The sequence below is a fragment of the Varroa destructor genome, unplaced genomic scaffold (assembly GCF_002443255.2).
Source record: "Varroa destructor unplaced genomic scaffold, Vdes_3.0 BEIS01000002.1, whole genome shotgun sequence".
NCBI classification, from domain to species: domain Eukaryota; kingdom Metazoa; phylum Arthropoda; class Arachnida; order Mesostigmata; family Varroidae; genus Varroa; species Varroa destructor.
In genome coordinates this window covers 18,523,988-18,641,318 of record NW_019211455.1, presented here as the reverse complement: position 1 = coordinate 18,641,318, position 117,331 = coordinate 18,523,988, and the positions used below count along the sequence as shown (strand labels likewise).

The window sequence follows — 117,331 nt, the reverse complement described above, 5'->3', positions numbered from 1 at the left end:
ATATGTATGTAAACAAAAAACATTTGTATGTACACGCCCTCTTAGAAGCAGTAGTTATTTTCATGCTAAACGCGTGTCCTTAATAATGGTGTTAAGAAATGACCTGTTCAATAATTCAAACACAACAGCTGTTGAAAGTTTCGTATTTTTATATATATAGCTGAGGACAATGTAGTAAGCAGGAAAGTTGAGCCTGTTGCTTTTGGAAGGCATAGATACATGTTGAAAGGCTTCTTATTCAGAATCATAGTCTGCTTACAATTTGGTGAGTCTCAATCATTTGTGCACCATGAGTTTATATGCTTCAGGACGACCGATGAATCATAAGCGCGATATTTAATGTGCTGTCTGTTATGTCGGACCATTACGTGGAATCGCTTTTTCATACACTTCGATGATATCTGGTCAATATCCAATTGTCTTGCATCCATAAACTACGTAATTCTCAAGTCCCTTATATTTTCCTCCTTTAATATCAGATGATTTTTAACCCTATAGAGCCTATGCTTTAATTAAATGTTTGACGAGTAGTTTTAATAGTTAGATCAACTTACTCCATTGAACATTATGCGCCGCAACAAACCACGAGTGCGTTATCAATTTATAAATAAATTTCTAACTAAAGATGCCAGATCTGTTTGTGATTTTCATGTATTACAGCGATTTGCCATATTCTTGCGAACTCGGCGTTTCTCGACCAAATTTCTAAGTAAGTGTAAAGAAAACAAGTACACATCTTATCGTTTTATAATGCGTGCATACTTCGTATATATGCAAAAAAAATACACTAGCCAGACTTCAACTGAAAATTTCCCTCTCTTTTATATATAGATATTGTGGAATCAAAAACGTCCTTGTCGTTTTTAAAAGAGTTATTTGACATTTTATATCTTCACCGTAATATATATATATATGCACGGTTTGTTTATTTACACATAATTAAAAGTCAACATGCAAAAACTTACATAGTTCCTTTACGGAAATTATTACAGTTCCGCTCAGTAAACTGCGAATAACTATGTTGTTGTTGATCCGCTTTCTGGCGTAGACATTATTTTTAAGGCATTCCTACTGGCAGGAAAGTATCCATCTACTCAAAAGCGCTTCCTCGAGAATCTTATGCTCTTGCATTAAAATTAGAGCATGTAAATTCTCTTGAATAAGTGGCAAAGCAAGTTCCTGTAGTAATTTTAACAGTCGCTGCATTGTCAGGCAAAGATCATCTAATCAGTTGGTAGTGAATGTGTCCTTCTAGGACGTCTTATATGTGTGTATGATATAAACAAACAATATCGATCAGTTAAATGATTTTTTAAAGCGGCAAGAGGCTTTTTTCCTCCTTCTGTATATCTGGGCGTCGAATAATGCGCCCAAGCGGCAAGTGCATGGTTAGAGAGAGAGCGCGTATTAGTGACGACACGGTTGCAGAGTCGCTAATGACATCGAACTCTGAGTACGACCATTGCGCGTATTGAAAAAAAAGGAAATGGTTATTTTATGGAATTGCGCTGTATTTAACGGAGGCACCGATTTCTGAATCCGCTATTCGCTGTTCCTGACGTATATTCTTTGTGGCCATGCACCGTTTAGGTTTTCAAATAAGTGAGCTAATTTGATATTAGCTCCTCATCGTGATTGGTTTGGGCCTCCCTAGAGAGAGTTTTGAAATGGATGCAGACGACACCGCTCCGATGGGTTGTGGAGTCTTCGACCCATAATTAGAGATATGTAAATGGTATGGAATGGGTCACGAGGTTTCTAACATAAAATGTTGTCTGCATTCCATATTGACCCATCAATGTCTATCACGTTAAACTAGACAAAAAAAATTTAATTTAGTCGATATGTTCCACGCACACGTTTTCTTTGCAATTTGATGAAAATTATATTCATTCCCCTCTAACTGCCTTCTACAAAAACGCATTCGCTAACCTTATTATATGGCGTACAGTTGATGCTATAGAATGATAGTTCCGAAGTGCCAATGTAGACCTGAGGTACATTATTAATCAGGCACAAACCGCCCTTCCTTTCGGACCTGGTAGGCTTAGCTAAACATTATTCTCTAATTTCATGTTCAATGTTGCCTTAAGGTGAAATAATTCTCGAAAAATATTGATTGAGTTTCGTTTTTCAGAAAAAAAATATCTATCCAAATAAAAGCGGCATATTTATTCGAATCGATCAAAATGGTTCATTATTATTATTATGTATTTATGACCTAACAATGGCTATACCACGTTGATTTCACTATATTACGTTGAAGTGTATTGGCATAGCTTATCTAAATCTTGTTTGGTTCAACGCACCCTCCTTGTCCAAACTATATAGCTTACAACATATTCTCATAGCCGCCTCCGCGATCACATCGGGGGGCGTACACCTTTGAATAATCGTAATGAAATATATATTTATCAATATAATTGCCATAAATTAAGTTTGAAAGCCGTTGGTTTTGGTGTGTTTCTGTCACGATATCTGTCTGATTTCGAGTAATACGAGAGCCAGGCTTCAATAATTCGAAGTGATATGTTTATTTCTGCCTCTTCGGCGTCGATCTCCTGTATTGATTTCATAATGAAGTGACGTGGTGAAGCTAACTACTGAATGTTAAAGTAATGATTCTGCTGACCTGACCTTGAGTGCAATGTGTTAAGGTAGCTGCTGTTGGTACATGCCTTTACCGAGGCTACATATATATTTGTTTTTTTTTGCAATTTGCTGTACGATAATAGTGGTGTATTTTTACCGTCCAAAAACTTTTTCTATACAATACGTACACACAGTGATACAGTTTTGTCCATCTTTTAATGTACACAAATTAAAGTACGTACGATGTACCATATAAACTCGAATAAAACAACAGTCTCCAGAAAATCGACAGTTGATTGCGGTCGGTTCATAGGAAAAACCAAGCTGTTCTGACGAGAAAGGGAAAATCCTCGTTGATGCAGATTGTAGTGGCATATGCTTGTCGTAGGTTTTTTTTTTTCGTTTTATGCCATTTACGATGAATGAAACCAATATAGCAGCATGTTTAACGCGCGGGCGCTCTCATTACCGTATAGCTCGGTTCTGTATCCATTTCTACATAAAAGCTAGGTCCGCTTACTAGCTATTAGTTCCAAACTCGGTAGCACTGAATTAACTTGGTTTGGTTAGGTTTACTAGAAAATTTAAAAAAATACTTTATTTATTGTAAGCTATCAATAAACTGGAGACTTCGCCCGTCGATATGAATCCCCCATATATATATATTTTTTTTTTTCATACGGTAATTTTATAACAGTTTTAGAAATAAGCATTGGCACAATTTATAGTTACTCCTCGTTCTGTACGTATACATTCGAACAGAGACGTTCACTTTACACGATTTGTCCCAGAGAACGTCAAACTCTGGTTGGAAATGTTAAGTAATCGGTGTGATTCTATTCAAAATGTAGCGTTTCGTAAGTTATGTTTTTCTTGCTGTATTACTCTATATATTACTCGTTCGTTCCTATTTTAAGCTAAACAACATTAGCTAAATACGTATCTATGGATTGCATGGATCGCTACCCCTGAAACCGTCAAGCGTTCCTTACTTTCCCATAAAACTACGGTACATTCTGAGCGCCGTGTGCTTTCGGGTGGCACTTAAAATCTCTCGTATACTAGACGAATGATTAATCAAAGTTTTGCATTTCGAAGCACACTGCTTTATAGAACGTCGGAAACATCGAGTTCATAATAAATCGCTAACCCTTTAAAAAGACTTTTACAACTGCCCTTCACGTAATACAGCCTTGCTAATTATTTCTTTGTTAATCGCTTTGTCGTTTATTTAACGATAACGGCGATCAGTGATAGACAAAATATAGTTTGTCGTATGTTAAGACGTTTGTTATCCTTACAGGAGATTTGATTAGCTGGAATTGTGGAAACCATAAACCCAACATTCAGCAACGTCTGACGAGTGTAGACGGTATTCGAGCTTTCTCTTAAACATCTGTGTGTTAACTCTTCTGAACTTACGACAGGCTATAGGAAGTTATTTAGCATACGTGTTTAGAAGGTGTTCGAAAGCGATGTGGCACTGGCTTTACAGCAGGATGTCGAGTTTGCAATTAGGTAAGCGCTCAACCATTCATCAAGAACACCCCGATTGGATTTTAATTATATCAAATAAATAAGTCTGTGATAGGCGTGTTTTAAATCAATGAACGATTGCTGTGTAATCGGGAATGATATCCATTCGTGGGAAAAATTACCGGAACGCCGCTTGCTATCGTCGTTTTATCCGACAGATCCTGCTTTGCGGGCGTCGTTGATATAAATCAAAGCTCATTATGACAAATACAGGAGATAATTCGCGATCATTATAGCTTCGGCTGGATATTTTTAAGAAGATAACTTTCGATAAAGCCTATTCGTGGCTCATATCACAATTCCTATTATAGTTTATCAATAACAAGAACTCTTGAAGGCATATTTCAGTCTCCGTAGCCTACATTCTTCAATTTTACGTCGTAACAGTACCGTTGCTAAGTACCGCTTCAGAGGGTCTATCAAGCATCTGTTAGGCTATCAGACGTATGTTACCTCCGCTCAGGATCACGCCAAGCGGTTGGCGCATGTTCGTATCGGCTACCTATGGATTATGATCAGATCGAGAATTGCCTACTGCTAACTGCTCTCGGTGAATTTGAAATAAGAATCAGCAATTAACGTCTATTGTTATCACTACTGTATATATAAGCTTGGGATTATCGTGTATGAAACTCGTATTGCTGCCGTTAGTGTCGCTAGCCAATCGATTAGCAAACATGGAAGCAATTATAGCGGCCTGGTTCAATTCAGCCTAATTATCGAAATATATCTATTACACAGAGGTGTCAATTTTCTCGCACTGTTTTCATCGGCTAGCTGCCATTGTTCACTCGATTTGCCCGCTGAATTAATTACTAATAACTGTCGTCGTTGCCATGACACGTCGATGCCTATCCAGCTGCGCGACGGAGCAATACGCAAAGCAGGAGATTAGTTTCGACAAAGCCCACTTTTACCTAGGTAATCGATAATCAACCCGTACGTTGTGGACCAATTATCCAGCTTGGCCGAATCACCGATACAAATAACTTATAGCTCATTCCTGCTACGGTAGGACGTACTTTTTCATTGCTACTCAGTAAATAATAATAATGATGCTTTCGTACGACGTAAAGGTGTTCAAACTGGCCACTGGTCATAAGGTAAGTGCAGGGTTGCTGCACGGCTGAGTGGCAAAAATAGATAGACTTTCCACCGTTAGGTTATGTAATAATGCAGTTAAGGGAACGGAGCGAAACGTCAGATCTAACTGAGATCGCAGTAACAACGAATCATCGAAATGTGTCTATGCAACAAATTATTACGCACTCTATAATCACGCCTTTAACGAGAATTTCAACTAGCAACGGATTCGATATATTCCTCTAAAAATTACACGAGTCATCTCATTCAGTTACGCTATTTGCAGCTGCTAGTGGACGAAGGCCGCTCCTCTGAAGAAAATTTAAATTTGTGCGCGCTTGGAATATATTGCTTAACCACATAGCCGCGTCAAATTGTGATCAGCTTCGAATGAAGGTAAAATGAAAAAAGAGGAAGGGGAATGATACTATTTCCACCGTCGGTTGTTCAGCATCTGGCTAACCTGTTTTTCTTTCGTATGCTGCCGTGTGGTGTCAATGCCGCTAAACGTTGTTTTAGACTGCTGACTGCTAGAAAGAGACGAAGTGTGTCTACGGCCCGATTCGAACCTGCGCCATCACGAATGCCAAAACTCACCAATACAATGTATTGTACCGCTACTTTGGTTTATGGTTCCACCTGTGTTTCAAGGGTCGCGCAACGATTGACTTTCTTAGACCGCTTTGAATTGAACTCGAAAGCGTTCAAATTAAAAGACGTTTCGCTTGGAACAGCAATATGCTATATCAAAAATACGCAAGGGCAATAGGTGAGGAGAGACGTCTAATTTGTCATTGCGTCTCTTACTGTCCTGTTTACAATCGTTCGATTTTGGATTTATTAGAGCTAACATTTGAGAAACAAGATCCAGCTTTGATCCAGAAAATGACACGAACACTTTATTTTTACTGATTTATATTATCGTCGTTATTACCGCTACAACTATTATTTTTAACTGATAGCATTATATTACCTATAATAATTCGTATTATCATATTTACTATTTTTTATTTGTTTCGTTTACAACAACGTGCACGTCCGCGAAAGCGTGTTCATTTAAATGAAGCTGCTATTCGCGATAAAGGTCGTTATCGATACGAACAAGTGCAGCTTTCTATTATGTTTTTTTATCGGTTCAGAGCATTTGTTTTCTTAGCACTGGCGTGAAGTTCACCACATTATATTCACTGCCGCTCTTGAAGCTCCGCATCAGATATGGCCAACTTTAAAAATTACCAGATCGACACGATGACCCGCTAAATTCGAGCGCGATTCAGGTTGTTTGCGTTTGCATTCTGCGTTCTGTAGCTAATAATTGTGATCATTCCCGTTAGAGCGTTCTATTTTCTATAGTGTTTTTAGGTACAAATCGCATATTGTACCATTACGAAATAAATACATCTTTCATCTCCTTGTTGGCTCTCGGGTGTCACTTTATTGACGCTCGACGCTGGTGATCGATCACCTTAATGACAGAATTATAATACGATACTTATAATAAAATATTAATAATTTCATTACCGCCTTATTTAGCGTATCAGTTTAACTAATTTCTCCCGTGACAGTGTTCGCATAAACGAATTCATCTTTTTTTTTCATCATATAGTTTATATATCATTATATAGATCAGCTTATTTGCGATATGTACAACCTCAACAGTGATACAATACACGTAGAGAATACAGTTCACCTCTACTATGCACTACAATGATCAATGATCACCGTTTGGCGTCCACTTCTACATTCGTCTATCGACAAACTATTTTAATCGTTATCGCATCGATTTTCCACCGGTGGGATCGTTATACCTAGGGCAGAACTGATTGATCGTGTTTTCGAATAGAGCATCGAACGGTTTACGTCCTTAACTCAACATCCATATCGTCTATATATATTTATAGCAAAAAAGCTGCACTTAATATGAGAATCGACTGGATACGTTAGAGCAAAGTGGAGAACAAACATGTTCTTTACAATCTTCTCCATTTTATTCTATGAAAACATATTTGCTTTACATCGCGAGGGTTATTGTCGATAAATTTTTACCTCTCATTTCTCTAGCCTCCTACTGTAACTTCAAATTCGAATTTTCTGTCATCACGATACTTATATGAGTGTGCGCAACGTTCACGTTTTCTACATAACTGCCGACCGTAAATACAACGAAGGCAACGCGTAAAAAGACGTAAGGCAATAAGTAACTTAATACGAAGAGCAAAAGCTGCATGACGAAACAGAGGTTTGCGAACGTGCATTTTAATCCACTGGTGACTAATTGATAATCATCAGTGTTCGACGGTAACTACGGCTCTGTCAACATGTACAATTTATAGCTCCATCTATAGTCTACATATGTACTAACATAATATGAAATCGCTCCGGGAGTGTGTTTCGCGTCGGCGTTCGCATTTTTACACTCTCAAAAAACACCGTGGAACATTTCTCTTCGCATGAAATAAATATTCAGGTATTGACATTATTACCACCAGTTATTTTAGCGATCTTCAGTCTTTTCGCAGTGTGTATCCAACGGTACGTTATGTGCTATGTTCGTAGTGTTACAGACGTCCTCATAATCGTTCTACCTCGTTTTTATGTTGCCTGTGAATATAACGTAGCCATTGCTGAAGCCATTGCGTAGGAAGAATTCAATTGCAGTGGAAATTCGCATATTCCGGTAATAGCTTATTCTCTTGCTCTTTCCTTGTGCCGATCTCTTTATTTCGCTCACTGAGAGGACATTTCCCATACAACTCTCCCAGCTTCGGCTTGAAATGGAGCTTTTCCTTAATCGTCCATCTAAGTACTACTCTCTGTTATTTAACCCTAAGTGCTCTGTGTTCTTGTTAGGTGTATTGGTAGAATCATCTTCTAATGACTTTTCAGGTATTAGAGAGTAGCGTTTCCTAGTGAAACGTGGAAAGGAAATAATATGCCTAGGCCATTTAGACTTTTCACGTCCGGAGTCAAAATATATTATATAGACGAATCAAAATGCCATGCTCTAGCGTAACTGGGGATATACAATGTACAGAATGTTTAATACTCAGCGCCATTCATAATAATAACTTATCGGTAAAACAAAGGTAGAACCTTGTTGTTCACATTGCGTTTCTTATTCTGTATGGAAATGCACATGAAACGTGCGACCAAGCGTCAGGCCAAACATTCCTGTTTCGGTGGCGTTAACCAAAAAATTTACATAATCTTCGTCAATTTCGTTCTACCGACTCCATTGCACTGATCCGCATGCAGCAGACGTATGACGTCCTGTCTAATGGTTGCTTGTTTTTTCTTTCTAGTGGTCCGGAAAAGCGCAGGATAGAAGGGGCAATGCCGTGACGCAACAAAACAAAGCCACTCAGCTATTAGAATTGTTCATGTGTGCATATAAGGACCTTAAGCGGCTGGCTGCTGCATAGCTTCTATTCACAAAATTCACGAACAACGGCCTGTACGGCAATGTTCGTCGACACAATTAGGTCGGAGGCCTAAGGCTAACTGGAGTGCAATGGTCGACTGACAAAGAGAAATCTTCCTTGCATCTCACTATGCAATCCTACCCTCAGGGAGCAACTACTTCCTGTAAATTGCTGATATGTCGGAAGATCTTAACCGCAGGTCCAAGCTTCAAGCCGAGTGTACTGAGAACGTCGGCTCGCTTAAGCAGTAGCAAAGAAGCTCCATCAATTTCCTGCAATGTCAATTAGATCATTCGTTAGCCGTCTATAATCGGTAGGCATTCCGTCTTGCCTGGAGCAATGCTTGATCGAAGTACCGGACGTAAAGCTTGAAATATTTAGACATTTCCTGGTTCTACCACTACTAACAGAAAGTTATCTAAAAGAAGGAAAATGGTTATTACAGCATAAAGGTTAAATGCAGTGATGATTAAAGCGATACCAAATACAATTTTTGACAAAAAATAAACGGTCTAATAGTCTACACGGACAATCGTAGACCGTGATGGCAGACAAATCAAAACATGCCCTTTCACATTCGACATCTCTTGAAGTCCTAATTTATATCGAACAAAACTAAATCAACTTGTTTGATGAAATAGACTTGAAAAAGACAAAGGTACTAATACTTAAGAAGCATATGCTAATTCGTAAAGGACATACCTGCTCGACAAAAACTTTTGATTCTTTTTCATAGCCCATCTTTGCAAGGAACTGAGCTACCTGGTCGGCACTCCAGTCGGATACGTTGGGATAGTGCACCGCATATTGCGACAGCTTGGCTGTTCTAACGACCGGTGCCCCGGAGCTCAGAACCTTAGGCTCTGGGGTTTGTGATGATGTCACCATCGGATGCGGCAAAGCTAATGGGGCTGAATGCGTAGCCGTTGGCACCGCTGGAGGGGCAGCTGCCAGACTGACTGGCACAATCTGAATCTGCGAAAGGCTTGCTGCCAGTGGGAGGTTATCACTTTGACGACCGGTTGAAGTGAGAAGTGAATTCGCACCACCAGACAATAATGTGTTATCTTCACCTGGTTTTTTTGGAATTGACGTAATTACAATAGGTGCCAGGCTTGAAGCTGAGACAGGACTCATCATTGAGCCAACGGGAGCAGGTATAACATGATGAATACTACTGGTTGATGTGGCGGTTAACGTTGTGGGAGTCGAACAAGCTAAGGACGTTAAGGTAGGACCCTCTAAGGAAGAAGTGGACACGCTCAGTTGTTTTGGTATATGGAAAGTGACTTCACATCTGAAATGCACATTAAAAGAAACAAAGCGATAATGACTATAATCGAGTCGCAAGATGGGTGTGACTTGCAATCGGGTTCCGTTTATGGGAGCCTAAGTTATTATTAGATGAAATTGCATGAGTCGTGGATAATAATAAATACTTTGTTGTACAGTGATCTCAGAAAAAAAAACACTTGAAGAAACCCGAACTTGAGGATCGTACTTTACGCACTGATAGCCTTTTAGCATATCATTTTTAATACCCTAAAAGCACAAATCCTTTACCACTATGGAAAAGTTTTTACTGTAACATAAAAAGGATGGCTACCATAATTTATCTATACATATTTGTATCCACAATTCCCAACGTATAACATAAGCATGTATTTATTGCCCAGAGAGCATCGTCAAAGTAAAACGATCCTTAAAACATACCTCGGCAGGGTAGGAATTGCCGGAAGTTTGGTGTTCGGCGGAGTTTTGCCAGCAATAAATACGAGTTGCCTTCCTTGCTCTTCCACCTTTATCTTGTTAGTTTGTTCCTGGGTTGCTTGATCTGGCTTATCTAGTTTCGATTCGTCTGTCTTACCACCGCCACTATTGCTGATTGCCAGTGGAGCTGTGATCTCCAAAAGTTTCTTACGAAGCTCTGAGGATTTTCGATTCTCAGTTGCCGTCGCTCCTGTTTGGCCGTTCGGCGTTGATTCCTCTTTTGTGTTGGCTGTAACAGTTTTACCAATACTTGAGCCGTTCGTGTTACAATTATTACTATTGTTATTATGAGTGCTCTTGAATGCTGTTTTGTTACCACTATTTACAGCAGTTGCTGATACATTGCCGCTGAGCAGGCTGTTGCTTCCAGTCTTGCCAGTTCCACCAACGCTGCCCTTAGTGGTTGTTGAGGTTGTACTCTTCTTAGTTGATACAGACCCAGTCGTTGGAGCTGGCGTCGTGACGATCCCTATACCAGTGACGACTCCGTTAGTTGTTGCAGAACCATTTTTGCTAGCACCATTGCTAGTGCCCAAATTTGAGCTTGTGCTTAGTGTTCCCCCGGCCTTATTATCAGGTTGCTTTTGAACAGACGCTTTCTCCGCAACACTCGGCGACCGTTTCGATCGAATCATAGAGACGGATGTTTTCAACGCAGTGCCGGTAACCGAAGTGTCAGCTTCATGAGTTGGTCTAGCACTTGCACTACTTCCGTTACTATGTGGTGCTAGGCTACCGTTCGATCCGACATGTGACACAGAAGTACTAAGTGTTGCCATTGCCGCGGCAGCCGCTTGCGTGTCCAGAGACGTATGGCCGTTGCGAAGTGACGAGTTCTCGTTGATATTCGCAGTTGTGGCAGTTGCGTCGGCGCCAGTCGGTGACTGGTTGCTGGTCGGCGTGGCGTGACCCCGATCGGAATCCGTCCCTGACCCTCCCTGCTGATCCAAAGAGTCCTTGTCCGACAAAACAGACGTCCGCTCCGAGTGTTTTTCGGGCAGCAGCGGTCTCTGCTGCGCAACCATCAGCATAGCAGCAGCAGCCGCATTCGCTGTAAGATAATAATGGCAATATTGTAAACATATAAGAGTTATTTACGAAGGAAAACTGGGTAATGATGAACTGGTAATGCCCTCAGAACGTAGCTTAGTTAAGCTTAATAGATATTTGTGCTTACTGAGGCGAAGGGGAAGAGAAACGTATGAAACTCCTGATTTGTCAGCTATATCTTAAAGGTTGCCTGGGTACTCAACAGACAACTCTTTTGTTATCTCTGTTGGGATGTAAATCTCTAAACATATATTACTGCTGCTTTATGATTAATTTAATATGAAAAGATGCTTTTTTTTTTTTACAGTAAACGGTAAATGATCCGGTCTTCACGACTTAAATAGCAAGACTTACCTTTAAGTTTTTCCTTTTTGTTAGCCTCATAGCTACACTTGCGGCACATCCACGGCTGACCCTTGGGCTTAGCAGGAAGCGCTGGCCTAAGGCAGCCAAGATGAAATACCGAATAACATTGACAACAATGGATCATATCTCCGCCTTCCATAATCGATGCGAGCGACAGCGTATTTTGCCCCCGGTCTCGTTCCGATACCTCCAATGCGTAGTGGCAAAGCTTGCACGGCTTGCATCGAAGACAATAGAACTGCTTGTTTGCGGATATTTTCGCCACCGACCGCTCCGTCAACTGGAGGCATCGGGCGTGCACTGCAAATTTGATACATAGACATAAATGAAGGAATACAAAGTGGATTTAAAGTAGTCGTTAGCATCCATTTTATGAGGCAGTAAATCGCCTATGATTTTCTTTTAAAAAATGTTTCAGATCAAATTGTACACAGTCGATCTTGCCAGAGCTTACTCTTCACTTACCATGGACTTTGCAGGCAGAGCACGCGAGAAAATTCCCACTAACGTCCTTTGACCTGCAAACGGCACATGTGCTCAGCTGTACCTTACACTCGAGGTGCAATATATCTGTCTGCCAATCGGGCCCATGAGTCTTCTTAATGCGTTTACGGTTGCTTACTCGTGCAGCCGCCAGAGGAAGAGATGAGGACTTTGACTTCATTGACAACTTCAGTCGGTCCGAATCCTTCGTATCTGTGGGGCGCGGCCGTTTTCGGCCCATTCCAGAGCGTTCTTGAATGGAATCCGAGTCTGAACTCAGCACTGACTGTGATCGATCCTGCAGCACGTCGTCAAGAGCTGTAGGTGTTACCATAGTATCCTGGCTCATATCCTGCAGATATTAACGACAAGTTATGAGTAGCTGTGGAGGTTTTCTAATTTGGACATCCGGAAAATACCGCACAAATTAGAATTCGACTTTGGATAATAGCACTTTATAGCGTCAATCAAAATAGAGTTAAGAAATCTAAATCGCACGTTTTAGAGCACTGCAAAACTTCCAGACGGACAATTTGTATAGACCTTACGGTCATCAATATAGATTGGCAGTACTAGAACTAATCTATCGAACTAGATTCAGCAGACTTCTTCATTCTACTATTTTATTTCTCGTCTAACTAGATCATTATTGCAAAGCATCTTCAAGTGTCCTCAAAAACAAATTTTAGGTTCAACTTAGGTGGGAAGCAGCAAAAACCAAGCTTCTTAGTCGGGATGCCGCCGACTTCGTCGTCAAGGGCAGCAACGACATGATGAAAGCCAGGCAAAACAAGCTATGTTGGGTTTTATTGTGATCGTTGGCCTTTAAGGGTAGGTTTCAGTACGTCATCACTTGGACTACAAAGACGGAAAACTAAAACGACTACGGATATTCTCGCCGTTGCGATTCTGGTAGAATGGGTCCTTTGGCGTTGACTGAACTGTTAGCATCCTTAATACTTCATTCACCGTGTACGTCATAACACGTTAATCAACATATCCAAAACCAAAGCGAAGAACCGACTAACAAATGCCCATAATGCCCAGCTACAGAAAACAGTCGAATGTGATAAAACATTAATATAAGCCATGGTACTATGCATTAGTTAAGCCGTACGCTTTACTTATTTACATTCTGGATCGCTGAACACTATACGCAATGGACATGGTTACAGCCACAACTTTTATCAATCGATGACTCGAAAAGTAACTTGCCTCGAAACCTTCATATTGCTGGTATTTTTAGATGAATAAAACTTTTGAGTTCGAATTTGACGTTCGAAATTGTACGTGCTGGCATAGACGAAACGAAACTCTAGCGCTTTTCTTAACTTTCGGCTTCGAACTGTCTCCAAAAATAAAGAGACTCTCTCGAATTTAATACACGCGCCAGATATTTTAACAACACTCATCACTAAGAATAAGAACTTGCTTTCTGTTTCTATTTTCAAACATCGTTATTACTTAGCAGAAGCGAATTACTTGCAGTGTCCGTGTAACCGCCCCGTGACGGTGCAGTGACAACTCGTTCGCCTACTAAACTTAGAGCGTTGGTATAAGATGCACGAGCAATTCGTTTTGGATACCTCGAAATTGACAAAAACTGCATGTCAATGCGAAAAAATTGGAGACGCCATTCAGAATTTTACACATTACCCATACATTTATAACGGGCTATCAAAAAGTACTGATCGTTTTTAAGCCAAAATCAAATCAAAGATATTCGAATCATATTACTGATTGAATATGCGCCATTTTGACCCATAGCCTTGCCCACTCAAACTTTCTCCATTTCTACCGGGTAGTTAAAGATGCTTATAGTTTGGCATTAGCATACTGGAAGAGAACGCTTTTTTTGCTCACTAGTTTCGGTCGATTTTTTTCAATACCTTGTTGAGATCTTCTTGGTCGTTGACTGTAGAGGACCAAATTAATTCTCTTGCCAGGCGACAGCCGTTCATAATACGCGAGTCTTTTCAATTTCCACTAAACACATAACATCATTTTCATTAACATCAGCCTGAACTTTGCCACAGATTGTGAAACTGGCTTCTTTTATCCTTTTTTATTTTGTTATTATTCTTATTTGCACATCTTCGTCGTATATAATCTAATTTATATCATGCGTGACCAATCGCTTCTTGTAAATAGCTCCCAGTGTTTATATTTACTTTTTTAAATACTTTGAGTATATATATTTTTGTAACCAGTTTTCTTCAGATGGTCTAAAACTGTTTGGTGGTGTGTATTCAGCTTCTTGGCGATAGCATATCTACTACTATTGGCTACTAACTGTCTCGACAACTTTGTCGACTTTTCCATAAGTAGTCGACCACTATGAGTAGTACCTTTCATGTCAAAACTTTTAAAACGAAAGCGACAAAACCATCTTTAGGCGGTTTTTCCTATAATACATTTTGACCAGAGACAGCACATGTCTTCTGTGATCCCAGGCAGCATCTGCCTTTATTCTAATAGGAAATGTTACTTATTTGCAAGACGTTCTACTAGAGTCTGCCAACAATCTCTAATACTGCCGGACCATAGCTTTTAAATGTTGCTCATGTTGCTCATTAAAGCAGCTCATGTTGCTGGATACTTTAGAGTCACCTAGCTAAAAAAATATCTACGTTTTTCTTCGAAATAGTAATATAAAACATTTTCTTTCGTGTTTTGACAAAAAATCAAGAGCTTAAGGTAATACAATAGCCATAGAGATATAATAATATAGAAAAAGACGCCTCGAACGAAAAAGGAAAATAGAACGTTTTCAACGTATTTATCGTACCTGGCGCGCATTGCTTAGACGTATCAAAACATCTCACGAGTCGGTTAAGTCTAAATACCTAGTATTTATACTACGCAGACATGCTGTTCTTTACATTACAATACATATGCATTTGAGGAAAACTTAATATCGTCTGGAAAACATAAGGTAATTACCTCGTCTGCTAGCGGCCTGCCAAAAGCTTCGCTTTTACCGTCTGTGTCTTCCTCGGTGTCAGAGCTGAAGGATCCGTTCTGATTGACTTGTTTTTCATCAACCTCGCAACCGCTGTTTTTGAACGCTGTTTGACGATAGCTCGTATGTCCTGCATGGTCGGCACGTAATTTTAAAAATATGTAAACACAATAATTAAAAACAAAGCTGATGACAGGAATAAGTAGCCATACGGAATTAATTTCCATTGTATCCTAATCAGAGAAGGTCAATACACGTGATCGGAAAAAATGTTCATACTAAACTGCTATCTTTCCAACTGTTTTTTTTTTCTAAGGGTCAGCTAACATCCAGCTCGTGATAGTTTTCTTTGAATATATTCATTCTATACCGTAATGTCTATTTAGGAAAATCTGATAACGTGTTTACTCGATTAAAGCTTACGGTTCACTTGCTTACTAGAAAAAAAAAAATGGGGCGATATAGGTACGCACAGCAGCATGTTCCCTGACCAAATCGATACTCTTTGTTGCCTTAGCCAGTCACACCGTGGCTTACTTAAAGTATGACCCTTTTGGATTTAGTCACCCTACACGTTAGCCAGCGCAAATCGGTAGAAATCAATTAATAATAAGAATACTGATAACAATAAATAATCAACAACTTTAAGTACCAATCAGGCTCTCAAAGTATTGCGTGCTTGTAAAATAAGAAAGCTATGTTCTCGCCACTCGTTAATAAGCGTCAGCAATTAAGGTCGAAGGGTAACTAACATTATCATGATACATCTACTTTCATTCAGTAGAAAGTGATTGATGTATTACATCAATTAATAACAGTGGTAGCAGTTAATATATTTGATATCAACAGATAGATAAATTTAAACAGATGGAAATTTATTAAAATAATGTCAATAAATTGCAATAATTATTTCAAATCAAATCAAACAGCAGTGGGACGTATTAAAGTCTAAGGACTCACCTTTATAATAAACGCGATAAAGTTTGTTGTGTTTCTCTAAATGGTTAAGAGCGTTTTCGAGGACGTTCTTCGAGATCGTGGGCTTCTTCTTATTCAGTACGCCGAGGATGTTGTCTACATCTGGCCGATTCTTACGACCACGCAGGCGAACGATAGCCTCGTTGATGACATCCCAATACTCCATGGTGCCCTGTGTAACGTGCATATACATAAAAAAGAACAAAAAAATTTATGCTATGCAAGTCATAGTCAACTCAGGAAGTCGTATCAAGACAATACAATCTCACTGAATATTTGCAAATTATAAGATTCTAGTAAGTAATGTAAGCGTTGTGAACAATCTTAGATAGGAACACGTTAATTAATTAACACGCAACTTTTTGACGCTCACTTATGAAAACCGTATAGTAGCGATTAGATATGTGTACAAAAATCGCTAGTAAGGTTTACACACCGATTTATGGTTTAATCGGCAATCATTTTAATAGGAATTCAACAGAAAAGTGAATTTAATTTTACAGGAACGTATCACGTATAGTAGCTAATTGCAGTGTCTAAGCGCAGCACACATAAGACCGAACGTAAGCGCGCCGCGCGCCTAACCGCGACACATCGCGTAATGAAAATGTGATTCCCAGCCGTTTTCAGACATACGAAAACATGTTAGACAATGCGTTCCTTAATGATTAGCATGTATGATAAGGTACATCAACAAACTTCAAGTTCTCCTTGTTGAAATGGCAATGGACCATCTAACACAGTTTTGTACACTTTGCCACCACAAATACGTGTACACCTCCTTAATACATTGAACGAAAGCGACTGTCTGTTATCTGTTACAAATAGATTATGCTACGCACTCTTCCGTATGTATTCAAATATATTTCACCTATAGTGTGTCTATAGTATACGCTTCATGCAATAGAGACTGAACGTTTTTTGCCGACCATTTGTCCACGCAACAAGCCTTTCTTGTAATTATTGCTGCAAAGGTAGTAGCTTATTTTCTCATTAGCGTTCCATTATGCGCTGATTAAAAGCAGAATCAAAAACGAACGAACATCTGCAACAAGCCGATATTGTCCGCGCGTTAAACTGCCTGTATTGTGAAATATTTCCTAAGTGCTACCGAACACACCTGAGCGAAAAACACCTAACAAGCAATCCAAGTCATAGCAACATCGTTAAAGCCAGTAGCGACAACAGTCCGCACGCATAACTGATCCAAGTCTATGGAGGATCCAGGACACATTAGGCCATAGCAGTGGCAGTAGCATATACATGGTACAAGTAGTCCACATGGAAAACGCAGATGCACGCTGCGTGTCAGTCAGCCTGCCCTTTAGCCTGTTCTAATGCGAAACATCCACAAGTAGTACTGCAAGATTCATATATCTACCTAGAAGTTGTAGCGCGTGCCATACACAGCCATTGACGAAATTTCAGAGTGCGTTGACGGTCGCCGGTCCACACGGAAGTATATCCTTTTTTTTTTGCCTATTATTGCTTGTTACGTCGGTTAAGCGTTTGATCCAGTGGCCTTTTGCCTAACTGCCTCAATTTGCCGCCGAGCAACTTTACTGGCACTGGGTTCACTATTGGCGAATGGTGGATCGACTCTCTGGTAGCCAACATGGCTCGTCGCCGTACAGAGTAGAACAGCACTATAGTATATTTACTTATTGAAGCAATCAGACTAACCGCAGGCGCCACTTTGAGGGCGCTTCTAACTACAGAATAGCTGCGTTGCGGGCGTGTATGGAGGTCGTTCCGTGTTACGACCCGCTAACACCTTATAAGTACGGGTTGCGTACTGGTTAAAGAGACCAGTCGAGGACACGCGCTCGTCAGCCAGATAGACCGACCCGCCTGCGGGGGTGATCACACATAGTCGCCACAGGTTAGCAGCGACACAATGGCTCCAACGTAGCGCTTACAAAGACTATGGTCTTGCCCTTTTTTAACGACTGAGGAGCACTTTATGGTTCGATAGCCCCCTAGCGTTTGTTTAACGCTAAGACGGTTACGCAAAGCACGACATTGACACCGGTATAACGAACCCCCATGTGTCTTTCATCGGCGGCCGCAGCCGTAGCAGCAGCGGCCGCAGCGCACGGCTGGTCATCACAATGTTAAACGGGAGAGAGGATAACGGAGAACCGGCCCCCGGCTAATATCAGAGCTCCAACAAGCACTTACCGGGTCTTCTCGATGGACTCGGGCCCCACAGCTGATCACCACTGGCCAAGCTGCTCCCAGACGACACGTATAACAACCACCGCGTTGGTGATAAGTTCGCAAAACCGCACCGGTTAAGTTTAGCAACCAAAGCTCACACGGGCTCTTCTCACACTGCCTCACTACAATCCGCGAGAGTACAAAGGCCGCGTCACCGCGCGCGGCGAACTAGATCTAAAGGTCGCGAACTTGGTTCTCGAACTCTGCCACACGAAGAACTTGCTCAGAGAACGATGAATTTATTCGGTATCAGCTGCTTAGCTATCAGGCTAGATTAAAACAAACGCCATTGCATAGTAAGCTTTAAGAGCACAAAGTATTGTTACAGAGCCGTATCGGCCGCCTACCGTAAATCGCCGAACGCTCGCTCACGCTCAGCTGTGCTATCATATGGGTTACAACGAATTTAGCGAAACACGAAATAGCAACTGATGCTTACATTGTCATGCTGTTAAAAATTGTCACGTTGATCATGTGAGCTTGCAAAATAAGCTGCTTTGCTCACAGTTGTAATCAAACACGTCGTTGGGTTAATGCTGCTGCTGCGGAGTCCAGCTAATCGCAAGCCGTTGGATAGCGAATGGCTTGGTAGTGATATATGGCACAGTAGAAGAAACAATCGTTGGACAGTCACCGAATTCTATCAATAATCAACGATATATCAGAATACAGCTTTAGAAGAAGGGGCACGCTGCATGAAAATAGCTTTGTGAAAAAAACTGCACGCACCAATGCTGGGAGAGAGAAACATGAGCACTGTACAGCAAAGAGTGGTGTCGGCCTGCTGGAGGAGGTCGTATATCGCATTGGTGGTAGGCGCGAAAATTTGAAGTTGTGCCGACAATCGCGCCACCAGTTTCACATGCTGGGTCTTCTAAATGAAACTGAATATTTCATCCCGGGATGGCGTTTAATGAAAATTGCATTACTGGCAGGCCGTTTTTCATCTATCACGCGAAAACTTAAAGAGGTAAAAATATGTTCGAGGTTTCATTAAGGCCTGTTTACTATCCCTAACGTGGAACACCATGCACGCTAATAACACACAATAAAGATCGCAGAAATTGCTGAATTCTAATAAGCATAACGCAATTACAATAGCGCAACAGGTATCAACGCTCAAAATATCAATTCAACACTCTGACGCGACAGAGAATGTCAGCGGCTTGTTATTAGCAGATATGGGTACGATTTTCCTAAAGGCCCTCTATGGGGCCCGTAGAACTAGGGAATGGTCGGCCGCCTTGGGAGCACTATTATTTGGCAGTATTAAACCTGTTTTAAACTTAGTTCACTATTATTAGAAGTTGTTTCAGAGTCCCATGTCTCGCTCTTTCAACCGAAGTTTGCAAGCAGTTAAAAACAAAGTTAGTTAAACTCTCAAACTCCGCTCGTCAATGTCTACTCGGCAGTATTGCATGGCGACAAGATGGCGGCCCTCATATATGACTTTTATTGAAATTCGATTACAGTCCCGCGCGCAATCCTGATGCAGCAAAAAATCTTGCAACAATGTGAGATGTTTGCGGGTTTAAATAAAATGGTCCCATTTATATTTCTGCCATTGCCAATAACGATCGTAACGTTACTCCTGTAACCGTAATGTAAGTTACTGTTGCAGCAATTCTATAAAACCACCATCGTACCAGTAAATTCGTATGTTTGTAAATTAGATATAAACTAGGAACCTAGTTGCATTTGTTGTAACGGTTTCTGGAGCTTTTGGATTAATTCTAACGAGGTATCCTTGGCACATCTAATGCTATCCTTCCAAACTGTACACTTGTAACATCTAAATATGAAACTCGCCTTTTGCATTAAACACCGCGTCAACCAAACTCCTGTCTTCTTAGGCTGGCTGCTATTAAAAACCGGAAAGCTGTTTCTTCTCTTACAATAAAATCGTGCAACGGGAATGAGAGGATAGTTATAGAGTTGTTCGTTCACTTTTCTGTGATCTCAGAAGCTGTCGAATTCTTCCTCTCAACTTTTCATCTTCGCTCTGTTGTGACTTCGTCTTTTCTTTTATGATACCCTCTAGAAAAGCTGCTGGACCTGCGTGATGCATGAGTGATAGGGCCAGAGCGTATATCATCAGGGGGTATGGTATCCACTAAACTATGTACCTAATTATAAAAATCAGAACGTAACAGATAGTTCTGAATAACGAATATGATTCTCAGTTTAACATTATTTTGGAATGTTATTAAGCAAAGATTATCTCGAACCAAGTGATAGTGTTTAAACGCAGAGAACAATCAAATACCACAGGTCAAAAGGCGGCTCTGGAATGTCATTTACTTAGAAAAAATGAGAGCAATTTATGCATTATACCTATTGACAGATACTGCGTAAATGCTTTTCCTTTCCAGGTTACTGTGCCATATATGGTGGCCAAGTACAAGTCACGAAATTAATACAAACGCCTAAAATGTTAAGCAGGCTGTTTATATATATATATGTATATACAAAACGATGAAACTCAGTTTCCTTTAAAAAAATCGTTGAAAATATCAATCAAATAAAATCTTGATACACAAGGTCAAATGTCGTTTGACAATTTGAAGGAAGGTATCCTTCCTGCTCACAACACGTTTTCTGCAAACAAGCGATTTCGCTTATGGCCTGTTACTTGCTTTGCGAAAAGCAGTAGGCAGTTAGGTGTTCAATGCGACGAATTTAACTCAATCTGTAAACTTTAGTCAGAGAAGTTACTTGACAGCCATTTACTACATATATATATATATATATATATGTATATATATATACAGTAGGTATAAGAAAATGAGAACTCTTCATTCATAAGGAAACTCTTTGCTTACTTTAGATATCGCGTAAACCAGTGTACTTTAAAAAAATAATGTGTATATCAGACATAAATGGTTATATTCTTATTGATCGACATGCGCTTTGTGATAAAGCCCGCTACTAGTGTCCACCGCACTATGCTATCACTTTTTGTTAGATATTCACAGCGCTATACACTGACAATTACCGACACGGTTCGAAGGAGATTGTCTCTGCGGCGTATTTATAAATATTTTCAAATGACAGAGTATGTCAAATACCGCAAACTCTAGTATTGCATCGATGAGCTGGATTTAGGTTGAGTAAATTTTTTTGTGTATTTTAGGTAACGGATTTCGATCGCTCGTTAGATATACATTGCCACAATATAAGAAAAGCGAGTCACATTATCGCAGAGCATAATTTGGTTTATACACTCATTTGCACAGATTTTTGACAATAGGCTAGCACGATAGCCAATTGTCTACTCTAATTGTTTGAATTACGATTTCAGAAATACTAGCCGTATACTACGTAAAAGATGATACAGTTGGCATGCCAAACTTTTTTCTTCTATGTCTTAACTTTGTAAATCGCTTCATCACTTTTACGAATTCAAATGAAGACTCAAAAACGAAATATATTCAGTAAAATCACAGTCCATTGTTCCTTAAGAGAAATAAATCTTTCGACAACTCGGTTATTGTATAGCCAAGTGAGATACATATGAAACTTCAATTAGAATAGCTACAGTCTAACGTGTTTGTGGTAACTTGTTTACAATCATGCGGAATCCGGTTGCGACCGTTCCTAATTTTGCTGTTCCATACTTTAGTTATTATATGGGGACAAAATTTCAAATTTTTACCAAAAGTAAAGATGCATTTCATACGTCGAAGCTTTTCAGGAAATCAAGGCCCGCATGTCTAAATATGTTAATAAAAAGAACGAAATTATTCGATTGAGAAAACGCTTCGACATAGCCTTACAGTAATGATTAAATATTTCACGTTTTACGTTCGATTCTGCCGAAACTGCTTCGCACGCCGGGCTACTACAAAGCGTATTTGCCCAATCTCGAATTTAGACATGTTTTGTACTCAAACGCATCCGCCTTTGGTCTGTATCAATCGGCTGGCCTAACACAGTTTATCTTCCTCCAAACAGTTCATATTTTCGCGGTTCAACGCGGAGCGATCTATGACAATCCTCTAGCAGATTCGTTGCTCATTCTTTTGGAAACCGAATCCCCAATTCTATGTAGGCTAGTTCAGCCGACGTCGTGTGCTTTCCTGTTAACTGTCACCTTCAACATGCCGTGATTAGTTTCTCACGGGCGGAATGCCAAACTGATTCAGTGCAGGCATTGGAACTCATGCAAGTCAGACGCGTGGCGATTGTTGATAATTGGCGATTCAGTGCGCCCGTGTTCGCACCCGTACACTAGACCCGTACATTCTTAAATGATGTGTTAGCTATATTTACGGAAATAGCTCCGTTGACGAAAACTCTATAAATATTTATCGTAATAGGTATGTATGCAAGGTGTTTTGCATTGATTCGATTCTCCACTTCATAAACAGCTGACTGTACCGGCTGAGAAGGACAGCTTCCACTACTGTTTGGAGTCTAATACCCGTTTAACGAAATTAGAAAGATTTTATCTGCGTTCTAAGTCCCGAATTCTTGCCGATCAACTAATGTCTCGCATACTGACTCAACCTACTTCAGTTTCTGCGTTTTTATTTGCTGCTTGTAACTTGCACACGAGAGCTAAATCGAAATATTAAAATTAGCGAACTCCCTGGACAGTGCTGAACTAGTTGAGCGCGCCCGGTGCGACGGCCTTAGTACTCGAAATTATAAACAGGCGGCGAGTGCTGGTTCTGCTATAATTGCCATAAGAATCGCCGTCTTTAGTAAACGTGTGAGTCAGTTGTACTGTGGAGCTCTCGCTGTGTGGTGGACCAAAGAGCTGTGTGTAATATAAACGTATAAAGACTTAACGATTTCAAAGAGTTAAGTGCGTGTTCATCTTTTTGTCAGCTTGAACTTCCATGTCCTCCGGGGCTTGATTAAGGTACCCAGTGCATCAATAATCATAACACTGCGGCCGTTGCCATGATGTAGTCATTGTTTTCGTCCTAATATATAATACCTTCTGTATCTTTAAGGTTAAAGCATCACTATTTCGTATAAGATTGTATATTTGTTAATAGCATAGATGATTCTGTGACTCACAGCAAACCTGTAGCTTCGCACACCTGTTAGATACACAGACATCTCTGTCAAATGGATTTGCGCGGTTTGTGTTTGTCGAAAAAGGGGCTCACTGTACCTTACCTCAATCATTTGTGAGCCAGAACAACTTTCTATGATAGTTTTAAGCTTTTTTAGGTTAGTAAAAAGTAGGTGGCATTATATGGATATTGTCAACGCCATAATTGTCTATCAATCTAGATCAGTTTATTAGTTCGGTTACTCTTGCTTTGCAAAATGCGGTAATGCATTAGAAAAATTCTTTTGCGGAAGTGTAGTGAATATTTTACGATTGCGACGTAATGTGAACTTCAATAAACTGCGAAGGTCGCTGCAAGGAACTCTTGGGACATGATAGGTCGTGGGCAATCACAGACTGTAGGGACACTATTGATACAAAACCGTTTCAGCTTTCGAAAGTTAGCGGATGTTTCATTTATTAGAAGCGGCCAGTAAGATATAGCTTCTCCAATTTTATTTCGCTAAAGCTTTTACAACTACAAGTTGTGTCTGCATCTGGGAAAATATTTAGGGATATTTACATTTCTTTTGTTGAAATCAATAGCGGGTTTATTTCGCTTGAATAATAACGATTGTTGTCGTGAGATACATTTTGCCGCAAAGCATTACTAAAACACTTTGTGATTGATACACTTTGTGCATCAACCTTTCAATCAGGTTATTGCATCACTCGCTCGACTGATACAGTCGCATGTGTTTTTGCACAGTGTAATAAGCACTACAAAGTTAGAAGAACATAATAATTGCAGCGCCGATTAACTTTTTCCAGAATATAATGAGTGAACAATGAGTGCGCATTTAAAATTGCCCCTTTTGTAGATCACTAGCAGCGTCTTTTACGTATGTTTATGTATAGATGGGTACGCAGATTATTACTATTCATGGCAGGTTTTTCAACATAAAAGAAAACACCTAACTGAGAAATGGATCAGAGTTTTTCACAGTGTGAGAACAGTAAAGCGACGGTTAAAGACCATCTAAGCAAATTCATTGCTGCTTGCCAACTAGCAGTATTCCGATAATCCACGCGTGTTGTCTTGCCGTTGCTATTAGCCACACCAACCTCAGATTATTGGGATGTACTAAGAACATGAGCTGTTCTAAGCGAGTAGGAATTACTGCAATGTCATCCAGGTTCCGGGTGTTTCGCATCACATACCGCTGCTTCAATGACATCTATTCGGAGTAGATCTCTTTATTAAGCGTGCACCGCGTTTGTTCCGCTGACTTTTATAGTTCTTAATCGGCGCAGCCACAGACAAGGTGTGTATGTGTATACATTTCAGCCTTAGTAATTTAGTCTGTGAGCATTTGAGCTTCAGTGAGTCTATGAGCATTAATGTGTGACCGTAAAAATGTCTATTTACGTAGGATTGGAATATCTTTTTCCGCCTGCCATATCATATATATTTTTTTTTAATCATCAAAAAATCGACTGCCGATTTGCAGTGTCAGCTCTTCATCATAATGGACTTTTGGAATTTAATAGATGAGGCAATAGAAAACCTTCGGGCCCGAAAATGTCGCCCGGATGTGGACAATATCTTGGGCATCCTCATTAAAAAAAAATGTCTAATTACAAAAGACGGCCTTGAACATACCCTCGAGCAGTTGGAGATCCAAAACAAAATTTACCGTTACAAATTCAAAGGTCAGTTGTCCTAGCATTATCAAAGTAATTTTTTTCAAAATTAGTTCACTAAAATAATTTATTTGCTAAACCAGTAAAGTAAGCCAGAGACGCATCAATAACTATACTTAGCATAGTCATTTAAATTTTAGCGAGTATTTAATAATAATCTATATGATTCGCGATTTTCAAAGTCTCATTCACTTCAAATTTAAAATCAGTTCTATAGGATCTTAAAAAAACAAGCGAGTTGTCCTGATTGCATCCATACACGATGAAACAAAGCAAAAAATATAAGTAGGTCTAGAAAAATACAGGTGTATTTTTTCTAATCCCATTTCGGAACATCATTTAGAAGAAGTTTAAGTGTAACGTCCGTTTGTCGCAGGGCGTATAAGCTATCGCCAGACGGCCCAAATGACTGCGCGCCATAGCGGGAAGCTCGACGAACACGGATCATGCGATAACGCCGGTTCATACAGCTCGGACACTGAGGAGGATTCTCAACCCGTCAAGAACGGATCTGGTGCAGAGTTAACCATCGGCGAGGTTCCTATTTTTACGCACCATGTATCCAACATTTCCTTATGTCCATGAAATATAATGTTCTCTAAAAATATGTTGGAATGGTTATATCGGTTGAACTGCGGAAATAATGCATGACTATTTGTATGCAATAAATTTTACAAATGATTGCTTAGATAAAGCCGGTTACGCAAGGCAAATATGTCTGAACACTGCACTATCGATGAATCTTTTTATAAGCATTCCATCATCCCCCTACCATCACTTATTAAAACCAATAATTTCCATTTCGTTTCTTGCAGGACACGTGCGGACGTACGGTTTCAGATCAAGTGACCATCGAAGATCGTCTCAAAGGTTTAACGCAACTAAGTTCGGCGGTGGGCACAAGCTCTGATTCAGATTCGCCGCAAGAGCGTCATAAATCAGAGAAAAAGAGATCAGCTGAGAAGAGCGAAATTAAGAGTTTCGAAGAGACCAAGGCACTTTCCAACTTGAAACGCAATGCATCTACAAACGACATGGCCCGAGTAAGCGGCCGTAAGCGCATAAAAAAGTCCCATGGGCCTGATTTTCAGACAGACATTTTACACATCGACTGCAAGCTACAACTCAGTACGTGCGCTATCTGTCAAAATAAAGACCATGACCGACACCTGCTGCAGTGCTCTGCCTGCAAAGTTTACGGTGAGAAATTGTTTAGCAATTTGGCTGCTGGTGATAGCATTATGACTCAACAAACCTGAATTCAACAAAAGTTGTGGAGGAAATTGGCCCCTGGTGGTCCCGTCTGTTAGTTTAAACTAGTTTTGTCATACTTTAATTGAATCAAATGTTAAATTTCATTTTAATAGAGATTGAGACAAACTCATTGCATTACTGAATTCCGTGAATACTGTGATAATGATGACTATTTTCTCTGCTCTTACTATGCTACAGTGTTCGTGTACATTTTTTAGTTCACGCTTCTTGTCTGCAGTTAACCGAGCGATCAATCCTGAAGATTTCTGCAAACAAACAGTTTTTCTGTCTTCGCTGTAAGCCATGCAAATACTGCCATATCGCCCTCGAAACAATTCAAGGTCTGAATGATTCAGCCAATTCGCTAACGAAAATCATCGAAGGAAACGACGTTGTATATTGTTCTCATTGTTACTCGGTGTTTCATCTCAACTGCATCCGGCCAGCACTAAACAGCAAACCCAAAGGAACGCCTTGGATGTGTAGAAGATGCACGTATGAGATGAACAAAAGACATCGAGCAAAAGGTTAACTTTTTATTTACACTGGAAACAACATTAACCTAGAACACAGAGAGGAGACTGCAGTTTTTATATGAACAAAAGTATATATCTATATATGAAAAACCGTGGAGGGAAATAAACGTAAAATATAGTTGGCTCTCATGTTTTGACACCATTTACTTTCAGTCGCCATTATGCCAATGAGCTATAATAATATTAGGTGTGTGTAAGTAGATTTGAGGTCCTAGTTATGTAACGAACAATTTTAATGTGGCGACCTTTGACCACTACTTGTTTTGTAATAAGTCGTTTCAATAATTTGTTACAGAAAGTATATTTCCCACAGCAGCGGAAACGGAGGCGGTTACCAACGAAATGTCATCTTCAGCTATCAAGGCCAATTTGAAGTTAGAACGGGAGAAACAGCGACGAGATTCGAAACCTCGAGATTTGAAAACCGATAGTGATGGCTCACTTTTGCAGACGAGTGACATAAACACCAGGTCAACCCAAGGTATCCGCTCAGCTCAGATCAATCGGCAAAATTGTGACACCTGCTCAAGTGCCATGGATATTCAGGATAACGTTCAAGTGCCAACAATAGATAGAACCAGTGAAAAATTTGGCATTAATGGTTGCATGGACAGTAATAATAACGATAACGGTAAATGTGAGGTCGCGTCGTCTCTGAAGACAGAGAAGTGTAGTGGCAAAAAGCAAAGCGTGGGTTTGAAAAAGGTTTTCGTTAACGATAAGGACTCTGAGTTGCGAAAGAAACTACTGGAAAGCATGCTACCATCGCCAGGCAGCATCAACAAAAAGGTGGCCGGTAGCATAGATAACAATAACAACAAAACGAGTAAGGTCGACGAGGATCAGGTTGATCGGGATGCGCCATGGCAGCAAGCTGTTTCTGAAAGCAGTGAATCGACTTGCACCATCAAAACCGAAGTTCCCCTGCCCGACTCACTTAGGTAAGCTATTAGGCCTACTAGCTTGGGAAGAAACGACGAATTTATATTCTTTAGTTTGATGTATGCTCATTTTTCTAATAATGTTTCTAAGGACACAATATATGTATAGAAATATCTGAATACTGAAGCGGACAGTGTCAATGTATTTTATAATCATAGAAAAGAAACCACTGAACATGAAGTTTTTCGTTTAATATCTCCATTGACTCATTAAACACTTCCTTTTGGTATATTGTCAGTCCAAAAGCTTAAATAATATATATGGTTGAATATTAAATCAGTTTTATTCTTTTAATCTGTAGTGCGGTTTCAATTTTTAAATTTACCGGTCACGATTTCACAGGTTCAATAACAATCTTCGGTGTGCTGATCAACCTCCTATTGTTTCTGAAAACCTACACGCCTTTACCCCAAGTATCTCACCGGTAGCTGGTAGTTCGCTTGGGAAGAGCGAAAAATCTTTCGTAAGTCTGCCAGTTTACTTTGATATCAACAGCAACGATATAGGAGATCATGCTACCTCTATGACCACACCCTTACCGTTGCGGACTGTAACTCCTTCGATTGGCTCACCTCACTCATCGATAGGATCAGACACCGACAAACCTATAAATACGGGGACTTTGGCACAATTTGCGATTGACTATCCAGACGTGTCAGCATGGAGTGCTGTAAAGGTGGCTGACTTCTTTTCTGACATAGGATATGTAAATGAAGCGAAGGTCTTCGTTGAGCAGGTATGTTTAAATTAAATATTATATTTGTGGTTAGCGATTTTAGGAAAGAGTTCCTACTCAGTTGTTCATAAAGGTAGCAAGTATATAAAACGTGTGTTTAAGGGGATGTTTTTGTGTTTTAGTTGGGTACTGGAAATACTTTGCGTATACATCCAAGTTTTCACATAAACATTATGGTTACAAGAGGCAATGTGCAATTTTGACCTTAGGAAATACGGGCTGCTATTACAGCACAAGGACATCAATGTTCTGCCAAAAAATACGCGAGTGAATAAACCTATTTAGCTAATTTTTGTTTGATGTTTTAGGAAATTGATGGAGCTTCTTTACTACTTCTCCAGCGTACCGATGTTCTGAGCATCCTCGGTTTAAAGCTGGGTCCAGCTTTGAAAATGTTTCGCCACATCCATAGTTTACAAGATGCGGCGGCTTCCTACTAGGCCACAATTAGATATCTTGTATAGGCTTATTATTCTATTCAAGTCAGTTTTTTTTAGCTGCCGTTAAGGTGCAACAGAAAAAAACAGTTACCTAAGAGCTTTATATAACTAAATATTATACGAAATGTTATAATTTTCGATGGAACAACACGAAAGTTTCCCTTACAAAATCTCTTATAGGGAAGGGCAATTATGTAAGATTACTGTAACACTTGAATTGGTATAAAGCTTGCTTGATTAAACCCAGCAAGAACATGTTTATATATAGGTAAAGATGCTTGCTATGGCAAACATTTTTACCGACAACTATACAAGAAAAGAGTTGCAATGAGTACTTGAGTGAATATTTTTGGCCGTCGTAAAACCTTAAGTGTGTGGGCGGTTTCATGCATAGTGCCACTGCCCGCTAAAATGGTGATATCTGTCGTGATTATTAGCACCTATAGAACGAGCATAAGAATCTCATTCAACACCATCTCGTTTTTGGCAGACGTTGTTGATGTGCATAGCACTCGTTCAATGATGTGCATATTTTGCTATACATCCTTCATATACATGTTTGTATGATACTGAACACATGCTATTAACTCTGAAAAAAAAATAGAAAGAAGGAGGAAATTTAGCTTCCACACATTCAGGAGTCGAAGAAAAGTTACGAGAAAGAAAGATCGTCGGCAGTACTCTTAATTACTTGGATTTAAAAATTAATTTTTACCTTTTGTTATCCTCCCTTGTCAAGAAAAACGATATGACAGAACATACAATACATGCCAAAATATAGCATGGGTTAATTACTACTACCAGCTAAGGAGTAGCTGCTTGAATATAAGACAGCTCGTCCACGGATATGCTCTGTTTGACACAGCTTATCGACTAAACCACACGGGTCACAGTGTAGGGTGATACTCTCATCAGACAAAAACGCTAAAGAAGATACGCATTTGGAGGGGTTACCGAATTGCTTTGAAGGGAAACTACTGCCTCAACCCGATGAAACCAGACGTTGGGTGATTCCGATCAAAGACGGCACGTGATGCTGCGCATCTGTTAGCGTACTCGCAAGTGAGACAACGGCTTGTTGTAACATATGTTGTATTCTTTGTGACTGACTAAAAATACCCAAACTGTGCATAGGATATTTCAAATCTACGCGAAATCACCATTATTAGGTACTTCGTGTTATGAATAGCACACGATAACTGCCATTAGCCAAATGTCATTTCCAATCAAGAGCAAATATCTACGTCTATTTGTTATAAACATAAACTGTATATTATTAGTAGAAGTAACCTTAACAGAGAGAATAAGACGACCATAAAAGGCCGTGGCGCTAGCTCCTATTGTGCGATACGAGAGAACCGTTATTATACGCGGCACATTTATTATTATTATATGATATATGAACTCGTTGGTAAACTCGCGCACGTTATGAATGAAAAAGACAAAGAATGAAGCCCGCCGACAGAATCGGTGGAAGAAAACATTTTTGTGCAATTATTGTTAATAAACTATTTTTGGAGATCATTTGCAAAAATATTTGATGCGTGTGTTTTTTGCAATTTCAAAATTTCAAAGCTCTCACAAAGTTTCATCTGGCGTCAATCTCGTGAGAATTTGGTCCTTCACATTTCAAAAATAGGATCCTTACGTTCAAGGAATAACTTCAAGCCGTAAATATTTGGAACAAACGAGATAATGCCAGACTCTCCGAACTGCTTTTTGAAGCCGATGTGGCGTAACATTTTTGTTATCCATGTGAGAATGATTTCGCCGTATTACTTCGTATACCCTGCATAGCCTAACCCCAAGCTAATTTCATGGTCGTTATTACCTAGCAATTTTTATTTTCATTGAAATTTCTTTGATGTTGCTTAATATTCTTTTTTCAACGACATGATAGACATTATCACCATATCTACGACGAATTTCTTGTAATAATTATTTCCACCACTAATTGGTAGTGGTCAGTCTATATTTGCTGTTAGTCTAACCCTGTATTTATTGCAGCTTAGTAAATAATAATTATTTCCCACCACTACCAATATCAGCCTACATTCGCTGTTAGTCTAACCCTGTATTATTATAGCTTAGTAAAAATTCAAGTCAGTGTACAGAACAGTGCCTATTATATTTATTCACCATTATTTTTTTCAATATATGTATTGATATACACATTGCACAAGCACAGGATCACCCCTCCCTCGCTAATAAGAACCCAACCTATGAATCGATCAACCAATCAATCCAATGCAGATCTATGCAAATAATAGTAAATTTCATTATCACAATTCATCTGTTCATTCATCAGTATCAATCAGTCAATTATCATTATGTCTCCTCACTGTGTTCGTTCTCCCCACGCGTCTGTTCACGATATCGTATCTTTCACTTTTACACACTGACATAGGAAGCAACATACAAATACACCCATTCTTCCTTCTGACCACCTTTTTCCTGTCTGCCTCTGTCTACATTTCTGGGTTTTCTGATCTCGAAAAATGTTTTCTAATATACCGTTTCCTTCATTCTCAACTGATTCCCCATGAATAAATCGCCGTTCAACAGCATTTTTATCATGAATGCAAATATGCTTCAGCAGAGTGTGTATTTTTTTTCTCTCCCCATCCCCTTTGTTTCGTTCACTCTATTCGCCTGTGCAGTTCGTCACACACAGACGTAAAACTATCAGTCATGTGGCGTTGTTTGTGGAATTTGATGGCCGAGGAGGTCGCAGGAGGTGTACCGAAGTTGTTCAATTATTGCTGTAAATACTAAATTATAATAAATCAACTAGTGTATGTGTGTGGGTGTGTGTATGTACGTCTGTGTATGTGTATAGTGTATGTGTATGTGTGTAGGTGTGCATTTAGGTACGATACTAAAATAGGCAACGAAATAGAAATTCAACGATAGCGCGAGTTTTTATCAAGCTAGTTATGTTATAGCTTTTTTGTTTTAATGTCGAATCTTACAATTGTACGTACTATATACAAAAAGTAAGAAACGTGATTTCTTGATCGTCACTACGAATTACTAGTTTTTGTTTGCTGTTTCTTGGGGCTGTACAACAAGCATGCTTTGCTTACAGACATAATTTTGTTACGTTTTCTAGTTGTACATAGACAAACGAAACCGCGAAGAAGACAGATATGCTTTTCAATTGATTCTATCGTTACATAGAACTGTTGCAAAAACCTACTATACTTTTAATGCATGACTTGGATCGGTCATATTAAAACATCTACTGGAAATAAGGTTTTCTTCATTCTTGCTCCTTTATGCTTAATAGTTAGATGCAATTGACACGGTGGGACAGTTACACGCTGACCCACAAGCGATAACAAATTGTATTAATATCGTTTTGTGCATTTACCCAAGCGACTGTTTACTGCTTAAGAAATTTCGGGAGCTCAACACTTTGCGTTATTTGCACCCAGTAAAGTCATCGGTGATCACCTGTGGCTTAATTGAAGCTTTGTTTTTGTTAATATCCGCACTATTGATGTTAGCGTTAATAGTAATAATAATAATTTGGCTGTGTGCACTAGAGGCAACTAAAGAACATTTAACTCTTTTGACCTCACGTGACGCTTCGTCTAACATAAAACAATTTCCGCATTTCTGTAAATTCGCCATTAAAAATTTCTGATTAACAGTGAATTTTGCCAGAAGCACAAACTCAGTGTACATGCTGTTATTTTCCTTACGCGGGAATAAATGTACCCGCCATTTTTAATACGATTATAGCTCATATATTCATCCACCCATTACATGCTTCTAATCAGCACTGTTTCTTATTTATATGTACATGCCTACCACATGTACGTTTGGTTGTATGTTTACTTGTCCGCGTTTTTTATGCACGTGTTTATAGGTTACAAGGAAAATGGATTCTTGAAATACGATGGCTCACAAAACGCAAAAATACATTTACCTGTAACCTAACAAATCGTCATTTTTAGCTTTCTTGATTCTCTAACTCTCCCCACTTCCTCAAGGTCATTTTTACTTCTCACCTACGAATACGCTCGTTTACAGACGACATATAGCTCTTACCCTGCCAATTTTTGAGCCGCTTTTTGGCCCGTTTTTCTAACTACAGACATTTATTATGTACCTAACTTCCCTGTGAATTTTTGGCAATCGCCATTAACCGGTGCTGCGTACTGTTGCCGATATGAGACCTTAACGTCGCATCACGTAAGGTCAACTAGCATCGACTCATCGTCCGGCCGTGAAAGTGTGCTGCTACTTTCGGTCGAGGAGTCGCGATCACCACCTATCATCTGGCTATGTCTGGAAGGGAGCGGTGTATGATGCTGCTGGCTCGCAGATTCGGGCTTCTCAGATTGGTTGGACGTCTGAACAGGCCGCAAGTGATGATGGGCGAGATGTTGGGGCGGCCTTTGCAGCGGATGGCCTAGCAAGCGACAACATTGTTGAAGAATCTGAAGAGGTGATGGTGCACACGGAAGGATATACGATGATGGAGTGCACAGCGAATGCACCCAATCGAAGACACCCTGAAAAGCATTGAAGAGGATTTTTCAGGTAAACACGCGGCACTATTAGTAATATTAAGCATCATGCTATTCAAGTTCTAGGTAGAAAATTTTATATATATACGAAAGCACTGATTAAATTTTGACTGGTTGCTTGCGGCTTCATGAATCCGTTCGACCGATAAAAACGTGGTCCATGAGGGATTTTATTCGTGGACATGCATTTTTTGGACTCTTCTGCCTCTTTAAATACTTGTACTGTAGGGATTTGTGGCCCGATGTACTTCGCTACGCCACCTGACTAATGTATCGCTGAGTCTGTCTCCTCGTCCGTCTACTATCCAGTCCACAATTAAATACTTACACATAGGCTGAGACTACCAAGACCAAGCGATTGCCTGTCGTGATTTCTTTGCACTTATCTAACGAAGGTACTTTTGTCGACTGTTTTCAATGTCCCGTAATTAAGTGTGTGTGAAAATAATGGATTGAATATAAGTTTGGAGAAAATAATGGGGTTTTCGCTTTTAGGCATTTCGGTCACTTCTTTGGTGTTAGTCGCAGCGTTTTATCCTGCGGAAGAGCAGCGCGTAGATCCCTTTACCAACTAACTGTCATCTTCATATCCAATAATATATTACATATATATATATAGATGACAACAAAACATCCTGCTGAAAAATAGCCTGGTTCTTTGTACGAAAGGTTTGCGTATATATTGTAGTAAGTTGAATCATTGTATCAATCTAAATGAATGTTAGAATCTAAACTTTGGTTAGCAAAAAATTAAATTTAAAAGCTTTGAAATCAATATGTTTTATTGTATCGTCGATCGTAAGCATATATTCGCGTCGATTAATTCTTTTACAGAATTGTTGTGTATAATGAATGGTTATTTGAAAAACATGCGTTTTGTTTTAATTAACTACGTTCTACTCTATTTAGTCAAGTTGTATAAAATAACAACGTGGTCTATTATTTTTGGAAGCTACTCTACACATAACCATATATATCGCTAGGTAACTAACCTGAGCTTGCTGCACAGCTTCGATACGAAGATTTTTCTTATTGTTCTCTGCTGCCTGATCTTCTTCCACGGCTACATCATCCGAAGGCTGGTCTTGTTTCTGTGGTGGCTGGTCCTGTTCTAGTGCTTGCACTTCAGGCACTTCTGCCTTCTTCTGTTCAGTGTCTCCTACCACCTCTTGCGCTTGTTCAACTTCGCAATCTTGCATCGGAGTGCCGTCTCCATGAATAATCTGATCGCCTTTCTCTAGAGCCTGAGCAGTCCTTGCTCGCTCAGAGTGATCTTCCACCGAAACGATTTGCGGTTCATGCTTCAAACAAGAAGCCTTTGGTAGCATAAAGACGGCATCCAACGTAAATAATGGATGATATTTAAGATCCACGAGTCTTTGAACTCGGTCGCCAGAATCGGAGGTCATAAGGGGTCCACTATGGGAGGTGTTTTCAACCACCGTGGAACGATGTGACGTCGACGTTTCGGAAACCGACCATGAAGGTGGTGTCGATCGACAATAGAAAACAATGGCTCGAACAACAAATGATGGGCATGTTTTGTTCCACATCATTGAAAGGCCAGTTCGCTCTTTGCTGTATGACGATAACAATAAAAACGACAGCATCAAACTAGATATTTATGCCATGAACAACTGTGAGAGCTTCTTAGAATCGATAATCATAATGATTCTATTTGGAATGGGTATATATGCTAAATCACTATGTAAAATGCATTCTACAGAAAGAACCCTTTAAGTCTAATAAAAATGTCAATGGTTTTTTCAGTTCTCGATGCTCAACTGCTCAATGATCAGAGAACTACAAGGGCATGTTTACAACAGGGATATAATATAGTACCAATCAAATAAAATAACCCAATGTTAATTGCTCGCACCGATACCGATTGAACCTATGCGTGTAACAGAAATTTACCAACTTACATGCTCTGAAGAACGTAGTTGAAATCTGAAAACGGATGAGATCACACGAAAACAGGGACAAACACAAAATTATTATAGATAATGTTTACTACAAAATCACAGACGTATATACATAAGCTTCTGAAGTAACAAATACTATAGCTATAACATAATGTATGTTGCACGTCCATATGTTCTTAATACGTATGGGAAGAAAATAATCCTTGTCTATTGCTATTTTAACATTAGGAATATTGACTTTGGTGTAATTGGCACAAATACGTGAACGCATAACACACAGAGAATAACTTTAAAGTAATGCTATCCTTTTGGAGAACCGCCTAAGTTTAGTACTTTGCATGGTGATCCTATGTGTTCAACTATTTTATTTTATTTTTTCTTATAGAAACACATCTAGTAATGCTCGTTTTAGAAAGTATCGAAAACAGGTTCAGACAATCTTTACTGAACAGCAAAATTCTCATTAAAGTCTTATAAAAAACTCAAAATTTTACCCGCACGTTTGTGTGAATTATTTTTCTATAAACTATCCTTTATTATTCAAAAAGAGAAATAATAGAAGAATCCGTAATATAAAAAGCATAAAGTTATCCTCTAAAACGTGATATTCTCACTCGTCTCGATACAATTGCCTGACTGAATCAACACCCTTTAGCTGTGAAGACGTATACATTCTTTCATTACATTTTGTTATGCTTTAAAATGTCCGGCAACGCAAATCCGGCATTTTTAAATTTATTAATATCTTCGCTGCTTCAAGTTGTCTTTCATGAAAGTTTCTTTTTTCTTGTTACAGCTACAAGCTGTTATATGTAGGGTCGTATTTGTGACAAGAATCTTACCGCACAACTCTTCGTTGGCAGTGGCCGGATGGAGTTTATCGAATATTGCATCCAAGCTAGCATGGTCCGACGATATGGACCGAGGAAAGAATTTCCATCGAGGCGTTCGACCCCATTCTACCAGTCCCACCTGTGCAGACGGATTCATTCCAGTTCTTCGTAAGGCTAGTAAACGTATGGCTTTCTTGAGCGCATCTAGAATACAGGCAGGTGAGCCGTCGACGAACTGTCCACATGGCTGACCCGTTTCTGTGCTACTGTCTACAATAAACACCTATCAAAAAAGAAAACAATGACAAGTTCGACGTTAACGACAAATCTAGCAACTATTGTTCGAAAAAGTGGCATGTAACATAATTTAGATCAACATAATTTATTAAATGACGTGACTGCTTTGCATAGAGAAAAGCACGCGATGATATCCGCTAATCCATCTGGGCTTAGACACATATGTGTAATAAATCAGACGGAAATCACCGGCCTATATGGAAATATTATAATATTTGTCCATAATAATAGTTACCCCCAATGTTTTTTCTCTAAATGACTAAAGCATTTACCTTTTTGAGTACAGATGCATACTTTTTAATTCAATGTTAATTTGAAATTTATTTGAGGTTCAGCTTGTCGAGGGCTAACTACTCCTTGATTAGGCAAACGGCTATTACTCAAATAATACAGCAAACGAACTTTACCTAATGACATGTTACATAATCCAATACTACCCCATTCGATTTGCGTCAATACTACGCACATTGAGATAACTAGAATATGTACCTTTTTAGAAGCTTTATACACAAAATTTCCACTCGTACCCACAGAATCCAACATGCCGGATCTCCCACTTAAGAACATTATCCATCGCCACCTAGTTAAGTGTTACCTGTATACGACTAGTCCTATAAATGTGCCATTAATTTTTGTTACTTACGAGCTTCTCTTGGCAGTTAATTGGCAACAGTGTCAACCTATCCCGATAAAGGACACTAGCGGTGCTTAATCCATCTGTCTTTCTGTTGCCCCCATCGCCTTCACCGAGGCGCTGCTCCCAGTCATCGCAAGCGTTCTTGCGTAACATCCGAATCGCTTTCTCACGGCTAGTTCCGCTGCGATCAGTTGACCCCTCTGCCGTTGACGCTGTCGACCCAGGCGTAGAGACTGTTTGCTGGCCCCCTTGGGCTGTCTGTCGAGGCTGCAGTCCACTCTGCAGAATGACCTCTGACGTTGCCATCGGCGTGCTGCCGCGACTGCTGCTGTCGGCGCTGCAGTTCCTTCCGTTTTCCGCATCCACATCATCACCTTCACCGGCAGATAATATTGTGGTTTTCACAGCGGAGCAGTTTGCTTGCAGCATCATGCTGGTTTTTCTGTGAGCGCTTGCTGTAGCTGCTGCGATGCGGGAGGAGATTTGAGTAGATGTTCTATCGGCCGGCAACTTCAAAACCGCACAGTTCGTCACTGTTTTCGCAGTCTTCGAAGCTGCTGCAAAACGGTTACTTTCCGCGTGTTTTACGCTACTTTCTTTTCTGATATGTTGCCGTTTTTGCTCATGACAGTCGTCATTGTGTGCCTTGTGCACACTTGCCACGTGAATATTGTGTTGATTAGACTGGTGCTGATATTGTTTGTTTCTGCTCTGAATCGTTTTTTCACGAATTCCTTGCGGACTATTTAGCTTCTGATCTTTGTGGTCCTGACTCGTTGAGCTTCGGTTTCGTTGTTGTGCTCGCGATTGCCCCTGCACTTGCTGCTGTTGTTGTTCTAAGCGGTGCTTTAAGGCGTTTCCTGTTTTCGGCGACTCCAGTCGAAACTTACCACCTTGCTCCTGGTCTGTCTGCAGCACTGTTTGTTTGTGATCGTGATGGTTCGGTTGACTTCTTTGCTGTTTCCGTCGCACTCGCGCCACCTGTTCCTTCAACTTACTCGCGTCGTTCAGTACTGAGCTCCCGTCCTGTTCTAGCTGGGGCCTATCATTATCACCGTTGCGCTGTTCGAGTTTCTTCTGCTGCAATCGGCCAGTGGTGCTGTTACTGTCGTTATTATTCTGGCCCCCTCTCCCTTGATGCTGTCGTGTTAGCTGCTCGTCTACCCGTTCGTCGTCGTAGTGGTAGTTGTTACGGTGATGCTGCTGCTGCTGCTGCGGCTGATTGTTGAGAGGCTGTTGCTGTAGCTGTTGCTGCGTTTGCGTCTGCGAAGTTTGTTGTTGACTCACCATCACAGCAACTCTGGCCAGTTTCGAACTCGGCGACCCACCTCCCTCATTGGTAAGCCTCTTCATCGCGGCGGACGACAGCTCGACAACGGCAGTGAGCGACAGCACCAGCCCGCCGTAGAGACCGCCATCATCATCAGTTGCGTCTTCGTTAAGAAACAGACTGCGCCGCACCGAACCGCCTCTAACTGCTTTTGTTCGTACGAGCGAAAATCGATATTTAAATAGGGCGTGTGCGCGATACCCAACTTAGTCGCACGTCTCTTACGCCTAGTGGTGACCGAAACAACCCAGCTTCCCGGATGCACTCGAGCCGTATTGTACAGCCCGTATTGCAATGTCGTTTACTGACATGCATAAAGGTAACCACAAAGAAATCAGTGGCTGACACACCGCGAGCTCTCACTATACTTGGCCAACATATGACCCAGTAATAGCACTTCACTCGTGATCGTTGTTTACTCAAAAATATCGTGTCACTTTCGTCTAACACATCACCGGTTAGGCATCATCACATACATTTACGAACAGCATATGTAACCGTGACAACCAATCGCGTTCATATATGCGCACGCTATACACAAAACCCGAACAGACTGTTTCTAATGATTCTCAATATTTGTATGTGTGTATATTTAAGTATATGTCGAAATTGAACAAAATCAGACGCAATTAAGTCTTTGAATAAGCGTTTGGATCTGCGTCACAACAAATGAGACGTCGTTTCACTCTACACTTGACCAAAAGTGCTGGTCAAAAAGGCGATCTTTAATTTCCTCTCTCCTATTATAGACACAGTAATCATGTGTGTATATTAAATAGACGAACGGCGTGGATATAAAGTTATACCGCAGCCACTAAAACGCTGCTGTCGCTATCTGTCTAAAGGTTTGATGCTGTTCACACACAGCAGCAGTGACTGCACCTATCTTTGACGCCGCGTCTACAGGAGGGGCGACTGAATATCGCTGATATCCACACATTAAGCTCGAGCTCTTCGAGAACATCTAAGAGCCCTCAAAGAATGAAAGGTTCGACAACTAATGCAGCGGTACACAGGGGCCTCACTTAGCTGGAACAGACAATTGCTTGTTCTAAGCACTGCCGTTGAATGAGAAACTCGCCCCAATAGAGACCAGATACCCACAACAACAATGACATCAACATCAGCTTGACCAAAACATCAGCACATTTTCCCTCTCTGTCATACGTCACTGGGCTCAGCAACGAACTGCAGGAATCCTCATTGGTCGGTAGTAGGTGTTAGGCGAACCTTAGCTCACGGTAAGCTGCCAAACAGGAAATACGATTTTCCGAGAATAACACCGCGTACCATATCCCACCGTGCCGCTGAAACCCTTCAAGCAACGAGGCAATGCGTACACACCAAATGGAGGGAGCAGCTGCGAGGGGTCCGGCGAGCAGGTCTAACGAACCCGGACGATACTTCGAAAGGACTAGTAAACAATGGCCGGTTATCGATGGATTCGCATTGGGATGTGTCGTCTTTTTTCGTTACGCTTTTCCGTGGAAAGACTGTTGCGTGAAACGCCGCCGAATTTCGAGACTTTCTGATTATGTATTGAGAAAGCTTAAAAAAACTGGGTAGTTGAACTACGCTCCGATCAGCTGATTCGGTATTATGCTACGTTCGCCTTCTGCCCGTCCCCATTATACGCTAGCGCGGCAATGGCTACCAGCGAACGGTTCGTTTGTACTCGGCCATAAGCGGCAATACAAGGATGAAAGTTGATGGCGTGCGTGCTACTGTGTTGACGCTCTTGCAACGTCCAGCTAAACAGACTGCTCCGCCTTAATCGCTCTAGTTGAGGTGGTGGGGCCAGTATATTCTACGGCATCGATTGGCTAACGACGGTTCCGTCTGCCTATGTTCTTTCATAGAAGAGTTAGCATCATGCACGAAATTACTGGGGGATCCGCGCGGGAGATCCGTCAAAGCAGTGTCCGTTATTTTCTCCTGTCTCCTCTATCCAAGTAGAAGTTAGAAGAAAGACACGCAAATTACAGCTAGCAGTAATAGTAGCTGCACTAGAACTACGAACCATTTCTCGCTGTCGCGCTTGTTGTTGTTCAGATAATACTTTCTAATTATGTAGAGAAGACACCGGCATTGAACGCCTGTCCCGCCGTTGGCGCTGCTATTGCTATCGTGCTGACGGAGTGTCGCGAAAAGAGCCTTTCTTCTGGTGTCGCATTTTCTCGCGTTCTATTAAGCTCGTACGACAGGAAATCACGTCGCGATTGAACGATCGGTCTAGTGTGATAACGGTAAGTCGACTCACCGTTGTAGCTCTTTAAAATCTTCGCTCTGTCCGGGTAACTACAGACAGACCCAGCCGTCTTGCTAGAAAAAATGGTGTATCGGACGAGCGCGCCCAGGGTTGCGTTGGCGCTAACGTTAAGCACTACAAGCGAGTTGGCCAGCCAACGAGCGACTGTGAACGAAAAGAGCACAAGATAGATTTTGTGCGTTTCAATAATTCCGTATAACTATACGAGCGTTGAATCCATGAGGTAGAGTAAAAGGATACATGTAGGGCGAAAGAATATAAATATGTAAGAAGAACTACAGGGATCAACCGAATATCCTTGTGAGACGATCGTGTGAAATCGTAAAGCCTAAATAGACAAGACTAGCAGTGAGACAGTTGATGGTATCAGCGAAGATCCGAGTACAGTGCACGGATGGAAATATTTCAAACGACCAGAAATTTTAGTGTCATTTATTAGGAGAACATTTACAGTGACAGTGCATCGGTTTCGGACAGGTGTCGTTGCCGTGTCGGATTGTAAGGAATGTGTGTGACATGTAGAGAAAACTTATAAGAAAAGCTTTAAAGGGTTTAAGTCGCTGTCCAGAGCCCACTTCTGTTTTTGGTGCTGCTGACCCCATGTTTCAAGGATTACGCTGTGTCCTTTCACGGTTCGCGTATAGCTATATGAGTTAACGCACCTACGTGTTGAGAGTTTCGCCTACTTAGTAGAGCAGTCGTATCAGGTTGCGTGTCATTTAGCTATCGCTCCAAATATCTCTATTGGCCCCGGCTAGTTCTTACCTAATATGAATTCTCGCTTCGTTTCTTCTATTCATTCTAACAGAGAATGGGAGAATGATATGATAAACGCGCAGCTGATTGACGCATGTAAAAACTGACACCTTCAAATCATTATTTGCGTCGAAATCTCATACCGTGTTGAAAAGGCTGGCTGAAGTTCATTGTCGTTAATAGCTCTGTGCGTGCATTGCCATTCCTAGTAACGGCCTAGATGCTCCTGAAACCATTAGCACCTGCTCTTGTTTTCTAATACTTGTGGTAGCCGAACAGCTCAAACAAGGCGACTTATACATATGAGTGACTGCCCTGCATACGTCCGTGAGCCAAGAACGTCTGGAAACTGACAACAACAGCAGCAGCTATAGCACTCAGTGAGTGCACAATAAGTTTTTATCTGTCCGAGTCACCTGCTTGCGAAGCCGGCGCGATTCGACGGAACCCTTTTGCATAGTATCGCTTACAAAGGTAAGGTGTATACAGGACCCCTTACCTACGCAGTAGTTAATAGCCTTGAAATGTTTAGAGAATGTTCGAGCCCCACCAATCTACATTTCATGTTCACCAACCTGTCAAACCATTCTAGAACATAACTGTACCTAAGCACCGTGAGGGCTAATTAAGAAAACTCCAGTCTATTCGATAGAGTTTGTAATGTGTTGTGGTGTATTTTGCATGCTGACTAGCTGGTACGACCAAATGGCTTACGGCAGTATACTAAATGACTTGTTTATACTAGCGTGGTAAAATGATCATTAATGAATGATACTCTGGCGGAACGGCAGGAACGCTCGGTAGCGGTCGGTAACCAAACAGGCTTGAACTATGATTGATACGGTCAGTTCGAGATTACCATAATGGGCAACGCAGTATAGAGCGAGTGCCGTTGCATTACTTTAGTCAATACTAGTTGTAGGATGCTGACGAAAAAAGCACATAAGAGAGCTCATCACTTTAAGATGACAGTCCTACCTTGGACTGACGCATTATCGTGTCGTATAGTACAGCTAATTTGTATAGACAATCACTAAAATGATTGAAATCGATGGCCGTTTGTCAGCCGTATGTGATAAGGATATTTTCGACTAAGAGCTTTGATGATTATTGAGATTAAACGGATATGAACATTTGTTTCTGTATTCTGTATATGAGTAGAACAGATGTGATTTATTAGAAAAAAAGGAGAAAAACATTATATTAATTCCCAAAATTACTATTAAAAAATTGAATGTAACAACAAAGGAATCAATAATTCTAGCTACAATAGCAAATCGAGCCCTAATTCTTAAATCATAGTGAAAATAACAGCATAACGTGTGTCATGCAAAACAATATCAATAGAACTAGCTGAAAGTACCCCAGTAATTTATCCTATGGTAAATAAAAAAATGCTGAGGATCAAATCAACAAAAAAAAAAGAGTTAGACGCTAAACTACCTGTCTAACAAACAAATATACTAAAGTTTTCAAGGGGGCGTAGAACATAAAGATGTGGCAAAATGTTACATGCAACACTAACACAGTATAATCGATAACGAGTACGTGGGTGCAATGCATTCATAGAGCGGATATCTGCAATTCTAATAGACAGCTGCCATGTGCCTGTAAATGCTTGTCTCCTGTGAGCGCTTCCTTGAAAATGAGCCATGTATTAGCTGTGAACGGGCATTTATAGAAGTCGGAAACTATTAAAAGATAAGACCATGTCCATAAGCAGTATGACAACATCTTTCTTCAAAGCTTTTTTTAATGAAGTATTTAGTATTCGGTTGGTTTTTGCTAGTCAAGTTTTGATAATACATGTTCTGCTAAGTTCGGAAGGTTCTACTACTAAGTTCAAATGAGCAATGAGCCGAAATGTTGTTGTATGCACTAATTGTCTGTAATCCGATTTTAGATAATCTACATATGTGGGATACTGAGTATTTCGTCCTATATTGCCGAGCAGGTTCGCATCGTTGACATCTGTCTATTCAACAGGGTGAACTTTATTTCTTAGCTGCAGGGATATTCGCCGGGCCATATCTGATGCGGGGGTACCTGTAAATAACGGCGAAAAATGACAATGGTAAAGGGTAATCAATGTGAGAAGGAATTGCAATGCAAAAATTCGTTTTTCTACATCTACGTGTATCTACAAAGTGTATTGTACGGGTACTTGCCATCAGCTGTAAAATTTTAGAAGTATGCCGCAGTACGGTTTCTAAGTACTGTAGAGTCAGAAATGGTTGGCGTAAGCCGAACTTTCACCTTGAATTTACGCAAATAAATAATTATACTGTTGTTTCCAGTTTGGATAACTTTAACAACGCTCTTGGCCTATCAGATTCATATTAGGTCAGTATAAAATACATAGGTTGAAAACCTTTAATAGAGCAGTTGAAGACTGTTTTGGTAAGAGAACAGCTTGTTTTTTTGTTATTATTTACCCGTTATACATTGTAACCGCATATACGATAGCATGCATGACAACAATACGCTTGAGTGCCATATCATTCAATTTCAAGCACACTTTTATATAAAATAATACTTTGCAATACTGCAATTGGATATCGTAGATAGGGCGGAGCCTTACTTAACGGCCAGGTCAGTGGTGTGTATATTAGTCTAATGAAAAAAGTCCCTGATTATTTCGAATGGCAGGAAAGTTCACAAAAACTAATTACATTGTATCAAAAATAATAATCATTGTATCAAACATTGTTTGCGAAGACCCCCAGAGCCTATTTGGAATGAGCGGGCATTGTATGGAAAGGTTGCGTGCACCGAATGCGACATATTGTGAAGGAAATCATTTTTTTGTACGTTTTAAGTATTCTGTTGCTTGTATCAACTGTATGCTGATCAGGGAGCTCTACATGATGGTTGTATATTAAAGAATTTTAAAATTAAGATAAATTATTAAGATTAAATTATTAATATTAGACTTGTATTATCCTTAACCTGCATTGACACGATTGCTTTCGCCGAATATTGTATAACGAAATGTCACCGGTGCTCTAATAGTTAAGATTATGCTATAACTAAATAAGTAGCACCAAAAGTAGATCTATATTATCAGATGGTCTTCGTTTAGATTAATACAACTCCCGCAAAAAATAGACGCTGCCAGCTGTATAGAGTGAAAGCTAATTTAATTCCATCATGTCTATGTATTTAGCGGTCAAGGACACTATCACTAACGTATGCAAAAGCTTAATAAAAGCTTTTTTATCATGAGTTGTTGTATTATTATTGCACAGCAGTTTCTTATAAAACATCTAGAAGATAACCAGTTAGTACGAGGGCTGATTCATAAAATTTCTCTACGGTATTTTTTCAAAAAATGCTCTCTGAGTAGGTATTTATCGATGTACGGCCAAATCCTGTTATTGCCTCGCTAAGGCATAAACAGACACTTTTTTTTTGTAAGTAGTAGATCCGGATGTGTGAATGACTGCTCTCCTTCGTTAGTGGATGTACAAGTAATTTAGTTAATAGCATGAATAAAGAGGCCAGTAGTAGGCGTATTATTTGGTAATTAAATAGACAATAAAGATGTGCGCACTAAACCAATTAGAGGGAATAGGTTTTCAATTTAAGACATGATTACAGTCAGTTTAGTCATGTAATTTCGCTTGTGATTTAAGCCTCATTAAATATTTTAAGATTTATTTAGTAACGATAAAATGCATGCGTCCACTTTCTGTCGTCGTAGGAAGCCCGTGATAGTGTCGGAATCGATTTGCTAAGTTTTTTCTTTTTGTATTTATTCAGGCATTATGTTGCGAGGAAAAGGTTGATATTCAACCAAACCAACTTCCTGATTTTGACACCTGCTGACAGAGAGGCTCATGTACTCGATTGATTGTTTAAGTCGATAGCCTTCTTCGATGCTTGACATCATATACATACATACGGTATGAGGATTTAGTTATTGTGAATTGCCTAGAGCGTTATTGTCACAGCCGCATAGGCTACAACTTACACCTCATCCCGCCTATTACCCTCGTATAATCCTCTGAGTGTCCAAGTCATCAAAAATCTGGCCGATATCAATGTACTAGTCTGATAAACTGTCAAAGAAACTCACTTTTACAGACGAGCGGTAATCATCTATAGCTCTTTTGAACAGCGCCATCATTCCAGCTACGCAAACCCAGTAAATCTAATAATAATGCTATGACAGTGAGCGCGACGGCACCAAGCGTTGAGGCTAGCAGCAGCAGTAAGAGCAGCAGAAAATATTGGTAATGCTACTTTCACAGCAAGACTGCGTCCACAGGTACTTTAACCCGTTCCTCTCCCTACGGGTTCTCCTGCTCATGAGTCGTTGACGAGAGTTCCAGAAAGCAAAGCGGCGCTTTCGGGTCGTTATTTAAAGCCAGCTATTGCTGGACACGGGAAGACGATACTCTGCCTCCGCGTATCCGACGATTAACGACCATATCTCCTGTTTGTACTCTAAGCGACTGCAGTCTACGCCGACGTCGTTCGGAATTACCGCTTTCGTGGGTGTCATTTGTTGATCTTTACAACGAACAAGTTCGTTGCTTCGGCGATAGGTCATTGTCGTTAATGTCACAGGTGCTATTACAGTTGCTGTTGTTGTTTCTGTCTGTTGTTTTAGATATTGTCAAATCGATAGCATTGCGGCCTTTGTCGGATAAGGTAACACCACGTGGGAATTTCAGCTGATGCAAGAAGAGTTCGCTGTGCCGAGATCAGCGAGCAGCGCTAGCCCAAAGATTGTACATGAAGGTTTCTGAAGGGCAGACGTGATTAGACCTGGAAAAAGCGTCCATTTCAATGAATGACTGTTGTCGACTACATCAGATAAAACTAGCTAATTACTGCCATGATAGGGCAGATATAAATGATCATATCTTTTTTTTTAGTTTATAAAAAAAACCGAGTCAAACGGCTGTTAAATAAAATTTACAAAACTCGCGGGTACGTCTGAAGCTAAAATATTTGGCAACTACGACGTTTGCCACGGCTGAAATCATTTTCTTTGTATTACTTGCATGGCTTTTTGGAAAGGCCATAGCAAATATCCCTAAGGCCAAACACGCCTTAGAGAGAATCGCCTGAGTTCGAAAGGTGGTAAATAATACAGCTCCATTTATACATTGTTACTTTGCACTAGAAATTAATACGGGCCACCTATTATAGTATGCTCATGGAGGGCAAAGATCGGTTAATTGTCAGATACGAGCTTTATAAGCACGTGTTTAATTCGAAGTGAGTTAATTTATACGATTTTACGATTGCATTTCCTGTAGGTAAAGGAAGACCTGGAAGTCAGACTCGATTGTGAAATGCTGTAAGATAGGCAGTCTGAGGGAACAATCCTATCAAATTGTAAGGGTAGTCAATCAAATGAGAAAATCTGTGAGTGTATATTTTAATTCGGTGCCATCGAAAATTCACACAACGGCAGGATATGTATGTGTTCATGCCAATAGACTACGATTTAGTTAAGAAGAAATTTGAAATGACACTCTCACTATACTCTTGTAGGCACAACAGTGATGGGACCCAAACGAACATTCTCAGTGAATTCATTTCCAAGGAAAAACTCATGCATGAGTTCTGTGAAAATTGGGTCTCCATCCTCAAACATTTTATTATGCGTTAAGCGAATCAACTTCGTACACCGTATTATACTTCGAAACAGGACGGCGTGCTGTACAAAACAGTGCGTTTATTCTTTGCAATTTTTCATTCTGATAAGTAATCAACACACTTAATATAATTGACCATGTGTTTTAGACACGGCATTCTAGCAGAATATAACCAAAACATTAATAAGCACTTAGTCTTCTGCCGTTTGGATCTGGTAGGAGAACTAAGCCTTGCAAGAATGGCGCTGTACTATAATTTGGCATAGAACAAACACAGATAGACAGAAAGCCTTATCGACTCACTACAGTCACACCACAGCAAACAACAAGCGAGGTCCAGTAAAGGTCCTGGCTGGGCATACCCAGCTGAGGTTCGTACGAGGTCGCTCCGAACACTTCATGAATGCAAATTGGGTTGCTAGCGGACTGCCTTCGTCGGTAGGCATGCTAATCTCTGCTATGCTGACCTGACGTGTGCGACTAACGTTAGTGTTGTAGACCACATTAAACAGGCACTACAAAGACAACGAGGAACAAAGCCGAAGAGCAAGATCAGCTTTAAGGGTGTAAACTCTAGATGTGGCTGAAATTTATAGAAGTTTTTTAGATTTAGAGTGCCTATTGTATATAAGTGTCTCTAGGCATGTGGAATGGATTATGTTTAAGCATATATGCAGAGCGCTTTACAGGACGATCGGTGGATGCAGGGCATCACTGACATTAGTGGCATGATTCGATGTTTATCGAAGAAAAGGAAGAAAAACAACGAAACGCCAATGTTTCGGAAGAGGTTCGCCGAAATAACAATCTAAAATAGTATCTAACTTGATTCTTGATGAAAGACGAAAACTCATTGGCATTCGATATTTATAATCACGTTTGTTGTAGGGGTGAAAGTATTTTATAGTTCGCAATGGGCAATGATGCCTACGACACGCTTGGGATCAATTTGGATACTCACGCTGATGTAGCTTTTGGTAATGTTAGCTTACACAGCGTTATTATATTTTGAAGACGATCTTTTGAGACATACTGTTAATAACACCAAAATGGTTGTACTAGAAACTGAAGATTTAAGGCCACTGTACACGGCAGTACAATTTCTTTTGTCCGCATTTAAAATGTACAAGGCTCAGTGCTTAGTTCTGTGTAGTTCTTCTTACTTTTAGTTCCGTCTCCACGTAAACAGTAGTTAGTTACAGGCTACTGTTAGACAGTAGAGACGGAGCAACTTCTTTCAATCAAGATGATAGTTAACCGTTCCGACCCGAGAAAATATACGTCGTTCACAAAGCTCGTTAACTATCCAGGAAGTCGTAGGATGACTGAATTGAGAAATTAGGCTACGAAAAGTTATCTATCCGAAGTATGCCGTATTTTATTTCAAAACAACAAAAGTTGCTCCATGTCAGACTTCAGCGTGATGCTAATGTTATGCATTCAAGTGCCATACACAGAATTGCTAAAATAATTTCGTAAATGACAGAACGATCTAGTTGTTATGATACGGCTTCATGTACCGAGCCGAATGGGAGACAAGTATGGACAATTAGCAAAATAGAGATAAAAATATGCTAATTTAAGCCATTCTGGATTCAGTCTTGCCTAGGATTATTTTTCTGTTGTGGCGCATTCTCCACCAGAAAGCACAAGCTTAATGGTTACGTTGAAAGACAATTAATCTTACGAGAATCCTTTTGGACAGAGATATTCAATTGGCAGGCTGTTTGTTTAAGTGTTATGGAGACTGAACAGATTTGATCAATGGGAACGATAGTAAACTATTTCGCATGCTTCGAACGACGCATGTTTTTTTTCTATCGTGTGGTTATCTGGGAATCTAGTGTAACTAGCAGAGGATCATAGGATAACCGTCGAGTTGAAAAGCCACAAAAAGTGAAACTGTGTGGACGGTCTGCTAATGATGCATTATTTGGAAGCAGCGTCGGTTGTATTTCAGAAAAAAAATGCTTTGGATTAAACTCAGTAGACTTCACTGTGATGTTAGGGTGATTTATGCAAGTGCCACAACAGTTAAAGGGAAAATAATAATGTAAGAAAGATTAATAGAAGCCTTTTAATAGCGCTTTCGTAAAATCGCGGCATGTGAGCATCCTTTTTCAAATTGTATGTGAAAGTATAAATTTAATAATAATAATCATGATAAAATTAAGGCAAAAATATGCAAATTGTAATTTTGTAATTATTTCGAGTTCACTTCAATCTTGGACGGTTAGTGCGTTTGTATAGACCCCTCCCACAACCTTTATGAGCACGTAAATAAATAATTATCCTCAAGAAAGGACGTGTGACCTGTTATAAAAAAGAGGCGATTATGGCCTCTACCTATACGCAATTTGTCATTGGTTATTTTCTCTCGTAGAAAAATGCCCTGCACATGTATATTATATATATTATATATAAGTATTTGTATCCACAGCACTTCCGGCATTAGCATCTATGAACGTTAATAACTGCTTGTATGGTTGCCATGCGGTTTCCGAAGCCTATTGCAGAAAATCCATATAACTCTAGTAAGACCGACTTCGCTTGGACTCCTGATAGGAGCTTAAGTCCTTGACCTTCCTGAAAAGAGGCAATTTCGAGGATCAGTCATACAAAGAGAAAATTAAACGCCAAAAAAAAACCTGTAAACGTGAAAAAAATTAGCAGGAAAATTTAGGTCGCAGGTTCGATAGGGCAATGCTAGCACTGGAACGGATGGTGTTGCGAAACGAGGGTTGAAAGTATCTTGGTCATGCAGGCTACTATATGGTCCTACTTATCTTTGGGTTCTAGTCTAAATATGAACAAGTTCTGTAAAGCTGAAGTTAACCGAAACAAGTGTTCCCCGGAAAAAGAGAATCATAATGGTCAAACGTCGTTTGTCTCTTTACACGGCAAAAATGAGAAAAGAAACCTCGACCGGTCTCCCAAAAATATTGCTATATTAATTTCAATTAAAAAAACAGCTTTTGAAAAAAAAACACAAAACTATATTTTAGCGTGGATTAGGTATTTCTGTATGGAGTGTATGCAGCATAGCCCAGCAGATAGATTATGGAGTGCACCAAACTATTTCCAAATCAAAAAACCTTATCATTTATAATAGATCTAAACCTGCCCAAATAAATGTACGCCCTCGTGCTCTTGTCCAATGACTTAATCCTTAACATCGATATTCGAGGACATGCATGTGTAACATCTGTTTGTTTAAATAACCAATATTTATACAGGGATTTTACTATCTAAATATATATGGTCTTGATGATCTAGAACCCCGAAAATTCTCTTGTTTTCCACTTGTCTAAATATGATGTATATAGGATATTCGATTTGGCGTAAACATAAATCGCCTTGGCATGTGACAGCTTGTAAACTATCGTTTGCGGTCCCTTGACGATTTTCCGCCTGGACAATCTTATCGTCCGCTGCACTGTGGCATGTACTGCGATAATATAGCGATAGGTCAGCCACTCGGGCCAATGTTGCTCGATGGAACGTTTGCCTGAGCGTTGGATTCTCCAATAATAATAGAAATTAAAGATAAACTTTGCAGAAATTGTAAAAGTAAAGCCCCCTTGTCTCTTCTCGCAGAAGTACGTAATGCTACAGTAAAACATACCTGTTTATTTTACGGCCGGCTACTTGGTGTCTTCTCTTTCCATTCGGTTCCCGTCCCCGGCCCCAGAATCTTTTCCCAGAATTTCATTTACCCTGCCGATTTCAATGCAATGGCACGGTGCTCGCGGATTTTTGCGATGATTACGGTTAGTTCGAGCCACTTCCGGCAGGTGGCCTTGAGGTAGCATTAGTTCCAATGTTGAATCGTCGACTTCGGCGTCGACAGTTCAAAGTTGTCGCGTTAAACATTGAACACTAGTTCTCTGACTGATGTGTTCGATCTATTCGCCTATAGTACAGGCATTTCCTTAAGTATTACGTAACTCTATGGGCGCTAGTCTTATGGATCATGACAGAAAAATTAGCACCTGTAATGGCTGACTCGGTTTTACCAATAGCTGATTGTCCACGGCCAGCCAAAAGTGCCGAAATAAGAAAAATAATAATTAATGAAAAGAACAGGTAACGCTAAGTGGAAAGTTTTTGTGGGTAAAAATGGTCCTGTTTGGGAAACATATACTGGGAGCTATGCAGAAAATCAATTTCCTACAGTTATACGAGATTAAACAGTAGTATTTGGGTTAGTTTATCTATCAAAAAAAAGACAAAGACAAAAAGCTCTGACGTTCAATATGTGAAAGTACAGTAGCAAGTTTTAGCCAACCAGATTTAGATCGGCGCGTGAATCATGATTGTATTCTCTTGTTTTAATCTGCCCGATATGATGGCGTCTAGGTAAGGGCGTAAACAACGTAGTGAGGGAGCTTTCCAGAACCTTTCCACGCGCGAAGAGTCTGGGGAGGCAGTGGCAACGGGCATAAGCCAAACGGGTCTGAATGGATACCATACGACTGGAGCAGATAGACAAAAGTCGTTGGCGGGACGCAACATCCCATTCGGTGCACCACAACTATAAGACGATGCTGGAGGAAATCCATATGTTCCTGAAATACAAGATCATAACATAGACAGAACCTTGCAGGATGTTATCTGCGCGAGGCAAGAAGGCGTCGCGAAAATAAAATTTAACTCATAGAAAAGCTGTTTGAGCAATTGAATCAGTCTGGGACGAGGCATAGAGAGTTCAGCTACATCGGCGGCTTGTATCAATAGCAGATTGCCTGGCGATTAGCTAAATGTAAATGTGTACCGCTTAAGAGGAAGCTTTTAGTGATCTTTAAGCAGAAGTTGTCACAAAGGTGTTGTCGCGAGAACTTGCCGATCGAGCTTTTATTTAATATTATCTAATGGCTTAGCCGTCATCTTAGCATAACTTACTCATATAAATAACAGTACAGCAATCCAACAAAAGGAAACTTTTAGGGAAACCAGTCTGTTATGAAAGCGTCTTGACAGCCTTATTTAGAGAAGGCAGTGTGAAGACAATTTCAGCATGATGATATATAAACCGATGGTTTGATATTAAAGTGAGAAGTACAAGCTCAACTTCAAAGCAACTCAAAATCAATATAAATGTGACGTAAGTTCATCCTATTTGACCGTTCGAAGCTAATTTATCAAGCTTCATGGAGCTTTGTTTTTGTCGTTTATGAGTTCTTTTGTTTTCGGATACAAAAACAAACATATTCTTTAACTGTCTGCCGGTGTTCTTAATTAGATTCGCTCATGAGCTTCCGGCGAGTGTCGTCTTATTGTGGGACTGCGATCATTTATATAAATATATATGTCCACATGGTATTTGTTACATAGCAGATCAGTGGTGTATGTATGTGTATACATATATATATATGAGTTCAATTCTAACTGTGACCCCGGACATTAAGGAATCCGGTCATTATCGCAATAATCGGCCGAGTTAGTATCTACTGAGTCTTGACAATCTCTCCATCTGCTTGTCCTGTTTATTAGGGTTGCGTTAAGGTCACTGTTAGCAAATTATACGCTGCCAAATGGGCAAGCAGCTCATAGGTGTTAGATGCTGTTCTTAGGTCCATGTAGCTGAGAGTAATAGTTTTATTAATAGGATATATATATACATAATAAATTATTATACTTTCTTTATTCAAACCGACTTATATTTTGTAACCATTTCTCACAATGACCTTTGAAAATATTTTTCTTAATAATGTGCAACATATAGCAACATCCACATGAGATATATATATATATGTTCATTTGATATTAGTGAATAAGAAAATCTTTATTACGTTTAGTTATTTATATCTATTTAATCGTACTCATAATGCCTCTGCTTTTTGGATACCCCATCTATAATATTACAAAAGTAAAATTAAATTGCATTACAGGGGTAAACATGTGTTGGAAACGCTTACGATAGATTATACCGATTAACTTTCCAAATTTTTGAATTTACTGATTAAAGAGTTTGTTGAAATTTTTTGTTCAGTCAAATTTGATTTATTTACTGTTGCTAGTAGTAGTCAGATATTTCGTATATGCTGTTCAACAACGCTATATTAAGGCGCTTGCCTAGTGTGGATTGTACGAGTTTTATTGAGTTTATAAAATTAATTTCAAACAGCCGTTGAATGTTTTGAAAATGGTAGCAGGGGCAACAAGCAGCCATCAGAATTTCTCTCACGTCTAATGCAATGTTTCATCAGGCTTGTGGAAACCCAGTTCCCTGCAGAGATGATGGTCGGCTCCATGCAGGGCAAAGCGAATGACGACATGTCTGTTTAGTCCGTTCGTTTCTTTCCACTGGTTCTTCCTCATCGCACTTGAAGCCAAAGAAGAACTTCCCGTCGACCTTTGCAAATCTTTGCTCCAAATTACTAGGTTTGGCCTTAAAGGCTTCCGTGGTCCTCGGGCAGTGGAAGCGAATCGGCCAGATGAGTTAGGGTCGTTGTGTGTAATCTCAATGCTCTTTTAAAGGAGGAGACTGTAACGTGACTCAGTTGTGCGAGTGCCTCCATTAGAAGATCTTCTCATAGTCATTTATTTTTGTAAAAAGTTTCATTTAACTTCTTTTTCGGTCCTCAGCTTGTTTTCCATGCTCAGTATTATTGCGAGAGAAAATAGGGCTAGACTAATCGAACCGTAATTTTCGTCGTTGCCGTTTTGCGGTGGTAGTGATAACATCAAATAATACCTCGCCCTACATTATCAATCAATGGTTTGACCCTTTTAGTGTTTCTCTCAAACTTTAAACTTGATCTCTCATTGGGCGCTGTCACGTGCGGGGACTGCATGGGTTTTTTTAGAGGATGTTAGACTCGAAACTTAAGTACTTACGGTTAGAAATTGATCCCTATGTTATTAATATCACACAAATCAAAGTACAAAGTTCCACCAGCACAGCGACAATGATAAAAAGAATAGCAGCAGCCATAGCATCTATAAATAGAGTAAACGATATAATGAGAGATAGTGAGACACGTAAAGACGCGTACGTAATTCTTGCTCTATCATGGTCGTCTGCCAGCCTTTTTTCGTCCCGTGCATTAACTTATCCGTTCCGTATCTAAAACGAGCTTCAAATGTCGTAGTTAAATGTCAAATGTAGTTGTCGATTAGCAATAGTGCCGGGCCGCACCAACGACACGGAACGAGCTGTCGGTTTACGAACGGTGAGGCCTAATCTTTAATAGATAGATAACGATGCTACTAACATGACTGAATTGAAGCACACTGGAGTGTTGCAGACGGCTCATTTCGACGGTGTGAATTTGTGGTATTTTTGAAAAATACATTTCTATAATACTGATATCTTTGCAGAAAGGTTGGCTTTGTGCGATTGCAGTGCCTCGCTTCATTGCTGCAGCCTGAGTTGAAGTTAAATTTGTGTGCAGATAGGTAGGTCAAACGTATTGGAGTGCGTTAGAATAAACTAAACAAGATAGTATCCTGTAGAAGCATAAAGTGACATCATTTCAATGCTATTACTGATAATCACCAGACACCTAAGTGTACTGTTCTACTGCTCGAGGCTTAGATTGAAAAGCTGAGCAAATATTAATAAAACTTGGAACACCTCGCTTAGGGTCAGGTAAATGTGGTTTAAGTAGATCCTTCACGATCAGTATGTAAAAAGCAGAGTCAGTAATTTTTTCGCTGAGGATCAAATACCTGTGGTTTAATTAATTAAGAAGCCCATTAACCATATAACCAGCTCAAAATGTCGGACGTCATTTAAAAAAATTCGAAGAGATTGACATACTGCGTTGCGTAAGACTACGAATTTATTTACTGAAGGCCGTTTGTGGGACATAAAGCAAACAAACTCGTATGTCTATGTAATACACACTCATAGACATGGCGTCCATTTTTGACTGGGTTCTAAAATGTATTGTTCTTTGTGTTCTACAGATGCTTGCACCTGCCACACACTAGCTAGCCAGCTGCGGTGTTTGTTGCAGTGCATTGTTAAGAGTCATTCAAGGGATATATTCAGTATGAAAATGCCTAGAAAATGCAGGAAAAAATGCCTAGATATCGCCATGAAGCATCATGCGTGAGACAGGCGTGTTTCAAGCATTGTGCTCTTCCACTTGCTCGACCCGTCCATCTCAGGATTCAAGTGCTAGAACATAACGGTGATCCGTACGCAGCACTTTACCAGCCCAGACCTTGTACATTGACGCGGTTCTATGATCGTCTATTTGCCGACCGAGCTATGGTTGTTGGAATACAGCTGCCTGCCCTATGCGGGAGGCAATGCAACATTCGTTGCTCTGTTAAAATTGGCTAGGGGATGTTTGGGAAGGGTCAGGGAGAGCCGAACGAGCGTGTAACGGCTCTCGTTGTCGTGGTAGTGGTGAGGTAAGTGGCACAGAAGAACATTTTACGCACACAGAAAACCTGATGATGACCGCTCATTGCAGAGCAGGTCTAGGTCTCCCGGCTACTAGCAGTTACGATAAAGCAGCTATAATAAAATCAGGAATGGATGACTGACAGAACCGATTGGATGCCTATCTCACTAATATGAGTATAAATATTAATATGCTCAAAAAATTCACATATGCATTCCATGTTAAATACCTTTGTGTAACCTTAATATTTTGATACTTTTTGACAGACTCTTAAAACTGTTGCAAAAAATTTTGATCTTTGTTTATAGCAGTCTAATCCTAAAGGAAAACGGCGGAATCACAGGCTTCTCTTATTGCTTATTTGTAATTGACCTATTACACATATGGCGTACCTCTTGTTTATATTAAATTATATATAATTTTAACAGATGCCGTAATGTGTGAACGTTAGTTTTGGCGGCGGCGGCGGCGGCGGCGGCGGTGGCGGCGGCGGCGGTAATCTAGTGGCAGCCGATGAGAAATTCGACTCAATCTTTTACAGCAGGTCGCGTTACCACTTCGGAAGCTTAGCTTTATGTGACAGGGTGGACGCTATGACGTCGCTTTCAGTGCGTACCGAATGGGGAGATTATTCTGCGAATGCAGTTTTTGCCTTTTGTTCCGTTCTATTCTATGTTGATCGCACGGTGTTATCTTCCATTTTGAGTACTTCCAGCTTGAAAGAATCACAAATTCGTTGTTGGCTAGACTATTATATGTTTGTGTAGGTTTATTGCGACGGTGTCGTTGAAGCGTGCGGCTCACAGAGTGGCTCCTTGAGCCAATCTTCTCATCTGACCATTGCTTTCTTCTGTTGCTCTGTCGTTTGTCTGTAACAAGCCCACAGTCCACCACCATCGGTTAGTATCCGTAACTAGCACCTTGACCGCCAGAATTGCGGCGTTACCTTTTCGCTTTTCTCGTCATCGTGTTCGTGTTGCTGTTGCCGGCACATGTCATCGGCGGCATTTTACCCCAGAGACCCCCCCCCCCCCCCCCCCGATATTTTCTGTGATTAGCCCAAAAGAATGACTGAATGAACACTGCAAGTTCAGTAATGTGGCAGAACAAATTGTCCACCTATAGATGTAAAGGGAAGGTGTTAAAACAAGGGATTGTAGGATTTTGTTACTTTTTTATTGCCTTTGAAGCTAGCAGGACTAGGGGATAAACCTACCACAAATTTGTTGCAAATACCTGTCAAGTGCTGATAATTGTCCATGAGTAATAATTGAATCTCAAGCGAGAGAAATATTACAATGTAAAGGTACTGCGAGCGATTTGTTTGCATAAGCTGTGCTCTGTTATTTATTAGATTTTACCACCTTCTAGACCATATTAATTGTTCTTACTTCATATCTGTTCAATAATAACCCCAAGAACAGGCACATGCGCTTGAATAGGTAATTGCTCTTTATATTGTGTGTGGTCAGTTTCGTGAGCATGTTTATGGCCTGACTGTTCTTTCCTATTGCCCATCAGCTCATTAAGTTTCGTTTAAGCGGTTTGTTCTCTTGGTTACTGATCAATAAACCGTTCATACGCTGCTGACCAAATCAGGTATTGTATAATTAATATCAGAGTGGTGTGGTTAAAGGTTTTAGTATGAAACTGCGACCAAGATTAGACAAGGAACCGGCAAGTGCTCACAGTGGGAAGTCCATGAGACTGAATAGGCATCACCTGGGACACTGTTTCGTTAAGCGACTAGCGCTCGGTGAAGATCGTCTTAAAGCAGCCATCGTTTTCATTCTTCACCAGAATTGTTAAATCTGTTTCTTGTTTTCGGTCAGAAGGATAAGTCATCTAGGGATCGTGTTAACTCACTCGTGGGTTTTTCCACGTGGATTCGAAGCACTGTCCTACTGTGCTTTCCTCGTAGCACATGCTGCGGCATCTACGATTGGCTGACCGTTATCAATGACTGCTATTTCTGGTAGTTGATGATTGACCAACAATGGCGAATGTCAGGACCTCGCCAGTCTGTGGTTTTGAATGAAGTATCTGGTAGTGGCGTTGAACTTGCATATGATGCCGAAGCGCAGAATCAGATCGATCCTAATGTTCTCTTACGACATCATAGTGGCCCGGCTTTAGGTCGAAGGCAGGCTACGGCAAAGTCCGAGCCCGGAGGGGCGACGTGAGTTTTGTCCGTGTAAAACCAGGTAAAGAAAAACGAACGAGGTGTTGGCGTTATAATAGCGATAGCTGCACCAATTGTCTTATCTTTGTTTCTGCGGGCTTTGTTTCTGTGTCTCGTTGCATTCTTTCATAGCGTACGAATTCTTCTCGTTCGGACGCTATAGTTTGATTCTTTGCCGACCTGGTTGACCCGTCCAATCGACTTTGCTCATCACCGTCATCTTGTAGAGCAACAGATACCAGGATACAAACTAGACGCTGTCCAAAAGAATATTATTATCTAGACACCGGATGTCGTCCGATGATGACACAGATTCTCTACGTTGCGCTTTTTTCCTTAATATTTTTGTTCTGATTCTTGGTCAAAAGACCTCAGCTATGATTACTAACTGTCAAGTAATTTGCATGGTAAAGTACCAGGAGAATTCATGTGGAAATCGATGACGCACTATGAGTCAATAAGAAACTCTTTGTTGACACTGATTCATACATACGCATGGCAGATTTCAACAATCGGTCTGTTAAACACAAGTTTAGTTCGATTTGGCGTTTGTAGAATGTTCACGATCGTATGAATTCGAGCGGACAGGTTATTAAGGCCGATGTAGGTATGGTAACTATTAGACGGTTGCCTAAAAAAAGTACGGCTACCCTCAGCATCTTTTCAAGCTTTTTGTATTTAACCACATTCGTTCGACTCAGCGTATATAGATCTAAAAGTAACCAACTTTATTAATAAACACACGAGTACAAGGGTTCGCGCATTTTTAATGTAACAACACGGGTTTAACTTGAACAGGGAATGAATTACAAGTTGACATAGACTCTATCGTTACGTAAGCACTTTTTTTTTTAACTTTTCGTGACAATTTCCAGGTGACGAAAGATCTCCATAGGCTATTGGTATTTGCACCTATAAGAAGCAGATGTATGGACTGGGGTGAAAATGGGTCGTTACAACATCATTGTTATGATGGTGACAATACGAAATGGTGGCAATACTGATTTTTATGGAGCAAATGTTAATGACAGTTTCAACTGGTCGGGGCAGTTATTTTCATCGAGAACATTCGACACCGCCTTTACCTGCGCGTTCATTAGTTGATGCAGGCTGGTCAATGTACCGTGAAGGCATAAAGATATAGGGGGGTCACTGTAAAATGTTTCGGCTCATTTTAGCTTCGCTTGGACGGTAACTTTACTACGTTATTTCACCAAAAGACGATGTCGTTTTAGCACTTCGGAGATAAGGTTCCCAAGCAAACGGTACATTCTTCATATATACAAGCGTGAGCACGCTTTGACCGTTACAGCTGTTTATGCAGCGCTGGTCGAGTGGTTATAGAGCAATCATTCAAGTACCTATGGCACCAGTAGTACTTGAACCACGTTGACATCGACATCGACATCTACATAAACCGTAGCTAGATGGTCCTGCGGCGACCCGCTCTGTTTCAGACTGATTGCACTTCAGAAATGGCACACAAGGCCGCGTGAAGAATGCCAGATATTGGCGAAAAATCCTTGTATATCGTATAAGTGGACCTTTATGTCTCTAAGTGTCAAGTCAGTTATTAAGCTGTGCTCTGTGTGACCGACTTGAATATCATACTACCGCTTGGTTGTTCTCTTGGTAGCATAATCTAGTGAAAAGAAAAAAGAAAAATTAATACAATTAATAATTTGCCAGACAAATAAGTAGTGCCTGCTGCTATCCGAGAAATAGATAAGCAGGCATGTGTTTTTTTGGCGGTAGCAAAAGTAGCCAGCGTAGGTCGTTTAAAAATTTGCAACGGCACTCCCGTTACGATGGGAAAACGCTTGCCGAACATACAAGGTACACTTCGTTTCTACCAGGAGCTAGTACTTCTCCTCGTTCATGCTTGCTGATCTTAAGTTCATTTTTGTTATTAGGTTCGAACCTAGGCGTAAACAGGTTTCGTTCTATGCTGGGAGCCAGTGGCCCATCCGAGGGAATGCCTAATGGTGATACCGAATGTAAAGCTCGAAGGAAGTCCTTGATGTTGGCAGTTCGTCGTTAACAATTATAGTTTTACTTTTTACTGGATCTTTGCTTACGACAACCTGCGAAAGAAAACATCCATATTGTTTTCGCCCTGAAGTTTTGATTTGTTTTATAGCTAGCTAGAGGAATAACTTTTTTCAGCAGCTAGTATTTGTTATGTACGATTAATCCGTCGTCTGCTTTTTACTACGTCGAAAACTTGACCATGTAATTGACTAGACGATCTAAGACTACGAAGTGCCGATAACCAAAGGCCACATGTCATATAAAGTTCTTGTACGATCATTTTTCTACACATCTAAAGGCAAACATTGGTCTCTGTAACACTGTTGGTGGTCGTCATAACCGAAATACCAACAACAGTGATCTTGTCTCTTGTCTTATTCAGATGATAACGGCTTGGCCTACTGATGTTTTAGTTGTTTTTTTTTTAGAGGAACTGCTCATGACTAAGTAATTTGGTTAATTGTGGTACTGGAACTATAATATTATGATGTGGAAATACAAATCGTGGTCTGAGTAAATGATAAGGCAGATGATGAAAGGTTGGTAGGTGGGCCTTGGACATGGCCAGTCTCTTAAAGCAATAACACAGCCTATGTAATTGGTAGCATTGTTGTTTTTGTGGTCGTTATTTCCGTTTTTGCTGTGAATATTAACTTAGGTTTTTTCGTTTTGGCAGAAATCATGATTTGTCATATAGATAGATCAGGGGCTCGGTTCAATTAGGATACCTGTTTAATCGGACTGATCTTCTTGTTGTGCCGTTTATTATATATTACACTTCATTACAGTGGTAGTAATATGTATTTGGCATCGTATTGTATAGACATGGTATCTTTCATATATCTATATGAAAGGTACCACGTCTATATATATATATATATATATATAGCGCAACACAGCCTATTGGCATTGGTCTATTTTTATTTACGCATTCGCCATATTGTGGCAGTATGCCTTCTGGAATCGTCAGCAACATTATCATTTGCTGTAATTGTTGTTGTCTCTGGCTACAGCGCACTGTTGCCCTTATCGTAGTGCATTATCGATGTCAGACTGTAAAAACTCTGTCGGTTAACTGGCGCTTTCTACGATGAAAAATAGTCCTTCCGCCTTCAGTGCCACTTTAGCTTTGCAAGCACGTTTCAAACCGGCTGACTGCACAATTGCTACACGTATATAAGCTGGCCACGTAGTCACTATCGCAAAAAAAAAAGAAATACCACTTCTTTGTATGTGTACATGGAAGATGAGACAAAATAGCTTCACTCCTTTGGAAATGTTACCTATGATAGTAGACATTTGTGTGAGGACTGCATTCAGTTTCACTCTTGTTTTTTAACATCGTTCTCAGTTAATAAATTACAGTAGAGAACGAGGGAGTTTCACTGTGTAACGAAAAAACAGAACGTTAAGGTTTATTTACGTTTATAGGCTTTCCATGTAGGCATCCAATAGGTATGTCTAGTTTAGTGAAATAGGTGAAAGTAAGTCTTAAAGCTAATTGCCACAGTATGTGACCACAATGAATGGGTATGAAGGAGCGTCAAATAAAAAGGCCGCTCGTATTAATTTTCCCGGGTGAAATACAAATACGAGAGGCTAGAATAAACCTCCTTTGTGCCAATAAAGTGATGGGATAGGCCCGGTAGGTTTTTAAGTGGTCACATTTTGAGGATAATATATGGATTGGTTAAGTATTTTTGAGCCCATTGGCCACGTTGGTCGCCTGACCATTTGGTTAAAAATCTTTATTTACATAAGTCTACCACGCGAATATTTGTATCGTTATTTTCCCTAACGATGTGGCCGAGTCAGAAGATTGGCGCTACTTCACAAATGGGAACTGAATAGAATAACATATGCTTCGTATAAATTTAATGCGCAGTCTCTAATATTTTCGTGCCTTTATCTTCCAAGCAACTTTCCGGTTAATTTTTCCGGAAGCGCAGCACACGTCGGAATGACTCACTAGAGAGCTTCAACTGAAGTGCGCATCTAATTGATATATCTGTCTAACTATGTATACGTTGTACATGTATCTGAATATAAGTCCTCTAATAGCAGTTGTATTGAGCAAGAATCTCTTGTTCAGTTGGATCTGCGGAGACCGACCGGCTGACGACGTTACCCCGTCAACAGCGAGGGGTAACGAGTCCTGTTTGTTGTCTGCTATTAATGCTGTTGAGGCTCCTGTTCCTGCAGAAAGACTGTTGGCCATGAAGAAGTTCAATGTCGTCTCTGCATCCAACGGCCCTGCCGCGTATGGCTGTATCATTGTTTGCGAGAAACAGCTGTGCCCTTCTTTATCGCCCTTTCGAGCAATTCCGTCTCATCAACATTCGACTCAGGGCAACTGGTTAAGATGGGGTCAAGTTTTTGATATGGGCTTTTGTCTTCACACAAATTTCAACTACGCTACTATGCAGAGATAATATAGTTGCGAATACTGTAGGTCGAAAAGTAATCTAACAAAGAAAGCACCATCCGAACGAAGATAACGAATTCAAAGCAGCAAAATTATCATATAAGTGAAACCTCCAGTTCGACACTTCTTCAGTAATACTTCAAACTTCTTACTAGCTCTTTTGCATTAATGTAAGTTGCAATTTAGCCAAAAACAATCGATGCCGGTTAAAAAACGGTGTGCGTTATTTCAGATAGTGCTATCGATAGAAGTTATTTAGGATTTATGCTTGGCTAATAGCAAAACATTCGGCAAACAAGGTATCGGCCATGGAAGACTATCGTTATCGTCTAGCCTTAATCTGACTTCACCCAGCATTAACAGATTTAGAATTAGTCGTAAACCTGACGAAGACGGAGGCCACAAACATCTTGTACCTCGTCTCAGTTTCCGTATCTGGACTTGCTTTTCTCCATGAACAGCAAACGTTTTAATGCGCACGTCAACGAAAGAGGCCGAAGGGTAGTAGTGGCCGTACATGCCATTGAATTGCGTTATCACTTGTTCCTTACAGCCGCTCTCAGTCTGTTCGATCAAAGGTAGCTCCGATCGCAACGTATGGGTATACGTGTCATTTGATCGAAGATCTTACGCCAGAGAACATCGAACGATTAAATCGCATAAAAGCCTTCCTCCTTACAAGAGCATTGCAATTATACATAACGGCTTGAAATCACCTCGCGTTTCTCCTACCATTCCAGACCTACGTCGTTTCGCTTTGTCTTGTGTCGGTCCACCATAAACCCTATAAGGAACTGGGTTTTCGCGAGCCGGACAATATATGTGAACGCTGAAGACGCACTGTGGATTAGGACAGTTGCTACCATAGCCAGCACATCTGGCAAATCTTGAGAATTAATTTTATTAACTCCTATAAACCATATGTACCGCTCTCTCTCTCTCACCCTCATCTTGGCAGATGGGATTGTTGACCCGTATTTACAAAGGATCTGGATACTACTAGCAAAAGTAAACATATTCAACCTTATTGTTACGTGACAAAAACCGTTTAAAACGTCATAGATTTAATGATCGACTAATCCAGATTGATGAGTTGACATTGGTGATTCTTTTAGACTATCAAAATAAAAGTATAAACCCTAGAATGTATATACGTTTCTGATACTAGTGCGTTCACTACACTATCTGGTTACCAATACTTAAGTATTAAGCTCCACTTAGTTGAAAGCAAACAGATGTTCTTGCTTACATCTAACTTCAGTTTATACATATATAAGGTCATTGTCCAGCCCAGAAAAGCAGTCTTTGGTCATTTGCAGAATTATAAAGGGTGATGAAATAAACATAGACGTTCATTGCTTCATTTTTGAATATCAACTGACGGTTATAAACAATTGTAGTAGGAAGCAATAATAGGAAGGGTCCATGGATTTAAAGGCTGTGTTAAACGATTGGTAACAAATCTGCTTCATCCCTATTGTGATAAAGATTACGGTTATTATTATTGTTATTAGTATCAACAATGAGCTACTTAGTTCCTTAGGAGCAAATTTAAACAATCGGTCTATCAAGTGACAATGAAGCCCTTCTTTAGGGACAATTGGTACTTAGTGGCATAGGCAGAAAAAAGGAGATTGCTTTGGAAATCCATTAGGTCTTCTTTGCACGTGAAATTGCAGCTGCTAGATATCTAACGAAGTTGAGCCTATTGATTTGCCCGTGCCTTTTTTCTTGTCTCAATCGAAAACCAGCTCCGCCGACAGAATTAACTGGACTACACTGAGATACTGTGATTACACATCATACATTCTGTCTGTTATTATTTACGTAGATACACGTACACTTCTACTGTCAAAAAAAAAAAACGGCTATGCTGAACTGCAAGTTACATGGGATAAACGAAATTTCTAGTTAAAAAAAAATTTAGGAAGAAGACGTGAGTGTCAACTTTTGTTATGGAGAATAGGAGAGAATCCTCTCGTTTCCAACGCTGTCATATGCCTTGGTAAAAAAAACGGATGTTTCAAGCTTTTGGCTTTATAGATATCTTTTTGAGGGAAATATCTTTGAAGAATTTTGAATTTTCTATAGAACAGCAGCGCAGGCCATAACAGCCATTTCAATTAGCCCAAGTTTAGATGCTTTCGGCATGATGTTAATCCCACTGATGCTAACATCATTACTGCTTGTAGTCCACAGTTTTGGGTACGATATGATAAGGTACATACAGCTTCTGTGCCGTATATACGTCAGATAACAGTTGTTACAAATTGTGGGCAAATTGGGTGGGCGTTGGCATTGCCTTAGTTGGTTTTAGCCCAAACAGAGAGGATGTTAACAGCTGCAAATAGGAATTGCGGGGGGTGTCCCAGAAGAACGTTGCATATTACCGCCAATTTGCTCTAGCTCGAGCCGAACGAGACAAACTAGTGGAAGAATGCAATCTACATGTACGTCTGTAATGGGGTATTCGGTATAATGGGGCATCGCGATTCAGACCGCAAGGAACACAGACAAAAAATCAAGGGCACAGATGCGCTTACCTGATACCAAAGCAGAAGCTTTTATTTGTTTATATTCGTAGATAGAACTTGATAATTAGAGCTGAGTTAGAACTATGTAAGTGAAAAAAGATTATCTATGATGAAAAAAAAAACATGGATATGTATATATAGTAGAAACGCTAAGTTGCAGTTGTAAATCAACATACACGATACACGAAACGGTTGGCTTTCAGCCAATAGTAAATTTTCGGTTGTTTAGAAATGTATGAACACGTGTTCCTGCATCGATTGATGCTGTTATAAATTAAAGCTGTTCATTCATTAATATCGTAACATCTATTTTTGTTTTGTCCTGCCTGTTAATGTTTTTATTACGAGATGCTAAAGTTCTTTATAATACGGTACAGACATAAAGAGATCAGCGGTTTAAGATTCCTACTCTGTGTAGATAAATATTCAGCTTGAATCGTCTTTGATGTTTCAGTTTCAAACAAGTGTTGCTATTTATGTCTCTTCGAAGCAATTTACCAACCATATATTTTTTTTTTATTCAGGTAGATAATCTTTTCCTCCTTAACGAAGTTAAAATGAGACTCGATTTCAATGTTCAGTTAAAATACGCCTTTATTTGAACGGTTACATGCTATTTTTGGCCGCTTTCGTTGTACTTTCAAGTGCGAGTTTCAGGCTTGGCGCAGCGAAACTATTAACATAACTGGCGCGGGCTTTTTCAAAAATTAGTTAGACTATGGCACACGTGGTACTCGTGTCATATCAGGAAGCTCTTAATGCCGAGCCCGTGAGATTAGATTATTCATCGTTGCTACGTACCGTATTACAAATGGACCCTCGATTGACGACCCGAATAACGACTTTTTATGTGTACCAACTTGCCCCTACATTGTGTGGCCGCTTTTTGAAGGAAATACGGACAATGGCTATTGGTCCGAATATGCTAATTGCAAACCTAAGTAAACTGGCAGAAGATCACGTTGAATTAAGACAATCAAGAACAATACGATGCCTTCAATAATGAATTAGATGTTACGTATATAGAAATTACCGACAGGTGATTTCGTCTCGGCTTACGATCATCACCTAGTGTAAATCAGCGCTATGCAAAAAACATATATGGGTACAGTTTACGTCTTGAATGAATTCTATGTTTTTTTTTGCTATTTCGAACCGAAGGTCGAAAAGTAAGTGTTATTCTTTGGCGGTGCTTCTATTACGACGGATGTGGTGGATGGATGGGTGGATGGATGCTGACAAGGATACATTTTTGTGCCGCACAATGTTCGCCTACGGCCAGGACGATGACCGTCCAGATATACGATGAAATCGTCCATGTTATGTGATTAGGCAAGCTGGACCCAGGCAAACGGGACCAAACAAGATCCAGGCCAACCGGACCCAATGGGTGTTAGACCAAGATAGTCACCATTGTTAGCTCACTCTTGTCGTACCAACAACGACGTCCTTTGAACCAGTCAGGACAATATACCAGTCACCTTGTTCCAGTTCAATCTCTACATACCTGCCGCTAATTAGGTGATCTCTCTGTGTCTTTGGATCGTCGTTGGACGCACGTTACAAATTGTTAACTAGGTTATTTCGTGTGTGCTTAGAGAATAGGGTGGTAGTCTAGAATGAGTCTTAGCCCATCTTATAGCTATATGCTTGTTATTGTAAAAATTACACAGTTAACACACGTATATATGCAAAAACAACTGAGTATTGTTGCTATGTTAATTTTTATCTAGGCCATTGTAGCTTTTCAGTTAAAAAATCTTGCGAGTGACGCTTGGATGGATCGTGCTTTAGCAGCCCATTAAATTATCTTACCTCTGAGCTTCCTAGTATATCTGAGGGGCTTACTATGAAGTGAGTCGCACTTAAGGTATCCTAATATGATTATGGAGGTGGTGTGGCCATCGTGATTTATTTTAAGTCGACTTCTTTCGCTGAAATTCGGGTATCTGCAGAATAGTAGGTTCCTTTTTATTGTTTCCGCATGTGTACCCGTACTAATGAATATTCAATGACGAATAGATAGAAGTGGATCGTTTTCTCGACCCTCTTAAGATGCGTCTCATAAAAAGAAAACCTATAATACACATTAACTGATTGTGCGATCCGTTGTGGTACTACCCCGAACAACCAAAATATCAGCATCTGCAGGACTTGTGTGGGGCTTGAAGGGAGAAGGTTGGTCAATGTATTAGCGGTTTCTTCTGTTATTCAGATGAACTATGGTATCTTTACATCTGTTTCTGATTAGCTGAGATATCCATGAGTCTGCCGCGTACAACCGGTATCAGATAGAGCTGAAAGTAATTCCAAAGGGGATGTGTGTCGATATCAACAGTACCCGTTTAATTATATTGTAATACTTGCCCTCCGCTTCTCAGCGTTAGGATGAAAGCTGTTTAACGGTTGAATTCCACGCGCGAATTTTATGCCACTGCATACGTAATCCTTTTGCTATTCAGGCTAATGGTATAGCCAAATAAGTACACCAACAATCATATTAGTAAGGAGGTCTCTCAACAAACGTTTGCTTTGCTGAAGCAAGAAGTTCCCGTGGGACCTGCCGAAAAAAAGGCGCCTGGTTAATGTTTACTGGGAGGGCAGGTAAAAGGGGCATATACTAAATAAAAATTGAAAATTTTCAGCAGAAAAACGACCGCTCTTTCTGAATGAGATAGAGGTGTGCTTTAAAATGTGGTAGAATAATCGTTGGCAGATTGAGCCAACTCGATGAAATTCGAGGTAATTGAAGGTTCAACTCCGCCATTGCTGCTGAGAGAATTGTTAATTTGTTCTGCGCATGTATCTGCAAATATACAGATATACACTCCACCCTTAAAACTTTATATTTTCATGATGACCCAATTCCGCCTTTTTGTAAGTGAATACCGGTCAAAGGCGCCACTCCGCGAAGTTCAGGGTTCGGCAAGCGTAACCTATCTGGGGCTTCTCTATAGCTAACGTCATCTTCTATTCGTCGCGTTACGAAAGAATATTTAACAATCGATTCCAGACCCTGTAAAATCCAATCTGATCAATATGGAGGTTTCCGTCACAAAAACGATTTCTGTCGTCTTGAGTCCCATTAATTGCAGCCCGATCGAACGGTGATATATGTGGTACGCGTCGCACCTCAAGCGCTGAAGTATTGAATACGGACGACTGTGACGAAATGAATTACTGAGTGACTACATTAGGTTCTGTTATTGTTTTTTTTTTTACAAAGGTGATGGTATCGATATGAAACCAAATGTACTGACATATGTTGATGTAGGAACCGATCGCAGATGTCCTACAACTCCACAAGTCCAATGTCCGCTAAATAGGACAAAAGCCTGAAACGTGCCTGATGTGTACAGGCAATTCGATTTCGCTTTAACCCAGTCCACTTCAAAGATTGTTTTATATAAAACTGGTGAATTTTTTCGGGCTGAACTTGGGCCAGTGGAACATGATTGCGACGCAAACCGCTACGAACGTGTTACCTTAATGTCATACGTTAAATTTTTCATGTTAGCTATTTGAAGTTTCTAGCATTCCCCGACCCAAAAATATCTCATTTCCGAAACTTAATGCTAGCAATCAACAGTAAGGGTCATGGAACCATCGGCCAATTACGCATCACATAATTGTTTCATATTAACTAACTAACCTTTAATCAAAATATAGGGTACCAGTCAGTTTTGCGCATTCTATGGTGCACCGTATTCATTGTTTGCTCCACGCCTTGGAGCATCATCGAAAATTAGCTCGACTGCTAGCCTTCACTACTGATTTACAGCGTACTACGGACTCCTTCATGCATCATCACTCTTCCGAGTGCTACAAGATAGTCTTGATAAGGCAGCCAGTGGCCACTCACCTTGTAGGCATTGCTTATTTACGAGGGTGTGTACTGGCGCATGCAGATCGTTGTAATATAAATTATATCATAGACCGATCTTAATTTAATAACGCTGGGAAACTACTGCCGCGTGAAGGGTAACTGTCGCGCGAAGAGGTTCCTGACCTCTTCGAGGGACGAAATAGCCGTTGGCCTGTTTCGCCTTTACTTCCTTTCTCTAGCTCGATAGTAATCTTCGTTATTGGATTTCCTGTCCCTCATAGCTTGGAACGGTTCGCAGTTTTTCTGGGCTTTTTACGTGCGTGTCCGCACTATGTTTGATATCTGCGATGGCACCAGCATCTGCTACCGACGCCAGCAGTTCACGTCTGCTGCAGCGGCTGTTTCATCCGTTGTTTTGTTGCTGTTGTAGGTGTTGTCGTTGACGTCATTGCTTTTGCCTGTGGAGACTATGGTGTATTTGTAACACGGTATAGCTTACACTGCCTTCCTTCTCGCTCTTCTCCTCGTCCGTCACGCGACCCTCACCGCTGACGGCCTCGAGCTGCTTCTGTTGATCATGGTAATTTGAATGATGTTTTTTTTTTTTATAATATGCCTCTTTTCTACTACCGCTGCAACATGTGGCCGGCAGCACATCGTAGTTATTCTGGTGGGGTCAGGAAGATGGAGGCTGTGATTGAATGACACTAGTAGCGTCAAGATGACGTTCATATTGCGTAACCACAGATAGAAAAACAAGCAACACCGGATATCACCACTTAAAATGTGGAGAATAAGCTATTGGCAGTGATCAACTGACTGGCGGGTTGACTGTCAGGTGTTTGAAAGGGCGCTTAGAATTTTTCTGTTGTATACTTCGATAAAAATTCACTCCGATTATGGATTTCCGCATTCTTCGGTGGGAACCTGGTGGGAAGGTTTTACGTAGCGCTTATTCATTTTAGGACGTAAGGCCTAAGCGTATTTCAAAAGTAGTTTCGTCGGTCGGCGGCATCGTTGTAAAAGATGTCAACTCTTGCGAATGTAGTGGAGTTGTTTGATTATTATCTGCAAGGCATTTACTTAGAAAATCCAATGTCGGGATCGATGTGTTCAAAGAATATATAGTTTAGTGTTATCTGCCTATTACTTATTACTCGTAACCCTACTTAATCGGGCAAGTAATTTAATAGCTCTCGAAAGCTTGAATTATACTTATTTTCTGATATGCGTATGTATCGGATCATCATTCGAAGAATAGATATATTATACGAGGATATGAACGATTCAACCCTAACTTTTTCGGGTACACTGCCATTCGGACGTCGTCAATGCTATTGAAGATAACCTGATTGAAGACGGTCTGTAGGCCAGAATATTCCTATAAACTGGCATCTAACATACAGGCCTAATTTGTTATTTGTTTTTCGGTGTGCTATCTCAAATTTTTAAGATTAAATTAGATGTCTCATCGTCCTCTTTTCAATACCTTGACTTTAAATATATGTTAGATGTATGTAGGTATCTAACTTCGGTTGATAGCGAAGCAGTTCGCGACCATGACCACTAAAAACGCGAAGACTGATATTAATGTTGACGTTGAAACGAAGGATAACAGTTAGAAAAATTGCTGATCCCCCCCCCCCCCCCCCCGTTGTGGGTTACGCGAGATCCTGAGGGGCCCTAGGGTTACTCTATTCGTCCCAGAATGAAAAATGATCCAAAACTACTTCATGTTCTTCACGGAACGAAGGACAAAGTGACATATGCATATACATGTACAGGCGATGTCATAAACCGTCGTGAACTAATTAGTGGTATCTAATTAGCATAACAACTTGTTGCAACAACTTGGGTGTCGGCACGTCCGAAAAGGATGTTTTGTTTTCGGGAAATAGCGATTCTGTTAGTAAATGAATTGAAAATTAGACATGAAGGCCGTTTACTTAGAATAGGAACGAACGTGTTGCTTACCACTTCAAACACTACTTCAATAGGGTAAGCTTTTTTATAAGCGTTTATTGTATTTTCAGTTTCCTTTAACCTGAGAGATCATTGCATAATTTTTGGTATACGTTATGATGTTAAGCTATGGAACTTCGAAAGTTGTACCAGCTCAAGAATGACCTCGAAGAAGAACTCGAACTTTTCTCCGGTTGAAGCTAGCGCAATTTTCATAGTCGTTAACGGAGATTTCGCCTGAGATCATACTATAGCATACGTCCCAGCGTCCTCAACTAAATGTACAAAGTGGGATTAGCGTTGAACTATTACTATAATTACTACTTCCGATGTTGAAAAGCTACACTGCGTACCAATAGTTACGGTGTGCGTTTGATTTTCTGTAGTTGTTTTTATTCAGGCCTACAGTTTTCAATGAACGAATGCATTTACCGAGTAGATGAGGAAGCAGCCCCGTTTCCAAAAGGGAGACTTCTACGACCAATGTGTCGTGCAAGTATTTTCAAGCGTCAGCACCGTCACGCGCAGGTCATGACAGCCACGGCTGGCAAACGCTGCGGGTGTTCGACCATTTGGTCGGCGCCGCGTTTATCTCACCTCACAAAAAGTGCCCCTTGGGCATATTTTTTTTTTAAATTGAATAATTAAATGTCAGGGATGCTCATCTGTGAAGATGTTCTCGTCGTCTGGAAAGTCTTTTATATAGCATTGACATTCATATTGCGGAAACATTAGTATATGAAGGTCAGTAGAGTTCAGCCTGGTGATTAAAATAGCATCTCTAATAGGACCACTCTGTGCGTCCTTTATGCATCCCTATGCGAAGAATGCCTTCGTATGTTGCCCACTTCAAGTACTGCTGTAACTTCAGCTATCTAGCAGTTCAGGTTATTTTGGCGAGCATCCAAATACGAATATCGCACCATTTAAAAGGACCGTATTACGAAGAGTACTTACACTACTAGTTTATTTGTAATGAAGCTTTTACTTTCCTTTCGATAATTACATATTGTATGGTGGAGGAAGGATTTTAGATGTATGTACTACGCGCGCCATGAATCGCCGTAGCTGACGTCGCTATTACGAAAGCGTGGCGTATAACGTGACTGCGCAATTGTTCCGATTTGTCATAATAATGTGGCCAACCGTAGCTTCTACGTGAGATACGCCTACAAAATGAGTTAGACCAGCTATTTTGGTCCTGAATAGGGTTTCACATTTATTTTTGATAACTGAGCATGCGTCGTCTGATATATGGGAAAGAGTAAATATTAACGCTACAGATCGACAGCTTAAGTCTATATTGATTTTTCAATGTTAAGTATCACTGGTTTAATAGTTTGTTTCTGATGGCAACCAAAGCTTCTCAGCTTCCGCCATATCACAATGCCTTCATTCTCATCTGTAAACGTTTGAATGTATCAGCTGGCGTCGCCAATTACACTCGCAGGCTGTTCCTTTTCATTGAAAATATGATGATAAATCGAAATACTGAAAGTTGTTTATTCCATTCAAACGATATCGGTGCCGTACCATTCCGTCGGTAGAGATGACTCGCCTGATAGAATTTTCCTGATTTTGACATTCGAGAGATGCTATTGAACCGCTCACCCTGCTAATGATCATCGGTTCAAACCCATAGTAACAGGGACAATTTTGGCGGACCTGCTGTTTTCTAACTGATATTATTCTTGTGAGTGTTGTTACTACTGCTGGTGTTTGTATGGCAGCCGACGACTATAAAGCGCCTTGCAAAGGTCAACACAAAATTTCGTTCGATCCATCGACTTCCTCATGGAACCGCTCGTCGTGAGTGTCAAGGCCACTGATGGCTATAAGAAGATAACAATATGTTGAATGGCTGTCAGTAGTGTACGCGACTACGAAATTAATAGTTTAAGCTTCCTTCGGTCCGCCGAATCAGCCCTGCTGGGCTTTGAATTCGGTGATCGTTACAACGCTCATTCGCTTTTTAATGCATATGGCTTGATTACCGTTAAGGGTTTAATCGGGCATATTATCGTTAAACACAAGATTTGCCCTTAATATGCAGTATGACAGATTTTAACGGTTCCTTAGACCGTTGTGCAAACGGGACGGATCCCTTAGATATATATATATATTTTATAAAAGCAATATAATTATATAAAAACATACGGGAAACTATCTGTGTTTTGTCAAAATTGTCATTATAGTAGAACAACGTGTCTAGTCTGACAAAGATCATATTATTTATCTCATTTTCAGAGGGTTACTTCCACGCTGTTATGAGCGGTAAGTGAACACATTTTTAAAATACGCCTCTTGCTTTAAATCTTGCGCCTTGGTCAAATTAAAGATGGCCTAGAGACATGATGCGCAAGCGCGGGAATTACGAAATTATGACCGTGAAGTAAATTTGCGCAGTATGTAGGCTATGATGCCTAAATGGGGATCTTTTCTTACGCTTTATTTCTGAGATTGCATGTAAGTATGAACGGATATTTTAAAACGGATATCCAGTTGAAGTAATAAGTGTTACTTGTTACGGCCATGTTTATTTAAGATATGTCAATTGGACTTGATATTAGTACGAAGTCAATGTTCAAAGCCCCTAAATCCATGTGGTAAGTCAGAGAGACAATTCAGCGAAAATACTGCAACGCATGAGGCCGCGTGGTAACTGAGGCATATCATATGTACTGCATAAAAAGTGAAATCCATTAACTGTGAAACGCAACTATGTATTGCTTAGTTCTGTTCGCCCCTCCTTAGACTTCATTGGTCATCGCTCCTGTGTCATAAAAATCGAGACTTATTAATAACCCTAAATAAGCAGGGACTGTAGAAAATTCGGACTTTCGTTTTAGATTGCCTAGAAGATACACGTATCTGCTGAGTTATTATGAATGATGCGGTCCCATAGCACGTTTTAAGAACGCAGATTTGCTCTCGTTAATATCCAAGTTGCGCCAATCAGAGGCGTTCCCTGTGTGTAGGGTTTCACAGGAAGTTATCGGGCAGCTTAATTTTAAACAATGTTAACGCCATTTTTTTTTACTTACCACGTAATATCTTTTGCATAATGTGCCCTGCAAAGGCTTGGCCGTTCGTAAATAAAGTCACACTCAGGCACTTCAAGCTGGTCATGTACTTCAAGACCGTTTTGCCTATATGGAACGCGTTGGTAGCCTTGCCCATGTTTACACTCAGTCCCGCCTCATCCATCTCTAACAGGAGCCTTGCGCATGTCTGGCCATAAAACCGACTCCGTCTAAAAATGACAGTATCGTTGGCATTAGGCTGTGTTCTAACGTGTGTAGCTGAATCTTAGACAGGGAGGGGCAACTCCTTTAAAAGGATTCAGGCTGTCACCTTATGCTACGCCAAATGGTTGGACACATAGTTTGGGGCTAGATCATATAGTCACTTATGCTAACCAAGTTTTTTTTTGCAAACTCTAGTGAAATTTTGCCTCAGATCGTCGTATAAAATTGAATCGGAGCAGTGAAGTGACCACCATATGTTTTTGCTTAAGTTGACAAAGCATCGTACATGGTAAAATGTATTCTAATAAAAACTTTCTACAGAACTTGAATAGCTGTACTTGAAATACTCATGTAAAACACTCAACTAATCTTGCTTAGGGGTTCAACCAGTCCCTTGGATGGATCAATAGTCTTGAGTAGTTCATTTTCGAAATATCTCTGGCATTTTCATTGTTGATTTTCGTAACTTTTAGTTTCAGCATTACCTTCTTCCGATTCATTATGACCTACTATCTGTTTGTTTATTCCGCAAGAGCACGACTTATGATTCATACAATCGTCACACTTTAATGTTTCGATTACCGTTTCTGTCAGTGATTAGTCCAGCTTTTGCTAAATTTAACTTTTAATGCATTAATTGTCTATGTGTTATACTTTTTTTTTAACGGAAATGTAACTTGGATGTAGCTAGTTTCCGCAATTGGCAGATGTTCAAAGCAGCCGAAACCCTCGTTCCGCTTAACTAGCTAGCCCCGCAGTAGGTTTTTTCAACAGCATGCCCCTTGTGCACGCCACTGCCTGCAGGCAATAATAGTAGAGGAGTTCACTCGACAAGAGCTAAAATATAATGCATTTCTCAATCACTTTTTGGTCCGATGCAACGTAACTTGTTAACATGAACGTCTGACGCTGCCGCGCTGTAACAAATCCTTATAAGTAGCTATTTTATTACAAAAGACTGATAAAATTTCTGTTGAGACATATAATTCTACATAGTTTACTTGTATTGCTTACGTTTAGATTTATTTCGTTACCTTTGAAACTGTGATATCAGAGCACTGCCGCGAATCTTCGTCCGTGTTGTCGTTGCGGTGGTCATTGTAATGTACGATAGAAGGTGATGTATTGTGTATAAAAATTGCCCCGTTGTGGTTTCATCTAGAAGTTTGTACATCGAATTTTTTTCACCTAGGATAGTTTTAGCAGGCAATATAGCAAGCAGCTGCTCTGTGTGTCTACTTGTTGCGACGCTAATTGGAAGCGACCTGGATTAAATTGCCGGGCCGGTTTCTTTGCTCAAGGTCCATGGGTTTCGTGAGGGTACTGTGCCGTGGAAACATGCACTTGGCCAATTCGGCCTTGCCAGCTAGCGGTCCTAATTCTATGAAGTCGTAGTAACATACTATTGTTTGTATTATGATGTTACTATAGTTTGCTTACTGGTGACAAAATATAGCTATAGTGAAACACAATAGTAAGTTAGCATGAGAAAAAATGCCAACAGAAAACACGGTGGCTAATTGCAACGACCTTGACCTAACGCATTGCCCCATGACCGCTCCGTCTTCACCCTCAAAAGCTGGGTTCCGACTTGTGTTCATTATATGCGGACGTGTGTAATATTATTGTTGTTGTTGTAGTAGCTGATGTTTTTTCCCTTTTAAAAGCTGGCGAATACAGCATTTAATTGAAAATCCTTAAAAACCCAGTTCTATATCATAGTAAGTATAGCTAGCCAGGTATAATCGCCCATTGTCATCATTATCGTGCATTCGTTTGCTCGTACATGCGTGTGTATGTGTGTTTACAAGTTCATTTCAAGGTTTACCAACCTTACCAACTTTATCTGATTATCGCCAGGCCGCTGGCTCAGACTAGTAGTTGAGGACCACTTACGCGGTGCTAACGTTGTTGTAGAAAAAAACGTTTTGATTGACTACATTTGGATTTTGACATAAAAGTCTGCTATAGCGGTAGTGCAGCTGTGCTGAGTTGGATTATTATCTTACTGGACGTCTTACCTGGAGATTTTCATACATGAGTAGCTGGGTTGCTGCTATAGAACTAAAAAACTAACGCCTAGAATATAATGAAACAGTAAAGTTCATCGAGGACTGGCAAAGGCTTGACAGCTAAAACGGCATCGGTGCTCGTGATAATTCTGTCGTAGGTCTCCTCCATCGCGATGCTTTCCATTTTCTTCTTCACAAGTCCCCTCGCCACTCCGGACAACGAACCAATCCTGCTGAATAAGGTCTCACTTTCCGAAAAGCGTCCGACGCTGTTTGCAGCGTGCTGGAGCCGTTCGTTGAAATGTGTTGATGTTCAACCGGCTCCGACAGCGCGTCTGCTGTCGAGTCAACGAGGAATACATACAGGACAGCTATCGAGGGAACACTGAGCGCCTGCTGGCGTCAGAGGAATAGCTGATATTCTTATTATAATTGTAGATACTGCGGGTTTTTGATCAGCAAAACATAGGGCAGCATTTCCAAGTGTCGTATGCCAGGCCCTTGTTTTGAAAACAAGCAGTTGCAAGCGAATGTGCCATAATTTAGGTAGATCAACAAGTTCTTCGCTTTACAAAGATAGACATATTCTCCGACCAGCTGCATATTGGCGAAAAGTGACATGATCTAAAATTGTGGAAGGTAACAAAAGCGGCTGCATGTTAGTGCGTGCTGCAGGTCTTATGCAGGTATGTAATCGACGACTCAGTTAGTTGATGACTGAGGAGCTACCGATGTAGACGTATTTTTGAGCGTATTTATACAGAATTTTGTTGAATCGTGATAAAATGTGTCTTCATTTGTGTGAAGTGAAACTGATTTCACAGAGACAAGCGTTTTGTCATAAATGCCTGTAGTGCACAGGGATGTTATTAGGCTGAAGGCACTCTGATATTGGCGTGTGTGCATGAACGTTGTCTTTTGTGACGGATAACGAATATATCTTGATTAAGCCGGAACTTGTTGATTCGATGTTCGCGAGCATTTCTGCCATAGCTCGGTAATAGTGCAACTCTTCAATAAGTAACAGAGGAACAGGTGCTATCAGTTTTGGTAAGTTGGTGAAATCCCGCGTTTTAGGAAATAGACAGGTTGTTTTCAAACGAAAACATAAGAAAAAAAAGGACTGACTTAAGGATGCAATGATGATAAAGCATAATTTTGTCTAACTACGGCTTGCTAACTGCTACTTGTGTTAACTTGCCGACAACTGAATATAGTTAATATATAATTGCTAGTAATAGTGTTCGGTTCGTCGCCATTTTGTCAACAATCTGCAATCTACGACGCATCTTTAGAGGGTCCTTGTCAATGACTTTTTGTTGTCGGTTATTGGATTCCGTTTTGTTTATATCTGTCTATTTACATGGATATTACCTGTAGGTGCGATACATCAGGGGGCCTATGATGTAAACTATATCTCCCGCTTCTCATGTGCTGTACACAATGCAAAGAATCATTTATAGAATAGATATATATCGAACTATCATAAGCGGCGGTTCCATCGGCGAATTCGACGGTCGACGAAGTTCTATCATATGACCCGAACTCCTAAAACCTTTTATTTCCCATGTACACTTTTCTATTCACGTCTAAAATGTGTACAGCACATCCCATAGACACAGAAACTCCAAGAGCAGACTCTCTTTAGTTGAAAGGTTCAATAGCTATTTTGAGTTCTCCTGTGAATAGAGAAAGAAATCATAGCTCGCTAGATCATCATCGAATAGTATCTAACGTAATTTCAATGAATTATCCTAAACGCAGCTTCTATTGATAACAATAACCGTAACCACCATAAACGATTATCCTAAGCGCATCCTTATGTTGTAGACTCTGCCACTGCGTTTCCTTTTAATTACATTCCTGACCTCTTACTGTGGTAGGGCGTTTCAGCTCTGTGACCGAATCCGACAGATCACGTGGTCATTTGTTTAACAAAAAACTGCAACACTGGGACTGACGCACGCTTGACGAGAGCCTTAATGATTCATGAAATGTTTTGGCGTATAAAGCACCGCTAACTATATTCCGATAGCTGTATCGGTGTGGCGAAGTCATGTACACGTTGTGTATCCGGCTGCTAATGTTAGCGGGGGTATGGGGATTGTAGGGAACACTGCAGAAAGCGTCGAAAAAGTGAAGCGAGCGCACACGTAAGAAAGAAACAACTTCTTTTTCCTATTGTCTTTTAGTTACATTTCTCGTACTCGTATCGTCTATTTAGAGGTCCAATGAACTACTTAGCGCGTTGACTCTTTCCGTCGTTGAACTCGACGTAAATAGACTGTGTCTGTGAGAACGGCCGCTTTGCAATCCTGCTTTTTTCTGTGCTTAACATTATTGGAATTGCCTCAACTTGACAATAGATTGCTATGCGTTGTCCGTATATATACTATAGAGTTGGCCGTTTGGACGATGTCGTGCTCGGTAGGCTGCGCATTTCGCCGTTCCTGCTGTGACGACATTTTGTACTCGTAAGGGCATAGAGTTCACACTGCCTTGGACGCAACGTACATAGCAAAAATAGGACGATAAAGTCCACACAGGGCAAATTGTATAGCATATGTGGGTACATACGTATAACGCACAATGCAATATAAAAGGCAATAAAGCAAAAATTAGTGGGGATACGTCATCTGTGCGACTGCAGCGGAAGGCTTACAATGCAACGTGAGTGTAGAAAATTTTTCGTGATGATAGCCTAGCTTCACAATAGAGCATTACAATGGAACTGGAATAGTAGAGGTTTACCAGAGCGGTAAAAATAAGTAGGAAATTCGAAACATTCATTTGAGTGCAGAAGTGGAAAATAAAATAAAGCAGCGCTCCGCTCTGAAAGAACACTTAGCTATTCACCCCTGTAGCATAGCGACTTCTGTGATGACCGAGCGTTGGCGGTTAGCAGTAAACAACTAACGTTAACGTCGCAGTTGTTTTCAACTTCCGGAAAACCTTTAATGGCATCGCTTGGCGCCAACGTCAAATCATTCGAAATTACGCCAAAGTCCAGTTACGGTGTCATAAGAGTCGTTCATTCACCAATCATTTGATCTTACCGAGGCATATCGATAGTTGTATAAACTAAAAAATGATCGTTTTTTTTTCTCCGTCATACAGCCCCTGCTAATCTACATACATATTGTAGAATACAGACTATCCATTGTACATGATCTTCCAATCTAAATTGTAGTAGCATTAAAAATTCAATGATCTAGCTACAGGGAAGATTAGCTTTTTTTTCTAGGTAGCGCGGAAAAATGCCTACGCTAGTATCATTTGCTCTGGGAACGCGTTAATACTGTTGTTGTTATTGTCGAACGTATCTTTAACGGCAGGAGAATCTGGGATACGCTAGCCATTCGGTCGCGTACTCTATTATACAATAGCTGGCCCTTTCCTCAGACACACAACTGATGCTTCTCCGTAGCATGCTACTGTAAACCCCGCTTTAATCACGGCTCAAGCGAGTGGCTGTACGATTTTCTTCATGGTAGCGTCTGATCAAGATGCACGTCGTTACTGACCAAGCAATAGTCGCTGGTCGGACCGTCGGTAAACTGGGTGAAGAAAGCGGGCCAGCCAGACGGAGTGGCAGGCAGACGGAAGAATCGACCAGAATCGGCGACTGGGGCCGGCGAAGTGGATTTCGGTCACTGCGTGGCACCGCAGTCTCCGCTAACTGTCGTTTCCGCCAGTGCTGCTGTCGCGCTGGCCGTTCTTCTATTCGCTATAAGCGTCGGGGCAGTGGCTACCAGAAAATCGTCGGCAGTCGCCGACAAACAGGGTCTGGGATAGATGCGTTGTGTCGTGACGCGGGTCCGTCACCGTTCGGCCAATAATAGATGGCGCGATCGCTTGTTTTCAAGTGATGTCGATGGGCATAGTACGTTTTGGTAAGGGCTAGCGTAAGAGGCTTCGAGCTCTACGAGAACAGTTGGCCACTGATTAGTCGTCAAATACATGAACGATTAGATGGATCTACTGTAGTAAAATAGCAGTACGGCTCAGGCTGGCGACGACACCACAGTGAATTATAGCGACCGCAAGAAATGCAAAAAGAATTCGCCATAACATCGACTGGCATCGATTCATATGCGGAAGATGTATGGCAGTGAATCCTGATAGACGACACTGACCTTATATTCTGACCTTAAATGACGGATAAGGTTCGACTCGAAGCAGGCCTTTGTGCTAGATAAGTTTTGGCTACTATAATCGGGTGTTGAATAGCTGAACAACGCTGCCTGGGCCCCAGAGAAGACGAGCGCACGAAGACGTTTGCGTTCCGTATTGTGGTGTTTTTTGCGGAAAAATCTGTTCATGCTATATCATCGGTCGTCGTCAGATCATCCTCCGCAGCGTTTCCGAGACACGCTGGGTCTGATCATTGATTTACTTACGAGCAATGCGCCCGTATATTCGCGCAATATTTGACTCGTTCATTTCTAGCTAGACATGAACATCGTTCAAATTTTCGTTTTGACGCCGCCGTGCTTTTGCACTACTGCCATCGATTGCCACGGCGAGAATATCTTGTTTCAATGCAGAGAAATGCGTGTCCGTGTTAACTATGTGTAGGCATGAACGGGAAAATGCCGCAGACGCACCGTGTCACTGTGCAATACCGACTGACGGCAACGATGTTAGGGCAGGGCTGTTACCGCTGCCGTAGAGACCGATACGAGAAACGTTAGCGGGACAAAAGTCGACTCAAATATCTACAGACAGCCTTCCCGGCGCCGTGAGTAACGTCTGTGAGAGGGTACAGACCAAAGGGTAAGCGAACAGGTGTCGATTTAAACGATGATCGCTGGGTTTTATCCAATCGCCGCCGCCGCCGCCGCCATTTCTAGAGACTCTGCATCGAGGTAAAGGAAAAAAATTAAAATGCCTGCCGGAAGCCAACCAACTATCGGCTAGTCTGTAAATGCTAAATGCTATTTTACCCTAATAGAAAAAAAGAAAATCACTTCTATGTGGCTAGATCACTATATCATTACCGTAACTTTCCGACGTTGAGTGTAACTAGAGTAGAACGCTATCCTCTGTCGCGTTTTACATTTGTCGAGTGTAGATTTATTGCCAACAGCGTCTAACTTGAGCCGTTGTGATAACCTTTTCGGACGGAATAAACAACTGCTCGCGCCGTGTAGTCAACAACGAAGGAATGGGTGCAGAGATGCCATTAGCCCGTGAACTACGGCAGGTACTGTAGAAACGACCATGAACGCGCCGTCGTTGTTCTCGTGCTTATTATCCTAATGATGTGTCGTATTCGAAGTCGATTCAGCTAAACGTAGTAGGATCGTACCATAGCTCGCCAACCCTTTTGTAATCAAACCCTGTTCCCAATACCGTCCTCAACCAATTTAAATGTATCCAACCTCAGCAGGTTACTCACGTATACGTACAACGCGTGTGTATTTGCCCAATAGAATTCTTTTTTTTTTTGACTCACACACAAAGACTTGTTTTGTTTTGTAGTGTGATGTACTTTCGGACGCGAGGTGCCATCAGTCGCGGGAACGAGTTGCTATGTGTCAGAAACGGGTTGTGAAACAGGTGTCATGGGACACCCCTCTCTCGAAAACCATCGAGTTTGACCCTAGCGCCGCGCCTTTCTGCGGCCACGAGTTCGTTGTCGCTGCCGGCTGGAGGGTTATCGTCATTCTCGTCGCAGCAGCAGGCTATCTCGCTTGGCTGACAAGTAACCTAAAGTAGCAGGAAGGACAACACAGTTGCCGGTGGAATTCTCACATTTGGTACTTTACAGAATTGCGACCTACAGGAAGTACGTAACCATACTCTGCACAGAGCTATAAAAAAACCGTCAGCGGCTGACATAAGCCCGCTAAGAGAGGCGCTAGGGTGTGAAGATGGCGCAAGTCGGTCGTTAATAGTCTTCCGAAAGGGCCGCTTCCAACGGAACTAATAACAACAATTTTCACGGCATCGGATATCCTCTCACTTCTTTCGTGTTTCGAATTTGATACAGGCCCAACCGATAACAAAAGCATTGTCATCAATAAGCAGACGTGCGCACTCTACGAGAACAGATAATCACCGTGCGTTGTTTACTGGCGACTACGCGGCAGAGGAAAATATCGTAAAACGAGAGGAGTCCACCGATACGTCAACTTAGTGAGTTGAAAACACAACTTCGTAGTTATGACATGACTGCACTGCATCGATCGTAGACACGGTGTACCCCTCAGCTTACGTGTTGCATGTTGTACGATATCGTGCTGCATGCTTGCAGCCGCTCCGGGCGGAAGTGGCTGAAGCGCTACAAAAATTTTGATTGAATGTCAAACCGCTAAACAAAAGCATTATTTCGTTTATTTGTTCAGTTCATCGCATGCAATGAGCCAGGTGTTATGTGCTAGCAGATGATTCGTTACTGCAGTATAAATGTCCGGGCACGTGCATACATTGTTGCACGTGTTCGCCTATGTTATGGAATGGCCAACAAAGTCGTGTGTTGCTGATCTAACGACGAGCAAAAATCATTCAAGTATTTATTCACCTGCAGTTCCGTTTAGCTGTCCTTAATATACTGCTACTCTGTGTCTCCGAGTTGTATGTGCGTGCGTGCACGCATTGTAATTTAAGGCTGAAACTTGAATAATATAAGTATTTAGGAGGAAATGTGTACGCTGGAATCGACCAAATCTACAATGTAAACGTTCAGTTAAGAGTTTGTCAGAGTGTAGCGGACGCCGAAACCGGAACTTCTCGAAGCATTGGGCTTGTGATATGTAAACAAGTTAGTATTATCGCCGGAGAATGTAAATAAATAAGTAATATTATTACTGACAAAAATCTAGCTTGTGTTATATTTGTGTGCTACACGTTTAGCATATAAGGACAACACAGAAGGTAGGTAAGAAGGAAAGAATGCTTTTAGCCACGAACGAAGCGCTTTCGATTTCCAACTGCCACACTTACTCGTCTCTCCATGGTTGCGTTTTCGGTTACTACTACTTTCAACCTATTTACATGCCTTATTTTCCAGTCAGTTAACAAATTATAAATACCGCTACATTTTCTATGTGTCATTTCATTGCGCGACCGCATCAAGCGATCGGTACACACGTAGCAACTGGTTTAGCATGCCGTATAGGTCAAGATGTCGGTGGCCTCGAACGACATTTCGGTAACAGTCGCATCGTGAGCTTCATGGCTGTATTGGCCTTACGGGCGACATCATGAACAGCCTTAATCTTTGCTAGGGAGGAGTGTAAGCCGTCCTAGCATGCGCCAAGTCTTGCCAAGAGCTGCGCGTACAATGATCTGCCCTTAATCGACTCTGGATTTATCTCTAACAAATTAATTAGTTTAGAGAATCAGTTCGTTTTCTGTTCTTTCTTTTGCTTTTAAGAGAAAGCTTATGCCAGCATGGCGCCACGAGATCTAGGCTCAAACCATATTTTAGCGTCGTACAATTTCGCCTTTGGCGTTTTTTTATTGCTGTCGTGCAGGGCGTCCTACAGTGATATGGAGACGTACATGACTGCACCCGTTTCTCGTATCAATATATCATCACCATTCAATGTACATCTACAAGCACATGCGTACATATGATTTGTTTTGCAGAGTCACGGCTGCAGATGACCATCGGTAGCATCGGTGGCTGATTAACAACTTCATAATTCATGTAGCTGGCGGCACCAGGATTTTTTTTATTTGTTTTTCTCCATTAGCTAGTTCGTTCTGTTGACCTGGTTAGCACAAAATATGCAGGTGTTTCGCCTTGTGGTGCTGCCCTCTTTCTGCAGTCTGACTACCTCTTCCTCATTTTTGTATACACACACACACACACACACATACGAACGCACGCACGTACAGAGAAATACGCACGGACGTACACACACATAGCCCAATGGAATCAAAAATAGCCCCTTATTCGTTGGTATTTACAGACCATTCCTATTTAGCAGAGGCAGCTTCAGTGACAGTTGTGGCTGTGGTGACGGGGGTGGCAGCGGCGTCGTCGTCGCAGCTTCTGCCCTAATGGCGAATAGACGATGACTGAAATACGGTAAAAAACGTTCTGCGTGGATGGATAAGTGCTCCTGGCTGCTGCTATTACTGCGACCTGCGGCTAGCGAAGTAGCTATCGTCTAACGTGGGTATAGAATTGCGAAGGGTTCCTGCATCGGCTGAGGCTGATGTCGCCGGCGAACTGGACGCAGCGGCTGACCGCTTTTTCTGGCTTGCAAACGAGTTCCCATTAGCTGCGCATCGACGGGTACTACTGCTATGATATTTCTACAATGAATGTTATGTATGACTGGTGCAGTTATACTAATAGTGGCGTGAACGCTATCTCATCGATGAGCTAGCAATGGTGATATCCATTTTGCTGTATCTAGTTTTCGAATTATTTATTGCTAGACTGCCGGATAGTTTTCACTGCGTGCCAACCGGTACGTGAACGCTCAGGTGACCGTACTTTTACTAACCGGTACCAGACAGGTGATTTCGCTCGCAGCTTGACGGCTAAATAGCTAAACGTAAGGTTAGCGTCGCTTTCTGCATTTACGCCGCCTTGTGCCCCTTTTGTGTGCCAGTTTTGAAGCGGTCTGGGAACGACGATGTTGGCCAGCAGCCGCTGCCGCTGGTGCAGCTATTGTCGCAACCGTGGAAAAGCTAAATTAGTTGGAAGTAAGAGGGATAAGAACAAGGAAGAAAAGGTAAAATAACAAGCTGAAAACGGGAAATACGAAACTCCGAATCGGAGAACCGCGTCCGGCGGCAGTACGCTTTCGTGTTAGCCAAAGCGGCAAGCCGCTATCAGAACAGAAGCTTCCTGTTTACGATAGCACTAACCCGGTTTGTGGAACGTGTTGGCTAGCGTCTCTGGCTGTACTGATCCGCTGATCGCTGGGAGTGAAGCGCGAACATTGGATTTGATCTGTCGCTATTATTATTTCGTATCTCAAACCAGCGCATTCGTAGGGCCGTGTATCCTATCGTAGATGCTGTCTCACAGCTAATAGATAGGGTTGTGCGTGTCGTCCTCCGATCAGCCTCATGGTTCTTTTGTGCTGCCAAAAGAGCGCTGGCTGGATGAGCAAATGAACATTTGTTCGGCAGGAGTAAGTTCAACGATCATGGGCAAGAACAAACTATACTACTCTTGTCAATGTATTCGAATGCCTTACGCTAAAGAGACCTGTTCTATGATTGGGTCGATGGCTTCTCGGTACCATTGATTGTACTCAACCATTGTCTTGGCATTCTTGTCCGCCTCTGCTGAAGTTCTCTGACAATAACAACAACGGCAATGAGAGCAATAATAGCACATCAGTCCAATCGGCTGACCGCGTTGATGTTTTTGTGGTTTCTGTAGCCGTCTATCAAACTTGACCGATGGCGACGCGTAAACCATGGTGCCGTATGACAAGATGACAGAAAAGCACCTCGTGTTGCGTTAATAACAGCCAGACAGCAGGCCTTTCCTGAACGGAGTGTCTTTTTTTTGTTGGCTTCATTGCCATCGTCATCGAACTGAGCAGAAGGGGCTGAAGTAAAGAAAAAAGGAGGTCACTAAAGTGTGGGGGAATTTGTATAGGCAGTTAAGGCGGGTGATCCTAGAGCGGAAACAAGACGTAAGCTGATGCAAACATCGTGCGTTTCTGCCCTGCGAAAAATAGAGGTCGTTTGTAAGAAATTCTGACGAATCATTGTTCTTCACTGCGAAGTATTGAGTATGCCAACAAAGTTTGTAACGTGCACATCCAGCGGCGCAATACTCGTCCATAATCATATTCTAATCAATAGAAGACGAGGAATCAGCGATGATGTAGAAGCATCGAATTGATGTAAACCGAAGAGCTGCAACGAAAGCGACATCGATTGTTTTGTTGTGGTCTTCTATTTTGGCTAGCAACCATTGGAGAGAAGTAGCTTCTTTACAAAATTCTGGCCGTCTACAGACTGGCCCACTAATCAAATAAAGCATAAACTGCCTTCCCAAACGTGAAACGCTTACCATTTTGTCCGCGTATACATTCGATTTTTTCGAAGTTTTCAAAAAAAACGTCCCATTGAGACAGTTCGGTTCCCGGATGTTTAAAAATAAAAGCTTCACAGTTGATTCTAATGATCTCTTCTATTTTGGGGCACGTCATTGTGAGAGATGTTGAGTGTGGGAACTTTTTCTGCTAGACTGTGTCGCCCCCAGAAATGAAATGGTTCCCGGTCGAACGTAACGACTTCCTTATATTGAGCAGACATATAAAGAACCCATTTCGAAAACGAGGGGTCACCGTTGAACCGATGTAACGGGGCAATACGCCATTAGAGTTGCTTAATCAATTGTTCCTAATTCATTATTCGCAAGTATTACAAAATTAACAATAAATTTAAAGATTTCACGATTTGGGTTAGTTCATTTTCCGCTTGTATCGACTGATACGTATCAGTTAAAAATGTCGAGCCAACGGGTAAAAAAATGTTGTGTTCTATCGCGGCGCATCAATGTGCAATTGTACTTAATTCCAGTTTGGCCTATAGGCAGTGGACGTCGTATTAACTAGCTCCCCATCATTAAACTATGATTTCCTTTGCGTTAGGCCAATTAGGCCTTTTAATCGAGACCGTCAGCAGAACAGTTCAATTGGAATTTGGGCTTTTAACAAACCGAATGTAACAGAACAGTTGCGCCTTGAGTATTTTGGAACTGAGGAATGATTCAATGGTCTCAAAGGACGGGACACTTTTCAATTTAATAGCTACGAAACCGGCGCACATATTGCTATCTAGGAATTGAAGCCTGTAAGAGACTGTAGTTGTTGCGTGTCTCTTCGCCATGCCTTAAATAGCCCAAATCTCAACTCGTTAGGAGGATGGAGATCCTTAGTTCGTATTTAGCTAATTGAAAAAATAGAGATATACGAAAAACAGAGAAAATAACAACGTTAACAAACATTGGCGACACCTATTAACTGGTAGTAAATAGAAAAAAACACGGACGATTCGAAAATTTGTCAGAGAAACTCTGCTAACTTTGCTAATGAAATCGCACTACTATACTCAGGCTGGAACGAAAAACCTCGCATTTAAATTCTTGCTTCTAACCTGCCCTGAAACTTTTGCTGAGCGGCGCATTTTTGCCGTCCTGTAAAGCCTGTTTAATATAGTACCATACTAGTCGGTTGCGACGTCCACGTCTTGAAAAAGATCCGTAGATAAGTGTTGCTGAAATCCGGTGACGAACGGCAAGCAAGCTATTGGTCGCTTTATGCCGGCATTTGTCACATAGTCACATGTACAATCTCAATTTCGCTTTCATTTGCCCTCTGTTGCATTAGCTTCCACTATTCACTGACAGAGGGGAAACGTCCTTGATAAATCAGGTTGGAATAGGTGTAGCAATATTTCATTCGAAAACCTCAACGGCTAGCTATACCGTTGAATTATGTCATCGGTGAACTTACAAAATTATGCATCGACCATCTTTGAATGGTAGATTGTACGCATCGTACAATGAGAGTTGCAGACAGGTCGACATGGGAATGCTGCTTGGGGGCGTCATGTTCGATGGTACCCTGTGCTACAAATTGTACTAGTAACGTTCGTTAACAGGAAGGCGCTTGTACCCATCGTTACATAATCTTAACCTATTCTGTAATTAAGGGCACTGGTTCATTGTATATTATGGATGACTTGTGGTCTGTCGCTGACCTCGGAATAGTTGACACGCTCTGCTGATTATGCTGAGCTTGGATCGGAGACCGTAATGGATATACACATATATATATATATATATATATATATATATATATATATATATATATATATATATCGATATAAATTGCCCGAACCGAACAGTTCCTTTGAGATTTTTGGGTGGTAAAATGAACCTGTCAGGCCCATCAGTAAATAGGTCACTAAGAGGGCGTTCAGTGATGATACGAAATGAGGTGTAACTAATGGTGGCGAATGTTTATTCATACGTAATACTGGTTTAGCGTTGATTATGGACATTGAGACATTGTTGATATGACTCGATTAGTCGATACCGAAGGTCTATCAGATAGGTTAGAGAGGTTTTGCCTCTGTTCCTAAACCAGACAGAATAAAATAAGATAGAAAAATACCAATTCAACACTTAGCCTGAGAGCTGCCATCCTTTTGTCGTCGTTCATTTTTCATTCATTTTTGATGCTTGACACTAACTCTTACAAGAGTACCAATGCTCAGTTACAAAATGAACAAATACAAAAATTAGATGTGATCAGCATACAAACATGCGTCAGAGATTCAAACAACGGATCTTGTTTGTCACAAACTGATCGCCAACATAAAACTGGAAAACTATTAGTAGTAGTAAAAACATTCAATATGGTTTCCTTATGCTAGAAAGTTCTAATCTAATCGGATACAAGCGGTACAGACGAAAGACGGCTTTCTTCGTCACTGTCAAGTCCTGGATAACCGCAAGGCCCAGCCTTACAGTTCACAGGAGTACAGAATTGAGACGCCATTTAAATCACTACCATACTTTCGTACGCTTATCTGTGGGATCACTTAATGGGGTAACTTAGCAATATAAATCACGAGATTCGCTAGAGTTAGACAGGTTGGCCTCTGACCACATATTCGGTGGCCCTCTTAGACGTCTCAGCATTTTAAGAGAGTCGTTTTACCCACCAAATGGCGATCCTGGTCCCATGGCAGTACCGCTCGCTGGTAGGGTTTAGATACTTAGATGACGCCAGCAACGTCGGCAAGAGAAAATCCGTGGTACTGGAGTTGTCAGAAGAACAAACGTTTTTAGTTGAACAAGCTGAACGACGTCGTTCCAAGTGCTGTTTTTGACGCTGTGTAAAAAGATCCTGTTGATCGTTGTCGTGTTCAACAGGGTCATGGATCTGGGCTTGTTTCATAGGAAAATCCGGCTAACGTGTTCAGGTAGAAAAAATTGTAGGTACAGTTTATAATTATGCTGAAGCAACGGGATGATTTCCAGTGATTGAGCATAACAACAAATAGCATGAGTACTAATCGTTTATTTTGGCATGTGGTGCAGTGGCAATGTGGCGTATGTAAAACTTGGAGAACTACGATGTTGAATTTTGAATGAATGTTCTTTTATTCGTATCAGAAGCTCTTCCCTCATTCCAAATGTAATAATTAATTGACTGTTTTTTTTTTCTGTTGTTGCTTGTTTTTCCTGTTGTTCTGTTATTGCTTTCTCTTATTGATTACATGGGTGATTTCAGCTGGACAAGGAACGACTTAAAAATGAGCGGTCCCGCCGTTCAGCCATCGGTGGGCCCGCCCCAACAGCAGCAAGGCATGCTACATATGCTCTACTTTCAGTACAACTATAATCCCTCGACGGTGCTAACTGTGCGTGATCGTCTTTGCCACGCGCTTTTTGTTAAGGTCAGCCAAAGCTATTCGAGAAGGGTGCCTCCGTCTGCGCGGGCTGTTCTCGAATACGCGCTCCTTGCCGTGGTAAGGACACGGATTTTTGTTTTTCTTCTTACATATTATCGGTCCAACTAAAATTGCGAGAGAGGAAAGGTCTCCGCAAGGTAGAGCTCTTCAACCTATATTACGAAACGTGAGAACAGTTTGGCGCTGAACCGCTGGTTTGAACATTAGTTTATTAGTAAATGGCACTATTGTTGCACTTCAGTTAGAATTGACTGGTAAATTGTATCAGTATAGCGTAATTACAATGTGACTATTTTCGGTCGCATTTATTGAAACAGCAGAATTTATAGGATATTTAAAAGTGAGAGAAAACTTATCATATGTTAGCCAATATCTAACAGTTTCTTCCGAATATTTAACGGTAAGCTTACATGTACAATAATGGATTTTACTTCGTTTTTCTGTAAGTACATATTAGGGTAGTGGTATTTTTTCAAAGCTAAAAGGGGAACAATGCAACAAACGTTTCTTACGAGTCATAGCTTTGTGGTGAGAAAAAGACCCCCGTTACCATTCAAAAGGGTTAACCAAAAAATTAACATCCTCTTAACTAAGCACAAACGCCGCTGCTTAATTATATATATTTACAAAGTCAAGAGTAGAAACAAATTGCCGGAAGTGCCATGTTTAAACGTGTCAAATTTTGGGTTACTTCCTGTGAAGTTACCTGACGTTCGGAACGCACTGTGCATTGTATATGTTACTTAGTACCAATTCGAAAGGTGTATCTAAACAGGAATGTTTCAACACATATGTTCGAGCAGTGCTTCGTACATCTGCCACTGCTTCTTGATGGTAGGCAATATTCACATATATACATATACACATAATATATATACGTAGAAAGGTGCACGTACAAATAAACACGCCATCCGCAGTTGATCGCTATAACACCACGATCGACGACGACATGGATGAAAAGCCCAAACTTTGTTACTTGGGTTTCAATCGAAAGCATTTCGCCCATTTGTTTTTCTAGTTGTTTCAATTAGCAGCAAACACAAGAGTTACGTTGACCTCAGGTACAAATCAACTCATTAATAGGCACTATTCATGGGGTGCAGATCGCAAAAATTGCCGACTGGCAAGCACCCTATGTTTAACTGGAATCAAGTTTTTTTTTTGCCCTAATACGAATGGAGAGAAAAAGAGAGAGTTATCCACACGTAGTAGAAATAGCTAGCAGTGAACAGTACAGACCGGATGACGGACGTAAAATAAACATTCAATCTGATGAATAGCTCCGTATTCTATTACTTGCAATGTACTAAATCTCCGCTACGCCAGCTGTTGCAAATTTGTCCTATGTACAATCCATTTCTAAGATCTACATTTTGCTCGAGCTGAACCGCTGGGCTTCGTCTCTAGTCTGCAGGTCTCTTAACATCTTTTACGGACAACCGGAGTCATAGGCTATCACGAATTTTTTCCTAACTGTATCAAGGCTTTTACGCTATTATTACGCAGGATAATCATAGGACATGCTATTAGGAATCGCTTGTATACCTGTACCTCGCAGTAGCTAACGATACGGCGATCGATGCGCTTTTCGCCACGCACTGGCTAGCACGGTCCCTTTGAGTAGAATTAAACAAAGACGTAAATCATGCAAGTTATAGCTGATCAGACGACGATACCATCGGCGAAGTTTTAATGCAGTTATTCTCTAATGGGGCACTAAGTTGTCAAGGGAGGAAAAGCTGTAATCGTACTGATGTAGACAGACTGAAAGAAAGTGTTGTGTATAAAAATTTGTATGGAGCAACATCTAAAGCACAACAGAATGTCTAGAAATAAGAGCTATTGGATGTTTCTGCGTTAGCCTTTGAATGGGCTATACACTCTGCTATAATTATAAAAGCAGATATCAACGAACCGTTTCACAGAAGTTCTGAAGTGAACTTGTGATCGTTATACGTAACGAACGCAATTCGGTTTTTTCAAAGCGAGACCTAAGAATGGGGTAGAAACAACCATTCGAAATTTACAATTGTTTCGCTGATGCTTCGTCGATTTGCAAAACAAACAATTTATCTGCCGTTATACAACTGGTGGAAGGCTTCATCTGTGCCGCTTGTGCAAAGCAATCGATCTTTCTTCAATAGTTTTGGGGGGTGTGGTTTCGAAGTTAAGCGACTTCAGTTTTAGGATGCTGTCGCAATCTATTCATCTTCGTCCGTCCGTGCACATTTTCTAGAAATAAAACATCTAATTGTGCTAGCTAGCGAAAGAAAAGGGATAGAAGAACAGAGAAAAATTTTTAAAAGACACATGTTAAAGATTCTATACATTTTGCATTTCGTCGCGACTTTTTTGCTTTCAGTAATGGCACATTATAGTAAAGGCAGGGATTTTCTTTTATGCTTTCGCCATTGAAAAACATTCGAAGCTCTCCTTCAGCTTGTTGATACGTCCCGCCCGTTACACGGTGGCGTGCAGCACTTCCTGATCCACAATCGGCGTTGATGGCCTATTGTTTGCTGCGAAATGAAAAAATTACCGTACACATGCATCTATCTTCACTGTGTTTGCATAGCGTCATTATAAGGTTGTATCATTTGCGATAATGCCAATTCGATCGGGGGGACTTTGCTGAACCCCTATGCGCCAGACGACGCTGTCGCGGTCGATTCCAACGGGCTTCGCCCGCAAATGTCGATCTGGCGATGGCCTCTGTCCACATGGCTCCATACAACAACAGAGCCTCTGGTAACGATGTATATATATCCGATGCAGCTATGAATGTTGTTGAAATGGTAACGCCAACAGAGCCATTGGTGCTCTACAAACAAAAACGAAAACGAGACAAAAAAGAAACAGGCTTTTCCCAAAAAAAAATCTAAATTCGATCTATTGATGTCGATATCTGGCAAAGATCCCTGTTTTAATAGCCAGCTTTCAATTGTCCTACGGACGCGATCCTATGAGGTCACACCGCCGCAGTCTAATAGGATGTATAGCGTTGTATTGTATTTCAGATCGTTCAACTTGAATCTTGTTTCAAAATTTTCATCGACAACCCATAAGAATCACCGGAGTGCGGCGGCCAATACGTCTTAGCTGTGTGTACGTCTAGTTTCTGACCATGAAATCATCTGACCACAGCAGGTCTTTGCAATCATCCCTGTTGTCGTTGTAGGAGGAGAATCTGACTCGTATGTGGACCATCTTGTGTGGACTCAACGTACACAGGCTTTTACGCCACTCATCGATTTTGAATTAAGGCGCGAAATCAAAAGTTATAGGTCAATGTGTAAATTCTATTTGAGTAATAGTGTATATAATATTTAAATAGTATGCTTTAAGCAAAGGTAATCGCATGACAAAAGGTGCGACTCCAGTTGCCTTGTTAATACGATGAGGTCCAATCAGGCCAAAATGTTGAAAATATAAAGTTACCAGGATAGAATAGTGTTAGAGAAAAAAATGAAAACGACGTACATTTTGAAGTTTTCATACTGTCATCGGTGCACGCCGAGCTGCTGTCTGCCGGAAGAGGTGTTGTGGTAATAGAACGATTTTAGTTACTACAAGGCAGGGTACCGTACCATATTTACACACCATGACCTAATTGAAGCCACCTGTTTACCTTTATTATCTGGCTCGCTACGAACAAACACAAATTATTTTCCGGTTTTTTTTTGCGTCACATTTTCACGTTGGTCAGGGTTCCACGATGAGGAAAAATTTACCCAGAAACAACAATTGACGTTGGCTTCGTTAGGCGGGAGCTGAAGCGCGAGCCGAAAATTGTTTGTGCTGGTCACAGATTTGTGTTGTCGTGACGAACCCAGCTGTTGAGTAATGCATTATGCAGTCGCTCGTGATGTCTTCGATGTTTCGGCATAAAACGCCGGAATTGGCTTACTTTTACTTCGTGCGCGCTATAGCTGCGGTTACAATGGATACCGAATTGCTCAGGTAACTTTGGTAGTGTATTTGCCGACGCCCCGCTTGCGAACATTTGAAAGCTGAAAGCAGTAAAAGGCAGGGGTAATCCTTTCTTCGATTCAACATAAAATGATATAGGGACAGAGAATAAGGAGACTTACTCAAAGTGGAATTCCATTGGGGATTATCAAGATGATAAGTGCGCGTGTAAAGGTTTTTATGTGTAGTTTCTTTATTGTCGTTTCGTTTTTGCGTTTGCGAAATGACTCGAAGAGTTCAATGGCTCAAAAGATCTTCACCTATTCCTCAACGGTGTACAACAAGACCATCGTCTTCGTTGATAGATAAATACATACATTGTGGTCTTCGGGCACTCCCAGTAAGGGCTTTGTTGCTTGGGAATAGCGGGAACTAGTAAAGAAAGGTCTGGAAAAGTAAAGGTAATGGTTGTTTCTTTATCTGGTTAAGCAGGCTTATACAAAATACATGTTCAGAGTTTAGTATTAGCGTAAAGTCTCTGTCATGCCTATGGCCAAGTGGGATCACCTGGCTCGTTCTAACATCGTCTTGGAAATATCTAGATATGAATTTTTCAGTTGAATGTCGTTTTACTGGGGTGAACGCATTATTACGGCCACTAACAAAAGATAGTTCCGCATGTGGCTATATATTTCACGCACACATGCAGCTGCTTATAGCCCCTTTCAGAAACTGATGCGTTGCTGACTGAGTTATTTTATTAACACTTAACGCAGCAGACCTTCCTTAGTAATAGCGCACTAATCAAACCTTTTCGGTGCCTGCCTGCCATCGTGACTCGTAGAGTGCATCGATGAGGTGCTATGTACCTGACAACTTAAAGATGCATGGAAGGAGTACAATAAACGCCGCCGCAAGGCCGCCGTAATTTTCTATACGTGTTCTGGAAATAAAATCTCTAGTTTTAAGTAAATTATATATATGCGAGAAGTCCTTCGTTGGTTCAAAATCGAAGTCAGTGTCCTTACGATAACTCATACCTAATGTCCACTGTTTTCCTCATCGTAAATAATCTGTTTCGACAAAGCAAGGATCAATGTTTTTAACACTCGGTTCCAAAGATCGGTGTTATTGGGCACTGTCTGGTGGGTAACACTTTTTTAAAGAAGCACCGCGTATTCGTTTTTATAATGTTTTTTTTTTCTTTTTTTGGATGTCGCTATACTGCATCAGTTGTGTTATGATGAAGTGATGGAGTGATATGCTCTTTTATGTTCGACATTGGGACAAATTAACTGTTGTGCCTTGGGTGACGTGTACTATAAAAATCGAATAAGTATTATGCAAAAATAAGTTTAACTATTTGGATAGTTGAGTTCTAGATGACACGTCAGACATTATTGAAAAACGATTCTCTGAAAAGGTTTCTGTGGAGGTAAAAAAATCACAGGGGCAATTGTTTGCCGCGCACTTATTCCGTAAAAGATTAAAACGTCTATAAAAACGTAAGCAGTTCCAAGCTGCTAATTGTATACCGCCTCTCCGTTATGCAAGCTAGTTCAGTCAGATCATCGCTGAGTTCCAGATTTTTCGGATATAAAAATGACGTTTGTTGTTTCCATCATTGACAGGTTTATTACCGTAGATGGCTTCCACTGTATTCTTTGATGACCCGCAGCCACGTTTCAAATGGCAATCGGGCGTTACGAAATCCCGGCGTTACGGATTTTTTGTTTTGACGTAAATTGGCCAGCCATGCATGAAAATTATTCGTGACGATCAGATACTTATTCTGAAGATCAGTAAACTTTATGTTAACGCTCTTTAATTGCTAGTTGGCATAAATAAATACTTAATATATGTATTGCCATAACAGATTAAGATATGGGCATAAGATTTTTTGTCGTCCTATAGGTAAACTGAACATGTAAGTTGTTCTATGATTTGAGACCACTGGGCAATGGATTTCCATGTCTTGGTTGGGTTTTTACGTCAGCACATTACAGAGAGTTAACTAATGTCTGATCTCCGTTTGTTTCAGGCTTTGTTATGTTTCGCGACATTATCATATATGCACTGCGCCTTTGTTCGCAGTCCAATAGTTTGTCTCGATCACGTTAGCCAACGGTGGCCTCAGGATGGGGTTCTGCGAGTTGAGGTCGTCCGCGATTCTAAAGCGCCGGTAAAGGATCAGCGATCGCTTGAAAGAAGTTATTTAAAAGAGCTAGCCATTCGTCATAATCTTGGAACTAGCCATTTTAGGTGAGCCTGATCCAACGATATGTATATAACGGCCATCTGTGATTCATTGTTGAATTCGTGATTTATTGTAGCTGATATGAAGAACTAATGCTTGTTTCGTGAAGACTTTTATAGAATAACGATGTTGATAAATATTTATAATATATAAATATATAAAAAAATATATAAAAAAAATAAAATAAAAAAAAAAAAGCCGATCGTTGGCATGATTATTCACCGGTGATACTTGCTAAAGGCCGGCCCGACAGATTAAAATATTCTATGATTTGCGCAAAATTCGTTCGAGTAGTTCTTATTTAATTTATTATTACTTATTTAATACCTACATAGCAGCAATGTCTTTCAGCATCAATCACGCTCAGTTCTAAATAACTTAGTTTGCACAAAACAGCATCATCATCATATTTACTCTCCATGAGCGAATCAGCGTTACCAGGAACGTTACCTGATGTACAACTAGTGATCCTCTTCCCGTCAAAGTAACAGCAGGATTTCTATCAGCCGATATTTGTCGTATGTTTACTTTATAGCATTGTATATGTCTAATAAAATTTTCGAAGTACCGACGAGTTAAGTGGCCCGGACAGATGCAAATAAGTGCATGTAAGTTATTATGGGTCTCAAGGCTGCAACATTTGTAGGTGCCCTGGATAGTTTACTTCGCCGTTCTTAATTCTAGGCTTTAGCCCTACCCCGTTGCGGACATAAAAAGAATATGCCATTACCAGAGGCCAGTGCTCCTTGAAATACGGTGTTTGTAGAACATTCACTTTTGGTTGGTCCCTTACTGACCTATTGATGATTGACTGAGCTCTTTCACACTTCAAACAAAATCTCGGGAAAATGAGACATTCCAGGACGACAGAAGGCAGATCCGTGAAAATTAGTTTAAATTGCCACTTACCTTGCTGACTGCCTTTGATAAAGTAGCTACCTCAACGTCTAGTATTTACTTGCCCCTTTGTCGTGCTATCGCTTTGCCTTCATTTAACTATTGTAACAAACAAATGCCTATGATAACCGCTAATACATATCGAAGTAATAGCTACACGTATATTTTTCGATCAAAGCGAATCCAAACTTTTCGATACGTGAAGATTTGTCGAATGAGGCTATGAAGCTTTTGAGGCCCATCGGACAGACCAGGGGAGTGCATTCGTATTGTAATATGGCATATGCAGGACTGATGTTCACACTGGTTTTACAATGAGACGTCAAAGTATTTTTAGCCCAGATGAAATGATCCATCCTTCTTCATACTGGTGACCGTCTAATTTGGTATTCAGCTTCTATACACCTAAATAAATGCTTTATTTATTTGATTAATTCAGTTTGTTTATTCATAGCAAGGTACAAGTCTTCTGAATATTTTCGTGTACATACAAAATCTAAAAAAGATTTATTACGATGAAGTCTTCCCGGATTGCTTGAATTTGTAAGTAATTAGTTTAACGCAAACATCAGTGCTTGAATATTTGGCGGTCAAGCTTTCTGCCTTCGATTTTATCATTTGAAAGGTCATGACGAGGCAATTTTTGGTCACAGCCAAACTCCCTCAATGCACGGCAGTATGAAGTTCGATTTGAGCAAATTTTTTGTAAAATAAATTTTCTTTTCTAGCATCTATGACATTGATAGTGAAATAATTATAGTGCGACGATTAACGGAGAAGTTTTTCGTCTATGTATTTTTTTTTCTATAAACAAAGTTCATGGTTAAATATTGTCGTGATCAGTAACTCTTGTAGCATGAAGTACTTGGCGAACTTGTAAAACTTGTTGCGAGCCATGAAAAGGGAAACAAAGTTATGCGCTTTACATCCGTAGGCGGGTCCACAAAGCTGTTCATTTTTGTCGGCAGCCACTGAAGGTTTTAGCGGGAGAACTTAATGATTTAAAAGCAGAGAACTGTCGTAAAGTGTTTGCTTAAAATGTTAAGCAAAACATGACATGCTCTCCTTGGGCGTTCCGTTTCGTCAAGAACTATGAAAAGTCGAGGCATAAAAAGGAATCGATGACTTCAGTCTTGGTGGAAATCTTTAACAGAACGAACAAGTGTTGATTTTGTCGGTCCCGTTCGTAACTGCCCATTTGAAAGTCAAAATGGTCGTGCATTTCCCTTCGAGGTATTGCCCCTTTCACTCGGTATATTAAGTACGCTCTTTCTACGTATTTCATGTAGGCTAATATATCAAACATGAAAAGATAGTTGATAAGATTTTTTCATAAAGGAAACAGTTAATCCGGAAGCATGAATCCGAGGTAAGTGATTGATAGACTGAAGTAAAGATACGGTTTGAGACACGAGACCTTGTTACCTGTGCGCTCTTATGCAAAAAATACGTGTATGTACAAACCAATATAATCATTGCCAATCCAAGTTTGATTGTATCCTGTGTTACTTGGTCTAACAATGCTCGAACGATTTGTTTACCTGGTCTCTGTTTGTGTTTATTATATACAAATAGCATGTCTGAAGTGGAGCGTATCATGAACGCGGATAAACAGGACAAAGATCACGACTACACGTTTTCTCTAGGCCAAATTTTTAGTGCCGTCACAGGCAAGATGCGCGAAGAATCCAGTGAGGCCAAAAAAGATTCCACGTTCTCGATACCAAAGGTGAGCCTTAGAAATCTTTATGTTCCGAGTTTACGTCCCGTTCCATCAGAGCCTTCAATGTCTATGTCTATGCCTGGGTTCCAACCTAGACCACAACGTGTCCCTAAGAGACAAATAGGTTACTAGGTTATCACGAGAGCCTTACGAACTTGCTAAATAAATATGTAGTTCTGGTCGATAGTGGGAGCCTTAGCATCTCATATCCATTGATCCGCTTTGTTAAACAATACGCTATCTGTGTTCTCCTCTTGTGTAGGCTTTTTTCTTCATAATTTATTGATGGGATTTTTAATAGGTTAATTCATGCATTTGAAGGGTCGTGTTGAAGTTAGGATTTCTTATTGGCACTACTGTCTTATTATGTATCACATGTGCATGTGGCAACTGGGCCTTTTTGATACCATATGGGATTATGAGCTAACTATACTTATTCGTGGGTCACGTTAGGTTTCAGGAAATTCACTTTATAGACACATAGAATAGACATCTGGTCTATTTACTTCACTCGACTAGAACTCAAATTATACTATAGAGCGATGAGTTCGCTAACAACAAATAGCGTATGTTAATATCTTGAAACGTTATTATAGAATAGATGTTACATGATCACAGTTCAATAGCTTACTTAAATACGGATATGCCGATATAAGCTACTTTGTTGACCAACCGCAAATGGTATCTACAACCACTTGGCCATCCTTCTCCTTTAACTTTTCAAGTCAGTGTTCACTAACGAATGGTAAACCTATGGTCCTGATATATTGTTTCAGGATCTACTTGGCATTAGCCAGCGTTCCATTCTACTATCGCATATCGAAGGCAACTTAACAGAGGTATCAGAGCTACGCATGGCCTTACAAGAATTTGAACGCTATAGACGAGGGGTATGGCCCTCAGAAGAAGCCATCGTCGAATACAGCCTTGATTACGGCATGCTACGACTCGCTCCAGCTACGCGAAGTAAACTTAACGTTCCCGTTTACCACGTCACTCTCAGTAAGTTAAACCTTTCCCCTTCTGCTCTTCCCGCAGTGCTTGCTATTATTGAAAAAATTACTTATATCGTCTTCGGAAGTTCGTAAACGTTTATAATTGCTGATTGGCTGATATATCCTTGGGCAGAAAGAGCATTCTAGTAAGATTTGCAGTTTTGTCAAAATCTAAAGTGGAGGCATGATATACTGGTTATGATCATTATCTATCGTCAGCGATATTTCCTCCATGTAAGTTATTAAGTTAAGGTTTTGAATACGTACTCGAAATGACTAATTATTTTAATTACTTATATACATAACATATTTTATAATATTGTCCATCGGAACATTATCGACCGTTCCTTTTGTCATATTAGCTTATGTTTTCAATGATACCCTCAGGATCTTACTAATATAGCTCTTTAATATGAACCTGTTTCAAACAACTTTTTATTTTATACGTAATTTCTCTTTCACTTTAATTTCTACTTTTATATATATATATATATATATATATGTATATCTTTTTGCGTTACAGATTCGGATTCCGATGCCTGCTTCGGCGACTCTGTGAGCCGATTTGTCTTACGTTATCTTCTGGGTTATGGAGATATTCTGATGAGTTCGCTAAAACGATTGGCTGAGCGCGAGGATAATAAGGGCTTCGTGAAAAACGTTGTTACTGGGGAACATTTTCGTTTTGTTACAATGTGGACCACGAGGACAAGTTATATAACTGCTGCTCTAGTCATGATCATATTTGTACGTTGACTGTTCTAACTTAAAACTTTCTAGGCACCTTTTGATACATGCGAGTGATGATTTGCAGCTTACTTGCTCATATATGTAAAAAATTGATAGATTATTATTATATTAAAATGCAGTCAAATCATGTTACTCGACCGACAATTCCGATGATCGGACTTTGCTTGTAAGCCAAACCTTGAAATGTATATCCGATATCAAACGAGAAGGAGCGAGGACTATATAATAGAGCAGAAACGCTATGTTTAGCAAAGGGAACGTTCGATTTATCGTTTCATCATCATCATCGAAGGCATCTGGTCCGTTCTATTTGACTTCGCAAAAATTCTCCGTAACGGATGGGCCTACTTCTCTCGAAATAAATCACCATATACATAAGTTCAGCAGCTTTACATAGGCTGCGATGTAGTTTGGCTGAAATTGTTAAATTTACAATTATGGGCAGAGTAGGACAAGCTTTCGTACGGATGTGCCAGTGTAGGGTCGTAATATTCTGATAGTTTTTTTTAGTTGCCTTTACATTTTGACACTGGTCTACCGTTCTCAAACGTGAAATACATATATTTTTCGTGTCTATTGTGTGCGTCGCTATGTAAATTTCACGCAGTTGATGTTAACCCATTTAAAATGGCAGATTCTCAGATCTCCAACAGCTATTCTTAGCTTGATTTCAAGAAGATGGAAAATCTAAAAATATACTAACATATTAACTCCTTTCTTAAAAATGAAGCACCTTGGGTATTAAACGATATTTACTGCTGCTAAAACCATTTCGTTTTTAATGGCCGGCTTACTTAAGCTCTCTGCTAGTAGTCACAAGTGATAATCCGACTCGAAGCGACATGGGGATAACTCGATAGAATCGTTTGTATTTTTTTTTTTTTTTGGGTTTTGGGATGCGGACTAAATGGTCAACGCTAAATTGAAATCAGACCAATATGATTGATCTTTAGATATACTATGGAGCGTTACCTTTTGGCAAGCAGTACTTATAGCTATTTTTGCAATTATTGTAGACAGATTGTTGCTTATTAGATTTACAATTTTTTCTCTAGGAAAACTAAAGTTATAAAACGTTATTCGAAAAAAAAAAAAGAAAATGACGAGTATTTTGATGTTCCGTTATTTCACAGGATAGTTAACTGTACAGAAAATACGCTTATTTGCTTTCGGTCATCCTTACTACTTTTTGGGCATATTATAATTTATAATATTGGTACATAAGTAAAACAATTGTTTATATAACAAACGGCGTAGCGTTTCACCTGACCTCTAGCAGTAAATAAATCTATTATGTGACCTTGTTCCATCTCCCAACCAGTTTGTTTACTCCATTTCCCGAGACCTTTTTAGCCCTGGCATTGAGAAGTTTAGTAGGTTTTAGCGCTCTCTTTTTTATCAAATATGCTGCTATAAATTTAGTTCGCCAGCAATGAGAGAAGGTCTAAAGGCGCGAGGTCCAAACTATACTGTGAACGCAGATGATTCCTACTTGAATAACTAGAGCGGAGAGGAGAAAGATGACTGACCTAGTCTATCGGGCCTTTTCTGTTTCTTAGCCCCGTACACTCGAGGTAATTAGGCCATATAGAAGTCTTTGTTGACCGTGTATTTTTTTTGCAAGCGCTCCTCGGTCCGAAAAACGCAAAAGATGCCTTAATCAGATGTGAATCTAGCTTAACATGGTGCTTAGGTGTATCTCTCAAAGCTATCCATTCATTTTGTTGCTTTATACCGAAAAGGCTAAAAAGACACATTTTTTCGTCACCTGTCATTGTGGCTGCGTGAAGTGGCGAGCTTATTAAAAGGTAGTCAAAAGTCGCTGCTCGTTGTAGACTTCACTCAATGTATGGAGTGCAATTTTTGAATATACTCCACTCAAAATACCTGCCAATGATCTTACGACTGCAAATTGCCTAATCGGCCAATCCACGGTTGTGTTCCTTCAAAAGCGGCTTTGATAGTTTTTCGGCCCCGGCAAATAGCAAAATTGAATTGGTACCGAATATGAAAAGGTAAATATGGATATGGATAAATAAGGTCGGAAGGGAATATTTAAATTATCACGGATTAGCCACGTGTAATGAAGCTTTTGTTTCCAAAATGGCCCGGCACACGTCCTCAATGTACAAAATACATGTTACTGTCGTCTGCAATTATATAGGAAACTGTTTTTCTGTTTTGCGAAATATTATACTATTAAAATCAATTAGAGTCTAGTAATTATTACAAAAGTCTTCTACAAGCTGTATGTTTTCGGTGTTCTCCGTTAGGCGACAAGACTTGCTGCTAGGAGGCTTCACGCCTAACGACGTAAGCGACCATCGCCGAGTATTTGCTTTGCTGAACCTGTAGTTTCTATTCGAAGTTTCACTCACAATTATCTTTTGTGCTTTTTTATTCACAGACACTGTCAATATCAATGCTAATGAGATATACTCATCACCAAATCTTCACGCTCATAGGTAAGTCGCGTAGCGTACTTCGACCGTCTTTTGACTCGGTATTACGATAGAAAATAGCTTTTCTACATAATAGCGTAAATTCGGAGAAGTTGAATCGTCTTATATTTAGTGAATGCTAGACAAAATGAAACTATGTTTAGGAAAAGTTGAAAAGGTAGAAAAAGTGGACAAAGGAAAAGGAAATATATTTCTGTGCCTTTGCTTTTATCGGTTCATGTCACAGTGTTCGAGACCATGTTATTATATAGAGTCGTAGCAGCTAGCTATTTCTGCTACTCAGAAAAATATAGTTCAGAACTGGTGTAGCATTTAACTAAAAATACCGTTCCCTATATATTTGTGAAAATCGTACGCGGGCTAGTAGGTTTACTAATTAGACCAAACTTGCGGCTGAGAAGCGTGCGGCAATACGATGAAGTGTTACACCAGCTGTCAACCTTTGAAAATCGGCACAGCGTCTGTGTGCCACTACGGTGCGCAATGTTAATTCCGTCTCAATTACCAATAAATATCTTTCTCCATCTCTCAAATCTAATTCGTATTCACAGTTTATCCTTGCACCCAGCAAGCCGGGACTACTTCTACAAAGTGCACGATCCATGGCATGCATTTCCCACCAAGTCGCTGGGCATGCTGCCTACGTGTCCTGGTTATGCATATTCAAGTGCATTGGTAACGTATTATCCTATGGGGACCACATCTAACGCCCTTTTCTATGTAGCGGCACCAGCAACTCCAGGAAGCGCCTGGATGTTTCGTATCGCCTTTCTTTTACGATTCAACAACTTGTCTCTTAGCCCAACTAGCTGCAACTTCGAAAAGAAGTTGTTCGTTCAACAGTAAGATGCCTGTCAGCCTATGGCCTGCCGTATGCCTGCAGCCACTGTAAACACTGCCCGTTTTCGAAGGCGTCGCCTGCATGAAGCGGGTTACTTCTGTCCCACCGAAACCTGGTTATGAAAGCCGTCAGTTCTGAGGTATCCAAACTATGAGGAAGATTTACTTGCATTACATGTAGAGGCCCGAGCGCTAACTGAAATGCTAGCGTCGGTAAAACAATTAAGGAAACACTTCTTCGTACACCTTCCCTGTTGTTTTATAAGAAAAGCTGAACTTTTTTGAGGTCTCGTGAGAGACAAACTAACTGTCAGATTGAAAATGTCACGTTTACTCCCCCTTTCCCGACCGATCGTCACTTACTTAAATTTGCCTCCATCGGTTATAGCATGCAGGCCATGTCGTGCAATCTGTCGCTACAGGCTCGTCCCGTTTAGCCCCACGCCTTCGACTCGCACTTACATGTTCGCACACGCTTCCACAGTGATAAGCTTTGGCTGTACCCGCACGAACAAGGCCGAAAGAATTGAGCCTCCTCTATGTGCATTACTGGCGGCTTATTAACTATGTCATGGACTAGTTCAAGACATGGCTAGAGCTCGGCGAACGGCAGGACAAGTCCCACGTTGGTTATTCAAACTGCTAGCAACCATAGCAGTAGCAATACAAGTAATCCCCACATAAAGCATATTTGCTATCCGATGGTGATTATGGACTGTTGTTGCTACTGGCCGTTCGGGTGACCTTTGAGTCTAGTCCAGCTCGTTTCCTGTAGCTAGCCCTGACCAGTTGACATTATTCGACCCATATATTCTTTGTCGCACTGGGTGGCGCCTCAGAGCCAATGAACAGTGAGCTGAATCAAAGCGGGAGCGTCTTTCCAAGCCCAGCTCAGTAAGATTATCATTCCCGTGGGCCATAGTTAGGTGATCATAGCAGACCCATATTGCGCCACTGCAACCGAGCGCGGTGTCTCCTACTTCTACTACCACTGAGAATACACCGACGGCTACCCCAAGTAATAGCAAGCTTTCAAACATAAGATATTGTGTCTTATTCAAAAGAAACCCCCTTTATACCAGCCATCCGACGGTCCAGCGACAAGGAGTTTGGACCGATTTCTAGTCTAGGGGTTATAGTATGAGCTCCGTTTGCATCGTACGCTTATTTCAGTATCAATCTGTTGTCAGCCTTCGACCGGTAAGTAGATCGGTTAGCCTCTTGTCGGAGTCACAGCTCAGCGCCTTGTGTAACGTTAAACGTTGAATAACATCTGGTCAGTAGTCGATGAATGACGCTGCAATAGCGATTCTACTTATTTTTTTTTAGTCGCTGCTTCCCCACATTGTTGGCCATATAGTTGTTGATGGCCAATGGGAGGAACGATAATGACATCAAATCTATCGAGGCGTAGGATGAATGGTCTGGGCGTCGCTGACGATGACGCCGGTAATAGCGATACGAGATAGAAGCGATGATACAGGGGGCGGCTGTTTTGGAGGCGTGAAGGAGAGGAGCTAAAAAGTGGGCGGGACTCAGGTCGATTCGGATGCCCCAGGGCCAGTGAATGCATAGCACGTACCACGCTAGCTGAGACATGCGGCAGCAACAAGCAGTTAGTCACCAAAGCGGTTAAGGGATCTTCCCTGTAGGAAAAGCTAACTTCCTTCTTTTTTTTTAACGCCGACGTAAAGGGTAAACTGAAAAGATTGGCAGATGCCTTGGGAAGCAAGTGTCCGACCGGAGCTCCTATTAGTTTGTTGTTAGCGGCTTCTGTAGCCGGATCCTATGTTACGGCATCGGATACTTTACGTCTGCCTCCTATTTCATTCTTATCATTACAAAAAGCTGGCTTGGAGCTCTTAGAAAAGTTCACATATATGTGAAATCCACCCGAGGCCGCCAAATCAATTGTGCTTGTATAGCAATGAGACGATGAAAGTTCGCAGTTCACGTATCCAACAACAGGCTATTGCCAGGCGAGATCAAGGCGATCGAAAAACCCGACAAGATTATGTATATATAGCTGGGGGGGGCGAATTCCCTTTTATACTAACGAATAGCCAGCTAAGTACCAATGAACCGAATCGGACAAGATGGCCTGAAAAGGATGCGGATCAAAATCCCAGTCTCCCGTAGCGGTAGTACCAACGAAGACGGTGTTGTCCACCGGTACTCCTAGGACCGAAGCTGGCTTTCGTGTCCATTGGGAATTAGGGGTTGGGAAATATGTAGGAACTAAGAGTAGGAAACAAGAAATAAATAGAGCGAAACCGTAAAGCCTTTGGTAGCTGGATGGTATTTGATGATGTTTTCTCTGACGCTCGACAGGCCTTGTGTAGTGATGGATAAAGCTGTAATTTCATTATTATTGGCCGCTCTGGGGCCACAGGACGGAACAGAGTTGACTACAGCCAATAGCTTTGTAATGCCGGGAACGAATCAAAGGAAAAGTGTTCTTTTTAGGCCAATTGTAAACAACATGTTATTATGGTGTTATTTACAATTTGTGTAGCTATTATCTGTTAATACAGTAACTAATTACTGTCATTGATACTGTGTGTTGGTGAAATACGCATTCGATACTGAACCAGGACGCAACTGTTGCCTTTCTCTTGTGGATATATAAGCTGTAGTTGCTAAGGCTGTCTCGCTCAAGCTAGTAACATCGTAATGATGTAAGCAGAAAGGTAAACAAAGTTCAGCTATCCGATTCTGAACTCTGAAAAGTTAAAATCACCCCGAATGGCAACTGAAACCGGTAATATTAGGTATAATATCTGATAAGCCTCCACTAAAGTTAGTGTTTTTTTTTTGTTGAATCGGATCGCCTGATGTCAACGATTAAGGCCATGAGAGGGGCTTTCCAATTTGCATGCTATGACAAAATGACCCTTACACGGGTATAAGATCAAAGGAATAGTCGTTTAAGAAGGTGGGAACGAATCCAGGCAATGTCTAGATCTCATTTTTGCAGGCGTGACGGTACGACGTAAATAGATAACGTTATGGTTACGCCGGTTACCATGCTTGCCGTTGCGCGAGGTAGCTAATAGTCTAGCGAGAGGATCCATTATCTGTCGAGAGTAAATTAACTGAATCCAGTCGAACCTACTGGTGCGGGTGGTTTGTCTGGAACAGAAACATATAGAGCTGCAGAAATTTCTAAGAGAAATCTCTGGGCCACCGTGGGCGGGGCAAAACAGAGCAAGTTCGACGGTTCGATCCAGGTCCTTGAGATTTTTGTTTTATTTTTTTGGCATTTTCCCCTTCGTCGGGTCTAGTATCGACTCGCTATCCCTTAGCTATATAGTGATAATAGTGCTTCAGTCTATAACGTGTCTAGCGGGGATGCTAAAGAGCAAGCACCTATGGCGTAGTATCGTTGGCCAAACTGCATTTCGAAAATGAATAATATCTAGGTAGACCATATTACTGCATTAGGATTAAGACACGTTTCACCACCTAAATGGGTCAAAATCTAACACATCGATAATTTTTACAGGTGAACGATCGCTAGCAGTTAGATCTTATTGTTCCCTGTTTTTTTTTTCTATTGTCGATTTTTTGTCTTGACTTTAATTTATCTACTTTCATCTAAGCAATAATGATGTTCTTAGAGGCAATCTGGCTTAACGGCTGTATAGCCAACACCAGGACTAGCTCTTAATACTGGAACCCGTGCTGTCGTTATGGGGCGCTAACATTTTCATTCGATAGTCTCCCTGTCATTCTTTTCTTTTGTCGTCCGGATACCAGCTTGTGCGAGCCTGTAATGTTGGCTGGCCACTGCGTAGCCCAGTATGGCTCGATGCCTTTTGGCTAGTATGACCATGAGGATAACTGCGAGAATGCCACGCGGAAGCCGGAACGCGTGGGCCGCAGCAAACTGGGGGACTATTGGATTAAGGGATGCTGGCTGATTCTGTTTTAATCAAGTTGGGATTAGTGTTTCTTGTAATAATGATAATAATAATAATAATAATAATAATAATAACAGTAGTGATGGGTAGTAGTCGTCGTAGCAACGTAACGGTCATGGTGGTTATAGCAATGCGTCTAACTTGCCGACCCTTTTCCCCCTCAGTCTCTCGCCCTTTGACATTGTGATCCCGATGGGTCCTAAACAGGAGCAATAGCTCCCTGCCTAAGTACATTACCGAACTGGTCCTCTACTCGTCAGCGAAATCGGTTTCGGCTCGCTCCCAAGTCAGCCCAATGATTGCTCCGCTGTTGTTCCTACTAGCTGTACATTGTTCGATGCTAGTCGAAGGCCGATTGAGGAATCAGTTCAACGACGAGCGGAGGGCGAGGCCCGAGCGACTAATTGTTGCTGGCTGTTCTATTTGCTTGCTCAGGGACTGGTGATCTTCTGTTATCCTTGCCTGTCTCAGTCATTCAGTCTCTGTATCTCACTTAGATATTTAGAACAGGGGCGACAGTATAGAAAGAAGAGCTCACTTTGTTTCTTCTTGGTGAAGGCTTACGACATCTTAACTGGGTCTTGCCGATGCAGAGATTCAGGTGGTATCCTGTACCGTACATATGTACCTGCATATTACTGTGCGACTATCAATAAGTTAGGAGACTTATAGCGTACTGCATGATCGAAAATTTCGAAAAAAAACACCGCTTCAGAAGCTTGTCAGGCCAATTAACTTCGTTTTTTTTTTATCCTGAACCTATTTTACTAATAATTATTACTAAGCTGTCATTTAATTATTAATTATATACAGCTTTATTCGGGCGTTAGCAACCGCCGTAGCTACTGTCCATTTTTTTGATACAGAGAGGCGAAACGCAGCGTAATAATCAAGAGATTAACATGATAAGCGTCGCAACAAATACGGGGGTGGCTTCAGTTCGACGGGGACATACTGCCTGGTTATTAAGCTATGTATATGGTTTCTGCGTATTTATTAGTATCAGCGTAATTGGTCAGGAGTAAAATAGATGGTATATTAATATCCCATAGAAATAATATTACCTAACAGTACAATAAAGAAATCCTCTAACTTGATAAATACGCAAGTGATCCTGAACTATACGCCCAAGCTGGTCAGGCAACGTTACGGATTTTCTACATAACAATAGTGCATGTTTAGTACTTTTGCTATAGGAGGACAGAGAACCCAGACTCGACCCAGCTAGATGCCAATTCCAATGTCATCTTTCAACGACACTGGGAGAGATGTCTTCTTCGTTTAAAATTATCTCAAAAAAAAAACCGATAAATAAGTGTCAGCTGTTGTCCATGCTTACTCTCGTTTGTCACTGATTGAATCAAAATTATATCAGTACGCATGTCCGCCCGAGTCGAAAATCGCTCGATCCCTAGGAACTTCATAAAAAATCTGCTGACCCATCATAGAAAAAGCGAGAACAATCTGGCGCCCATGTTGGGCTCACACTAAGACCTGAGCACGTAATTCAGCGCGTTTGTTTGGCCACAAATGACAGTGTCTATCGGCAAAGCCGTTTAGATTATGCGCAATGTTGTTTTGAAATAAAGACATCCTAATTAACTTAACGGGTACATATTTTACTATGACGTACGATTGCACGTATTATAACGCATACAATGAAAAACTGAAATGAAAGTAATTATATTTGCTGACTCGCATATAACTAGAGGATGATTTTTGGAAACTATTTCTAGTAAAAAAACAACTATTTTGGATAAGGCATTGAGGTACGTATGCTGCAGATGTTGCAGTTCATTGCTTTCTATCATCATGGATCCCTCCGCACGTTTGCCAATGTGTTTGTGGCTAAGTTTGCCAATGCTACAGTCATACTTAACTGTCGAGCCTCGATATCCTCTGTGCTCACTTAAAGCAGTAGTTCACAATGTAATAAAAACATTCCATAGAATTTTGAAAAGCCCGAAGGGCAATCGGCTTGCGGGATAAGTTGGTCTTTATCGAGTTAATTGGTCTGAAGGATCTACATTATATTCGATGCTTTAGTCCGAATTGTGGGTAGAGCCTTTATCTCAGTTGTTTGCGTCACTTTGCCTTACGCGCCAATCCAAGTTAGCGGCAATTGCAATCTGGTCTTAGTAAGTTCACTGTAGATACCATGGCTTCGGCTGATCTCTATTGCAATCTTGCAACCAATAGAATGGCGACTATTTTTACAGTTGCTTTGGCCAACAAAGCTTAGTCTCCTTAGGATTAGGATCTAATAATTATCTGTGCGGTCCATCGGCAGTATATTTTCGAAGGCAGGGAACAATGCGTACTGAACCTTTTACTGTTCGATTTATAGTATAGACAAAAGCCAGTAAAAGCTCTTTTCAAGAATGGGGTGTTTTGTTGGCATATGGTTGGTTGCCTCTTTCATTTATATCGAAAGGCTATCAAAAAAAGCTTGCTGTGACCAGAAGAAGGCAAAAACCAATATAAATATTCACACGATCAAGGGTCGAAACGGTTCTACTGCTGTTCCCATGAGTTGTTATAACAGCAGTGAGTTTTGCGTAGGTTTAAAATTTTATTAATAACACTTAAGGGATTTTGCACATTTATATATACTTGGATTTGTGTCCTTTTTAAGGTTTCTACTTTAACGACGGTGTTTGCCTTACAGATTTTCCGATTTAATATTTTGTCATTGTCTACTTGCTGTACGTACAATTGCAGTGGAGATATTACATCTACTTGAATTCAACTCTGGCCGTAGTTTTCGTACAACGCCATTGTTTACCGTTGTCTTAGCTTTGGTTGGCATGGAGGCAACAATGAGCGAATTCTTCAATGATTACACAACGGCGTTCGGGATCATTTTCGTGGTATGGCTCGCTGACCACTTCTACGCCGTCTGCTGTCACTCATCCATATCGAAACGCCACTGGCCGAGGTATATGAATATCTGTGACAGAAATAATGACTGCTAACAATAAAGCTACACAATCATATGGAAAATTGTTCAAAGTTAAAATATTATTTCCCCAACGAATTTCCAAGCAGTTATTTTATTTTTTTTTTACTTCCGCTTTCCATGGCTACAATATAATTTAAAACGTATACTTAAGATTCTATCGAAATATGGCAAATTTTACTAACGCTCCATAGGGCTATATAACATTACAATCTCTCTGTGATAACAATAAAGCAATCTATTTTATGAAACTGTAACTGTATCGCAATGAAGAAGTAGCTGAAAATAAGACCTTCCTCACGAGAGCGTTTTCGCCTACATGTGATCCTCGAGAGTTGCATTGCAGACACCGTTCGAAACATGGCGTCTTCTTTCCCGCTACCCTACGACATACGCAGCGTTGACGGCAGCTCTAGAAACGTCCAGTTGTTCGTTTCTTCGTCGAATTACTAATAGTCTAAAGACTAATTGACATTATGGAAGCCGACATAAGTTCAGTCGTAATTTTTTTCTTCATCTACTGCTATAAGTGCATCGCTTTTGTATCGAGCAAGGCAGGCTCGGTTCCCGATCTATTGCTGTCGCCTCGTGACAGTCTTGCCCAGGCGTACTGTTTGAAGCTTCTGCATTTCTGTTCACTCGACTAATTCAGTACGTACTTCAGTGATCTTAGTTTTGTAGAGCAATCTGATTTTGTATGTGGAACACGCAACATCCGTCCGGAGGGTTGAGGGCGTACGAAACCTCGCTCCAGGGTCTCCGTCGGCCTAATGACTGCGGGCAGGAGCAAACCTCAATTTAGCTTCAACTTTTCATCCCTTCAGGTCGACAAATTTCCTGGGCCGTCTATTTCCGAGCAGAGAGCCAGGAGAGAGGTAGATAGAAAGACGAAAGCTTAGACGACGAATTGAGCATTCCTAGCCGGATGGCGTCATTTGTCAACGGCCTATATTAAAGGGTAGCTTGTTACAAGAGGTCATAGATGCTTCATCGTTTCTCGGTAGGCTCTGGCCTACAAAATCTCGGGCCGGAGCAGACCTAATCTTTCGAATCTCCAAAGCCAGAGTGCGGTATCCAAGTTCTGCCCATCAGTTAGTTTTCTCATCTAATTCCATCCTGCGTAGCGACCCGCCACCGCGGAGCCCCTGTGTCCCGATGCCTCTTAAGAACCCGGAAAGTCCCTCGAGCACGCGGTTTAATTTCGAAACGCAATGGCAACGTTGGTAGCATCGTTGAAATGACAGTGCGAACTGTTGGCCTGATTGAGCCAAGGTCAATACAACTCGAATAAAACCGAATGCACTTCAGCATATTTCTCCTGTTCTGTGTGTTTTTCTGCTTATGAACAAGGCTTCGTCGCCTACGAAGAACTTCAGTTTACTGTCGGCACAGTGTAGAACATATGTCACAGAAAGTGTTGCCAGACACAGGTTTGTCCAGGCCCAACAAATTCTGAACGCTAGAGAGCAAAAAAAAATCTTAGGACGGTGATGAGATTGCTAACCAGAAAACGATAACCTCATCTGTATTTTCTGAATGGGTTTATTGACGTTGCAGATTTTTCTTCCTATACCACTTCGCGTTTTATGCTTACGATTATCGATTCAACGGCCAGTACAGTGGGCTCGCTCTGCTTACATCTATCTTTTTTATCTTGGTGAGCTTCTCTTCCCACTTTTATTTGTCGCTAATGAAAGCCACGGAATTCCCTATTAATAGGCAATAGGTGTGTAACCGGCACTTAGCAGGCGTAGTTTGCAGGTTCAGTTTTACTGGTCATGACTAACGCAAGGTTAGGCGCTGTGTTGTAGGAAGATAAGGATATTTCTACTTTAATATTAGCTATTTAATGGCTATTATTATCTTCCAGCATTCGATGGCATACTTCTATCACCGATTCGAACTGCCAGCCATTATTCGATCCTACGAAGGAGACGGCACCGCGACAGAGAGCCGGCTATCCTCCCACGAGAGAATGCCGACGCAAGCCGTTTCTGTTAATGCTAATGGTAGCTCTCAGGCGCCAGCTCAGTTTGTGATTTCTGCTCGAGTGACAGTGACGCGAAGGGTGGACGCTTCCGCAGATAGCGAAGAGCCTTCGCGGCTATCGGCAGCGGTAGAGAACGAGCCCGCGGCAGACATGATGCCGGACGCCAACAGTGACGTCTCGCAGAATAATCGAAGATCTGATCAGCAGCGTCAGGTATCGACTGACACACAACAAAACCCCGAGAATGACATCAGCAACAACCGTACCAGGAAGCTTTCGTGCAGCAGTGCTGAGGTACGGCATAGTGAAGGAACAGCTTTCAAGAATTAGTAGTGAACATATGGCCATTACTAGACGTGTTACTAAGTCGATACGATTTTTTATGATTCATTTTTTCTAGCTTTTAAATTTTTCATTGTTTATTAGAAATCTAATCTAGGCGCTGGTCAACTGTTGATATTAGATTCATTAGATTATGCCACACCTCGACCTGCCATCGTTCCTACTAATTCATTTTCGTAAATTTTTTAGGCCTCTTCTTGCGGCTGTTGCAGCTCAAACGAAACTAGCGATCAAGAGTGATCTTTGTTGACCGCTTGTTGATGACGACGATTAGGGCAATGTTGACAGCTGACACTCAGAGAAGCCTGGCTTTCGTCAGAGTCTCGTAATGTCTTCTTCGTTTCCCTATTATTTTTTGTCAACTTGCCATAGATTGACAAAGGAAGAACAGCAAAGGCAACAAGCTACAATACCGACGCGGTGGCCCAGCTCATTATTGCTTCACTTCCAAAAGCTTCTAAAGATGTCCGCTGACTCTTGTATATAAAAACTGCTCTTGTTTTTTTAGGTTATATAAGCATGTGTACGATTCATTTATATAGAACGTTCCAATAAACGTCATCAGTTTCATATTGTCGTTTAAACTTCAACGTACTCTACGCTAGCTTAATGTTTAGGGATTTCTGAAACGAGTATGTTTAGATATATTTACATGGCGAATGTATGTGCATATTCTCTATTTATTTTAGCTAATTATTAACCGAGTTAAGTAGGCGTGATAAGACGAAAAGAAACAAGCCATAGGAGGGTGATGCAAACCCCGTACGCGAGACGGGCGTCTGGAATTTGTGTAAACTAGATTTTACGAGAAGTTAATTGATGGGAAAATCGGGTGAACATCATAAAAGTTGTGGGAAGTGTTAATAGTAACGCTACTCTCTAACGGTAGCGGTGGTCGGAAAGTACGCGTCGGAGCTGAATAGAAGGTGATGGAGAGCAGTATTCATTAGTAAGCTACCAAACTGTCAAAACGATACACAAAAACAAAAAAAAAAAAAAAGTGGATATGCTTATGCAGAAAACGACGAATAGGACTGTTAGTATGGAAACGATTTATCTTCCGTTTGCACGAAAAGTCATCGAAAGCATAGCTTAACTGGCTTCTGTTATATTGCGGCCAACGCTGTCTGCCCAGTGGAGGCGGTGATCAATTTGCGTTTGTTGACTTGAAATTGGCCTAGGACCGAATCAATTCAGACGGCCAAACCCTTCTTGTTCCACAGGTAGCCTGGGAAAAGGATCAATACGGCGGGACCCAGCCTTCGAACCCGCCAAGTTAAATTTGTTCTCGAGCAGTTGTTAAAGCGGTTGACGATCGATCGGTGAATAACATGACCAATGCTGCTAGTTTTTGTTGTTTCAATGGGGAAATCCTATTGGTTATCGGTAAACACTATAACGATTCATTAATCGGAATCAAAAGGCAGCAAAAACTAAACCGAGCCATAATGGGTCTGGGTTTTGGCCTTCCGTTCTTAGATGGATATATATATATATATATATATATTAACAAAGAAAAAACTGAAATATCGAGAAACAGGCAAGCATTATGATATTGGCTTTGATCGTAACAACTGCTGCAGATAGTCTCCGCAATACAGGACCATATATGTGTTAGGCAGCAAACTATTACTTAATACGAACTTGGAAACCGGTAGCCAACAAGGACTTACAAAAAAAGGGCAATATCTAACCATGCTGTATATATATATGAGTAACACGGCGATCTGGGAGGGGGTAGGGGGTAGTTAAAAGGGCTGTCCATTGTAGTGTTTTTGTAGATATCAAATGGAGCAAACGAGCCAATAGCTATAATGAAATAAGGACGCTCCAAATGACTTTGTCTGACGATGGCGTTGTATAACTTCGAGAAACAATTGCTTCATAATTAAAAAGAAAAGCAAAAATAAAGGATGGACTGACCTAACGTTGTTCGCTGATTGACCTTGTTTCTGTGCCTTCGTTTAATATCTGGTATGATATAGCGCGTTCATATAAATATGTATATATTTCCTACGGCTGGATCTGTAGACAAACGGCCTTAATGTTGTTAAGTAGAGAGGCGGAAAAATACTAAGCTTCTGTGGGCGATGTCTTTGAACCGGGTCGAATTTGTTGCGTTAGAGAGTATAGATATATGAGAGAAGACATGGAACTGAAGGGGCAGCAAAAAATAGAGTGAAAAAATAAGCACTATTCAATTAGAACTTCCTAAACTGGCATTAGGCACCGAGTAGCTATACCAATAGTAACTGTACCTTTTCGGCCTATTGTTCCATAGTTTTGCTTTAACAAGAAATGCTTTAACCTACAATCCGGACGAGCTTGTATGACTTAATTATGATGAAAACCAACTCGTCGTTCCTCGCATAGACTTCACCAAAATTAAGTTACACCAAATGTAAACACAACTATGATATAATCGAACAACGTCATTGCTAGCCATAGGCGTGCATAACAAGGCTCAAAAACACAGAAGAACTGCCAGTCTATCAGAATGAGTACCTTAGCAGGAGATGACTTCAGCATTTGTCACAGCCGCAGACCAGCCGTCGCTACATCGTAATTACTACATTTTTATAGCGTTTCACGTCCACTGTGCCAAGCAGGTCAACAGATCCATACCAAATCACAGGACGGTAGCCTTCTCAAGGGCCAGTCTAGGAAATTATCGGTCTAGTAGTCGGGACCGCAACTCAAAATAGCATCGGCACCCCGACCGACACCAAGCTGAAAAAGACACTGTATTCTAATAACCGTGAACTAACTGAACATACATTTTCTTATCATCAATAGCCCTCGTCGCCACAACGACGCGTGCTACTGTGTATATTTTTTCTACCCTTTTACATATTCCAAAAAACCCATCACTATACAAGTATAGTCTACCAGTTTGTTCATGACAGTCGGCAGTGAGATTTGCTTGCTATCGTTATCTCTATCTATAGATGAAGGGCTTATAATTTTCAAGTATGTAAATGCTATGATGGCCTATGCGTCTAGCAGGTGCCGACTCGGGGTCTAGCTTAGGTAATGATAATAACTCGTTTGCTAAGTTAATTTATTCGAAAAAAATACGACCGTTGGTGCTGTTTAAATATATTGACTGACTATCAAGCAAAAGCAGAGACGAGAGCCATTGTTTAAGTATATCTTTAATAGTCCTCCTTGGCGTACGCAGATTCTTTTAGTGCAGGTTACGGTTGTACGGACTAGCAACTATGTAAGCGTGGTTTATTGTATATACTGTATTATTTCCCATTGAAACTGATTGGCTCAACGTGATTCCAGACTCGCCGTTAAAGGTTTCCCGCAACTTATAGTTTGAAGGCTGGCTAGACTTTTCGCTCATTGACGTTATTTCCGGCATAATTCGCGCCCTACTGTCATGAATAGCATTTGCCAGAGAATAGGACAATATCTTTGCATTGTCGTGCCATTGAATATGACAGACGTTTAATTGGTCATCGTCCCGGGCGAATTATAACCAGAAGGCCGTAAACGTCAGAAAATAACGGCTCGTTACGAAATAGGCATGGCACAAGGCTTTACCTACCGCTTTTGCGCACACAATGCAGCGCAGAGACGTGGCGCTCTCTGTTTGACCTCAATGAAGTACTGTTTAAATCTCATTGATTTTAAACACGATAGCTGTGTTATTATATTTCACATTATTTTAGCTAGAACGGCTCCCGAGCGAGCATTTCGCCCGAAACGATCAATGGAAATAAAAAAAAGTTGGTCCTCGATACGCGCTCACGACGTCAGAGTGTTCTAGCGGCGAAGAACGACATTATTTTCGTACCAACTGAAGTAGTTAATTTTTATTAATCATTAATTATCTTGTTAACGACTGCTCACAGGGGAACGTATCAATCAAAAACATAATGAAGTTATACAAATTTTTATCGTGGTAAATTTTTTATTTTCTTCCAGAAGCAGTGTTCTTATGGGAAACAAATTAACTCCAATTCACCATACTTGAAGTAAAATACAGCACACTAAATGTTCCAGTCTCCGAGAAGAGCAAAATTAAGTTTTCCTGAACAAAACGAGACCGCGATTTAGGTAATCTTCAACTTGAGGAAAATCGGGTAACTTAAAGTAACCTATTAGAGATTTGGTTCGTCGACCACATACGGAAATAGAAATAAATAAGTTAGAATAGAGTGTTAGTACTTAGCAGTCTACAATTGATTCTCATCATCGACACGGCTAGACAAAAAAAGAACTGGCTTTTTGTACGTGTTAATTCGAACGACCTGTGCTTGCTTCACAAATGAAGTGTGTCTCGATACTATTACCTAGGTTGGTTGAGAAATCTGAATCGTTGAGTTGGTAACATAAGATCCCTTAGGGTAACGTGGGATCTTTCCAAATTCGTATTAAACTGCTTTAGGGTAATGGAATTCTTTATTTCCAACTGTCTTTTTCGCGTACCAGACAGCTGCTTGATGGGTACCGGTAAACAGTACTCTAACCATAGCTTAGGCAAACGTTTCCAGATATGAGTGAAAGCACGACCTCGTCAATTCGTTCACAAATAACACAAAACTTTTGCTAAATCGCTAATAATGCGCCCAGTTCTTTAATTGAATACCGATTTATATTGTTAATTTCACGAAAGCTTCCCTACATACGTACACGGTACATTTAAAGGCACTCAGACGGGTCTCTTTCCGCGATGTTTTTTAGTTCGTAGCTGTTTAATGCCTAAAGCTTTCGCATAGTTTTTTTTTTTCTATTTATCCTCATTCGTAGTTCCAGTTTTTTGCGTTAAGCAAATAGATATTGCATGCATATTTCTCTATCGTTTTTTGACGTGATGAGTGGGGTCCTCTAGCTCGCCGTTTTAAGAACCGGAGTCCCAGGTACAGCGATATGGATGCGTAACGTGCAGCCCCAGCCATTCCGAACTCGTGGCTGAATATAATCGTTTAGCATCTACATTAGAAAATTTGAGCGACGACTGAATTTCAGCCCACCTGGGCTGCCGAATACAGCGTACTATTTGC

General features: G+C 40.8%; 4 protein-coding genes across 22 annotated transcripts; 2 read left to right on the top strand and 2 right to left on the bottom strand.

Moving 5' to 3' along the window:
* Positions 1-6,083: 6,083 nt before the first annotated feature.
* LOC111245355 (uncharacterized) lies at positions 6,084-19,284 on the bottom strand. 7 transcript variants are annotated; one of them, XM_022793606.2, is made up of 9 exons: positions 18,902-19,185; positions 18,424-18,731; positions 16,225-16,414; positions 15,246-15,394; positions 12,285-12,654; positions 11,808-12,119; positions 10,347-11,454; positions 9,336-9,930; positions 6,084-8,905 (listed from the first exon to the last, which is right to left on the bottom strand). In XM_022793606.2, the coding sequence occupies exons 3-9, from the start codon at positions 16,406-16,408 to the stop codon at positions 8,777-8,779; spliced, it is 2,847 nt and encodes a 948-aa protein (XP_022649341.1). In that variant the 5' UTR covers positions 16,409-16,414; positions 18,424-18,731; positions 18,902-19,185; the 3' UTR covers positions 6,084-8,776. The 7 variants fall into 7 exon arrangements, with proteins under 7 accessions (XP_022649341.1, XP_086836029.1, XP_022649343.1 ...); XM_086979903.1 differs by lacking the exons at positions 18,424-18,731; positions 18,902-19,185 and adding an exon at positions 19,192-19,284; XM_022793608.2 differs by lacking the exon at positions 18,424-18,731.
* Positions 19,285-22,459: 3,175 nt separating this feature from the next.
* LOC111245325 (uncharacterized) lies at positions 22,460-30,615 on the top strand. Of its 6 annotated transcripts, none has more exons than XM_022793548.2 (9): positions 22,460-22,781; positions 24,664-24,792; positions 24,979-25,180; positions 25,548-25,708; positions 25,987-26,371; positions 26,644-26,952; positions 27,257-27,902; positions 28,246-28,639; positions 28,948-30,615. In XM_022793548.2, exons 3-9 carry the CDS (start codon positions 24,997-24,999, stop codon positions 29,077-29,079), a joined length of 2,211 nt encoding a protein of 736 aa, XP_022649283.1. In that variant the 5' UTR covers positions 22,460-22,781; positions 24,664-24,792; positions 24,979-24,996; the 3' UTR covers positions 29,080-30,615. The 6 variants fall into 6 exon arrangements, with proteins under 6 accessions (XP_022649283.1, XP_086836032.1, XP_086836033.1 ...); XM_086979906.1 differs by having other exon boundaries at positions 24,583-24,792; XM_022793547.2 differs by lacking the exon at positions 22,460-22,781 and adding an exon at positions 22,793-23,329.
* Positions 30,616-31,188: 573 nt separating this feature from the next.
* LOC111245417 (uncharacterized) lies at positions 31,189-39,940 on the bottom strand. Its single transcript, XM_022793767.2, has 5 exons — positions 37,316-39,940; positions 36,385-36,658; positions 35,543-35,567; positions 34,610-35,195; positions 31,189-33,602 (listed from the first exon to the last, which is right to left on the bottom strand). The coding sequence occupies exons 1-5, from the start codon at positions 38,660-38,662 to the stop codon at positions 33,276-33,278; spliced, it is 2,559 nt and encodes an 852-aa protein (XP_022649502.1). The 5' UTR covers positions 38,663-39,940; the 3' UTR covers positions 31,189-33,275.
* Positions 39,941-40,333: 393 nt separating this feature from the next.
* Positions 40,334-114,265, top strand: LOC111245418 (membralin). Of its 8 annotated transcripts, none has more exons than XM_086979911.1 (12): positions 40,334-42,138; positions 81,852-82,622; positions 89,089-89,326; positions 95,220-95,440; positions 97,908-98,061; positions 98,832-99,057; positions 99,574-99,797; positions 102,208-102,265; positions 109,747-109,963; positions 111,542-111,641; positions 111,855-112,268; positions 112,506-114,265. In XM_086979911.1, the coding sequence occupies exons 3-12, from the start codon at positions 89,111-89,113 to the stop codon at positions 112,554-112,556; spliced, it is 1,881 nt and encodes a 626-aa protein (XP_086836037.1). In that variant the 5' UTR covers positions 40,334-42,138; positions 81,852-82,622; positions 89,089-89,110; the 3' UTR covers positions 112,557-114,265. The 8 variants fall into 8 exon arrangements, with proteins under 8 accessions (XP_086836037.1, XP_086836035.1, XP_086836038.1 ...); XM_086979909.1 differs by having other exon boundaries at positions 81,341-82,622; XM_086979912.1 differs by lacking the exon at positions 81,852-82,622 and adding an exon at positions 72,844-72,870.
* The last annotated feature ends 3,066 nt before the right edge of the window (positions 114,266-117,331 follow it).

Coding starts and splice junctions, on each gene's coding strand:
- LOC111245355 (XM_086979903.1), bottom strand. CDS start 19,269: ATGCGATATACGACCTCCTCCAGCAGGCCGACACCACTCTTTGCTGTA. Junction 15,395..16,224: donor TTATCGCGTTTATTATAAAG/GTGAGTCCTTAG, acceptor CCGACCATGCAG/GACATACGAGCTATCGTCAA. Junction 12,120..12,284: donor CTCTGCCTGCAAAGTCCATG/GTAAGTGAAGAG, acceptor TCAAATTTGCAG/TGCACGCCCGATGCCTCCAG.
- LOC111245325 (XM_086979907.1), top strand. CDS start 24,997: ATGGACTTTTGGAATTTAATAGATGAGGCAATAGAAAACCTTCGGGCC. Junction 25,709..25,986: donor CAGAGTTAACCATCGGCGAG/GTTCCTATTTTT, acceptor CGTTTCTTGCAG/GACACGTGCGGACGTACGGT. Junction 28,640..28,947: donor CGAAGGTCTTCGTTGAGCAG/GTATGTTTAAAT, acceptor TTGATGTTTTAG/GAAATTGATGGAGCTTCTTT.
- LOC111245417 (XM_022793767.2), bottom strand. CDS start 38,662: ATGAAGAGGCTTACCAATGAGGGAGGTGGGTCGCCGAGTTCGAAACTG. Junction 35,568..36,384: donor TGCCAACGAAGAGTTGTGCG/GTAAGATTCTTG, acceptor ATCCGTTTTCAG/ATTTCAACTACGTTCTTCAG. Junction 35,196..35,542: donor AACTACGTTCTTCAGAGCAT/GTAAGTTGGTAA, acceptor ATCGTCATACAG/CAAAGAGCGAACTGGCCTTT.
- LOC111245418 (XM_022793769.2), top strand. CDS start 89,111: ATGAGCGGTCCCGCCGTTCAGCCATCGGTGGGCCCGCCCCAACAGCAG. Junction 95,441..97,907: donor CTTGGAACTAGCCATTTTAG/GTGAGCCTGATC, acceptor ATATACAAATAG/CATGTCTGAAGTGGAGCGTA. Junction 99,058..99,573: donor CGTTTACCACGTCACTCTCA/GTAAGTTAAACC, acceptor TTTGCGTTACAG/ATTCGGATTCCGATGCCTGC.